Source organism: Oncorhynchus gorbuscha, linkage group LG01 (genome assembly GCF_021184085.1).
Source record: "Oncorhynchus gorbuscha isolate QuinsamMale2020 ecotype Even-year linkage group LG01, OgorEven_v1.0, whole genome shotgun sequence".
Taxonomy (NCBI): Eukaryota; Metazoa; Chordata; class Actinopteri; order Salmoniformes; family Salmonidae; genus Oncorhynchus; species Oncorhynchus gorbuscha.
The window spans coordinates 54,486,313-54,621,834 of record NC_060173.1 but is presented as its reverse complement, the minus strand read 5'-3'; the positions used below and the strand labels follow the sequence as shown (position 1 = coordinate 54,621,834).

The 135,522-nt window shown below is 41.3% G+C and overlaps 5 protein-coding genes across 17 annotated transcripts in view; 1 reads left to right on the top strand and 4 right to left on the bottom strand.

The window, feature by feature from the left end:
- Positions 1-2,400, bottom strand: part of adpgk (ADP-dependent glucokinase) — a 12,387-nt gene extending 9,987 nt beyond the window's left edge. Inside the window, exons 1-3 of one of the 4 annotated variants that reach the window (XM_046356812.1) lie at positions 2,000-2,400; positions 162-385; positions 1-7 (exon numbers count right to left, since the gene is read on the bottom strand). The exon at positions 1-7 is cut by the window's left edge and continues 219 nt beyond it. In XM_046356812.1, the coding sequence (XP_046212768.1) occupies positions 1-7; positions 162-373 (219 nt within the window). In that variant the 5' untranslated portion in view covers positions 374-385; positions 2,000-2,400. Of the gene's footprint in view, positions 8-161; positions 386-1,656; positions 1,741-1,999 lie in introns of those variants that run through there. The other 3 variants (XM_046356821.1, XM_046356838.1, XM_046356830.1) reach the window with 3 other exon arrangements.
- Positions 2,401-15,535: 13,135 nt separating this feature from the next.
- On the top strand, positions 15,536-25,779 carry kcnj11l (potassium inwardly rectifying channel subfamily J member 11, like). Of its 2 annotated transcripts, none has more exons than XM_046356781.1 (6): positions 15,536-15,675; positions 16,372-16,563; positions 16,903-17,142; positions 17,376-17,645; positions 19,957-20,164; positions 24,364-25,779. In XM_046356781.1, exons 2-6 carry the CDS (start codon positions 16,402-16,404, stop codon positions 24,813-24,815), a joined length of 1,332 nt encoding a protein of 443 aa, XP_046212737.1. In that variant the 5' UTR covers positions 15,536-15,675; positions 16,372-16,401; the 3' UTR covers positions 24,816-25,779. The 2 variants fall into 2 exon arrangements, with proteins under 2 accessions (XP_046212737.1, XP_046212727.1); XM_046356771.1 differs by lacking the exon at positions 15,536-15,675 and adding an exon at positions 16,012-16,106.
- Positions 25,701-27,568, bottom strand: LOC124040047 (CD59 glycoprotein-like). The gene is made up of 4 exons (XM_046356797.1): positions 27,487-27,568; positions 27,217-27,280; positions 26,775-26,876; positions 25,701-26,566 (listed from the first exon to the last, which is right to left on the bottom strand). The coding sequence occupies exons 2-4, from the start codon at positions 27,269-27,271 to the stop codon at positions 26,367-26,369; spliced, it is 357 nt and encodes a 118-aa protein (XP_046212753.1). The 5' UTR covers positions 27,272-27,280; positions 27,487-27,568; the 3' UTR covers positions 25,701-26,366.
- A 6,639-nt stretch (positions 27,569-34,207) lies between these two features.
- Positions 34,208-52,559, bottom strand: prdm11 (PR domain containing 11). 4 transcript variants are annotated; one of them, XM_046356733.1, is made up of 8 exons: positions 52,371-52,559; positions 50,683-50,798; positions 49,358-49,458; positions 46,237-46,496; positions 45,802-45,869; positions 45,340-45,527; positions 38,042-38,593; positions 34,208-37,343 (listed from the first exon to the last, which is right to left on the bottom strand). In XM_046356733.1, the coding sequence occupies exons 2-8, from the start codon at positions 50,796-50,798 to the stop codon at positions 35,182-35,184; spliced, it is 3,447 nt and encodes a 1,148-aa protein (XP_046212689.1). In that variant the 5' UTR covers positions 52,371-52,559; the 3' UTR covers positions 34,208-35,181. The 4 variants fall into 4 exon arrangements, with proteins under 4 accessions (XP_046212689.1, XP_046212696.1, XP_046212705.1 ...); XM_046356740.1 differs by having other exon boundaries at positions 34,208-37,340; XM_046356749.1 differs by lacking the exon at positions 38,042-38,593.
- Positions 52,560-53,098: 539 nt separating this feature from the next.
- On the bottom strand, positions 53,099-129,328 carry phf21ab (PHD finger protein 21Ab). Of its 6 annotated transcripts, none has more exons than XM_046356704.1 (19): positions 129,090-129,328; positions 126,536-126,574; positions 107,971-108,022; positions 105,405-105,503; positions 103,137-103,169; positions 102,608-102,673; positions 89,422-89,580; positions 87,314-87,571; positions 86,804-86,902; positions 79,058-79,375; positions 78,831-78,929; positions 73,188-73,239; positions 72,998-73,077; positions 70,899-70,959; positions 70,096-70,118; positions 60,666-60,821; positions 60,159-60,234; positions 59,884-59,987; positions 53,099-58,577 (listed from the first exon to the last, which is right to left on the bottom strand). In XM_046356704.1, exons 3-19 carry the CDS (start codon positions 108,010-108,012, stop codon positions 57,822-57,824), a joined length of 2,481 nt encoding a protein of 826 aa, XP_046212660.1. In that variant the 5' UTR covers positions 108,013-108,022; positions 126,536-126,574; positions 129,090-129,328; the 3' UTR covers positions 53,099-57,821. The 6 variants fall into 6 exon arrangements, with proteins under 6 accessions (XP_046212660.1, XP_046212633.1, XP_046212642.1 ...); XM_046356677.1 differs by lacking the exon at positions 70,096-70,118 and adding an exon at positions 69,830-70,002; XM_046356686.1 differs by lacking the exon at positions 70,096-70,118 and adding an exon at positions 69,830-70,002 and having other exon boundaries at positions 87,314-87,568.
- Between the last annotated feature and the right edge of the window lie 6,194 nt (positions 129,329-135,522).

The following is a 135,522-nucleotide window of genomic DNA, read 5'->3' as shown; positions in this document are numbered from 1 at the left end:
ATTCACCCTAAATAGAGGAAGCCAGAGAAAAAGTAAACACGCCGAATACACACTACCATTTCACTTGGGAAGTTCAGTGTTTTGTTGGATGAATGATGAAAACCAAAACAGCAAACTCTAAATCATGACATCATGAATGCTTAGTTGTCTCTGAAACTCACCCTACTGCCACTCTGCCCCACTGACTGGCGGGGGCCGTTATTAGGGTCTCCCAGGCAGTGGAGATAATCTGCTCCAAGGTTGGGTCGCTCTGAGTGGATGGATGAGGCAGGGACAAGTACTGGAGAACTTGTTCAGGCAGCTCAGGGTTGGTGTGGTAGAAGTATCCAACGGCCAAGGCCAACAGGGCAGCTCCCGCAGCCTTCCGCCACATGTTCTCAGACTTCTGAAATATGAGTGCAAACACACACATGCATAATACTACTGTAATGATACTTGCTAAATGTACACAAGTCTTCCCATCTGTCATTTTGCAACATATGATGCTAAGTTTTGCATTGTAAATCAAAACAAATTTTATTTGTCACATAAACATGGTCAGCAGATGTTAATGTGAGTGTAGCGAAATGCTTGTGCTTCTAGTTCCGACCCTGCAGTAATATCTAACAAGTAATCTAACAATTTCACAACAACTACCTTATACACACAAGTGTAAAGGAATGAATAAGATAATGTACATAAAAATATATGAATGAGCGATGGCCGAACGGCATAGGCAAGATGCAGTAGATGGTATAGAGTACAGTATATACATATGAGATGAGTAATGTAGGGTGTGTAAACATTATATAAAGTGGCATTGTATAAAGTGACATTTACTACATACATTTTTCATAATTAAAGTGGCTAGAGATGAGTCAGTATGTTGGCAGCAAAATGCATAATACCTGCAGTATTTCTGTATGTTGAAAGTTAAAAAAATCTTAAATTTGATTGCTGACATGAAAAACATTTTGGGTCTCTATATCAAGAATGGACTAACGAGACAAATTTCGCTGCCATTTCCTGGTTCCGAAGATTCTAATAGTTCGTCTAATTTAAGTTCTTGACAAAGCAAGTATATTGTAGAAAATCATTGTACCATATAAACAGCTGTGAAATATTTTAAATAACCAAAAAATATTGTATTTTCTGCGGTCTGAAGCTGGTGTACAAAAGTAAGATGCAAAAACTAAACTTACGAACTGGAAGCATACAATAGAGCACATAATACAGGTCTGACGCATCTTAGACGTACTTTCAATTAGAATTACAGCTCTATAACTCACATTTCTATTCGAATTTGGTCGGGTCGCCCAAAAAGTTACATATTGTAACTTTAACAACCTGCTATTTTTTTGTGTGCGCGAAAATAAAGCTGTCTGAAAATGTAATAAGCAGTGGAATTGCAATGGATACGCACAAGACTCACCTACTGACAAATTAACTAGCTAGCTGATGTGCGAAATGACTTTACAGCTATCAAGGTTAACAGGCGGAATCATGGTAGCTAGCTAGCTGGTAGCATCAAAGTTAAACAGGGTGATGTGTCATCGTTGCATTAACTTCCATATTATTAGTAGCTAGCTAACTTTAGTTATCCATTCGTAAATCACTTTCAGACATGGCTAGTATGGCAAAAGAGGTCATAATTAGGACGAACGGCTAGCTAGTTACCAATGAAGTTTTTGACGAGTATCAAATGTTCGCTAGCTTGATCAGATAGCTCTGGGTCGTTACCGTTGCTGAGCTGGTTAGCTCACGCACTCCAATGGAGCTAAAAAAGCTACAAAAATTGTTTCTAGTAAGCTAACGTAATGCCTCCACGGTTTGGTAACGTTATACCCAACATACTGACAACCACTGTCAAAGTTGCGTTATCTCCATTCAAACATTGCTAGTTTGCTAGCTAGCACTGTCAGCATCCTATCAAATATATTTGTTAGCTAGCTAGCTAATTTAGCCAGCTTGCTTGACAACTTTTAAGACATACCCAATCAAAAACATGGTTGGTAGCTACCTGGATAGTTGACTTATCTTGATAGCTGGAAACAACTATAGGCCTGGCTGGGGGGAAAAAATGTTACGAACCAGGATAAGTTGGGTTGAAATTATGGTCTGTCTGTAGTGTAGATGATGATATCCTGGAACTTGGTGTTCAGACCTCTGAGGTATAAAGACAGTTCAGACCCGGCGCCACGTCTGAACTCAAGGGCAGAGCAGTAGGGGAGAGTGGGGTAAGTTAAACCACCCGAGTTTCGGCTTCTTCTTGTGAATTTCCTGCCGACTAGCCACTTTTTGGAATATTGCTGCATTTCTCAGTTCTGAATGTGAATTCCACATTGTGACGAAACCAACAAATAAAGGGGAATGGGATAAACTTACATTGCACCACCATCTAACCCTGCACCTATACACCATCCACCAGGGGTGCAACTTTGGTTTTAGTAGTGGAGGGGACATAACATTATTATTATTTTCCACACAGCCTACCCCAACGCTTGGAGATATCCGCATGGTACTAAAGCAGTTTTGTATCACATTCCAATGATAAATCTGGTGGGGGGATGCAATTTCAGAATGTGGGGGGGACATGTCTTCTCCCGTCACCAGTGAAAGTTGCGCCCCTACTAGCCCCCCCAAACCAACCACCTTATCCCATTTCTTGACCCTAAACAATCCTACACCAGGCCAATGGCTTGGAAGGATGGAACTCCTTCACTCAAAACTTCCTGTAGATATGCTGCACAAAAAGTTCTCCCACCCAAATATTTTTCTGCTGTTGCAACTACCACATCTATCTTCTGTGATTTCGGCTCTATCAGTGCAGTGAAGTTTGTCATGTAAAAATCTTCCCAATCGTTCTGATTGTGACATCATGTAAAATTTCTCACAGCATGCACATATTTTTGTGTGGATGGCTGAGCTCCTGTGGATGTCTCTCTCTGGACCTTGAAAAACTGTTCTGTATGAGTGGTGATGAAGGCCAAATATAAACCGAGGCAACAGTACCACCATGTAGCTGTCGTCTACCAGTGAACATCTGACTGACGTGATACCAATGCTTTACTAACTTCTGCGTGACGCCTGCGTGAATCAAAGTCCCTAAGATTGAACGTGTTACTAACATGTCGTCATACCAATGCTTTAATAACATATGCAAGTTAATAAGTCATAAGGAGCATCGTTTATATTGATATTAATTAAATCACTACCATAAATGTTGGCAACGTACAGTTTTTCCAGTGCAAGTCAACATTCCAATGTAGCCACATTGAGCTATTGTGTAGCCTACGGCTTGTGTATTTCTGGTTATCACGGCCATTCTATAGGTAATCTGGCTTTCTCTCAACACCTCATGGGATGGTACGTTATCTGGCAAACTGTGTTGTTATCAATTCCCAGTACGACAGACAACCAATAAGAGTGGTGTCAATGACTTTCACTCAAATAGAGGAGTTCATAGAATTTCCCAGAGGGTTCCTGCTATCCGGGATCCTTGGGATGTCCCTACCTCAATCAAGTAGAGATATAATATGGTTAAGGTAAGGGTTAAGTTTAGTGTTAGGTAAGGGCTAGGGTTCAGGGTAGGGACATCCAAAGGAATCCGGATAGTGAGAGACGGGCATGGCATTTGAGAGCTCGGCGGCGACACAAGACATTTAATGTTTTTTATTTTTTATTAGAAATAACAATGGCAAAAAAATGTCATCTATGGTGGTTGTCGTGACTTGACTTCTAATATTTATTTGAAAACTGTTATTTATCTAATCAACCTAAAAATGTTTAATTGTTACCTGATTTAAATTAATCCTGTAGCAATTAACTCATTGGGATCAGGGGCAACACGAGAGTGATTTTCTAAAGTTTTACCATCTCCCGAACTAAACTCTAAATGTCTTTACCTATCACATCCATAAACAGTTAACTTATTAATCATAACCTCATATCATATCATCATTCTGAACAGTCGTAACCTCCTTGCATCTGCAAAAACCTGAGCTTTACTTAGGATTCAGTACTACACATATTGGTTTAATTGTTTATTTACTAGCTAACTAGCAAGGTAACACAGGATAAACATACACACTTAATACGTTAAGAACAGGTCCCTAGCGGACATAGAACAATATGGCTGCTTGTTACAAAAGATATTGAAAGGGCGAGAGAGAGAGGGACAGAGACACTTAGCGTTGGTACATTTTAGAAACTATTCTCACTTATAGCACTCCTATACGAACTGCGGCCCATTTGGAGTAAGAAATCATGAATGTATTTATGTGAAAATCCTTGGTTTCTCTCGGTGGACAGGGCTTTCATGGAAAGGGGGTTGGGCCTTTTCACGGCACGCTTGTAAAGCTCTGATTGTCCAAGAGGGGTTTCTCTGTTGTTCTCCTAACCAGTCGTTCGGTATCCGGTGACTTGTCGTGTAGTCCTGAACAGAACTATAAGTTTAATCTCCTTCCATCCTTCCAAGATGCTTCTTTGAAGATAGGCTAGCCAGCCGTGTTGATGGTTCCCAGTGGGGTGATGAGAGTAGCGTACTACGGCGGTTTGAGCAGAGTAGCATGATTCCACTTCAATTCGCTTTTCTAGATACTTTACTTAGGACAGCTAATCAGCCGTACCAGTGATTGTCCGGGAGGTGACTTTATCGCTCTCTACCTTGTGTTGAGATTCAGAGTTGAAACCACTTTAAACGTGAGCTGCAGCTCCACGTCACTCTGGTCTGATATGTTAATTGTTAACCCATCATTTTATACAGTTCAATCTAAAGGGGCGGTTTTGTCAGGCTGGCATGCTCTCTGACCTCACTAAAGGGGTCGGTGACAACTTACTGTGCACAGTTATAGAAAAATACTTTCATTTTTCATATTGCATGCACAATGCAGAGGATGGAAACTTCATACATGTAGTGTGTATACTTTTCAAGTTGCAGTATTTCCTTTATAACCTTTATGACTTCGCAAAATGACAAAAGTGTTATTTTTAGGTCGCCTCTGACCATTCTCTGCGCTCTATGTTAGAATATTGTTCCAGTAGTTACTTTTGAACTCGTTAGAGTTTTGGCGGGAAAAGTCTTCTTAAAAGTGTTTCACAAAGTTCTTGGTATATGGAGGACTATGAGTGGCACTGTCATGCCTCTGTTGTGTTTGACTTAACAAATCCAACTTGTTTTTCAGTGTGTTCATGTTTTAATCTCATTCACACATTTACAGCATATAATTCCAAAAAATAAACAGTCAGCTACTCTAGTAGTGTGCAGCCTTATTTCCCCCACCAAAACTAAGTGCGCAAGGTTGATTCAAATATTTGAGGTGACCAGGACATGAGTGTGCCCTAACAGGGTGAGGTCAGAAAGTAGCCAGTGGTGGTTCTAGTTCTTGCACAGCTAGCTTGCACAGCTAATTCATAATCATTATCAGCTCTACTAGTCCCCACTAAGGAGCCCCACCATCTACAGTGGGGCAAAAAAGTATTTAGTCAGCCACCAATTGTGCAAGTTCTCTCACTTAAAAAGATGAGAGAGGCCTGTAATTTTCATCATAGGTACACTTCAACTTTGACAGACAAAATGAGAAAAGAAAATCCAGAAAATCACATTGTAGGATTTTTAATGAATTTATTTGCAAATTATGGTGGAAAATTTGTATTTGGTCACCTACAAACAAGCAAGATTTCTGTCTCTCACAGACCTGTAACTTATTCTTTAAGAGGCTCCTCTGTCCTCCACTCGTTACCTGTATTAATGGCACCTGTTTGAACTTGTTATCAGTATAAAAGACACCTGTCCACAACCTCAAACCGTCACACTCCAAACTCCACTATGGCCAAGACCAAAGAGCTGTCAAAGGACACCAGAAACAAAATTGTAGATCTGCACCAGGCTGGGAAGACTGAATCTGAAATAGGTAAGCAGCTTGGTTTGAAGAAACCAACTGTGGGAGCAATTATTAGGAAATGGAAGACATACAAGAACACTGGTAATCTCCCTCGATCTGGGGCTCCACGCAAGATCTCACCCCGTGGGGTCAAAATGATCACAAGGACGGTGAGCAAAAAATCCCAGAACTACACGGGGGGACTTAGTGAATGACCTGCAGAGAGCTGGGACCAAAGTAACAAAGCCTACCATTAGTAACACACTACGCCGCCAGGGACTCAAATCCTGCAGTGCCAGACGTGTCCCCCAGCTTAAGCCAGTACATGTCCAGGCCCGTCTGAAGTTTGCCAGAGAGCATTTGGATGATCCAGAAGAAGATTGGGAGAATGTCATATGGTCAGATGAAACCAAAATATAACTTTTTGGTAAGAACTCAACTCGTCGTGTTTGGAGGACAAAGAATGCTGAGTTGCATCCAAAGAACACCATACCTATTGTGAAGCATGGGAGTGGAAACATCATGCTTTGGGGCTGTTTTTCTGCAAAGGGACCAGGACGACTGATCCGTGTAAAGGAAAGAATGAATGGGGCCATGTATCGTGAGATTTTGAGTGAAAACCTCCTTCCATCAGTAAGGGCATTGAAGATGAAACGTGGCTGGGTCTTTCAGCATGACAAAGATCCCAAACACACCGCCCAGGCAACGAAGGAGTGGCTTCGTAAGAAGTATTTCAAGGTCCTGGTCCAGTCTCCAGATCTCAACCCCATAGAAAATCTTTGGAGGGAGTTGAAAGTCCATGTTGCCCTGCAACAGCCCCAAAACATCACTGCTCTAGAGGAGATCTGAATGGAGGAATGGGCCAAAATACCAGCAACAGTGTGTGAAAACCTTGTGAAGACTTACAGAAAACGTTTGACCTCTGTCATTGCCAAGAAAGGGTATATAACGAAGTATTGAGATAAACGTTTGTTATTGACCAAATACTTATTTTCCACCATAATTTGCAAATAAATTCATTAAAAATCCTACAATGTAATTTCTGGATTTTGTTTCTCATTTTGTCTGTCATAGTTGAAGTGTACCTATGATGAAAACTACAGGCCTCTCATCTTTTTAAGTGGGAGAACTTGCACAATTGGTGGCTGACTAAATACTTTTTTCCCCCACTGTACAATGCCTTCAGAAAGTATTTATACCTCTTGACTTATTCAACTTTGTGTTGTGTTACAGCCTGAATTGTTCTCACACACAGTACCCCATAATGAGAAAGTGAAAGCACATTTTTGACATAAAAAAGAAAAAAAGAAATTTACTTAAGTATTCACACCTTTGAGTCAATATTTTGTAGAAATACATTTGGCAGCGATTACAGCTGTGAGTCTTTCTGGGTAAGTCTCTAAGAGCTTTCCACACCTGGATTGGGCAAAATTTGCTCAAATTTATTTTCAAAATGCTTCAAGCCCTGTCAAATTGGTTGTTGATCATTGCTAGACAACGATTTCCAGGTCTTGCCATAGATTTCAGTAAATTTAAGTCAAAATTGTAACTTGGGTACTCAGGAACATTCACTCCAGTGTAGATTTGGCCTTGTGTTTTAGGTTATTGTCCTGCTGAAAGGTGAATTAATCTCCCAGTGTCTGGTGGAAAGAAGACAACCAGATTTTCCTCTATGATTTTTCCTGTGCTCAGTTCCATTCCATTAATTTTTTTATCCTGAAAAACTCTCCAGTCCTTAACCATTACAAGCATATACATAACATGATGCAGCCACCACTATGCTTTAAAATATGGAGCGTGGTATTGGATTTGCCCCAAACATAATACTTTTATTCAGGACAAAAAGTTGCTATGCCACAATGCTACGCCTTGTTGCAAACAGGATACATGTTTTGGAATATTTGCATTCTGTACAGGTTTCCATATTTTCACTCTGTCAATTAGGTTAGTATTGTGGAGTAACTACATTGTTGTTGATCCATCCTCAGTTTTCTCCTAACACAGCCATTAAACTCTGTAACTGTTTTAAAGTTACCATTGGCCTCATGGTGAAATCCCTGAGCGGTTTCCTTCCTCTCCGGCAACTGAATTAGGAAATATGCCTGTATCTTGTAATGATTGGCTGTATTGAAACACCATCCAAAGTGTAATTAATAACTTCCCCATGCTCAAAGGGATATTTAATGTCTGTTTTTTCTATGTTTACCCATCTACCAATAGGTGCCCTTCTTTGTGGGGCATTGGATAACCTCCATGGTCTTTGTGGTTGAAGCTGTGTTGAAATTCACTGCTCGACTGAGAGACCTTACAGACAATTGTATGTGTGGGGCACAGCAATGAGGTAGTCATTCAACAATCATGTTAAACACTTATTGCACACAGAGCGAGTCCATGCAAATTATTATGTGACTTGTTAAGCAAATGTTTACTCCTGAACTTATTTAGGCTTGCCATAACAAAATGGTTCAATTCAATCCATTTTAAATTCAGGCTGTAACACAACAAAATGTGAAGAAAGTCAAGGAGTGTGAATACTTTCTGAAGGCACTATATGCTGCAGTGTTACCCAGAGTAGAGGGTTCAGGTATATGCCCATTTTCCGTGAATACATAATGGTCCATGTTAGAAAAGACACTACTTAGTAACTAAGTCATTATTACTTGACCCCCCACAACAACAGCTTCCCAAGCTCCGAGTGTTGCAGCCCCCGACAGCTCTCCATAACCTGTATATGTATGTGTGTACAGTGCCTTCGGAAAGTATTCAGACCCTTTGACCTTTTCACCATTTTGTTAAGTTACAGCCATATTCTAAAATGGGTAATTTCATTTTTTTCTTCATCAATCTACACACAATACTCCATAATAACAAAACAGATTTTTAGAAATTAAAACACAATAACAGAAATACCTTAGGTCGAAAGGAATTGTCTGTAGAGCCCAGAGACAGGATTGTGTTGAGGCACAGATCTGGGGAAGGGTAACCAAAACATTTCTGCACAATTGAAGATCCCCAAGAACACAGTGGGCTCCATCATTCTTAAATGGAATAAGTTTTTTTGGAAGAAGTCTTTTTAGGAGACAAATCAAGTTGTACACTTCCTCACAAGAACATAGAGGTGCGGACAAGCCCCTCGAAGGGTATAACCTTAGAATACACCTTGAGATATCACTGAGGTGTCACTGAGATTGCAACACCTGGAAGGGAATCTCCAGAACACTCTTCTGATGGTCAACACACATGCTGCTAATAAATAGAATCCTCCATTCAGGAGGAAAGTTATTAGAAGTCATGAACCATGATCAAACCGCGTACGACTGGTTCAGTGCTTATAGAGTACTTCCGTCGTGAGGTTAGCTCCTCCGTGGATAGCATAGCTATGAAATAGACTCCTTCATACCTATTGCCACTACAGTGGTGTAAGACACATTGACTAGTAGTAAAACCACTACAGGTCCCCTTGGCATAAGGCTTGAGGTCGGCATCGATTCTTACTGACACACAGTCATTGACATGGAAATTCTGCCCAGGTTGCAGCCTTCCAGGATACTTTGTTTTCTTGCCCTTGACATGTGCTCTTGTGCAAGCATAAACACACATGCTCAATGTAACATTTAATGAGGATTTATATTAGGATCACTTAAAGGTCTGAGCAAAATAACGGTTTTGGTAGTTGATAATAGACCCTGAAGGCTTTGACTACAGCTATATTAATCGCCAGTTTCTCCCCAGAGGTCCATAGGTCATCCTTGTAGACTGTACGAAGCTAGTGCATTACAGCTGTAGACTTATCATGTAGTTATCAACTTAGGATAGTGCCCTAAGCAACACACCGCTAATTAGGATCGCCCTAGATATACAAAATGCCATGATAGAGTCATTCAGCCAAGACTGTGGACGTATATAGAAGAGATGATTAAGGTGTAGTAACTATATTTTATATATATATATATATATATATATATATATATATTTTTTTACACTTAGGAAGTGATAAGACCACCAGTTAGTGCCACAATGCTGCTCATTTGGGGGAGGAATGTAATGATGTATTGCGTGAGTGTTGTGCATTATTAACGTCTGTCTAAGTTACTGCCTAGATCCACCAACCTGGACAACTGGATGACGGATCCAGAACGATGATCCACAACCAGGACATCCCATAGCCATTCTTGTGGGGGTCTACAGCTTGCAGAAATCCTACTAGGTTAAACCATCAGAGGGGGACTCTCATGATGATCCACAAACCAGGACACCCTGTGGTCATTCTTGTGGTGGGTTGCAACTTGCAGAATCCTTCCAAGATTGAATCCACCAGTGGGGGACTGTCGTGACTGTCCTGTGAGGCTCCCACAGAGGGGGGAGGAAGGAACTGGTGGGGGTTAACACCTCACACCCTGTTGTAAATCAAGGACAGAATACTCAGACATCCCTCTTCAAATTCGCCCAAGGAATGTGCTTAGTTTTAAAGACAGAATAACACAATACAAAATGTACAAGGGCTACTTATATGCAGGCAAAGGTGTTTGGGTGTAATCATGTTGGCCATATTGGATTCAGAATAAAATGTGTTTACACTAACAGTCTCTATAGTGTGTTTTACACACTACTGAAAATATTTCCCCTTTACACAATTCATATTTACAGGTGATTTAACCTTCACAAATGTTATTATGGAAGCCATATTGGATTTTGGATGCCAGCAAACTTGATTTGAAAAGTTTTGGAAAGTCTTTTGAACACTCATCATGAATATTCATAGTTGATATTTGCACCTATTGTATCTGATTACAGGTCTATATTTCAAATAGACATGATGATTTCCTAATGCTGTCTGTGTATCTAGGGCTGACAACTGACTACTTGCATTCCAAATTTGAGCAATATCAGATGTTGCATGTAGAGTGACCACGTCCCGGATTGTGCGGGACAGTCCCAGATTATGGCCCTTTATGCCTGCAACCAAATAATCATGTCCCGCATTTTATCAACAAATTCAAACACCACCAATTTAGAAAAAAAGGTTTATTTGTCCCTTGTTTCAGTCAGACATTCCAACCTGTCTCTTGCATTCATGTTGCACTTATGAAAACACATCATAAAGATGCGGTACTGGTGATGTTAAACACTTCTCAAATCGTTTTTGAGATCTGATATTAAGTGCAACTCAAGATGAGAAGTAAGCCAATGTCATAGGCCTGTTACCAACCAATTTTTCTCTTATCCTTTCAGGCTAAATTCCAAGCTGCACTTGGGGAGGACAGTTAGGCCTCCTGACAACGTACAAAAAGCATGGTTCTGATCAAGAGCGTCAAACTTGTGAGGCTCTCCATGCTCATTAGTTGTTCATTAAACATATTTGCTGCTACGAATTCACTCAATCCCATTTTAGAAGGCTCCCATCCTAACTGTTTGACATTCCCTGAGACCAAATAGAAATGTTGATCAAATATTCCCATATTTGGCCAAATATTCCCATATTTTCATAAAACAGGCACACATGTGGTCTCTCGTTTCTGCATCACCAAAAAATGTGCAAGGAAGGCATGAGAGCCAATTTATGCTTGATGCAAAAAATGTGGTCAGACGCCGTATGGATGTGTGACCAATTGCGGAGACTCTGGAGGCACGTGGAGGCCAAATTGAGATCCGTACCGCATCACTGTTACACCAAAAACACCACCTAATTTACAGTGGTATAAAGTACTTAAATAAAACTACTTTAAAGTACTACTTAAGTCGTTTTTTGGTGTATCTATACTTTACTATTTATATTTTTGACAACTTTTACTTTGACTCTACTACATTACTAAAGAAAATATTGTACTTTTTACTCCATACATTTTTCCTGACACCCAAAACTACTCCTTACATTTTGAGTGCTTAACAGGACAGGCAAATGGTTAAATTCACACACTTATCAAGAGAGCCTCCCGATCATCCATACTCCCTCTGATCTGGCACTCACTAAACACAAATGCGTAGTTTGTAAATCATGTGCTGGAGTGTGCCCCTGTCTATTGGTAAATCTAAAGAACTTGTGCCATCTGGTTTGCTTAATATAAGGATATGAAATGATTTATACTTTCTTTTGATACTTAAGTATATTTAAAACAAAATACTTTTAGACTTTTACTCAAGCAATACTTTACTGGGTGACTTTCACTTTTACTTGAGTCATTTTCTATTAAGGTATCTTTACTTTTACTTTTATGACAATTGGGTCATTTTTCCACCATTACTAATTTCTTATGACATTTTATGATGGTTAGCTGAATAGTCCCAAAACATGATCATGCTGCCAAAACTCAACAGCAAACAACAAAATACAGGAATTCTATATTGCTTTGTTAACACCATCTGCTCTAATTTGCTCACAAAACAGTAATGCAAAAAAAATCTAAATGCATATGCAAATGCTGCCAAATATTTGTATTAATGTAAACTACACTGTCCTGCGAATGTCCTGCAAAATCATCCTGTTGTCCCGCATTTGGATATTTTGAATGTGGTCACCCTAGTTACATGAGCTTATGTGGTCCACCCCCCCTCCCGCCAGGTCCACCCCCCCCCTCCAGCCAGATGCGTACAAAGCTCTCCCTCGCCCTCCATTTGGTAAATCCGACCACAACTCTATTCTCCTGATTCCTGCTTACAAGCAAAAATTAAAGCAGGAAGCACCCGTGACTCGGTGTATAAAAAAGTGGTCAGATGAAGCAGATGCTAAACTACAGGACTGTTTTGCTATCACAGACTGGAACATGTTCCGGGATTCTTCTGATGACATTGAGGAATACACCACATCAGTCACTGGCTTTATCAATAAGTGCATCGAGGACGTCGTCCCCACAGTGACTGTATGTACATACCCCAACCAGAAGCCATGGATTACAGGCAACATTCGCACTGAGCTAAAGGGTAGAGCTTCTTCTTTCAAGGTGCGGGACTCTAACCTGGAAGCTTACAAGAAATCCCGCTATGCCCTGTGACGAACCATCAAACAGGCAAAGCATCAATACAGGGCTAAGATTGAATCATACTTCACCGGCTCTGACGCTTGTTGGATGTGGCAGGGCTTGCAAACCATTACAGACTACAAAGGGAATCACAGCCGCGAGCTGCCCAGTGACACAAGCCTACCAGATGAGCTAAATCACTTTTATGTGACTGTGTGATCACGCTCTCCATAGCCGACGTGAGTAAGACCTTTAAACAGGGTAAACATACACAAGGCGGCAGGGCCAGATGGATTACCAGGACGTGTGCTCCGGGCATTAGCTGACCAACTGGCAGGTGTCTTCACTGGCATTTTCAACATGTCCCTGATTGAGTCTGTAATACCAACATGTTTCAAGCAGACCACCATAGTCTCTGTGCCCAAGAACACAAAGGCAACCTGCCTAAATGACTACGCACTCACGTCCGTAGCCATGAAGTGCCTTGAAAGGCTGGTAATGGCTCACATCAACACCATTATCCCAGAAACCCTAGACCCACTCCAATTTACATAGCGCCCAAACAGATCCACAGATGAGTCAATCTCTATTGCACTCCACACTGCCCTTTCCCACCTGGACAAAAGGAACACTTATGTGAGAATGCTATTCATTAACTACAGCTCAGCGTTCAACACCATAGTACCCTCAAAGCTCATCACTAAGCTAAGGAACCTGGGAATAAACACCTCCCTCTGCAAGGAGCACCGAGCACACCCCCATTCTCATTAACGGGGCTGTAGTGGAGCAGGTTGAGAGCTTCAAGTTCCTTGGTGTCCACATCACCAACAAACTAGAATAGTCCAAACACACCAAGATAGTCATGAAGAGGGCACGACAAAGCCTATTCCCCCCCAGGAAACTAAAAAGATTTGGCATGGGTCCTGAGATCCTCAAAATGTTCTACAGCTGCAACATTGAGATTCATCCTGACCAGTTGCATCACTGCCTGGTCCGGCAATTCTTTGGCATCCGACCGCAAGGCACTTGAGAGGGTAGTGCGTACGACCCAGTACACCACTGGGGCAAAGCTGCATGCCATCCAGGACCTCTACACCAGGTGGTGTCAGAGGAAGGCCCTAAAAATTGTCAAAGACCCCAGCCACTCCTGTCATAGACCGTTCTCTCTACTACCATGGCAAGCGGTACCAGAGTTTCAAGTCTAGGACAAAAAGGCTTCTCAACAGTTTTTACCCCCAAGCCATAAGACTCCTGAACAGGTAACCAAATGGTTACCCGGACTATTTGCATTGTGTGGATATTGCTGGATATTGCTCCCAAGGATGAACCAGACTTGTGGAGGTCTACAATTTATTTTCTGAAGTCTTGACCGATTTCTGTTGATTTTCCCATGATGTCAAGCAAAGAGGCACTGCATTTGAAGGTAGGCCTTGAAATACATCCACAGGTACACCTGTAATTGTCTCAAATTATGTTCATTAGCCTATCAGAAGCTTCTAAAGCCATGACATAATTTTCTGGAATTTGCCAAGCTGTTTAAAGCCACTGTCAACTTAGTGTATGCACACTTCTGACCCACTGGAAATGTGATAGAGTAAATTATAAGTTAAATAATCTGTCTGTAAACAATTATTGGAAAAATGACTTGTGTCATGCACAAAGTAGATGTCCTAAACGACTTGCAGAAACTATAGTTTGTTAAATAAGAAATTTGTCGAGTGGTTGAAAAACAAGTTTTAATGACTCCAACGTAAGTGTATGTAATCTTCTGACTTCAACTGTAAATAGAGAACAGATCAAACATTTAATGGTTGAGTGGCTAGCCATGTCCTTTTTTATCTGTTTTGCAGTGTAGTGACAGTCAATTTAGAAGTCTTTGTTAGGTGATATGTGGTAGTAGTTTCCTATTAGATCAGAGTGGTAAGCGGGTCTTAAACCTTTTCATGTCCATTTGATCTGTTTTGCCCTGTAATCACCAGAGGTGCAAGCGATATAAAACACCTAGTATTCCTTAATATGATATAATATGCAAATGTCTACAGACAGCCTGCTTGCTCTAATCCCTTGTAATTACAGTAAAATACTGTAGCAATAATTGTCTTACAGTTGAATAGTAATTTTTACTCTTTTGTACTGATTCATTGCTCTGGCATCAAGTTACAATGAATATCTCAGTATTGTATTGACACTATCCAGTGATAGTCAGAGATATATCATAAGATATATTGTTGTAATTACAATCATTTTGTAATACACTGGACATTTGATCACAGTAAAATATGTGGTACTGTAGAATTGATTATCGTAAAATGTATTACAGTAGCTGTACTGTAAAATAAATTACAGCAACTGCTGTCAGTAAATTACTGTACATTTTACAGGAAATGTTTTACAATGAAATGTACAGACTGTGTGATAAAGTTCTAGTTCCCCATAGACACAGATAGGTTCAGCAAATACTATGCCATTCCATTTAATCCCAATCTTAATCTAAAATACAAAACTGACTATTAGCAGTTAAGACACACTTTTCTATCAATGAAGTAAGTATGAAGAAAACATATTTTACAGAAAGGAAAAAGCTAAAGAAATCGCTAATTGTTTACAAAAATGTACTTGTAAATAATTGTTCATAAAATGTTGCTTTCAATTTCCTTGAATCACAATATCCAATCAATTAATTTAACCTCAACCTGCAAACTGCATTAAATGCATTGGGGTCAGTGGTCCACTCAGGTTACGTTTGACATTCTGCAACAGCGCCAGTACAATGGACTGGGGACATACGTAGCTCTAAAATCATCTGGGTTATTTTGTTCAATTTATTTTCCAAAAGACTCACTGCCACTGATATCGAGGTAAGATATGTGCTTATCATATTGTGAAACCATAGGTGTGAAACTCAGTGAATGTAATAATTACAAATGCTACATTCTCATCGTCACCACCCTGATTACAGATGTTTACGTCGGCCGCGCGAGCCAGTCACTTTCCTAAATCTTGTGCACCTGCTTCTTATACAGTGCACGCGACTAGATGACATGCGTTGTTAATATTATACACTCGCTTGGCGACTAAATTGTTCAAATTCTAGCTTTTTATATAAGCTTGCTAGTAAGCAAGTCTTTCAAAAATAGATGCTTCGTTGTTCGTTCCATTTACATTCATGGCTGAAGTGGCTAAACTAGCTAGCTGGCTAGACTAGCTAGCTGGCTAGACTAGCTAGCTAGCATAGCCTGATAAATAATATTATGGCGAATGTCGTTGAATTCTTCAGCTACCTTCAAAGGTACGCCCGCATTTGCATATCCAATGACTGCGATAAACCTATGCTAGTGTAGACTATTTTGAAACGTTATAAGCTTAAAAATGAATGACTCATGATATTATGTAATGACTACTGTATGTAATGATTTGGCATCAGGATGCTGTCTTTGCATTAATTGGCCCTAATAGATATCCATCTGGAAAAATGTTTCAGTTGATATATGATGTATTCAATTGACATATTTTGTTTTCACAGATTTTAATCAAATAAAATGTGCTCTTTTCAGTGAAATACATAATTTTCCCTCACCAGCAATATGCTGGCCAGGAAGGGCCCACTACTACCGGATGGGTTCTTTCTGACCCGACTGGCAGAGAATGCCAAGCAGCCCAACCAGTTCAAAACCAATTCCCAACGGGCCAGGTTTATAACCAAGAATGGATCCTGTAATGTGGCCCACAAGAACATTCGCGAGCAGGTCAGAAACATTTTGAAAATGTCTACTTTTCTTGGTCAAAAATCAAGTGTCTCAGAGTAGGAGTAGCTAATCTAGGATCAGGCCCCCCCGTCCATGTAATCTTATTCGTTGTGATCTAAAAGGCAAAACTGATCCTTAATGAGCACAACTATTCTGAGACGCTTGACACATATGGATCCCAGATCTTCATTCCACTACAATACGAACCATCTCTAGAATGCAGGCGGAGGAAGCTGGCAGTTGAGCATCATCTAACAAACCCTGTTTGATTTACATTTGATTAAAAGTGGTGTTGTACTTGTAATATGGATACTTATTTTCATCTCTTGGCCACCATAGGGCAGATTCCTTCAGGATGTCTTCACGACTATGGTGGACCTAAAATGGCATTACTCCCTCCTCATCTTCACCTCGGCCTTCCTCTGCTCATGGATGCTCTTTGCCATGATGTGGTGGCTCATGGCCTTTGCCCACGGTGACTTGGAACCCCGTGACCCAAACGGGGAGCCCGGGCCCGTGCCCTGTGTCACTGCCATTAACTCCTTTACCTCTGCCTTCCTCTTCTCCATCGAAGTGCAGGTAAGCATCCACTTACCAAACCTTTTGACATTGGTTTTGTAAAACATTGTTGCAGATAGTTTTGTACAAACATATCAAACTACACTTAATGGGACCGTTAGAAAAATGTGATAATTTGCCTACCCTTTTGTCTCACATGAATTAAATTGTCTTTGCTGGTGCACTGTACAATACAGTACAGTGTACACAGTATGTAGTCATTATCTGATTTTACATGTCCATCTGTCCTCCAGGTGACGATAGGTTTCGGGGGGCGAATGGTGACAGAGGAGTGTCCGCTGGCCATCATGGTGCTGATCGTCCAGAACATTCTTGGGCTGATTGTCAATGCTGTGATGCTTGGCTGTGTCTTCATGAAGACTGCTCAGGCTAACAGGCGAGCAGAGACCCTCATCTTCTCCCGGAACGCAGTGATCGCACCACGCCAAGGCCGGCCCACGTTCATGTTCCGCTTGGGTGACCTGCGGAAGAGCATGATCATCTCGGCCACTATTCAACTCCAGGTTATGCTCAGGGCCCTGTTTTTCAAAAGTTATCTGGATTTCGCCTATCGGATAGGATTAAATGGATAGAAACAGAATGAATAGAACAAAGTCCCCATTCAAGTCAATGAGTCATCCATTCTATTCATATGCATTTTATCCTATCTGATATTATGCCCAGGATATACAGTAATTGGTAGGGCTGGGAATTGCCAGGGACCTCAAGATACGATATTATCACGACACTTAGGTGCTGATATGATGTGTATTGTGATTCTCACAATTGTGCCTTCAGACTTTTTCCACATTTTGATGTGTTACAGCCTGAATTTAAAATGGATTACATTTAGATTTCTTGTCTCTGGCATACACACAATACCCCATAATGTCAAAGTGGAATTATCTTTTGAGAAATGTTTACAAATTAAGACAAAATGTAAAGCTGAAATGTCTTGAGTCAATAAGTATTCAACCTCTTTGTTATGGCAAGCCTAGATAAGTTCAGGAGTAAAAACAAGTCACATAATAAGTTGCATGATCTCTCTGTGTGCAATAATAATGTTTAACATGAGTTTTGAAAGACTACCTCATCTCTGTACCCCACACTTAAAATGATCTGTAAGGTCCCTCAGTTGAGCAGTGAATTTCAAACACAGATTCAACCACAAAGACCAGGGAGGTTTTCCAATGCCTCGCAAATAAGGGCTCCTATTTGTAGATGGGTAAAACATGAAATATCCCTTTGAGCATGGTGAAGCTATTAATTACACTTTGGACGGGATACAAAGCTTTATGTTTGGGGCACATCCAACACATCACTGAGTACCAATCTGAATATTTTCAAGCATGGTGCTGGCTGCATCATGTTATAGGTATGTATGCTTGTTATCGGCAAGGACTACAGAGTTTTTGGGATTGAAAGAAACGGAATAGAGCTAAGCACAGGCAAAATCCTAGAGGCAAACCTGGTTCAGTCTTCTTTCCAAAAGATGCTGGGAAACAAATTCACCTTTAAGCAGGACAATAACCTAAAACACAAGGCCAACTATACACTGGAGTTGCTTACCAAGATGACATTGAATGTTCCTAAATGGCCTCGTTATAGTTTTGACTTAAATTGGCATGAAAATCTATGGTAAGACTTGAAAATGGCTGTCTAGCAATGATCGACAACCAACTTGACAGAGCTTGAAGAATGTAATAAATAATAATGTGCAAATATTGTACAATCCAGGTGTGTAAAGCTCTTAAGAGACTTAACCAGATAGACTCACTGCTGTAATCACTGTCAAACAGGGGGTTGAATACTTATCTAATGAAGATATATTAGTGTTATATTTTTCATGCATTTTTGACATATGTTAGAACTTTTCTTACACTTTGACAATAGAGTATTTTGTGTAGATCATTGACAAAAAAATATAATTTTTAATCCCACTGTACCACAAATAAACGTTGCGTTTCAATACTGATATTATTGTGATTCGATGTTCCAAACATTGCTCAAAATATGTCTGAGAGAGAGCCATGAGAAAACAAGTTTTCATCAGTCATGGAAATAAGTACTGAAAACAAATTGGCTTCCTATTTAAAAAGAAGATGGAGAACAATCTTTGAAGGGAAAAAAATGTAGTTTTGGTGTAGGTATAGCCAACTAGCGCAAAAATAATACTGCGATATTGTCAAACCGATTACGATATATCGTTAAAAATAATATTTGACCCTGCTGGTAATCTATGAACGTTTAAACATCTTGAAGAACAATCTGGCCTTAAATGGCCATGTACTCTTATCTTCACCCGGCACAGCCAGAAGAGGACTGGCCACCCTTCAGAGCATGGGTCCTTTCTCGGTTTCATCCTATGTTCTGGCCTTTCTAGGGAGTTTTTCTAGTCACCATGCTTTTACATCTGCATTGCTTGCTATTTGGGGTTTTAGGCTGGGTTTCTGTATAACACTTTGTGACATATTCTGATGTAAGAAGGGCTTTATAAATACATTTGATTGATTGATTGATTCCGATATGTAACTATTATTTTTTCCCCCGATCGCTAGTAATTGGGACCATCAGCGCAAATGTGAGGTGCTAGTTTTGGGTTCAAATGCAGTATATTCACACTGTTATTACTGTGCAATAACCTCTTTAATCACAAAATGTACATTTATGGGTTATGTATGGTTATGAAAGTATTTTCAATAAGTCCTCAGTTAGATAGCTGATTATGGTTTTAACAGATGACCGATATCATGTGAAACCATTGACGGTTCTTGAGCTGTAGTGAGTGATGAGGAGCTCTCTAATATGTCCCCTCTCTCTGTATGCCGGTGGCAGGTGATCCGCCGGACGGTCACCACTGAGGGTGAGGTGATCCCTGTCTGCCAGCTGGATATCCAGGTGGAGAATCCCCTTAGGAGCAACGGCATCTTCCTGGTGTCCCCTCTCATCATTAGTCACACCATAGAACGTGGCAGCCCACTCTATGAGGTCTCCGCCCACTCCCTGGCCACAGAGGACATGGAGATCATTGTGATTCTTGAAGGTAGGATGGGAGATGATGATGTGTTGTTCATAGGGATGGAACAATTCTCCGATACGCATCGGTCCCCGGTTCAAATATTTAAGAGCTAGTGCATCGGGAGCCCAAACCGATTCAACTGCAGCATGAATCGGACAGAAAATCGTTTCAAACTTTACGAACTGCCGGTTCACTAATGTTTATTACTCAGAAAATAACCCTAATCTTTAGTGACTGAATTGATGCGTCCTCTCCTTCAGTAGCCTTTAAAAAAAACATGTTTTAACCTTTATTTTACTAGGCAAGTCAGTTAAGAACAAATTATTATTTTCAATGACGGCCTAGGAACAGTGGGTTAACTGCCTGTTCAGGGGCAGAACGACAGATTTGTTCCTTGTCAGCTCGGGGATTCGAACTTGCAACCTTAACCTTTCGGTTCCTAGTCCAACGCTCTAACCACTAGGCTACCCTGCCGCCCCAAACTATTCAGAACACAGATAGCGCAGCTGCTCGGGCCAAGGAAAGCCTATCCTTGATCTAAAATGTGTATATCTGTGCAGCACCTTTAGCATTCAATTGCATGTGAAATGGCTTTTGTAATGTCAAATCATTGTTGGGTGATGCTACCAAATGCGCTATAGAAAAATTTGTTTTACCGGCAGAGTTGTGTAGACTGGAGTGGACACAACTCCCATCTTGCTTATTGCACATCTTACCGCTGATTTGGGCTTTTCGATTGCCATGTTCACTATAACTAATTGTTTTGGTAGTTTTGTGTTAACCCATTACATTCGTGGGAATTGGCCTACAGTGCATTCAGAAGGAATTCAGACCCCTTCCATTTTTCCACATTTTGTTACGTTACAGCATAATTCTAAAATGGATTAAATTAATTATTTTCCTCATCAATATACACACAATACCCCATAATGACAAAGCAAAAACAGGTTTTGACAAAGGTTTGCTAATTTATTACAAATAAAAACAGAAATACCTTATTTACATAAGTATTCAGACCCTTTGTTATGAGACTTGAAATTGAGCTCAGGTGCATCCTGTTTCCATTGATCATCCTTGATGTTTCTACAACATGATTGTCCATAGATCTCCGAGACAGGAATGTGTCGAGGCACAGATCTGGGGAAGGGTACCCAAAAAAATGTCTGCAGCGTTGAAGGTCCCCAAAAACACAGTGGCCTCCATCATACTTAAAAGGAAGAAGTTTGGAATCACCAAGACTCTTCCCAGAGCTGGCCACCCAGCTAAACTGAGCAATCGGGGGAGAAGGGACATAGTCAGGGAGGTGACCAAGAACCCAATGGTCACTCTGACAGAGCTCCAGAGTTCCTCTGTGGAGATGGGAGAAACTTCCAGAAGGACAACCATCTCTACAGCACTCTATCAACCAGGCCTTTATGGTAGAGTGGCCAGACGGAAGCCACTCCTTGGTAAAAGGCACATGATAGCCCGCTTAGTTTGTCAAAAGGCACCTAAAGGATTCTCAGACCATGAGAACCAAGATTGAACTCATTGGCCTGAAAATGCCAAGTGTCACGTCTGGAGGAAACCAGGCACCGCTCATCACCTGGCCAATACCATCCCTACGGTGAAGCATGGTGGTAGCATCATCATTCTGTGGGTATCTTTTTCAGCGGCAGGGACTAGGATCGAGGGAAAGATGAGCATAGCAAAGTACAGAGAAATCCTTGATGAAAACCTGCTCCAGAGCGCTTAGGACCTCAGACTGGGACGAAGGTTCACCTTCCAACAGGACAACGACCCTAATCACACAGCCAAGACAACACAGAAGTGGCTTCGGGAGAAGTCTCTGAATGTTTTTGAGTGGCCCAGCTTGAACCTGATCGAACATCTATGGAGAGGCCTGAAAATAGCTATGCAGCGATGCCCCCAATCCAACCTAACAGCTTGAGAGGATCTGCAGAGAAGAATGCGAGAAACTCCCCAAGTACAGGTGTGCCAAGCTTGTAGTGTCATACCCAAAAAGACGCGAGGCTGTAATCGCTGCCAAAAGGTGCTTCAATAAAGTACTGAGTAAAGGGTCTGAATAATTATGTAAATTTAAAAAATAAAAACCGTTTTTTGTTTTGTCATGAAGAGTTATTGTGTGTAGATTTAATTTAATCAATTTTAGAATGAGACTGACGTCACAAAATGTGGAAAAAGTCAAGGGGTCTGAATACTTTCCGAATGCACTGTATATGGATAGGGCTTAATTTGAAATGTTTCTTACAGAATAAATATGAAAAGCGTATTGCAAAACCATGGTAGCAATTGAAAGGGAACAGTTTGGAGATGATGGGGAAATTATTAGATCAAAATTGAGGACACAACCTGACACAACTGAATCCAAACATTACACTGTTGATTTTATGTGGATTTTACATTTACTGTACTTTGCTGCATTCATTGATAACGAAATCAGAAAATACTCTGGAAACATTCAGTAACACGATAAGAATATTCCTGGGAAATGTGGGGTAGGTGCAACATAAGACAAACAAATGACAAGGGTTTGCGTGCGAGGACTCACTGGTGTGTCCAAGTGACCACACACTTCTCCAAAGTGTGCACGGCTCCTTAGTATTTTAATGCACTTTTATGACTGAAAGAAGATTCTTCAACTATAACCACGATTCCACAGTTGTTATGCGTGTAAAGTCATACCCTATAAAAACAAAAATATGAAAGCTGTGATGAAAACATGTAGTTTCGGTACAATTTTATAAATGCCGACAGATCATTTGTTCATTCGCCATGGTTGGGATCTTTTTGTGTCGGTAAAATTCATTATGCGAGAAATGATGGTGGAAATGCCTTTATGTGCAAATATTGATGTAATAACCATCATGACTTGGAGTCACTCGATGACATGGTGTGAGGTCCTCCCACTACGACTCTGGAAACCATGCAGTCTATTAGGCTACAGATTAAGTAAGTAGTGATGCACCAATATGACATTTTTGGTCAATACCGATATCCAATATTTTCCTTGCCAAACAAAAACCCGATACCGATAACCAATATAAAAAATTTTGGCTGCCTTTTAATCATTCTTGTACAGTTAAATAGTTAACATACATGGATGCAGCGGTCTAAGACACTGCATCTCAGTGCAAGAGGTGTCACTACAGTCCCTGGTTCTAATCCAAACTGTATCACATCCAGCCGTGATTGGGAGTCCCATAGGGCAGAGCACAATTGGCCCAGTGTCGTCCAGGCCATCATTGTAAATAAGAATGAGTTCTTAACTGACCCGCCTAGTTAAATAAAGGTTACACACACACACCACTGACCAAAAATGTATTTTGTTGGCATTTACATAAGAGCCCATTACCAGTAAAACATAATCAAATCCTATTTCTTTCACTTACTTGCTGTGCTGTTTCGTTGTTCATTTGTAAAGTCGTTTCATTCTCAACCAAGATTTCTATGGAACGTCGTTTGGGTCTTTGCGTGTCAAAAAAGATACATGTCAAATAGCACTATTTGACGTGTCAAATAATACAACATAATCTGTTTCAGTAGCTATAGTTAGCTAGCTAACTATATAGCTAGGTGTCATTATCTAAAATTATCCTAATTTATAAGACAGTTCTGATTTGATTAATGGTGGTCGCTAGCTACAGTAAGGATTAGCTACAATAGTGGACTTTGCTGTTAGCCTTCAAAATAAAAGTATGGCATAATTCTACTATTTGTATTAATTTGCACCACAGTCAATGACATACTTTTATTTTGAAGGCTAACCGCAAAGTCCACTATTGTGCCTAATCCTCATTGTGGACCTCAGAGTGAAGGAAAATCAGCCAACAAGTGCACAGCATATGTGGGAATTCCTTCAAGACTGTTGGGAAAGCATTCCAGGTGAAGCTGGTTGAGAGAATGCCAAGAGTGTGCAAATATGTCATCAAGGCAAAGGGTGGCTACTTTAAAGAATGTCAAATATAAAATATATTTGGATTTAACACTGTTTTTGGTTACTACATGATTCCATAAGTGTTATTACATAGTTTTGATGTCTTTAATTAGAATAATTAGAATTATAAACTGTATTTTTAGTCCTTTTTTGTATACTCTTTCATGTCTACAGTATCACAAACAAATAAGTTCATTTTGAATTTCATTCTAAGTAATCAACCATTTGTGGTATTCTGATTCGTCAAAAAACAAATGACTGATTTATTGTCTTTGTTGATTGACAGGTGTGGTGGAGACCACAGGTATCACCATGCAGGCGCGTACTTCCTACACCCCCGAGGAGATTCTGTGGGGCCGGCGTTTCGTTTCCATCATGACAGAGGAGGATGGCCGCTACTCAGTGGACTACTCGAAGTTCGGGAACACGGTCCCTGTGCGCATGCCCGCCCTCAGCGCCAAGGAGCTGGACCAGATACGAGGAGTGCAGGACGGGGATGTGCCTGAAGGCCAGCTACAGGGCTGGGGATTGGTCAGGGCTGGCAGGGGAGGGTTCCGAAGAGGGGGACGGACTTGTGATAGCAGCTCAGCCTCCCGGCCCTGGTATGCAGCACAGCCAGAGAAAGAGGAGCATGTGAAAGCAAAGGAGAAGAATGGGCAGAAGAAAACAGTTCAGCTGGAAGAGATTGGTCGAAAGATTGAGGTGGAATGTCTGGGAGACTTTAGTGACAGAGAATAGTAAAATTGATGTCAGAAAATAAGGTTAATGTATTGATATAATGCTCTAGTGAAATGATTACCTTTGTTTTCATTTTTATTTGTGTAAATAGTTGTGTTGACTTAGGACTTTATTCAGTCCACACCACGGAAGTTTAGTTTTACAGCTGATTGAAATCTAAAGGTAATGTTCCTGCTTTTAGCGGAGACTGCATTCATGTTAAACGTTGAATATGTTGGCTCAATCAGAAATTACCTTTACATTTATATTGCGGGATCTCAGCTTTACAGATTGAATAGAGTCCTTTGTCAACAGTATTGTCATTGTTGTTTTACCTTAACATACATGAAGTTAAATTGTAAGAAAGCACAAAGTGTAGACTCAAGTAGCTTATTATAATGGAGAGGGTTCCCAGAATCCTTTTTAGATCCCACTGCATCCCACATAATGCCACGGGATGTTTTTAATATATGTATTTATTTGTATTTATTGATAACCAATTTTTGATGTGAACATTAAATTATATTCCAAATGTTATGCAAACAACTAGTGTAATTTAATTTCGGGCACATTATTGGCTGGTCAACCATTCGCAGTGCTCCGGTGCATAGCAACTTTTGCCTACCCACATCCGTCCCGACAAACTCATAAAATAAAAAATTGAAACAATTCCAGGAAAATAAACTGTTTAAATAGTTAAAAGCTGCACTTGGCCGTACTTTCAAAAGTGTGTCTTAAATTGCAGTGTGTTGATGGAGAATCCAATACTATTGTTGTTTTTTGTTGCTAGCTGCTAGTTGAACATTGTATTAAGTAAACTTAACAGTCCATTTATGGCAGCTATAGGCTACTGTGGATAACCTCCTTGCTATTATAAACAGGGTTAGAAAGAAATGGGAAACAGTCTCTCAAGGTCATTTTATTGGTTTGGGTGAGTCTTCTACAAGTGAGAATAAAACTGATTGACAATTTTCACAACCTTTAACATGGTTTTAAATGTTATTGAAACATATTTCTTATCACATCTTAAAACAATGGGGAAATATATTTTCAGCTTAAATTTTTTCCCGTCTTGACTTGGGTGAGTATGTGCCTAGGTGGGTGAATAGACTACTAGCATATCCCATCCCATCTGTGCAGCCTATCTTCACGACTAGTCTGCGTTCCTAGTGAAATTTATTAATCATCATGGTAAAATGAGGCTGTAGTAAGTGTACATAAAGTGAGAGGAAACCCTCCTTCAGACTACAGTATGGATAGCATGTACAATGTTCCCGGTTATTAATTATTGGATGAACGAGGTTGTCTTAGCCTGATGCTTCTAAGGCGAATGGCCTAACCCAAATATGCACATAACTGTCAAGTATCAATTTACAACAACCAAAATCAATAAACATGTAGATTTCTATTTCGAGTGTTCCTCTAGGTTAGTTCACTGAAAAAAAAAGGACATTGTTCATCCACAATTTAAACAACACATTTAACGATCAACAACAGCATAAAATCATATTACTGACTGCAATCTCCAGCTCCATTGAGGGCTCTGCGTCAGCTGTGCATGGCAGTTGGAGCTCACAGTGAGGACCACCAGAAGACCAATAGTGACCCCATCAAAGCGAAAACTGACCCTCTCGTGGCAATAGTGGTACTACTATTACACAGGTTGCTGCTGCAACACCGGTACGTGAAACCGGAGACGGCAGGGAACATCTGGGAAAGTCGAGAATTGTCACAGTCTGTGTATCTGATACACTGTCGAATTGTCTTCCCACCTATAAAGAATCAAACTGTTACTCAATTACAATCAAATGCCTTAGACCTCAAATTGGAATATACAAAATGTTTCAGCCAACGTCCTACATATGGTGTAATCAGATTTAAATGTACATTTTACCCAGCTAAAAGCCTATAGCAAACTTATATTTACATGACATTTTAGTCATATAAGACACTCTTATCCAAAGTTACTTAAAAACACACCTCTTTCACTCAGAGATAAACAGGAATCTTCATAAGTGCAGTCTTGAACATTTTCGCAGCGCCCTGTGTAATCGGAGCACTTGAAGCAACGAAGTGCACAGCCTAAAAATATATATTTTTTAATGAGTAGGTTATTTGAAGTCAGAGATATTTTTCAAACATCAACTTATAAATGTAGATTGCATCACTGAGTACAATTGGCTCCGAGGCAAGAAAACATTTTCAGTGATCTTAAGAATTAACCTACAAACTGCAATTGTTTTCATGCAACATATTAAATATATCACAAACATATCATATATAACATGTCAGAAAATGAAGCTATTCTTACAATGAATGAGTTGTGTTTAGTATTCCTCATCTTTTACCAAAAGGCGTGATATAGCACTCGTCAAACCTCATACAGCAATTTAAAAGCGCACTACAGCCAAAGTGCACTTACCCAAATCGAGTATCCCAAAACAGACCACCAAGCAAAGTCCAAGGGAGCGCTTCATTTTTGCTGCCTAAATATAAGACCGTATTCTTTAGGAAAATGTCAAATCTGCATACAAACTAAATCAAACACATGAATCATCAAGCTGTATCCTTCTTGTAGCAGTCAGTATGTAAAGTCTTAACCATTCCCAGATACCCTCCAAGAATACAAAGGGAATTAAGACAAAGGTTAAATTAGGTTGCTAACTAGGATACAATCAATACTCACACCTACTCTATTGATTAGCGTTATGCCTCCTCCAAGTTCAGCATGAAATGACCGGCAGCAGTCAGGCTGATCTATCTAATATGAAGACTTCTTTGTCCAGTACAAAGGCTCTCTGTCAAACACAGCTCCTCCCCAGTCCCCAGAGGAACTGTTCAATTGTGTCTTTACTGGTTTTGGCATTCTTTCTATGGATAACATTTCAACAAAACGTGCACCCAGAATACAAATATAATTGTATGTGCATTTTATTAAATGTCATATTAAGATGTATTTTACTTTACTTACTCTAGTTTTCAGGCCAACCAATGAAAGGGTACCCTAGGTCACTGTGCTGTACCTCAACTGGAAAACAAACCGATCTGTCAAAATTAAAAAAATGTACTCCATTAGTTCAAGTACCTTGTGTTATCACAAATGTGTGTTGCTCCCTATGAACATTATCCCTCCAACAGCAATGTAGCAAAGTCTAGGGCAACAGAGTACACTGCACTATTAAGTAACTGGTCTGGAAGGTAGCCTACAAGTAACTGTCAACATTTCATATACATTTGCTGGAATATGGAGTGTTTCATATGATCAGCAACATTCTTATATACCTACAATCTTTTTAGAAATGGCAATGGTTTGTGTATTGGTGTTGCCTGCCTAAAGTTGGATAGGGAACTACCAGTCACCGGGGATGACACACTGATTATTCAGACATCTTTTCAGTACGCCCAGCTGGTGTTTACAAAAGGCATACTGTATGTCAGTGTCCATCTGTGTTCTGTATACAGATATCTATAAGTCCAATTCATGACCTCTCTATGGGTCTCGTGTGTAAGCATTTGAATGTGATTGATATCAGTTTGTGCTTTTGACAATATTGCATTGAGAACACTTTATTCCAAGGGAACTGAAGTAATTGTATTCGATTTATGCAATTAATGCAACAAATGGTTAGTCTTGCAGAACAGAATAACTCATGCAAGTAAGCCATGCCATCTGCACTCTTTCGAGACAAAGTGGACGTTATGACGACAAAATAATTGGCCCAGCCACTTATCGCTATTGATGGGCCTCAACAAAGACTACTTGATTGGCCTCTTGCTTGAAGGCATGTATACTATTCTACATGATGCTGGGTTTATGTAGGACAAGAGCATTAGTTTGTACAATGAAATCTCTATAAAAAATAAGTTATAAAATGACTTAAGAAATAAATAATTACTTCAGCTTAGTTACCGCTTGATTACAGCTTAGTTACCGCTTGATTACAGCTTAGTTACCGCTTGATTACAGCTTAGTTACCGCTTGACTATCCAGACAAAGCTTTGCTTTGAGTGTAAGTTTCTTCATGATGAACAAATAGTTAAAATACCATGGAAAATATTTTATTAAACAATTATTTGCGTCATATAGATATTCTTACAATGTCAATTACAGGGGGTCTATACATTTTCATATTTCATGTATACATGTCATATGAAAATATATGGATATATGTACACGTTATACTCATGTTCACAGACAGGTTTATGTTTCCAGTGTTAAATGCATCCAAACAGGTACCACTGAACCTTTTAGATTAATTTGTAACATTTTACATTTAAGTACCCTTTAATGGGAGTTGCACACTGTAATCAACTACTATGGTTATTAATAATGGTATAGCGGCATCATGCACCTCAAACATCTAAGAGGGCACAAAGTATGTGAGGATGGCTGGGGGAGTGGTCCATAGAGGGGCTAGGCCCCCCCCCCCGTCTGTAGATTGAAGAACTTTGACTTTTTCAAACACCGGAAACACTCTTTCTCCTGCAATCTAGAGCCATAATCATTATGTTTAAGTCTACGTAATAAATTTAAAAAAACATATCTTGGACAGTCTGTATGCATCTGACTGATGTCTTTAAAAAAAAGAAGAAATATGCTTCTCTGCAAAGATGGAAAGGAATGCAAGTCTTATTTAGTACATTTAGTAAATATTTGCTTTTCTAAAGTCTACCGACCTTGCCAGTAGGCATGCAAGCTAAGATAGTTAGACAAGCTAGCGACTCGAACTTCACTGATAGCCTGAAATGTCTTCTTGGTAGCTAGTTACGAGGTTGGGAATCTATCTGGGCTAACTAAAGCCAATTTCATGATATTGCTAGGTGGCTAGAAGTTTTACAGAGAAACAACAAAATGTATATTTTTGTATTTATTTTTCAAAAGGACAAATCTGAGAGGGCACGTGCCCCTGTGCTCACTATGGAAATGGAGGCATAATCACACTATTTAACAAAATGACTATTCCAATCTGGATGTCTTATACACTATGTTTCTGATTTAAAATGTTTATCAATGATTTATGAACTACATGTTAATTAATAATGAATTGTTTTTAAACTATACTGAACAAAAATATAAAACACAACATGCGACAATTAATGATTTTACTGAGTTCAGAAAAGGAAATCAGTGAATTAAAACCAATTCATTAGGCCCTAATCTATGGATTTCACATGACTGGGAAGGGGTGCAGCCATGGGTGGGCCTGGGAGGTCATAGGCCCACCCACTGGGGAGCCATAGGCCCACTCACTCGGGAGCCAGTCCCTGGGCTGGCGTGGTTACACGTGGTCTGCGTTTGTGAGGCAGATTGGACGTACTGCCAAATTCTTTAAAACAACGTTGGAGGTGGCTTATGATAGAGAAATTAACATTAAATTATCTGGCAGCAGCTCTGGTGGACATTCCTGCAGTCAGCATGCCAATTGCACGTTCCCTCAAAACTTGAGACATCTGTGGCATTGTGTTGTGTGACAAAACTGCACATTTCAGAGTGGCCTTTTAAGGTGTCCAGCACAAGGTACACCTGTGTAATGATCACACCGTTTCATCAGCTTCTTGATATGCCACACCTGTCAGGTGGATGGATTACCTTGGCAAAAGAGAAATGCTCACTAACAGCGATGGAAACAAATGTGTGCACAACATTTGAGAGAAATCAGCTTTTGGGCGTATGGAACATTACTGGGATATTTTATTTCAGCTCATAAAACATGGGAGCAACACTTCACATGTTGCGTTTATATTTTTGTTCATTATACGTATAAACCCTTTACAACTCCCTTAAAGGGTACCTAAATGTGAAGTGTTACCGATTAAAGGTAAATGTTTTGTATTGTTAAATTTATCCCTTTTCAAAAACAGAGTGATATAAGAGTGCAGGCATTTCAACCATTCAAAGGAATCGTTGCAATTTCCCCCCTCAAAAATATATAATACACTATTACCACAGTATAACTGATTGACTTTCATTTGGCTGCATACAACATTGTGCATACATACATTTGTTAAAGTTACATGGTGTATATTACAATATATCAAATGGTAGGATAAATGTAGATCTAGAATTTGAATTTTGGTACAAGCTCAGTTTGGAAAATCTGAAATAGATGACAGTATAAATCTAGAAGCACTAGGATCAAGAACTCATTTTTCTTGGTCTTGGCTCATGAATTAACATGCACATTTGCTGTGGACATACTCACAATCAATAACATAAAGTACACAGAAATATAAACATATAAGGTGCAAAACAATCATTTATAGAATAAGCAAAGAAAACTACATACCCCGACCTAAGCTAAGTAAAAAGATGATTGGCCAAGATAACACAAACAAAGCATTCCTCTGAATATTTGCATTGGGTTGGGAAATATTTTTGGTGCTGTGATTCCAGTTGTGAAGAAGTGATTGTTGACTAAATTTCTCTCTCAACGCCCTGTCTCGTGAATTACACAGCTGCCTATCGTTAAGAGTCCATACATGAAGTAAACAGTAATGAAAGCAAAATTGTTTTTGTGACAATTCATAGCATACCTCATTGAGGTAATAAGTCTATACATCCACCCAAAACACATACCACATATGAAGAATGCATGTTATTTAAATTGGCATGTAATAATTTGAAGATTACAATCATGGTGCATATACAGTACAACAACCATGCAAACAAGCAAGTGTGCGTACGTACCTCTTAAAATTACTACAGTAATTAATTTAAAGGTGAAATCACGACTTAAAGCAGTCTGGCTCTGACTGGTATGGTAGGCCGTCATTGTAAATAAGAATTTGTTCTTAATTATTTCGCCTGGATAAAGGTTAAATAGATTTTTGAATTTTTTTAAATATGACTTTCAGTAATTTAATTGTTGACAATTTAAAACAATATTTTGAAACCAACCAAAGGTTCAATATAATATCCAAAATGAAGTTCAAATAACTCACTTTCAATATACAAGCAAAAATAATCTTTGCCTATTAATGCATGACCACTTATTAATTTTATATAGTGAATATAAAAGTATTACATTTCGAACAGTAAATGTTAATGCATGGCCACTTATTAATTTTATATAGTGAATATAAAAGTATTACATTTCAAACAGTAAAGTCAAAAAGTCTTAGTCATGAACCAACATGAGAGAAATGATCCCATCAACCTTAGTTAACAGTTACTCATAGTTCATACAACACAGGTGCAAATTTAGTGGTTTCTAGGATTTTCAATGCATTTCACTCCACCTAAAAGATGTGAGTTTCAGATAACCGATGAAGTATACTATCTCAAAAGTGTTTTCAAAAAGCAAAGCAAAGAAAGTTGTCATGTCAACACATTCCAGTTTACAAACCCTTCTGAAATCTAAACTTTGGCATGTATGACAACTGTAGCAGCCACAAATAATAAGCAAAATGCATTTTAGCAAAACTTTCTGTCCACTACTTAATTTGGCAATGTCATTATAAATCAATTATACAATAAGATGGGGATAACTTTTCCCCCTCTAAATGGTTGTTGAATTTGGCCATAAGTCATAATACATATTGCACTCGTTGTCAATAAATTCAAGTGACATACATTGCATTCAGAAAGTATTCAGACCCGTACCCTTTTCCACATCTTGCTTTTTTGCAAATGTATTAAAAATTAAAACAGAAATACCTTATATACATAAGTATTCAGACCCTTTACTATGAGACTCGAAATTGAGCTCAGGTGCATCCTGTTTCCATTGATCATCCTTGAGATATTTCTACAACTTGATTGGCCCTGACCTGTGGTAAATTTGATTGGACATGATTTGGAAAGGCACACACACCTGTCTATATAAGGTCCCACAGTTGACAGTGCAGGTCAGAGCAAAACACAAGCCATGAGGTCGAAGGAATTGTCTGTAGAGCTACGAGACAGGATTGTGTCGAGGCACAAGGGTACCAAAACATTTCTGCAGCATTGAAGAACACAGTAGCCTCCATCATTCTTAACTGGAAGAAGTTTTGAATCACCAAGACTCTTCCTAGAGCTGGCTGCCCGGCCAAACTGAGCAATTGGAGGAGAAGGGCCTTGGTCAGGGAGGTGACCAAGAACCCGATGGTCACTCTGACAGAGCTCCAGAGTTCCGCTGTGGAGAACCTTCCAAAAGGACAACCATCTCTGCAGAACTCCACCAATCAAGCCTTTATGGTAGAGTGGCCAGAGGGAAGGCACTCCTCAGTAAAAGGAACATGACAGTCTGCTTGGAGATCGCCAAAAGGCACCTAGAGGACTCAGACCATATGAAACCAAGATTTAACTATTTGGCCTGAATGCCAAGCGTTAAGTCTGGAGGAAACGTGGCACCATCCCTACGGTGAAGCATGTGGTGGCAGCATCATGCTGTGGGGATGTTTTTCAACAGCAGGGACTGGGAGACTAGTCAGGATCGAGGGAAAGAATAACAGAGCGAAGTACAGAAAGATCCTTGACAAAAACCAGCTCCAGAGCGTTCAGGACCTCAGACTAGAGTGAAGGTTCACTTTCCAACAGGACAACGACCTTAAGCATACAGCCAAGACAACGCAGGAGTGGCTTCAGGACAAGTCTCTGAATGTCCTCGAGTGTCCCAGCCAGAGCCTGGACTTGAACCTGACCGAACATCTCTGGAGAGACCTGAAAATAGCTACGCAGCGACGCTCCCAAACCAACCGGATAAAGCTTGAAATGATCTGCAGAGAAGATCCCCAAATACAGGTGTGCCAATCTTATAGCGTCATACCCAGAAGAATCAAGGCTGTAATCGCTGGCAAAGGTGCAACAAAAGTACTAAGTAAAGGGTCTGAATACTTATGTAAATGTGATATTTCAGTTTCTTATATTTAATACATTTGCAAAAAAAAATTAAACAAAAAAACAACAGTTTTTGCTTTGTCATTATGGGTATTGTGTGTAGATTGATGAGAAAAAACAACACTGAATACTTTTCAAATACACTCTGTCTTGCATACATGATTTGGCAGAAGTATTACTAAACAAATACTTAAGAATAAATGCAAGAATAAATGCTGCAAGAAATGTGAAGTATAAACAATATAATGAAAACTTTTGGCTAATTTATGGCTATATAAGCTTCACCTTGCAAAACGAATATTATATTTTAATATTAAGCAATAAGGCCAGAGGTGTGGTGTATGGTCAATATACCACATACCCAAGGTGCCTTAATACTATTATAAACTTGTTACCAATATAATTAGAACAGTAAACAAGTAATTTTGCATCATACCCGTGGTATATTTAAACAATAAGGCCAGAAGGGGTGTGGTATATGGCCAATATACCACGGCTAAGGTCTGTTCTTATGCACAACGCAACGAGGAGTGCCTGGACACAGACCTTAGCCGTGGTATATTTTGGCAAGATACCACAAACCCCAGAGGTGCCTTATTGCCATTATAAACTGGCTACCAACGTAATTAGAGCAGTAAAAATAAATGATTTGTCATACCCGTGGTATACGGTCTAATATACCACGGCTGTCAGCCAATCAGCATTCAGGGCTCGAACCTCCCAGTTTAATGTCTGATATATCACGCCTTTCATCCAATCAGCATCCAAACTACCTGCTTCATAATGAATAATTGACCTACATTTGTTTAGGCAATAAAAAAAAAAATACATTCCCCCCGATGGAATCTTTTAAGACCTATAAAAGCCACAAAAGAAATATCAATCACCACAGCAGTATATACCTGTACAAAAAAACACTTAAACCATATAATCTCTTGTGACGATGTGTGGCATAGCACCTTGGTTATTTGTGAACTTTCACTTTATCAAGACTTTATCACCTTGCAATATGCTGTTATGGCACAATTTCATACAAATGTCATTTGAACCAAACATTTACTACTTTTAAAATAAACCGTAAATGTATAGAAATCAAAGACTTGTTTGAAAGAGAAATCATTTGCATTGTTACAAAAAATGTATACTTGAGCTATTAACCTATGGCATTTTCCAAATAATGGTGTTGACTGCAGATTTTAAAAGCCCCACTAAATGATAATGGCCATTTCTAACAGAGTTGATACCAGTGATCATCAGCACATGCTCTACATAAGTGCTATATGTTACACATACTTAAATTCAACACCCATACAAACTGATTGTTTTCACTAAGTCAGGTTTCCTGTCTTGCCTTTTAAGACCAACTTTGCCTCCTGAGCTTGACATAAATGTGTGCTCAACAGATTCTACTAGCTAAGGTTTCCATTTTCTAAAGTGATGCTGATCAGGCCATTTTAGCAGCAGGGCCATTGCACACTTGTATGGCCAATCACATTATAGCCCAGATCACCCCTCCCCCGGGATGGCTTTTGGAATAAAGTGAAGTAAAGCCATGGCTCTCATCAGTCAAATATCAGGGTAGAACTCTGTGTTCACATCCATGCTGTGCAGAACATACTTTTGTTCATTAGCCGACATTCTATTCAGCATTTCGGCTGAGAGTGAATAGCTGTTGCCAGACTTCTCCTCAAACCAGCTGTCCAATGGTCGCTTGCCATCGAAGTTTGCTATTGGCGGCCCGTTGACTGCAAGGGTCAGTAGGTCATTCATCTGGTCCAGCGTCAGCCTTGAGCGGTTGTTCTTGCGCACTTTCTGCAGGGACCCACGGCCCTTGTCACAGCAGGTGGTGGAAGTGGGCAAGACCCTGACAACTTGGAGTATGCGGTTAAGCAGAGGGAAGCGCTGCTTGTGCCTGGAGATTTGACTGACCACCTCCTTGAAGCCATTCATGCTGTAGTAGTCGGCTTTGAGGTCCCTCCACTCCACCAGCAGGCTGCCCCGAGCGTCAGTTCTGTCCCGCGACGTCTCCCGGACAGCCGAGGGGATCGCTTCAAGGTGGTCAAAAATGAGCAGGATCTCTTCCTCCCCAAAGGCTCGTAGGTCATCCCTGTTGCGTGGCCAGGTGGTGAGGTCAAGCACACGGCACGCCTTGACCACCGTGCGGCTGTGCATGTCAAGTCGCTGGGACAAGATTCCCTGGCTCTTCTGGCAGATCTTTTCACGGATGGATTGGAACTTGGACTCGGCGACGCGCAAGTTATTCAGGTCTACGCCATTGAAGCTTTCGCGAAAGTTCTCCTCAAACTCCTGCAGATACTCCCCAGGGCAGTCCACCAGCTGACCGATCTCATGGATGGCCTCTTCAATCTTAGCGTCTACCTGAGACACCAGCAGGTAGTCCCCCTGAAAGATGAAGGCCAGACGCGAAAGAACAGCGATGACATCCAGGAGAAAGTATATTAGCTTGACAGACTGGTAATCCATGAGGAATTGAAGCAGGGTCAAGGCGATGGCAGCTGCATCTGCCCTCTGCGTTTGGCCGCTGATGTCCTTGAGGTGTGCCACCACCTCCAGGTAATCTTTGATAAGGGCATTCAGGACGTTTGGCTCTCCTATAATCCAGCTGACGGCTCGTATATCTCCCAGGAACTCTGTCTCCTCAGACAGCGTGGGGGCGGTAGACCTGAGCTCGGCCATCATGCGAGGGGAGTACCGGTAGAAGCTCAGCAGCTGCTTCAGGTTGTTTTCAAGGTCCTCCAGGCAGGACAGCTCCTTCCCACTGATGGCATCCAGCACCTCCAGGTGAGGACGATGGATCATGACCGGCAAGCAGAGGATCCAGGGGAGCTTCTTCCGTACCGCAATGTACAGATTTGCTCTCAAACTAGAGGAGATGTTGGAGCCATCGACCCCCAGACCGGCCACCAGCATGTCCTGAAGCTTCAGACCAAGCACAGCAAAGGCCCGATCAATGGCCTGGAGGTAGCCATCCACACTGCCAACACTTAGCCTCTGTAGGGAGAGGAACTCTGTGGCAGGGGGTCCTTCGCTGGTGGTAAACTGCACATAGACGGCAACGGTGTCTGACAGCAAGTCATCGTTTTGCCCATCCATGATGACACTGAGGAAGGGCGACAGGCGTATCCTCTCCGCCAGGTCTTCCTTAAGTGCCCTGGCGATATGGTGGATGAGGATCTGGCAGTCACCTTCGTTCATGTACTGGTCGACCACCTTGAGCTCGCACTTCTTGAGCAACTCAGCCAGCGCTCGCAGGTCTGAGAAGGGTCGGCCCTCCAGTGCCAGGTGGTAAGCAGCATTGAACAGCAGCATCATGTTACGACACATCTCCTCGGTCTTCTCCGGGTGCATCCGAAGCTTGTATAGCTGCAGGCACTTTTTGTGCAGGTTGCTTTGGCTGTGCAGCTTGATAGTGTGGATCTTGAACTGCTTGGAGCCGATGATGAAGGCGGAGGTGCGTGAGGACTGGACGGTATACTGGCGGCAGACATGACACCACATCTCGTTGAGTGTTGGCGAGTAACGCAGGAACCAGAACTTCTTGAGCCATTCCTGCTTGAAGCGGCGTATACGTCGGCCAGGCCCAGCCAACAGCTTGGAGGAGTCTTCAGCAGCCACCATGAGGTCAGCAGTGATGGACTCATCTGCAGAGTCCACATCCTGATCATCCTCATCCAGCACCACGGGAATAGGGGTCATGGCCTCAGCTGCTGAAAATAATAGGATAACATTAATACCATAAAAGACAACCTCAGCAATGCTATCTATACTGTATCTGAGTAGACCAATGTCTTTTCATTCAACACCTAAGGAAAAGAATGAAGCTTTTCATACTATTAAGGGTATTTGATCAAATTAATATTACACCAAATCCACAGTATATCAAAACATTTCCAAAATGTGTCTAGAAATGAATAATTTCTTTTAAAACTATAAAATACCAATGACGCATGGTAATGCTAACCACGGAAATGAACACATCAGTTTTTAATTCATTTAATGTGATTTTAATTTGAGACAAAGTAAAAAGACAAAACGTGCAAACAGATTTTTATTTGAAATCCAATGGAATATACAAAAAATAAACATTCAACCACTGCAAAATCAAAAGCAGGAAATCACTGACATATTTCACACACTTAGTTTCTCACAAACCCTGTTGTGTGGTAATTCAATGTTAATTGAACTATTTGGGGGTTTTAAATCCAGTTTTAGTCTAACCAAAATAATAAAACATGCTTTTCTACTGATAATGATGAAGATTGTGATATGGGGAACTCAAATCTTAATTGAAGGTGAATATTAAATGTGAAGAAAATGTCACATCTGAAATTCTGTGCTACGAAGCAGAGGAATAATCTCACCAAATAACCCTCGCCACACTGCTCGGTTTCTCTCTGTGACCTACCTTGGAGCTCATCTATTGGTGCCAGCTCAGGGTGGGGTGGTACCTCCACCTGGTTTCCTCCCCTCAGACGAATCACCTCTGCCTCCAGCTCCCGAATCCTCCTCTTCAGCTTCACACAGTTGGGGCAGAACGAGGTAGAAGGCTCCTCATGAATCTGACCAGGGTCATCTTCGGAATCCTCCATCTTCAGACACCGAACATTAAAGCCCCCCTCTAGGTGCTCTGATGGGTAGAGACCCAGACTAGTCACTTTGCATTCCTCCTGGGCCAGATAGGACTCCCCTCTCTGGGAAGTGAGCGTGACGCGCTGAGCTCTGGTCCGCCTCATGGAGAAGGTGCTGTTCAGGGGGTTTTCCTGGCTCTTGGAGGCCTCCAGAGAGGCTTCCAGGACATCTTTAAAGATGAGGTCGATCTTTTTCTTCTTGGCCTGTGGTTGGCCGTCCCCCTCCTCGCTGGTGTGCTTGCTGAGGCTGCACCTGCCATGCAGAGCCGACCTGAGCACAGGTCCTTTGGTCTCCTCCCGGGCCTCGGATTTCCCAACAGTCAACAGGCCTGGAACACAACAGTGCAGAGTTAGCTGTGTAGAAGTACACCGGTGTATAATATTGCCAACTACTAGTACTATGACAATGGATGTGATAACATACAAAATACCAAGCAGAATGAAAAGAAAGTAACCTCAGATAAAGACAATGACTAATTCTCTATCCTATAAATAAACATAACAGCATAAGAAAACGAGAACCTACTTTGCTTACCTGCAGAACCTATGCAGGTAAATGATCCGGAACGTTTTTCCTCTTGGAGAGTATTGTTGCTGGTTAAAAATGGCAACGGTTTAAACAACAGAATTGAAGTTTCAGCCCTATTGAGATTGTTTTGAAATGCCGAAGGTCAAAGGAGATATGAATAAAATGTCAACTGAAATGATCCCGATGACGTCGCTTTTCATTTCATCAGACATACACGACATGATTTTGCCACGTTTTTGCCATCCCAGGCAAATTTTCATAATCAGATTCAAAATACTAAGACCATAGGCTTGGATCTGGATATAGGACGTAGCTACTCATATAGCATAAGTGGGTCAACGGTGCACCAACTGGCTAGAGTAGACCTAATCCCCAATGCCAGATTATCAGAGACCTGTTTTGTCAAATAGCAGACGCTTTCCCAATGGAGAAAGTGTTTACTCATTGGTGATTTTTTGTTGTTGCTCTCATCCATTCTTTTTTAAAAGACAGGTTGTTGGAGTACAGAAGGAAACAAGTGGTGATTGTTCACATATTGTCATGGATGTAGGGCACACCCCCTCAATTTGAGCTCTGGATGTAAAAGTCTAGCATGCTGTCGAAACCGGCCACAGAGCATGGGCGAGCGGTGCAAAATAAAAGAACACATACATGTTATTCAATCATTTCGTCCAAACTGCTCACGCGCGTCAACTGGTGTCTGCGTAGCCAGGCACTAAAACTAGAACTTGGTTCTATTTTAGACGCTTGATGTGTTGCAAGTCCTGTCTCTCCCATCTATTCTTTGGTTGTCTACAAGCATATAGGTCTTTCTATAAACTCGGGTACCAGTGCGCATTTCTTGTAGTCGACAACTGTTTGGAGCTGTTTCAAAGTCATGTTTAAACCCTTTCTCATGCTTAGAGTTTTCACAAATCATGTGACATAAAACACTACTAAGCATTTGACAATTGAATTACACGTTGAACTTGATTCTGTAAAAGGTCCTGGATATTGCTGTCGATCTCTTTTGCATGGCGATCTCGGAAGTGCACTGTAACATTTCGTAGTTCAATGTTACGGTGTGAAAACAGTTTTTGGGCACACATATCCAAAATAATGTCTGGATTGCAAAATCAAATGCTTCTAAACAGAAAGAGTAACTTTAACAAGATGAATCAAACCAAAATGTATACGGTCATTAATGGGGTTCTTCAATAATTAAGCATAATAGTTGTTGGGTGTGCATTTGATGTTGTGTGGTGAGTTGTTTAGTTATGTGGGGAAATTATCGCGCAACAGCCGATTCAGAAAAGGATTTTCTGAATGACAGTCAAGTGAAAGAACTGGTGTGACACTGCATGCAATTTAATACACTACATGACCAAAAGTATGTGGACACCAGCTCGGCACACATTCCAAAATCATGGCCATTAATATGGAGTTGGTCCCCCCTTTGCTACTATAACAGCCTCCACTCTTCTGTGAAGGCTTTCCACTAGATGTTGGAACATTGCTGTGGGGACTTGCTTTGACTCAGCCACAAGAGCATTAGTGATGTTGGGCGATTAGGCCTGGATCGCAGTCGGCGTTCCAATTCATCCCAAAGGTGTTTGATGGGGTTGAGGTCAGGGCTCTGTGCAGGCAAGTCAAGTTCATCCACACCGCTCTCGACAAACCATTTCTGTATGGGCCTCGCTTTGTGTACGGGGGGGGGGGCATTGTCATGCTGAAAAAGGAAAGAGTCTTCCCCAAACTGTTGCCACAAAGTTGGAAGCACAGAATAGTCTAGTGTCATTGTATGCTATAGCTAAAATATTTCCCTTCACTGGAACTAAGGGGCCTAGCCCAAACTATGAAAAACAGCCCCAAACAATTATTCCTCCTCCACCGAACTGTACAGTTGGCACTATGCATTCGGGCAGGTAGCATTCTCCTGGCATCCGCCAAACCCAAATTGTCCGTCGGCCAGATGGTGAAGCGTGATTCGTCACTCCAGAGAACACATTTCTACTGCTCCAGAGTCTAATGGCGGCGAGCTTTACAGCACTCCAGCTGACGCTTGGCATTCGCGCAGTGATCTAAGGCTTGTGTTCGGCTGCTTGGTCATGGAAACCCATTTTATGAAGCTCCCGACGAACAGTTCTTGTGCAGACATTGCTTCCAGAGGCAGTTTGGAACTCGGTAGTGTCCTGACGAACAGTTCTTGTGCAGACATAGCTTCCAGAGGCAGTTTGGAACTCGGTAGTGTCCTGACGAACAGTTCTTGTGCAGACATAGCTTCCAGAGGCAGTTTGGAACTCGGTAGTGAGTGTTGCAAAAGAGGACAGATGCTTTTTACGAGCTTCAGCACTCGGCGGTCCCGTTCTGTGAGCTTCTGTGGCCTACCACTTTGCAGCTGAGCCGTTGTGGCGCCTAGATGTTTCCACTTCACAGTAACAGCACTGAAGAAATTTGGCTTGGCACCAAAAACCCTCAAAATCTTTTACAGATGCATAATTAAGAAAATCCTGTCAGGCTGTATCATCGCCTGGTACGGAAACTGCACCACCTGCAACCGCAGGGCTCTCTAGAGGTGCGGTCTGCCCAATGCATCACTGGGGGCAAACTACCTGCCCTCCAGGACATCTACAGCACCCGATGTCACAGGAAGGCCAAAATAATAATCAAGGACAACAACCACCGAGCCGGCTATCTTCCAGAAGTCGAGGTCAGTACAGGTGCATCAAAGATGGGACCGAAAGACTGAAAAACAACTTCTATCTCAAGGCCATCAGACTGTTATATAGCCATCACTAGCACATTAGAGGCTGCTGCCTATATACATATACTTTAAAATCACTGGCCACTTTAATAAATGGAATACTAGTCACTTTAATAATGTTTACATATTTTGCATTACTCATCTCATATAGAGTTGAAGTTGGAAGTTAACATACACCTTAGCCAAATACATTTAAACTCAGTTTTTCACAATTCCTGACATTTAATCAGAGTAAAAATTCCCTGTTTTAGGTCAGTTAAGATCACCACTTTATTTTAAGAATGTGAAATGTCAAACTAATAGTAGAGAGAAGGATTTATTTCATCACATTTCCAGTGGGTCAGAAGTTTACATACACTCAATTAGTATTTGGTAGCATTGCCTTTAAATTATTTTAACTTGGGTCAAACGTAGCCTTCCACAAGCTTCCCACAATAAGTTGGGTGAATTTTGGCCCATTCCTCCTGACAGAGCTGGTGTAACTGAGTCAGGTTTATAGGCATCCTTGCTCGCACACGCCTTTTCAGTTCTGCCCACAAATCTTCTATAGGGTTGAGGTCAAGGCTTTGTGATGGCCACTCCAATACCTTGACTTTGTTGTCCTTAAGCCATTTTGCCACAACTTTGGAAGTATGCATTGTCCATTTAGAAGACCCATTTGTGACCAAGTTGTAACTTCCCGACTGATGTCTTGACATGTTGCTTCAATATATCCACATAATTGTCCCTCCTCATGATGCCATCTATTTTGTTTAGTACAACAGTCCCTCCTGTAGCAAATCACCCCCACAACATGATGTTGTGGTTCACAGTTGGGATGGTGTTCTTCGGGCTTGAAAGCCTCCCCCTTTTTCCTCCAAACATAACAATGGTCATTACGGCCAAACAGTTCTATTTTTGTTTCATCAGACCAGAGGACATTTCTCCAAAAAGTACGATCTTTGCCCCCATGTGCAGTTGCAAACCGTAGTCTGGCATTTTTTAAATGGCGGTTTTGGAGCAGTGGCTTCTTCCTTGTTGAGCGGCCGTTCAGATTATGTCAAAATCCATGTGTGTATATCAATGGAATTACACATCCAACCAATGCAGTAGATCCACTGGAGGGTTGTGGGGTCCTGCCAGAAGCAACCCCCTACCCCTAGACACTTGTGGAGATCTGAGGATTGGACAGGTGTAAGGTGGAGCTCTCACCATGTTACCACCCATCAATCCCTCTCAGATCTCCACAAGTGTCTAGACTATGGCCAGTAGGGGCCTACCACTTCTAGACAGGGTATGGGTATTATGGCAGCGCAGTCAGTCAGCCTGGCACGGTCTAAAATGTTGAAGGGACAGTGCAGTTAAATAACTTGATGTAGCTTTTTAAAAATTGTAATAATATTTCCACACACACGCTATGCGATAGGGCCAGGATGATATCAGTATCACAATATTATTTTTCCATGGCAAAAATGAAAACACGAAGCAGACTAAACACTTTGGTCCTTTAAAAACCTGCTGTATGTAAAATAGTGTGCTATAGCTTGGAAAATAAATGTGTGACTGAATGACAACATGTTCCCAATATTAAGGGTGTTTTCCTAAAGAAGTTAAATCCACTAAGTGTTTTGTTTTGTTGCCACGATGCTAACGAGTATCGCGAAACTGGTATTGTCCCGGCCCTATTATGAGGTCGAAATAACCCTCTGATTGTAAAAATTATGATAATGCACTTTTTGTGTAAGTTGAAAAAAATGCCAGAAATTTCACCCTGTTCAGGTGGGATGGAACTTTTGGCCCACATCATGACATCACAATGTGAACTGATTATAATAGACCAATGATTGTTTATCTGGGTAAGAGGGTGGGCTCTAGACAATCCTATCAGCCAATCATGGCCGTGTATGTAAATATATTCACATTTGTTTCCTAACGCCTATACGATCAGACTGGGCATTTCAAGAGCAGGAGCTGGCTCACGAAAATAAATGATTAAACAAATATATTCAAGTTATTTTCATTAAATAAACAGTGATTTATTAGACATACAGTGATGATTAAATAAATTGACAAAGACTTCATGGGGGCTTTAATAGCAGTCAAGTACTTGCTTCCTCTGTCCTTTGGCGGCAGGGTAGCCTAGTGGTTAGAGCATTGGACTAGTAACCGAAAGGTTGCAAGTTCAAATCCCCGAGCTGACAAGGTACAAAATCTGTTGTTCTGCCACTGAACAGGCAGTTAACCCACTGTTCCTAGGCCGTCATTGAAAATAAGAATTTGTTCTTAACTGACTTGCCTAGTAAAATAAAGGTTGTTTCCCCATTCTTCACCTTCCTCTCGAAGAACATTGTGGGAGAGGAGTGAAGGTTCCTCCACTCAGGCTACAATGCACTTTCAAGGAAAGGCAAGGAGTGGAAGAAACAAGGATAGAGGAAGCAAGAATTTTAAGGCTAGTTTTCGGACACAGACTCACACACGCAATGCCTGAAGAGTTTACTGATTATAATGATTATTTTTATTGTCAATAATGGGTTTTTCCAACAAAATAATTTGTATTATATTATTATAACATAGAAATGCTGCTGTTTATCTTCTTCATTCTTCGGGAATGTTTAGCATGGTTATAAAATGATAGAGACGTTGACTAAAGCACAAAAATAACTGGCAACAAGGCATGACAAAGAAACATGGTGTCCATGTTCCTTGTGACATTTTGAATGACATGTAGATGTTTTGTTGTTGCTACATAGAGTTATGGTCTCATTGTGGCTACCTAGAAATATATTCCTGTAACTACACGTGAAGCTGCAAGAAAATTATATTTAAAATGTATATCTAATCATTTTGAAATGTTTACCCTGATGTCACACATTGGCCCCTTCATTAATAGAAAGACCATACATAATACACACGTTGGTGATTGAAAGTTGGTGGCGGTAATGCACCTTGGTTGCCAACCGCAATAAAAAATCCACAGAAGAAGCAAGATGAATGAGAGATTAATCAAAGAAAAAAAGGGGAAACCTAGTTAGTTATCCGTGGATTAACTGTCAGAGTAGAGAACACACAATTTTGTGTGACTCAAAATGGATCAAAATTCAACAAAATATATATATATATATTTTTATAAGGACCATTTGAATTTCAGGTAAAATAACAGCCGATCTTCATCTCCCAGGACAAATGAGCAAGCAACAGCAAGCTAGCTACATTTCCATGAATGTTTCATGTGTGTTTTGACCTGTCCCCAAATGTACAGTTGGTTGAGGTATTTTAACCTGCATGTCATGAAAGAGTCTGGTGGGGATAGACAAAGTCAACATGCATACGATGGCAGCTGCACGTGTGGAGCCGGTTTGGTCGGCATGAAGGAGTCAATCGCACCATCACGTGGTGGAGTTATTTCATCCCGGGATGCTCAAGGAGTATGGATAATAACTGTCCTTCATTTGAGCTTTGAATTAAATTGAGAGTTTATTCAAGGAAATTTGTGACAAACATTTCATGTTTTGTAGTTTAAGAAAAACTTATTCAATGGCTCGATGAACTGAGCATCGGATAAAATCATTGTACTGACCGAGACAGGTTTTGCGTCCATCCAAGATTCAAAAAGACATGTTAAAAAGTCCAAAAATATTGTGCAGTGTTGTTTGAATTTGAAATCTACCTCGATCCACACTGGCTGTCATAATCGCTCCAAAAGTAGTCAATGGAACACGAATAACAACTAGTTTTTCTACTGATGGATATTTCTTTCACAAAGTCAGTCATTTTGAGCAGCAATATGAGAAGCAAATGTAAATACATTTCAGGGGACGTCTCACCTGTGTCCAGGTTGTGGCCAATACTGTCCTGCGAGACACTGTGTAGCCGCCTCATGTAGTCATCGCTGTACCACACGCGGAGCTTCTCTCCTGCTGACAACTGCCGACACACACGGAAATATATATGTTCTCCATGCTGGAAGGCAGTCATGTTCCTCTCATTCTCATCCGACGAATTACGTATATACCTGGTGGCAACAAAACCCCAGAAGTATTATTTAGTTGCATAAGGCATTGATTCAACATAGGTTGCAGCATACAACATGTTTTAAGCAATGTACATACAGTCAAGCAGTTTAATTATACCAGATTTTCACAATCCTCAAATACGCTGTCCTCTCACATTTCTTGAATACTCATCACTGATGTCAAAGTATCACAGCTGATTAAGTTCCTCTGTTTCCGTTCAACTCTAATCTCAAAAACTGAGAGGTTTATGTATGATCAACATGTAAATCATACCTCATCCAGTTGGCTTTAGTTTCATCACTGCCATCAATGGATTTGTATGTGTTGTTCTCATCAACGATCTAAGAGAATAAGGATGAAATGGTGTGGTTGATGCTTTAGAATAGATGAGAGCAAAATGATGAGATACATTCTCTGGAGAAAGATAAGATCCCTGACATGTTTAAGCCTTTATCACACTGAAATATATGGCTACAAAATGTCTAACATGCAAAGTTGGGTTAGGACCACTGGTAACATTTTTATAATAACTTTCATGAATAAACATTAATGAAATGAATAAGCTATTATAAATGCTTAAAAACATTGACAAATAATGAAATACATATTTATTAATAGTTAATTAAAATGCTTATTTTGTAAAAGTTACTGGATGACTTCCAGGAAAAGTCCGTGCACCACATGGAGTGGGGATGTTGCTCAACTCACCATCCAAGAGAAAAACCCTGAGGAATAGTCCTTAGACACCAACTCCCCTTGATACGGGCCAAAGAGCGCCCCCTTGGGGATGCCCGCATCTATGCAGCACACATCCACCTCCTCCTCGTCCCGGACGAGCTCTATTCCTGAGGGCACTGTGAGGGAAGCCCGGTTGGGCACCCCCAGTGCCACTGGTGTGTCTGGCACAAAGACCGGAGGACCATGGTTTGGGCATTCCTCCAAGAAATACTCTTTGCACTCCTCACAGACTGAAAAAAAAGTGGACATTGGGAAAATCCATTTGAATTCAATCACTTTTTGACAGCATTCCTTTTATTTGAAAGACCACATAGAATCAAAACTGGGAACGAAAAGGATCTACCCTGTTCCGGAACAGAACCGTTATTGTAAAAGCATGGGATGCGTTTAATAACGCTCTTTTACATTCCGGTTTCCCAGTCCCACAAAAAAAACACAAAGCGCCTATGCAAAACCCCCCTCTGTCAATCAGAAACTGCCAGCTGAAAATCTTTGTCAGTGTGTGTGTTCAGGCCACCTGCCCTTCCCCCACCAAAGCATACCTGTAGCCTACTGACGTTACAAGCGTAATTCAGAAGATAGGGAGATTTTTTTAATTAGAGAAGAATGGACTCACTTGTTCAATGCTAGTTAGGGATACTATAGTTATCACATTTCACATTGGATTTATTCACTACAAAAAAGGTAAGACGTGTATTTAAATCTGGTGCTGCTCTGTACAGACAAGCTTGTTAGCTAGTTTCTTTGGCCCAAAGTTAAGCCAACTCTGAAGTTCAAAGACATTCAAAGTTCCATAGAAGCTGCTCCTCCGTAGGTATAATTCTGTGGACCTAATTCAGATAATGCATGTCATCACAAGATGCCCAGCGTAAGAATATTGCCAGGTTTCCTCCAGACGTGATTCAGGCCAAAGAGGTCAATATTGGTTTCATCAGACTAGAGAATCTTGTTTCTCATGGTCTGAGTGTTTAGGTGTCTTTTGGCAAACTCCAAGCGGGCTGTCATGTGCCTTCCCTCTGGCCACTCTACCATAAAGGCCTGATTGGTGGAGTGCTGCAGAGATGGTTGTCCTTCTGGAAGGATCTCCCATCTCCACACAGGAACTCTGGAGCTCTGTCAGAGTGACCATCGGGTTCTTGGTCACCTCCCTGACTAAGGCCCTTCTCCCCAAATTGTTCAGTTTGGCCGGGCGGCCAGCTCTAGGGAGAGTCTTGGTGGTTCCAAACTTTTTCCATTTAACAATTATTGAGGCCACTGTGTGTGTGTGCCTTTCCAAATAATGTCCAATCAATTGAATTTACCACAGGTGGACTCTAATCAAGTTGTAGAAACATCTCAAGGATGATCAATGGAAACAGGATACACCTGAGCCCAATTTCGAGTCTCATACCAAAGGGTCTGAATACTTAAGTAAATAAGTATATATTTTTTTTATTATTAATACATTTGCAAAAATGTCTAAAAACCTATTTTCTCTTTGTCATTATGGGGTATTGTGTGTAGATTGACCGGGGGGGAACGATTTAATCCATTTTAGAATAAGGTTGTAAACTCAAAATGTGGAAAAAGTCAAGGGGTATGAACATTTTCCAAATGCAATGCATATATGTATATATGTATATATGTATATATATATATATATATACACTACCGTTCAAAACTTAGAAATATCCTTGTTTTTTAAAGAAAAGCAAAGGTTTTGTCCATTAAATTTGGGGTCACTTATACATTTTTTTTTGTCCATTAAAATAACATCAAATGGATCAGAAATACAGTGTAGACATTGTTAACGTTGTAAATGATTATTGTAGCTGGAAACTGTAGATATTCCATAAAAAAATCTGCCTAGGCGTACAGAGGCCCATTATCAGCAACCATCACTCCGGCATTCCATTGGCACGTTGTGTTAGCTAATCCAAGTTTCTAATTTTAAAAGGCTAATTGATCTTTAGAAAACCATTTTGCAATTATGTTATCACAGCTGAAATCTGTGTGCTGATTAAAGAAGCAATATAACTGGCCTTCTTTAGACTATTTGAGTATCTGGAGCATCAGCATTTGGGCGTTCAATTAGAAGCTTAAAATGGCCAGAAACAAAGAACTTTCTTCTGAAACTCGTCAGTCTAGTCTTGTTCTGAGAAATTAAGGCTATTCCATGCGAGAAATTGCAAAGAAACTGAAGATCTCATACAACGCTGTGTAGTACTCCCGTTACAGAACAGTGCAAACGGTCTCTAACCAGAATAGAAAGAGGAGTGGGAGGCCCCGGTGCACAACTGAGCAAGAGGACAAGTGCATTAGAGTGTCTAGTTCGAGAAACCGACTCCTCACAAGTCCTCAACTGGCAGCTTCATTAAATAGTACCCGCAAAACACCAGTCTCAACGTCAACAGTGAAGAGGCAACTCTGGGATGCTGGCCTTCTAGGCAGAGTTGCAAAGAAAAAGCCATATCTCAAACTGGCCAATAAAAATAAATTATTAAGATGGGCAAAAGAACAGACACTGGACAGGGGAACTCTGCCTAGAAGGCCAGTATCCCGAAGTCGCCTCTTCACTGTTGACGCTGAGACTGGTATTTTGCGGGTATTATTTCATGACGCTGCCAGAAAACAGCCTAAATAAATAGAAAATTGTGCATTGATCCTGAGTGTGAGGAAGATTCCTTTTAATTTCGGTGTTACTTTTTATCTCCTGCACTTTCGGGTGTGCGACAGATTCTCTCACAATGAGAAAGTTGACATTTCGATTGTACATTTTTAAATATATCAACCTCAAGCGTTCATCTTTTCCAGTGATGAAGACATTGATGTCTCATGATATGGTGGGGTATGCAAAATGGGTCAAATTTGAGCGTCTTTATCTCTTGAAGGTTTTGGCATTCAGGTCCAAAATGTCACTTTCTGTGAACTTCTGCAATAGGCAAAATATGGTTTGGAAGGTTTCATTCAAATCAAAAGGGGTGCTGTCAAAAAGTGATTGAATTCAAATGGCTTTATCTCAATACAATTATTACCCTATGGATCCGATTTTGATGGGAGTATACATCAATGTTCAACGTGAGAATTGTTGGAAAAATATGACAACACTTACACCAGAAGTCTACTTTTTGGTGGCTCTCACTGGCACCGTGCTCGTGATCAACCTTGAGTTTCTTGCTTGGTTCCTCGGACTCACACTCGTCTTTGATTAGGCTGTGGTAAGTCACATACAGAACATGATTAGTTATGATACACTACAAAGGTTTGAAAAGCTTCTCTTCAACATTGCATGCAAAGAACAATGCAACACTACATAACTGAATACTAGTCAACTTGGTTGCTGCCTAATCCCCAAAACCTTTATGAGCAACATGACAAGAAATGGCTGTCAATGTCTGCATGTCAATGGTGCATATTGGGTCATGATTGAAATGTGTCCCAATATCTTTTCCAACTGTCCCGTTATCTGGTTTTAATGACCATTCTAGAATGCCCTTCTAGCCAATCAGAAATTAGTACTCAACAATGCTGTGGTATAAGGGCAGTATAATGTAGTTACTCTGTTGATGCTGATGTGAATGTACACTGAAAAAAATAAACACAACATGTAAAGTGCTGGTCCCATGTTTCATGAGCTGAAATAAAAGATCCCAGAAATTGTCCAAACGCACAAAAAGCTTATTTCTCTCAAATTGTGCACAGGTTTGTTTACATCCCTGTTAGTGAGCGTTTCTCCTTTACAAAGATAATCCATCCACCTGACAGGTGTTGCATATCAAGAAGCTGATTAAACAGCATGATCATTACGCTTTGTGCTGGGGACAATAAAAGGTCCCTCTAAAATGTGCAGTTGTGTCACACAACACATTGCCCTCAAGTTGAGGGAGTGTGCAATTGGCGTGTTGACTGCAGTAACGTCCACCAGAGCGGTTGCCAGAGAATGTATTGTTAATTTCTCTACCATAAGCCATCTCCCAACATCATTTTAAAGACTTTGGCAGTACGTTCAACCTGCCTTACAAATGCAGACCACATGTATGGCGTCATGCGGGCGAGCAGATTGCTGATGTCCTACGTTGTGAACAGAGTGCCCCATTGTGGCAGTGGTGTTATGGTATGGGCAGGCATAAGCTACGGACAACGAACCCAATTGCATTTTATCGATGCACAATTTGAATGCACAAAAATACCAGGACAAGATCCTGAGGCCCATTAGTGAGGCCCATTTTTTTAAATGTGATCAACAGATGCATATCTGTATTCCCAGTCATGTAAAATGCATAGATTAAGGCATAATGCATTTATTTCAATTGACTGATTTCATCATACTGTATGAACTGTAACTCAGTTAAATAAATGAAATTGTTGCATTTATATTTTTGTGCAGTGTATATAAAATCAGGACAGCTTGTTTGTCTGTGGGGAGCATCACCCTACCTGGTGCTGCTGTAGGGCCTGGCTTCTGAGGATGGCTCGGTTTGATAGGCAGAAGATGCTGCCATTGTGGAGGGAAGTGGGCCCACTGAGTGCAAATTCAGTCCCACATAATTCATCTGCAAATAACACAAGGAAAAACAGTGACCTACATACAACCTCATACACTTATACTGTCAGAGCCTACCAGCTTAGTGCAAAAAAAAAAACAGAAATGATTTACCTCCACTTCCTTCAGCCATTCTCATGGGCAAAATTAATAGGGTTTTGGAATAAACTCAGAAAATAAGGTGTTAACAGAGGTTTATGAGACCCGTTTTGATCGGAGATAATATCAGTCAGTTCCCGAGTGGCGGTCACTCTGTCAATATCACTCGGGCTCCCGAGGTCTAAGGCACTGACTGCATCTCTGTGCAAGAGGCGTCAGTCCCTGGTTCAAATCCAGGCTGTATCACAACCGGTCGTGATTGGGAGTCCCATAGGGCGGCGCACAATTGCCCCAGCGTCGTCCGGGGTAAGCCGTTATTGTATAAATAAGAATTTGCTCTTAACTGACTTGCCTAGTTAAATAAAGTAGCATGACCTTTATGAAGCTGTGCTTTGTGGTTGTTTTACATAAATGCTTAAAAATCTACAAAAAGTGACGTTAGCTGACGAAGATGATCTCATAGAACAAGCCTCACATAGCAAATTAGCAATAACAAACAAAGAAATGTGTTGACCAAATTAGATACTCATTACCTCCATACAAAAATTACCCACTTGGTGGTGTCATTTTCGTGGACCGATTTTTTATTATTTAACTAGGTAAGTCAGTTAAGAACAAATTCTTATTTACAATGACGGCCTGGGAACAGTGGGTTAACTGCCTAAATCTCGGATTAAAGACTTCAGAGCGTTTAAGACACTATGAACTCGGGGAAAAAATGAGGTCCGACAAGGTAAAATAGTTTTGAATGGTCCTTCAACTCGGAATTCAACTCAGGCCTCTTTCCAGAATTCCGACTTTCCGACCATGGGAACTCGGAAAGTTAGTTGTTTTGAACGCGACATATACCCTCTCGCTTCACCTCTTCCGCTCCGACTCAATGCAATAGGGGAAACTGTAATTTAACATCCAGTCTTTGAAAATATATTGTTTAATTAGTAAACAGTTTTTCATAATGCATTCAAAGGCAAAACCCATTACAGACCAAGCAAATATGGTTACATTGTAAACATCTCATAATGCAAAGTTTGTATTCTGTCAACGCAACCGGGGAAATCTGGACATTGAAGTGTTCGCAAGAAATCCAAGTCCGACCCACACGGTTGTTGATTATGCACCTTCCGGCACAAATCCCCACAAAATATTTCAGCAGCAAAAATAAATTCGGATGCGAAATCTAATTGGTCGGAAAGACTGCCGCTCTCAAGTAGGCTAGAGTTTAGTGAGTAGAGACACGGAACATAAACGGGCAACAATGACAATAAAAATAAAAAAACTTACACCTATCGCCAAAGTTTGCTGTTCCTACACAAATACAAGGACAAGCACAGCAACATGTATGCTATGTGACAGACTCCAGCTGTGTCTTGCACTGCGCTATTCCCAGATATTTCCTTGGTTCCCGTCTGCAGGCAGTTGGCAATTTGCCTAACGCTTTCGGAAGCCATTTTTCATTGGCCACATTGGCTAGTAAGACACTCACCTTAACACGAAACTGCAGTGCTTCGGACGGTCTGCGATGAACACGTAATCCCCCGACCCCAACTCAAGCCTCTGTAATCCTCGCCGTTGATGGACCGCCACTCTTTGATTTCACTAGTCCAGGGCAATGCAGTGTTTATTAGAAATAATTGCTACGAGTCAACCGCTTCTCTCGGCTTTGACCACCATCTTTTTATTACAGGAAATGACATAGAAAACGGAAGAAACCCACTTGAATTCAGAGATGAAAGGCGCAGTACAAAAATATTTATCTCTGGTGAAAAATTACTCACCTTTTGTGTAACGCGCATTGCTGGAGCTGCTGTCTGGGCGTGAGAGAAACAACCTTCAGACTGAATGCTCAGCAACTAAACTGTAGAATTGTTCCACGCTAAAAGTTCAGTTTTTTTTACAGGGTACATGGAGAAACTGACCTCAATTATTATGTCCTCAAATAGACTGATTTCGGCACTATGGTTGAAATAATTGGAAAATGTACACAATCAAACCAGACCTGAACAGTTAATAGACAATCAATCACAAGACGAGATTGAAATGTAAATGTATGTAAAGGAAAGTTGAGTCAAACTAAACTTCTTAGTTAAACTAAATAGTCCAAGAGTAGAACAAAACATTTCATTTTACAGAAACTATATCGAATATTCCCTCTCCCACAAGCTGCTAGATCTAGCCCCCACAAATCCTAACACACAAAACACACACGGCAGGTTGCTTTTGACAATTTATTAACAAAATGATAAAATAAATAAATACAAATTGATCAAATGCTCCTAATATCAACTTCTTCCCATGTTCCCTACAGTATTTTCTAGACACTGCATACAAATTATTCATCACAGAATTGGCTCAATACAGGAGAGGTAAGAAACCCAACGGACCACTCAATGTCAGGCGAACAAACGAAAAATATCTGTAACAGAAGAGAAGTCAAATACACACTTAAAATTATGAAAAAATACAAACAATTTTTTACAAATATTCAGTTGTGTAATTAACAATTTACACATAATTCAGCACACCAGGTGAACCTTTGTTTATTTGTATCGCTACAATGCATCATCTTTCACCAAATGGAAGCTTCTTTTTTTGACACTTTTTTGCACTCTTAAAAAAGAAACTCCTCCAATTGAATTTACAGTGGATGAGGTAAGAAGCTCAAGGTGTTACAACAGGGAAGTCACAACATATGAATGATGAGTATTATGGATGATGAAATGTACCAACAATACTAGAAGGCCACGATCATGACTTGGTATATCATAAGAACAAAAAAATCCAGACTATATTAAAAAAGCCATTGACAGAATATAATGCACTTGTGAGAATGTACAAGTGAGCTACTCTACAGGATCGTTCTGTGAAGTTTCACTCTGGAATGAACGGGAAATGTAATTTTTATGCATAAAAGAAACCCTTTCACTTTTCAACCCTCTAGCCCAACAACGTACATTTAATTTTGTGTGTCTCCGCTGCTAACTACCTTTTCCTTCACATCCGTGAACTTGCACGCTATACTGAAGCAGAAATTAACATAGCCTCACTATGAACTGATATGTATCAAATGCATAATGGCTTCCAAATATAAATGCACATTTGCAATATTCTTTGGGTATATTGGTTTAAGAGCTCAAGTACTTTAAGTGAATGTATTTTTTTCGGCATTTTTTTTTTTACACGACAATGCACTCAACAATTTTAGACAAGACCATTTTAGACCACTTCCAACTATCCCCACCCCATGTCCCGAACAATAACATTCAGCATGGTGCATTAGCGAAGGCAAACATTTTATAGAAAATGGTCCTTGAGAAGAATGAGCCAAAAGACACTGCACTTTCATTACATCTTATATGATGTTTTTTCCTCAATTACAGACTTCACAGTTCATGGCATTAAAATCCTCTGCCATTGGAGCATTCCAAATATAACACACTATTGCCAGAGATGCCACATCAAATGGTGTTTTTAAAAAACTTCAATTTTCTTATTTTGAGATGCCATAACTATAGTATACACAGTAGGCATGTTGCCAGAATGTAAAATGAAAAGTGACTAATTTCAACCTTTAGAAAATAAAACAGACGGTTAATGCATATTAAAAAAGTTTGACAAACATTTGTATAAAAAAAAACTTGCATAAGAAGGACTGATTGGAAAGATGGTGCTAAGGGGGTTTAAGAAGTTTATCCAATCCGGGTGCTGTTTTGTTTGAACGCACACAGGCCAAGGCTCAATTCATAATGACCTAATTTGATGAAACTTACTTCACGGCAAATACAAAAGAATGGGTGAGAAAAGAAAAAGCTGCACAAGGAGGGAACAAAAAGAGGACAAGTAATGATCACTGGCACTGTACTTACGGAGTTTTAATGCTGACAAGACTAGAATGCCTCTAGAATCTCAACAATAGGAGGTAAATTCAGGCTAAGAAGATATCTGGATTATTTATATTTCATATTATATACAACATCACATCTTTTGGGGTGGACGGGACCGTATAAAAATAATACTGGGTGGGAATTCAACCAAAAAGTGCATCACAAAACATACCATTCTAACAGTCACACATATTCAATTTCTTATACAATAGTTTGTAAAGAATCCTCCATAAATATTGTACCAGTGCCTGTGACACAAACTACTGAGTGGTGTACATTATGAACAAACCACAGATTTGCCCATGTTTTACAGGAATTACCCATTACATATATTTCAAAATGAATTGAATTCACCTGAAGAGATAACAAAAAATAAAATACATTTAAGGCAGCTGCTATACAGACTACTTGTGAGAGAAAAAAAACTTAAAGTCCAAAGTTTTATTTAAAAAATAATTCATTATGCAGATTCAAATTGTGCTCTATAATTCAGATGCATATGTTTGCTGAAGATTCAGAGTTTTGTGGGCGGATATGAAATCACATGGGGATAACATAGGACAAGAGCTAGACCTGTGTGTTTGTGTGTAGTACGGTAATTATACAAGCCACAGTGCAAGTCAAGAGACAAAATATGCTGTTGGAAGAAAGGCACTCGAGGTACCGAAAAAGGGGAAAGGTCAAGTGTCTCTGTAAAATAAGTTCAGGCTTAACAAAGACAAAAACATATGAATGTGAAATGGATGTCTGAATACTTTGTTCTATTCAAGGGACACCGTATGAAAAATGTTTGACACCCAGCCAATTTATGCAGTGTTTCCGTGGTGAAGATATATCCTTACGAGTACTGTGAGACTCAGAAGGCAAAGAACCCTTTTTTATTCATCTATGAGAAAGTACAAGACAAGAAAGTATAGCAATTGCACTTGATTACAACTCTTGGTCAAACTCTTCCATTCTGATGTGTTTAAAAAACTGCAAAAAATAGACTTGTATTTTAATTGACTCAGCATTTATACATCTTTCTTTTTTTAAACATAGCTAAGAAAGAAAAATTGCAATGTTGAGAAAATTCGGTCCCTTCAAATGTAGAATTTCTGGAATTTAAAGTCCCTGTTTTCAACACAGAAAACATTCTCCAAAGACATGTCGATTGGTCATGGATTGACGTCAACATGATATGTATGTTGCCGACTGTGCACTCTGCAATGCGCAACAGTATAGCATAAAAAATAATAAAAAATTGAGACCTGACACATGCTCTGACAATAAATATCACCAGTCTCCTGAATGGTCCCAACTCCAAAAGTTGCTGAACAATTCAGGAACAACTTGGTCCAAAACAAGTGGGGGAAAAAAAAACAGGGTACTGGCCCCACAAATTATAAAACATTGGACAGATATGTTGATGGCGCATTAAAAGACAAATACCAGTGGAAGCACAAATCTATTGAGTATTTAGGGATAGGTTCGTTGGGCAGTTCTGTTATCCAAGCATGTTTCATGGGTAGGGAAGCAAGACAATTTCTGCCGCACAAGGCCTCAGTCTCACCCTCAAAGATAAGTTGGGTAATACAAAAATATTGGCAAATTGGGGATAAATTACATGACAACAAACAAAATGCATACTGTTATGTTCTATATGTAACATACAAAAACGTTTTTTCAGCACACATTTGTTATGCAGAAGCTTGTGCTTTAATCTCAGGATTTGTGTATTTTTTCCGTACCACCACCAAAATGGGCTGATGCAACACTCCATTTTCCAGGAAATAAATATATTTTGATGAGATTGTTGAATAAGCACTCATGCTTATTTACCAGGTATTGCCAATTGCTGAGATGGTATTGAATATTCCATTTTTTCCTTGATCTTTCCATACAGTTAGTGGACATGTCCCTGCTATATTTGGATACAATAGCATTTTGGCAGTTCAGAATTAAAACAAAAACATACATTTCATAATATGCAAAGGTCACCTCTTTTAAAAGATAATTACTTGCATAAACTATGCCAGTTAAACACATTTAATAACAAACAACTGTTTAATGAAACAGAAATGCACTTATTTTTTAAGACTAGGAAGACCTGAATATCTTTTCCTATAAAAAGAAGAAACACACCCCAGATAGATATTTTTGTGTGTGTTTTTGACATTGCAACATTATTGCAATTTAACATTTAGTGCTCACAGTTGACACTGACTCACGAAAGAAACTCAAATCACTGCACTGGACCTACACCATTTGAAAACTTTAAGCTACCATGTGTGATCTGACTCCACTGTCTCTTGAGATGACCGTCTTTGTTACCTGGGTCTTCCTCAGCAAGGCCCTGGTCAGCAAGCTCTAGAAGCAGTCTGCCTCATACTTCAAAAGCAGGTGGACGTTGCTTTTGTTTTGCCTGAGGTGTTGTGGAAATGGGTCAATAGTTATTGGTCATGTACGGTTGAGAATGGGGAAAAGGGAGGAAGGTATTGGGATAACTGAAGGCTCTCTTCTTTTACATGTTTGATTTTCAATGACACTCAACTGGCGCCTCAATGTTTCCCACTTAAATACTGATGCTTTAGAATTTTTCAAAGCCCTGCCCTCAGCTGTTTTGTCAATCTTTTGGTTTGATGTTTCTCTCAGTTAATGCCAGAGAAACACGTTCTCGGTGCAGCAGTCTTTGGACATCTCTAACCTGCCTCCCCAGGAACAAAAGACAACCTAAAAAAAACAACCCCCACAAGAGTTCTGAGGGCAGCTGTTGCAGGCACACAATGGTGTGATGTTATAAATTATCTTACTTTTAGCATTACTATTATTCTTTCTATCCTTAATTGGCATGACACTGGTACACAAACCACCCTTTCACCCATGCTTGGGGTATAATAGCCTACAGCATCCAAGAGCAATCTCAGACTCGGGCTGTAGATTTACTATTGACACAGTCTGACAATACATTGAAAACAAGTAACATTTATATAGATTGGCAACGTCGGGCACCTTTCAAAGCTGAAAGCAAAAGTCATTTTTTAATGTGGGGGTGTGGCCGATTTAAGAGAGCGTTACTCTTTATTGTCCAAACTGTCGAGAATAGCTGGCAAAGATTTCTGGGAAGGTTCTGAGGTTTTGCTGTTGTTGGTGCTGCTGCCATCATCGTTTGTGTTCTCTTCCTGTTCCTCTTCTACCACCTGCTCTGTGTTGTTAGTGGTGGTGACCTTGTTCTCATGGTTGGTGTTTGTGTTGCTAGTACAGCTCTCGTCCTTGTTAGTACAGCTCTCATCAGTACACACAAGGTCAGTGGTGCCATTGGTCGTGACCCCAGTAGAGTCCTCTGCACTGACCACTGCTGTGATTTTCGTCTCGGCCTCAGTCACTTCCTCAGCGGTGTTGACCTTAGCCACGGGTTCAACACGGCTGTCCACTGTAGTAACGGTGCTGACCCCGGCAACAGGCTCAGCGCTAACTCCTGCTACCGTCTTGATGGTAACATCAGCTACAACCTCCTCCTTTCTGGCTTCAACATCGCTGCTGTCCTGTGCTGTGACCTTGGCCTTTACCCCATACACAGACTGGATATTGACTTCTGCTACAGCCTCTGTTTTGACTGTGTCCACAGCATTTTCAATTGGGACAATTGCATCCTTGGCCCTCGTGATGTTCTTTGTAACATCTTCTGTGATGTCACCTGTACCCTCGCTCTCCATGGTTTGACTGAAACTGAAAGCCTGAATGAGGCGGACCAGGTGTTTGACCTTCTCCAACGAAACTTGCATTTCTTTCTGTCGAGACAGGATGATGTTTTTGGTCTCCATGCATTTCTATTTAGACGGGAGGAAACAGGGTTAAATAATAATAAATTAACACACTTAAATTAATCCAATAAAGTCACTTGTAAAAATAACAGTTTCAAAATAGTCTATACTGAGACCATTATTGTACGTCACTGCACCTTATCTGGTGTCAAATGGATTCTTCATTTGTTTACAGAAATATTTTGCTGTCATATTAAGATTCCCCAAAACTAGTCATAGCTGTATCTTTTATCATGTTTGTTCCTGACATGTTTGTTGCTAACAAGCGAAGAGCAAGCTAGCTTACTCTCCATTGTGGCCAATTACTGAACTGTAACTATATTACTACTAGTGCAGTTATTATAAATGCTACATTTTTAGAAATCAGCTACAGTATTAGTATAGCTAATTAACTGCAAACTGTAGGACTTTAGCCAATTAGCTAGCAAAAGGAATGTAGTAAGGAATATAAATTGTGGCACACCTGAAAATGTCCCTATTAATTTATATAGTGGTAATGACCTCTGATATATAGTGCAAATCATCTATTTTCTGTGACAAATTATTTTATAGATTAAAATCGGGTTTATTTGAACTATTTTCATTGTTCCTTAATCATGAGGATTCATTTGTGTATACCCCTTAAAGAGCATCCTGTGAATCCTCACTTATTCCGGTAAAATAGGTCTTTAGTTTAAAATGGTTTGGGCTAGAGACAACCGGTTTTCTGCATTGTAGTTGTGCAACCATAGAAACTAACGGAGCATGGTTTTGTGCCTATGGCAGAGGCTGTGGTACAGTTAAAAATAAAATCAGACTCGCCTGTACTAATGGTTCTTACAGGCCAAGTAACATTTTACAAATTACTTCACTCGTGACGCACGCCCCTAAAATGATACTTATAAAACAGTCTGAGCATTCAATGTATTATCCGAGCGCACTGGTGCTCCAAAGTCAAAATTCCATGTGCATTCCACGGGACACATTTATAGAAGTGTTCCAAAAAAAAAAGACTCCAAGATTAGGAAAAGTTTTGCGGCACAGTATCTGTTAGCGCCTCTCTTTTATAGCTCAACGGGTGATACACTGCATCTGCGCACTTTTCGCCAGCCCTCTACATGATTCACGTGGATTACCTATTTTGGAGATCAAAATGGCAAATTTTGCCCAAAAGTGACGAGTTTGCATCTCTGATCAGAGCAATAGGGGTAGTTACGTGAAATACCTAGCGGACACTATTATTCAAGATCTGAGCCACATCCATCTATTCCAGTATGGCCATCTGGAAACAACTAGCTTACAAAAGGCGATCTGCTGTTACTATGGAGCTTACCGTTATAGAGTTGCTGAGTTGTTTGACCCCTTGTTCCAACTGCTCCCGCTCCAGTTTCAGCTCAGCACTCCACTTAATTAGCTTTTGTTTCTCCTCTTCTTTAGCTGTTAGGAAACAGAAACAACACACAGACAACAGTGAGATTTAAAAGGCAATTTGGTTGTTTGAGATGCCAGTGACAGAACTGTTCAATCTACCACCGCTTCAGCTGAATGTAGCCCAAGCACACATTTCATGTTTGTCAAGGCACAAGGTCTTTGGTGTGCTATTCCTACCTTCTTTATAGGCGATATAGGAATGAACAATAGCCAATGTTCCCGGCCATTGAATTGCATCTTCTTTTTTCAGTATCTGGAGAGAAGAGCACAGCTTTGTTGTATTGTGATTGTGAAGTCACGACATTACCTAGACATGGAAGAGAACATTTCTCTGGCCACCCTCTGGTGATATCACGATGGACAAACAAACAAAATCAGATGGGAGTGTAAGATGCCATCATCCACTAACAAAATGAATGGGAAAGAATTACATAAAACAATATTGAATCATGTTGAAGCTTGCCGTTCCTTCTTGAACAGCCATATCTTAATGTTGTCGTTTAGGAAAAAGGCCTAGCTGATGACAGCCTAAGGGGAAGATTACATTTCTGGATAACCTGTGGACAATTCTGTGGCAATTGCCCACTTTGAAAAGGCAACCAATTTTTCAGATCTAGACCACTGAACCACTGGACTGCTGGGCAATGCCCCCCCCCTGATCAGTAGGTCGGGTGCTGCGTTTACCTGGTCTTGACATTTGGGACAGATCCACATGCCTTTAGGAATGGTTTTCAGGGGTGGGTCCAGGCAGTCCAGGTGATAGACACGTGAGCATGTGTCACACATGAGCAACTGGCCACTGCGTCTGCACACAGTGCAGAAATCCTCATGGATGTCTCCCTGTCAGGAAGAATTGCACCAATCAGTTTCACTGCCCGTCTAGGCCTGACCAATCAGGTGTGCAGAGGCAGGGCAGAGAGGAGGGGCCATGTTTGTTGATTTGAGGATTATCAAATTATATTAGGGTCTTTGTGGCGTTTAAAGAAAACACTTAAAAAGTGGCTGAAGACGGCTTATGTGGCATGGAGACATGTCAGATTTATTCTAGTATCAAAATGGACTACAAAGTGTTAGATCATTCGTGCCAGAAATTTAGTCTCAGAGATTTGCGAGATAATGAGGAAAAAAGGGTATGTCAAGGAATGAATGGTATGTAACAGTTTTCGTTGGATTGCGTTTATTTAAATCCTGCCAACATGCCCACAGCATCCAAGTACTCATACATTGGAGCACAACTGCAAGATACCCGATCGTAATGCCCAACACGCACTGACCATGCTAAATTTTGGTTTGGATATCCCTATGGTGCTAGTCAGTCAAATTGGACAATCCGAAACATTTCATTAGCTCCAAATTTAAATTAATAAAGAAACCAACTATGAATTGGAGAGCCCAACCGATATATCAGTTGACTGATATTTACCTTTCATGGATTTATTTGTGTCGGCATTTAATCTACAGAAAAGGTCCGATATAAGATGAAGAAAAAAAAGCGTCCTTCATAGGAGACTTTTTTGGTGCCTGAACAGGGTGCTCTTTACATGGCTATAAGCCAATCTTGCTTTGGCTGGACACTATCACCCAATGCAACTACACCAGTCGGAGAGGAGAGTGAACCACAGTGAACTAACTGTTACTGCTTCTACGGTGAGTGCAGAGTAGATAGAAGCTTGCCAGCTCAATAAAGTGTCAAATGCGCACTGGTCACAAACTGTTACGTGAAGTGTTGGGTGTTGTGACAAACAATGGATGCTATGCCCAAACATAAATAGAGTGTTGTGCTAGGAACATTCAACTGTGGTAACGTTAACATTACGGTCCTTTAGTGAAGCCTGCGAAATCTGGTGGGTTATATTTGCTTTTTGCGAAGGGTATTCCTCAAGCTCTGTCATTGATTTTTATTTTCAGAGACACAAAAACAAACATAGCAGGTTACAAAGTAATGCTTCGTAGCTACATTTTGATGCATGGGTTGTCATGTCAGGGACCGGTTAATATTCACGTTTCGCCACCCCCAGCTAAGTACCTGTGAGAACACTTGACATAATTCACTGAGGGTTAGTGCTATCAGGAAACCTTGGGATGTCCCCATGCCCAATCCCTACCCTAACCCTGAAAGCCAATATATGCTTGACACAATTGCGGAGCCTCCGGAGGCCAAACCGAGCTTGGTACGCCGATGCAACGCACCTCCCAAAATGTTTAACAATGTCCAGGACTCCGCATAGCTCCGGTTGGTTGACGTAAGTGGGTGTGGTACATCCTGTATAACACACAAACTCACTTCCTTGACAACAAACATGGAGAAGGTTGACGAAAGGCTATTAAAACAAGTTCACAACTAAAAAATATCTTCATGAAACTTTGTGTTGGGATTTCAACACATGAAAATGAGTTTGAACTCCTAGAGAGAGAGCGGTAAACTGGGATAGATGCGGTAAAGAGGTCAATGAAATACAGACAGTGGGGGGAATGGGAGGAAGCTGGATTGGCGCATATTGAACAAATCTGATCTAACAAAGTGGATATTTGTCAAATACGTATGGTAACAGGCTCACAATGTGGTTATTAAAATCCAATTTGGATATACAGGAAGTCGGAACTTTACATACACATTAGCCAAATAAATTTAAACTGAGTTTCACAATTCCTGACTTTTAATCCTAGTAAAAATCCCCTGTTTTATATCAGTTAGGATCACCACTTTATTTTAAGAATGTGAAATGTCTGAATAATAGTAGAGAGAATTATTAATTTCAGCTTTTATTTCTTTCAGCACATTCCCAGTGGGTCAGAAGTTTACATACACTCAACTAGTATTTGGTAGCATTGGCTTTAAATTGTTTAACTTGGGTCAAATGTGTTGGGTAGCCTTCCACAAGCTTCCCACAATAAGTTGGGTGAATTTTGGCTCATTGCTCCTGGCAGAGCTGGTGTAACTGAGTCAGGTTTGTAGGCCCTCCTTGCTCGCACACACTTTTTCAGTTCTGCCCACAAATTTTCCATGGGATTGAGGTCAGGGCTTTGAGATGGCCACTCCAATACATGGACTTTTTTGTCCTTAAGCCATTTTGCTACAACTTTGAAAGTATGCTTGTGGTCATTGTCCATTTGGAAGACCCATTTACGACCAAGCTTCAACTTCTTGACTGATGTCTGGAAATGCTTCTTCAATATATCCACATAATTTTACTTCCATGATGCCATCTATTTTGTGAAGTGCACCAGTCCCTCCTGCAGCAAAACACCCCCACAACATGATGCTGCCACCCCCGTGCTTGTGTTCTTCGGCTTGCAAGCCTCCCCCGTTTTCTTCCAAACATAACGATGGTCATTATGGCCAAACAGTTCTATTTTGGGTTCATTAGACCAGAGGACATTTCTCCAAAAAGTACAATCTTTATCCCCATGTGCAGTTGCAAACCGTAGTCTGGCTTTTTATTGGCAGTTTTGGAAGCAGTGGCTTCTTCCTTGCTGAGCGGCCTTTCAGGTTATGACGATATACGACTCGTTTTACTGTGGATATAGATACTTTTGTATCGGTTTCCTCCAGCATCTTCACAAGGTCCTTTGCTGTGATTCTGGGATTGATTTGCACTTTTCACACCAAAGTATGTTCATCTCTAGGAGACAGCACGCGTCTCCTTCCTGAGTGGTATGACGGCTGCGTGGTCCCATGGTGTTTATACTTGCTTACTATTGTTTGTACAGATATGACCGTGGTAACTTCAGGCGTTTGAAAATTGCTCCCAAGGATGAACCAGACTTGTGGAGATGTACAATTGTTTTTCTGAGGTCTTGGCCGATTTCTTTTGATTTTCTCATGACGTCAAGCAGAGGCACTGCGTTTGAAGGTAGGCCTTGAAATACATCCACAGGTACACCTCAAAATGATTCAAATTATGGCAATTAGCCTATCAGAAGCTTCTAAAGTCATGACATAATTTTCTGGAATTTGCCAAGCTGTTTAAAGCCACTCAACTTAGTGTATGTAAACTTCTGACCCACTGGAATTGTGATACAGTGAATTATAATTGAAATAATCTGTCTGTAAACAATTGTTGGAAAAATTACTTAGGGCATCTCCTTTGTGCATGACACAGACTTTCCACAAATTTATTGTTAACAAACTATAGTTTTGGCGTGATTGAAAAACAAGTTAATGACTCCAACCTAAGTGTATGTAAACTTCCGACTTCAACTGTATTTGGCTGTTTTTGCTGCATAACATTTAGAAGTCGTCCCTTTTCAGGTTTAGAAAAAGGAACCGCTAAATGTTAACTCCCATTCGTATAAGCTGGTAGCATAGCTAGCATACATAAATTGGTGGTAGTTTAACTGTAATGCAGATGACTGATGACATGAACATGTATTGGGGTTGACATCCATACAAGCATTATGCTCAGTTTTATTTTTTACCTCAACATAGTGTGAAATAGACATTAAACAATAGCCTAAATGTAAGCAAGTTTTGCTGGGGGGCAACGAGGCAGCTCAGTCTTCAGAGCCTAGGCAATATTTTTGCCGGAATCATTGTAGTTTATACTCCTTTCAATAGTCTTTCCATTTTAAAAAACTAATCTTTCAGGTGCACATACATTTCATGTGGTGCTTCCAATAATGTTCTTTAATCAAACTTAAGAAATAAGCTTTCTGAGTATTGTTGTAGGGCTGTTTTACATACACATACAGTACAAGTAAAACATTTGCACACACCTACTCATTCAAGGGTTTTCTATATTTGTACTATTTTCTACAATGCAGAATAATAGTGAAGACATCAAAATGATGAAATAACACATGGAACCATGCAGGAAACAAAAAAGTGTTAAATCAAAATATATATGTTATATTTTATATCCTTCAAAGTAGCCACCCTTTGCCTTGATGACAGCTTTGCACACTTCTCATTCTCTCAGCCAGCTTCATGAGGTATGCTTTTCCAACAGTCTTGAAGGAGTTCCCACATAGGCTGAGCACTTGTTGGCTGCTTTTTATTCACTCCGCAGTCCAAATCATCTCAATTTGGTTGAGGTCAAGTGTTTGTGGAGGCCAGGTCATCTGATGCGGCACTCCATCACTCTCCTTGGTCAGATATCCCTTACACAGCCTGGAGGTGTGTTTTGGGTCATTATCCTGTTGAAAAACAAATTATAGTCCCACTAAGCGCAAACCAGATGGTATGGCATATCGCTGCAGAACGCAGTGGTAGCCATGCTGGTTAAGTCTGCTATGAATTCTAATTAAAATCACTGACAGTGTCAAAGCACCCCCACACCACCTCCTCCATGCTCCATGGTGGGACCCACACATGCGGAGGTCATCCATTCACCTACTCTGCGTCTCAAAGCCACTGCAGTTGGAACCAAAGGACATTTCCACCGGTCTAATGTCAATCGCTCGTGTTTCTTGGCCCAAGCGACTCTTCTTCTTGGTGTTTTATTTTGCAGCAATTCAACCATGAATGCCTGATGATTCACACAGTCTACTCTAAACAGTTGACGTTGAGATGCGTCTGTTACACAAACTCTGAAGCATTTATTTGAGCTGCAATCTGAGGTGCAGTGAACTTATTCTCTGCAGCAGAGGTAACTCTGGGTCTTCCTTTCCTGTGGCGGTCCTCATGAGTCAGTTTCATCATAACGCTTGATGGTCTTTGTCGAATCTCAAATATAAAATATATTTTGATTTGTTTAACACTTTTTTGGTTACTAAATGATTCCATATGTGTTATTTAATAGTTGATGTCTACACTATTATTCTACAAATGTAGAAAATAGTAAATATTAAGAAAATCCCTTGAATGAGTAGGTGTGTCAACTTTTGACTGGTAGTGTGTGTGTGTGTGTGTGTGTGTGTGTGTGTGTGTGTGTGTGTGTGTGTGTGTGTGTGTGTGTGTATATATATATATACACACACTGCTCAAAAAATAAAGGGAACACCAAAATAACATATCCTAGATCTGAATTAATGAAATATTCTTATTAAATACTTTTTTCTTTACATAGTTGAATGTGCTGACAACAAAATTACACAAAAATTATCAATGGAAATCAAATTTATCAACCCATGGAGGTCTGGATTTGGAGTCACACTCAAAACTAAAGTGGAAAACCACACTACAGGCTGATCCAACTGATGTAATGTCCTTAAAACAAGTCAAAATGAGGCTCAGTACTGTGTGTGGTCTCCACGTGTCTGTATGACCTCCCTACAACGCCTGGGCATGCTCCTGATGAAGTGGCGAATGGTCTCCTGAGGGATCTCCTCCCAAACCTGGACCAAAGCATCTGCCAACTCCTGGACAGTCTGTGGTGCAACGTGGCGTTGGTGGATGGAGCGAGACATGATGTCCCAGATGTGCTCAATTGGATTCAGGTCTGGGGAACGGGCGGGCCAGTCCATAGCATCAATGCCTTCCTCTTGCAGGAACTGCTGACACACTCCAGCCACATGAGGTCTAGCATAGTCTTGCATTAGGAGGAACCCAGGGCCAACCGCACCAGCATATGGTCACAAGGGGTCTGAGGATCTTATCTCGGTACCTAATGGCAGTCAGGCTACCTCTGGGCGAGCACATGGAGGGCTGTGCGGCACCCCAAAGAAATGCCACCCCATACCATGACTGACCCACCGCCAAACCGGTCATGCTGGAGGATGTTGCAGGCAGCAGAACGTTCTCCATGGCGTCTCCAGACTGTCACGTCTGTCACATGTGCTCAGTGTGAACCTGCTTTCATCTGTGAAGAGCACAGGGCGCCAGTGGCGAGTTTGCCAATCTTGGTGTTCTCTGGCAAATGCCAAATGTCCTGCACGGTGTTGGGCTGTAAGCAGAACCCACACCTGTGGACGTCGGGCCCTCATAGCACCCTCATGGAGTCTGTTTCTGACCGCTTGAGCAGACACATGCACATTTGTGGCCTGCTGGAGGTCATTTTGCAGGGCTCTGGCAGTGCTCCTTCTTGCACAAAGGCGGAGGTAGCGGTCCTGCTGCTGGGTTGTTGCCCTCCTACGGCCTCCTCCACATCTCCTGATGTACTGGCCTGTCTCCTGGTAGTGCCTTCATGCTCTGGACACTACGCTGACAGACACAGCAAACCTTCTTGCCACAGCTCGCATTGATGTGCCATCCTGGATGACCTGCACTACCTGAGCCACTTGTGTGGGTTGTAGACTCCGTCTCATGCTACCACTAGAGTGAAAGCACAGCCAGCATTCAAAAGTGACATCAGTCATCAGGAAGCATAGGAACTGAGAAGTGGTCTGTGGTCACAAACTGCAGAACCACTCCTTTATTGGGGGGGTCTTGCTAATTGCCTATAATTTCCACCTGTTGTCTATTCCATTTGCACAACAGCATGTGAAATGTATTGTCAATCAGTGTTGCTTCCTAAGTGGACAGTTTGATTTCACAGACGTGTGATTGACTTGGAGTTACATTGTGTTGTTTAAGTGTTCCCTGTATTTTTTTGAGCAGTATATATATATATATATTTTTTTTTTCAATTGTATTTATTTAAATTTCAGTTTTTAATATCATTATTATAATAATCGGCAGATACACTCCATGGCCGAAAGTGTGTGGACACCTGCTTGTCAAACGTCTCATTCCCAAATTATGGGCATTATTAATATAGAGTTGGTCCTCCCTTTGCTGCTATAAACAGCCTTCATTCTTCTAGGAAGGCTTTCAACTAGATGTTGGAACATTGCTGCAGGGACTTCTCTTCAGCCATAAGATCATTAGTGAGGTCGGCAGTGATGTATTTGTTTTTTTTATTAGGATCCCCACTAGCTGTTGCAAAAGCAGCAGCTACTCTTCCTAGGGTGATTAGGCCTGGGTCGCAGTCAGCGTTCCAACTCATCCCACAGGTGTTGGATGGGGTTGAGGTCAAGGCTCTGTGCAGGCAAGTCAAGTTCCTCCACACCCATCTCGACAAACCATTTCTGTATGGACCTCGCTTTGTGCACGGGAGATTGTCGATGTCATGCTGAAACAGGAAAACCTTCTCCAAACTGTTGCCACAAAGTAGGAAGCACAGAAACGACTAATATGTAATTGTATGCTGTAGCGTTAAGATTTCCCGTCACTGGAACTAAGGGGCCTAGCCCGAACCATGAAGCACAGCCCGAGACCATTATTCCTCCACCAAAACTTTGATGGCACTACGCATTCGGGCGGGTAGCGTTCTCCTAGCATCCGCCAAACCCAGGTTTGTCCGTCGGACTACCAGATGGTGAAGTGTGCTTCATCACTCCAGAGAATGCCTTTCCACTGCTCCAGAATACAATGGCGACGAGCTTTACACACCCACAGCTGACGCTTGGCATGGCGCATGGTGATCTTAGGCCTGTGTGCGGCTGCTTGGCCACGGAAACCCATTTCATGAAGCAGTTTGGAACTCGGTAGTGAATGTAGCAACCCGGGGACAGACAAGTTTTACACGCTATGCGCTTCTGCACTCGACAGTCCCGTTCTGTGAGCTTCTGTGGCCTAACACTGTGGCTGAGCCATTGTTGCTCCCAGATATTTCCACTTCCCAACAACAGCACAGTGGACCGGGGCAGCTCTAGCAGGGCAGAAATTTTACGAACTGATTTGTTGAAAAGTTGCCATCCTATGGTGCCACGTTGAAAGTCATGGAGCTCTTCAGTAAGTCCATTCTACTGTCAATGTTTGTCTATGGAGATTGCATGGCTGCGTGCATGATTTTATACACCTTTCAGCAACGTGTGTGGCTGAAATAGCCAAAACCACTCATTTCAAGGGGTGTCCACGTACTTTTGTATAAATAGTGTATATCAGTTATCTGTGAATATTTCCACTCTAAAATTGGATCCAAAAATCCCTAACAAATTGTAGAACTTCATATACAAATATTCAAAGCATTTCATGAAAAAATGTACAACATGAATTACAATATAATGTAATATATACTGGCAGTCCCCAACTAACCCCACAGACCGGCTATCCAAAGTCTAACTCAATTCAATTTTGCCACAGTTGCACACAGGCTGGCTGAATCTAACTGGCTAAAGAATTTGGCTAGCTTGCTAGCCAGCCTAGGCTAGTTCCAGACAAGACCAGGTTAGATTGTTATAAATGATCTAGAACAGTGAGTGACTAACTGTGTACGGTTTTGGCAGAGTGAACGTACAAATGCTTCCCACACAAGAGACACCCACATCAAAGCACACCGCCAAGACCCAAATCTCATTCTCAGTCGCATTTCCTAATGAGAAAGATTGAAACTGAGGCTAAATAAGTTAATTAGACACTAAAAAAAAGAGAACACTTCAGTTATGTGTGTAATTCCAACACTGAAATGGGTGAAGGCCATTATAAAAGCAACTGTGCATACCATTCTGCATTTCTTATTTAAAATTATAGTTTAACCTATGTAATAAACTGCAGTATATTGTTAATGCCATTTAAAATAGGATCTAATCAAACTGATCCTACTTAAAACATAAAATGAGTAAATTATCAATTTGACAGGCTATCAATTATTCCTCAGAGTAGGGGGAAAGAGATACTGGGGCGGTACTAAATTTAAGGAGAGGGGTACTGTTCACTTTGTAATGCATAAAAACAATTAAATAATTAGATCAGGATCAGACAGTAGGGAGTAAATCAATAAACAAGTGTCTGTACTTGTCTAGGTCTTTAGACGTGAAGGAACTGGGAGATTTGAACTCCACTTAAGTATTTGCGTGTGATGGGGAGGTTACAGCCTGTGGATAATACCACCGGTATAAAAAAGGGAGGGGCGACAGTAGGTAAGTAAGTGGGGATAGAGCCCCAGAAAGTCCAGGCTGCTGTTCTGGTCTCTCCAGCTGCTACTTACATCCCCAGAGCTGGGGCTGGGCAGGGGGAGAGAGTGGTGGGGGTGGACATGGAAGGGGAAGCTCCCCCCCGTGTTGGGCCGCTCGGGGACCAGGGAAGCAGTGAGACAGCTGGAGGGGGAGGTCGGGGTGTGGCTGCCCAGTTCTGGAACACTGCTGTATTTGGGTGGGCGACCTGGGTGAAATGAGACAGACGGAAAAAAAAAGAAAAAAAAAGATGGAGGTGGGAGGGAAACAAACAAACAAACAAACCGTCTGTCCAACATACCTTCGACAGGCGGTCCTCGTTGGCTAGCGTGAAAAAGGGGATGGTGTTGAGTTGAGGGTGGAGGAGGAGAAGCACAGAGCGGAGTTAGTGCACTAAGAGACAGAAGCTACATGCAAGTGGGGTTCAAAAGAAAAAGCAGAGCAAATACGTTGGCAGGGTGGAGGGAAGCTGACAGCTGAAGGGCGTGAGACATCTCTCCCTATTCACTAGGACGTCTACAAATCAACCTCAAAAAGGGACCGTTCAAAGTGATTCACAGTTTGTCAGATGCTTTCATACAGCAAAACATGGTGTGTAAGTGTATTTGGATGGTGCCCATCTTTCCCATTCATTTGGGGTTGAGGCCTACCGATTTCCTAGTGCTCGGATCAACAAATTGACTCCGCTCTAGTTGATGCATGGAAACATCTGACACTGTTACACTTTGAGATGAACTATTATCCCTCTAACCAAAACCTTCCGTTTTTCACAAATGACAATTGGAAAAACTCAAGAAATTTCTACAGTTAGGGATAAAGAAAATGCAGTCAAAATGAAGTCTTCAAGGTAAGAATAGCAGTCTCTTAGTAAGTGTCCCTGCATGGGATTCGGGCCAGCAAGCAAAGAGGTGTCAGCAGAAAGGTTGTGTGTAAAACATTCAGAGCATTTCGTACCATTTACATTAAGTAGATTAAAACATACATGCATCAAATATAGGCCAGACCAGTAATGTATACATCTATACGTCCCCTGGGCATTGGAACAGGTGTATGTGCAGGTGTTTACAGACTCCAGTGTTGACAGCTTGTTGAGTGGATACTGACCTCGCTTTCTGGTTCCCTGGTGAAGCGGAGTGTTTAGGTAGGTCACTGCACTCTTCTTCCTCTGCACAGCGTCGAAAGGAATACATATGTGGGAGAACAAATCCAGCTTTGATTTGACTGCAAAGTCCACGTTGCTCACTCAAAAAGGACACCCGTTTTCTTTTCATATGCTACACAGGGCTAGATTCTAACTCTGAGTCCATGCATTCAGATATTCACATGAATTCAGATATTCACATGCAAGGAAAACAGTGCGTATTATGGTCGCATTTTAAAAAGTATGTGCACTGGCATTCAACCTAATAAGAAACACATTTTGTACAGAGTCGGGTAGTAATGGATTACATGTAATAGAGATTACGTTATCTGATTACAGACATGAAGTATGGAGTTTCTGTATCCCAATTTGCCTATGCTAAAAATACAGATATTTCTGCACATGTGCAGGATATTGTTTTTTTACGTAGTCAAGTGCCTACTCCGTTGCCTACGTAGCTGCTGTAGAGTGCTCCGCTGCCTCTCTCCCCTCCTTGGTTTCCTTTGTCATATATCCTTCTTGTTTGGCCCTGTCCGGGGGTGTCCTCGGATGGGGCCACAGTGTCTCCTGACCCCTCCCGTCTCAGCCTCCAGTATTTATGCTGCAGTAGTTTATGTGTCGGGGGGCTAGGGTCAGTTTGTTATATCTGGAGTACTTCTCCTGTCGTATTCGGTTTCCTGTGTGAATCTAAGTGTGCGTTCTCTAATTCTCCCCTTCTCTCTTTCTTTCTCTCTCTCTCTCGGAGGACCTGAGCCCTAGGACCATGCCCCATGACTACCTGACATGATGAATCCTATCCACCCATCAAGGTGAGTGAATAGGCCTTTTCATTCAATTTATTACTGATATCAAATTACATGGCTTAGCCTCCTATCAGTCACCTAAATATTGGGATATATCATTGAGAGTTAGCAATCTAGCTATTACTACCCTGGTGGTGAATTCGCCCGGGCTATTTGACATTAGTGCCCCATGTAGACAAATTAATCTATATTGAACAAAAAAATGGGAAATTCTGGAACCCCATCTTGACAGTCAAATAAACAACAAAAATCCCAACAATCGCCTCCCGGATGGCGCAGTGGTTAAGGGCGCTGTACTGCAGCGCCAGCTGTGCCATCAGAGACTCTGGGTTCGCGCCCAGGCTCTGTCGTAACCGGCCGCGACCGTGAGGTCCGTGGGGCGACGCACAATTGGCCTAGCGTCGTCCGGGTTAGGGAGGGCTTGGACGGTAGGGATGTCCTTGTCTCATCGCGCACCAGCGACTCCTGTGGCGGGACGGGTGCAGTGCGCGCTAGCCAAGGTTGCCAGGTACACGGTGTTTCCTCCAGCACATTGGTGCGGCTGGCTTCCGGGTTGGATGTGCGATGTGTTAAGAAGCAGTGCGGCTGGTTGGGTTGTGTATCAGAGGACGCATGACTTTCAACCTTCGTCTCTCCCGAGCCCGTACGGGAGTTGTAGCGATGAGACAAGATAGTAGCTACTACAACAATTGGATACCACGAAATTGGGGAGAAAAAGGGGTAAAAATTTAAAATAATCAATCCCAACAATCACACCAAAAAAATCTGGAATCATGCCTTTTTGCTTGGACATTTTAGATTAAACAATTAATTTCTTAAAATCATACCATATTAGTCTAGTACACTTCTTAATGAAGCATGTTGAATGACTTTAAAAGATGATTTGGCTAAAACATTTAGTCTATTGCATGACCCTGCCACAAATTTTTGGTGCAACCTAATCATGGGCTGAAAACTTTAGTATGGAGCCCTGTGACAATGCTCTCACACATAAAGAACATGTGAATGATAAGACCTTCATAATCTCACACATCGCAATTTGGAAATACTAATTTTAGGCTCCTAAATAAAATAATGCTATAGTAGGTGCCTGTTTTTAAAACATCTGGGTGTTAGTGAAAGTAATCAGATTACTTTATTCATTTTGAGTTATTTTTTAAGTAATCCGCCCAACATTGATTGTGTATCAGTTGTTGTAGTAATGTGTGGTTACACTATAATAAATTTTAAAAATGTGATAAGTAGAAGAACAGCCATACCTCGGGCTCAAACACAGCTCCACTGTACACCGGGTTCGCCGTTGTTCTTCGCTTACGCTCCTGCCTTCTGCTTTGAATTTCTATAAACAAAGAGCAGCATCTTAATACAAGCATTGCAGTATACACTTCTAGGGAATGAAGGTGAATGTAGCAACTGGAATTTAATTTAGGCCTAACCGGCAGCACTTACCTTCCATATGGTCATGGGTGACAAGTCCGAGGGCAACCATGAAGGCAAGTTTCTGGGGGAAACAATGGAAGGGTATTAGGACAACCACCCACAAAAATGGTGCCCTGTGTGAGGAGAATTCCCCAAAAAATATATTTAAAACACACATCCTTGACTTTTTCACGTTACATTCTTAGTCAAATTTATTATTATTTCCTCTCTCAATCTACACACAATACCCCAAAATGTCAAAGTGAAAATATATATATATATTTTTTTACATCTCTTGCCAATTTATAAACATAAACTGAAATACCCTATTGACATAAGTATTTAGACCAGGGGTGTCAAACTCATTTCGCATCGTGGGCCACATACGGCCTAGGGAGATGTCAAGTGGGCCGGACCATTAAAATTATACCATACTCTGCTATAAATAACCAAAATATCATGTCTTTCCTTTGTTTTGGTGTAAAGAAGCACAAGAACATTAGGAAAATATTGAAATTTAATGAACTATCCTTTTACAAAACATTTCATGAAACACCTCATATTTCCTTAGACAAATGTGCAATTGACTTTTATCATTCACAAATATGCATTGCAACTGATCCCACTGATTGTACGAAGGCACAAAACTTTAATTGGTACTGAAAAATATAGTAATGCACTTTAAGATTAAATGAGACTTTTAAAGAAAGGAATTTTAAACCACTTACACATACGCATATAAAATCTAAATGTAATCCCTGCGTACACCTTACAAACTAAGGAGAGTGATTTTAAATGTGTAATGAAGAAAGTGTTCGCCTGTCCTGTAAATCTGTAAACTTCATACATGAAACATACATACACATACAATACATACTGAAAATTTATGGAGTTGTATGAACAGTAGAATTCCATCACACAACTTTTGTTTTGAAGCTGCTGACTAACATTAAAGTGCACATTTTTTAAATCACCACAGTAAGGATTCATCTTCACAGAGCTGTATTCTTTCAATGCAAACAGTATCTAAGGCAGCATTTTAAAGGTGTTAGTCTAGTCTGGACTTGTATTTGTACCTGAAACTTGGCATCTTTTGGCCTGTACAAGTGCATCAACACCAGGTGTCATGTCCTGACTAGCTGTCACTTTCAGAATGTCATTTAAGTGCTTGTTTGTGAGCCTTGAACGCATTTTTGTTTTATTGATATTCATCACTGAGAAAATTTGTTCACAAAGGTAGGTTGTCCCAAACATGCACAAAATTTTAGCAGCCAGGGCTGTTAATTTGGGGTACCCTGGTAGTAGATACTGATAAAAATCTGTCCAGACCTACAGAGGCAAATTTGCCCTTCAAATCTGCATCACACTGCAAATCAATTATCTCTAGCTGAATTTCGACCGGCAGATCAGAAGCTTTAACTGTGAAAGGTGAGCGAAAAACTGAAAATTCTGTCTCAAGTTCACCAAATACCTGAAAACGTTTCTCAAACTCCCGCAGTAGTCCTGCAATTTTGTCTTTGTACCGTTTCATGTCCGCATCAGGTCTGGTCACACACACATCTCTCAGACAGGGAAATGAGCAGGGTTGCCATTTGCCAGTTGCATCTCCCACAAAGTCAGCTTCAACTTAAATGCATGTATGTTGTCAGAAAACTGTGTGACAACTTTTTTGCGGCCTTGCAACATTTTGTTCAGATTGTTCAAGTGTTCAGTAATATCAACCAAGAATGCAAGGTCCCGTAGCCATTCCTGAGATTGTAATTCCAACACCGGTTTTCCTTTTTTCTCCATGAACTGTCCGATTTCCTCTCGTAGATCAAAGAAATGCCTCAGCACAGCGCCTCGGCTTAACCATCTCACTTCAGTGTGGTATGGCAGGCTGTGGGTAATGTTGCTGTCGCTGAGAAGTTTGTCAAACTGACGATGGTTCAGACCTCTGGACCGGATGAAATTTACAGTGCGAACAACCACCTCCATGACGTGGTCCATTTTCAGCGACTTGCAACACAATGCCTCCTGGTGCAAAATACAGTGAAATGTCCAGAAACGATCTCCTCCATTAAGGGCTTGTACTTTGTCTTTGAACTTTGTCGCGACACCTGCTTTCTTTCCGACCATGGATGGCGCGCCGTCTGTAGCCAGGCTGACAGCGCGGGACCAGTCCACTCCAACTCTGTCCAATGCAGCAACGACAGAGCCGAAAATGTCCTCGGCTGTTGTGGTGTCCATCATTGGCACCAACTCAAGAAACTCTTCAGTAACAGTCAATGTCTCATCAACTCCTCGAATAAATATGGCCAGTTGGGCCACGTCTGTGATGTCAGTGCTCTCGTCAATTGCCACGGAAAATGCAATAAATGACTTGACTCTCCGTTTCAATTGACTGTCTAAATCTGCCGATAGTTCCGAAATCCTCTCTGCTATAGTATTCCTCGTCAGGCTAATATTGGCAAAAGCTTGTCGCTTCTCGGGACATACAAGTTCAGCCGCCTTCATCATGCATCGTTTAACAAAGTCACCGTCGGAATACGGCTTCGATGCTAATGCTATTTCGCTAGCAATTAGGTAGCTGGCTTTTACCGCTGCTTCACTGACTTCTCGGCTCTGGATGAAAGTTGACTGCTGTTTCCTCAGACCCGCCAGCAATTCGTTAATCTTATCTCTTCTCAGTTGTCCTTGCAAGCCGTCATATTTTTCGCTGTGATGAGTCTCGTAGTGGCGTCGAATATTATATTCCTTCAATACCGAAACTTGTTGCAAACACACCAAGCACAAAGGTTTTCCGTGCATCTCTGTAAATAAATAGGACGTGGTCCATTTTTCTTTGAAAATTCTACACTCCTTATCTACTTTTCTCCGTTTGGATAACGACATTTTGGCTAATGAGGGTATAGCGGAGAGGTAGAGACCAAGGTATTAACAACGTCGTAACAAGCAGCAGATGGCGCATTGATACCGTCTGCTGTTTTCAGTCTGTCTCAGTGATGCGGCTTGTCTTCTACTCTGATGGAAAGAGTGCGCCCCTTAGCGGATAATCCATGAATTGCAGCAAATTAAAAATATTAATTCCATGTCTTTTATGCATTTTTTCCACTTTCAAATTATCCTGCGGGCCTGATCGAACCTCCTTGGGGGCCGGTTCCGGCCCGCGGGCCGTATGTTTGACACCCCTGATTTAGACCCTTTGCTCTGAGATTCGAAATTGAGCTCAGGTGCATCCTGTTTCCATTGATCATCCTTGAGATGTTTATACAACTTGTTTATGTTTATACACCTTTGATACCAAAGGTGGCAAATTCACCTGTGGTAAGTCCACCTTTCTATATGAGGTCCCACAGCTGACAGTGCATGTCAGAGCAAAAACTAAGCCATGAGGTCGAAGGAATTGTCCGTAGAGCTCTGAGACAGGATTGTGCCGAGCACAGATCTGGAAAAGGGTACCAAAAAAATCTGCAGCATTGAAAGTCACCAAGAACACAGTGGCCTCCATCATTCTGAGATAGAAGAAGTTTGGAACCACCAAGAATCTTCCTAGAGCTGGCCAACCGGACAAACTGAGAAATCAGGGGAGAAGGGCATTGGTCAGGGAGGTGTTAAAAAAAAACAGATTCTCTGGTCTGATGAAACCAAGATTGAACGTCTGAAGGAAACCTTAAACCATCCCTACAGTGAAGCATGGTAGTGGCAGCATCAGTGGGGATGTTTTGCAGGGACAGAGAGATTCTTGATGAAAACCTGATCCAGGGCGCTCAGTACCTCAGTCCAACAGGACAATAACCCGAGGCACACAGCCATGAAAAGGCAGGAGTGGCTTCAGGACAAGTCTCTGAATGTCCTTGAGTGGCCCAGCCAGAGCCCGGACTTGAACATCTCTGGAGAAACCTGGAAATGCCTGTGCAGAAACACTCCCCATCCAACCTGACAGAGCTTGAGAGGATATGCAGAGAAGAAATGGGAGAAACTCCCCAAATACAGGTGTGCCAAGCTTGAAGCATCATACCCAAGAAGACGTGAGGTTGTAATTGCTTTTTTCTTCATATCCAAGACTCAAGGTTGTAATCGCTGCTTCAACAAAGTACTGAGTAAAGGGTCTGAATACTTATTTAAAATCTGATATTTCATTTTTTAAAATTATAATAATTAGCAAAAATGTCTAAAGAAAACTGTTTTTGCCTTGTCATTATGGGTTATTGTGTGTAGATTGACCGGGGGGGAACGATTTAATCAATTTTAGAATAAGGTTGTAAACTCAAAAAGTGGAAAAAGTCAAGTGGTCTGAATACTTTCCGAAGGCATTGTATAGCGTGCAATTATCTGTAAGGTCCCTCAGTTGAGTAGTGAACTTCAAACACAGATCCAACCACAAAGACCAATGCCTCGCAAAGGGCACCTATTGGTAGATTGTTAAAAATGGAATATGCCTATCCCTTTGAGCATGGTGAAGTAATTAATTACACGTGGATAGTGACTTGATGTATCAATACACCCAGTCACTATAAAGATACAGGCGTTCTTCCCAACTCCGTTGCCGGAGAGGAAGGAAACCACTCAGGGACTTCACAATGAGGCCAATGGTGATTTTAAAACCGTTAAAACAGTTAAAGTTGAATGGCTGTGATAGAACACTGAGGATGGATCAACAACATTGTAGTTACACCACAATACTAACTTAACTGACAGGGTGAAAAGGAGGAAGCATGTACAGAATACAAATATTCACCAAGCATGCATCCTGTTTGCAATAAGGTACTAAAAGTAAAACTGATAAAAATGTGGCAAAGAAATTAACTTCATGTCCTGTATACAAAGTATTATGTTTGGGGCAAATTGAACACAACATCACTGAATACTACTCTTCATATTTTCAAGCATGGAAGTGGCTGAATCATGTTATGGGTATGCTTGTCATCGGAAATTAATAGGGAGTTATTTTTATATTAAAAGGAAACAGAATCTAAGCAAAGGGAAAAAATCATAAAGCTAAGCAAAGGGAAAAAATCATAGAGGAAAACCTGGTTCAGTCTGCTTTCCAACAGACACAGAGAAATATTCACCTTTGACCAGGACAATAACCTAAAACACAAGGCCAAATATACACTGGAGTTGCTTACCAAGACAACATTGTATGTTCCTAAGTGGCCTAGTTTCAGTTGACTTGAAAATGGCTGTATAGCAATGATCATCAAACAAATTGACAGAGCTTGAAGAATTTGTAAATAATAATGTACAATCCAGGTGTGCAAAGCTCTAAGAATTACCCAAATACTTACAACTGTAATCCCTGCCAAAGATGATTCTAACATGTATTGACTCAAGGAATACTTTTCTAATCAAGATGAGTTTTATTTTTCATATATTTTTACCTTCTGTGTATTTTGGCTAGATCTTTGACAGAGAAAAAAAATGTACAAATCCATTTTAATCCCAGTTTGTAACAACAAAATGTGGAAAAAGTCTAGGGGTTTTCTGAAGGCACTATCTATAATTTACTTGATATGTTTATACTGTATCTTTGGCAGAGCCTGCCTCATTACAGAATGTTATCTGTGAAGGATTGTCTAAAACTGAGGTTCTATCAGTAGGCTGATACTCCCCAAAATGTAAAAGTATGCATTTGTTATGCTGGTTTGATCCCAAGTTTACAATGAAGCATTAGTGCCAACTCCAGTGTACCTGAGGATTGTCCTCTCTCTTCGGTCTGGGTGCTGGAGACAGAGGAGGGGTGCTGCTTGCCAACATTTTCTGCTCCAATCCTCTGTGAGCTTTAACAGCCTGGAAACATGAGAGGAAAACAAAGCTCTCAAATCATTAAAAACAGAGTAAGAGTTATAAGTGTAGAATGACTTCAATTCTGAAAAGGAGACAAGTCGCTTTCCCCATCCCCTAACCATGGTACTGACCTTGGTGTCTGAGGAGAGGCTGCTGATCTGCAGTGTCTGCTTGGGGGTGGCGAGGCGTGCCGATGCCGGGGCCGTGATAACGATGCCTGTCACAGTGCCTGTGTGCTGGCCACTTTTGGCGCCGGCGGAAGCACATGGCTGGCCGTTGACAATGCGCACCTGGTGGATGGGCCCGGCGCTGGAGGTCAGCGAGGAGGAGCTCAACTTGGTGGTCAGCATCACCGGGCCCCGCTGGAGCAACTGGGGCGCCGCCATCATGGCCGGAGGGGGTGCCGGGGCGATTGGCACGTTATTGGGCGTGACGGGCTTCGGACGGACCTGAGTCGGGAGGATAGGGGTCAAAGATTAGCCAATTAGCTGATAAGGCATTACGTGTCATTTTGGAGCTTAGGGGTCTTCATAAACGTGTGTAAAAGGGACTGACCAGGGACAGGTAATGCCAACGTGGTGCTGAGATATCACTGACTGTAGATGGAGGCATACTACAGTCGCCACTTGACTATGAACACTTAGGTAAGGCAGTTGTAAGTAAAAGTGACACCACAGATGTGAGTAGTCATTCATTTTTAAAAGGAACACAATCAAAACCAGCAAAAATACTGGTAACCTTTGTGGTTTTGCTAATGTTCCTTTTGCCTTTGCTGGTGTTCCTTATCCATATAAGCAGAAATATTTTGCAGGAGTCGACATGGCCTGTTAGAGTCGCGTTGTTATTTCCTAGGAGTTCAATACACCATAGCCCACCACGATTTAGTTTAACCCCCTGGTTGGATGGACTTACTGTGACTCGCGCTGTACCGGAATGCCTAAAGCTTGACTAAGAATGAGCCCACTGTTGAGGGATGCTGAGCTCCCAGTGGCATTACACACCTTAATAACAGGGCATTAAATCAAACGTTCACACCCAGGGTTAAAAACAGGTTATGGGCAATTCCACGGTAAATGAGTGATACAGAGACTCAGATTTTTCACTTCAAGATGTGAAACAAAAATCAATAAATTGCAAATGTAATCCTTTAGACCTCAATAATAATCAACAGCAACATTCTAGAATTAAGAGTTTAAGATAAAACAAATCACATATATTTCAAAACAGACATAGCACAAAAACAAAGAACAAATGACAATTATAAGACAACTTACACACGAACAAAAGTAAACGTAACAATTTCAAAGATTTCACTGAGTTACAGTTCATATAAGGAAATCAGTCAATTTAAATGAATTCATTAGGCCCTAATCTATGGATTTCCCATGACTGGGCTGTTGATTGTGGCCTGTGGAATGTTGTTCCTCTTCAATGGACATGCAAAGTTGCTGAATATTGGCAGGAACTAGAATACACTGTTGAACGCGTCGATCCAGAGCATCCCAAACATGCTCTATGGGTTACATGTCTGGTGTGTATGCAGACCATAGAAGTACTGGGAAATTTTCAGCAACCAGAAATTGTGTACAGATCCTTGAGACATGGGGCAGTGCATTATCATGCTGAAACATGAGGTGATGGCGACGGATGAATAGCACGACAATGGACCTCAGGATCTCGACACGAAAGCTGTGGCATTTGTGTTGTGTGACAAAACCGCACATTTTAGAGTGACCTTTTATTGTCCCCAGCACAAGCTGCACCTGTATAATGATTATGCTGTTCAATCAACTTCTTGATCTGCCACGTCAGGTGGATGGATTATCTTGGCAAAGGAGAAATGCTCACCAACAGGGATGTAAACAAATGTATGCACAACATTTGAGAGAAATACACTTTTTGTGCGTATAGAACATTTATGGGATCTTTTATTTCAGCTCACAAAACATGAGACCAACACTTAACATGTTGCATTTATATTTTTTGTTCAGTGTAGTTTTAAAGAGCTCAACCTCCTCTTTAATATGACACCACATTCATTCCTATAGGAATAACATTAATTTTGTCTTCCATTGTGTAAAGACTCTCACTATCAAAAAACGATAAACACACCATAAAACTTGAGTATTCAAAATTGTAGTAAATTTGACTAAGTTACTCACTCAAAATGTACCAAGTATAAAATATTATACGTAGAAATAGTATTTTCACATAAATATTTAATTATCAAAAAATGTGACGAGGACAATTCAGAATGCATTTCAAAATCCAAACAAAGTAGGCTATTTGACAGCCAATGACTTACTTCTGTAACAATGTAAATAACTACATCAAAATGTAGATAACCTCTCTCAATAAGATTTAGTACCGATCAGGCCTGACACCAAATGCAGAAATAGTAGCTTACTTTGACAACAATTCAGTTAATCTTCATCTAATACTTGTTGCATTAAGAGGAAAGAATCTAAACGCACCCACACAAAGTAGGCCATTGTATTGACAAAGATTATTACTACTGTAACAATGTAAAAATGCAAACAACTATTCAGAGTATTTCAAAAAGTAGATTTCCTCTCTCAGTAAGATTTAGTAGACTAGGTCTGACAAAAAGTTGAAATAGTAGCCTACTTTGACAACAACTCAGTAAATTATATGTGGCGACGGACAGGTTGATGTTTAAACACCAGATGTGGGAGAGAAAAAAAAAACGCAAAAAAAAATAAACCTGACTCATATCACTAAAAAAATCCAAAACCCCTTTTACAGTCACTTTAGGATCAAGCTCTGTAGCTCAAGGGTGAACAATGATGGGACTTGGGGCAGGCGCACTCCATGGAAACAGGCTCCCTTCTTGGGTATGCTCTCCCTCTGCTTGCTTCCTCCTCTTGCTCTTCCTCTGCATCCTTCTCTCCATGTTCCTCTCCCACCACTCATTAACTATTGTTTATATAGGACGTTGAAAGAAAAAGATTACAAAGATGACTCTGTGCAATTTAGCCAAACACGTTTAGAATATTACCTCATCTACTTCGATGGGCATAGTCAGATGTTTGTCTTTGTAGGGAGGGAGTGAGACGATCAAGTGACAGCATTATGAGCGAAGCACAATGTCGCGGCAGGGTAGCCTGGTGGTTAGAGCGTTGGACTAGTAACCGAAAGGTTGCAAGTTCGAATCCCCGAGCTGACAAATCTGTCGTTCTGCCCCCGAACAGGCAGTTAACCCACTGTTCCTAAGCAGTCATTGAAAATAAGAATTTGTTCTTAACCGACTTGCCTAGTAAAATAAAAAGGTAAAATTTAAAAAATATATATAAAAAAAACTTGTTTTCTTGCCTGACAGACTAAGTACAGAGTTTGCCAGTGTTGGCTGATTATAGTTACGAAGCTGGGACAGTTTCCAAATTAATTGAATAGGTAGAAACATGACAAAACAAGCAAGTTTTTCGCTGGCAATGTAAACAAATATCAATGCAACGCAATATCATGAGCGCAACTGCACGGGCATCTGCCCTAAAGCGACAGCTAGGCTGTCAAATAATAGGAAAACGAGGCAATGTATATACTATGAACATCTGTACCTAGCAAACTTGACAAACCCGGACCTAAGTCCAACAGATAAACACAAATGACTTTCATCTCCATTTTGGTGGCTAGTTAGTTGGTTGTCTATATAACTAGCTAGTGAAAGTGACAGCTGAGTTTGGCTCTTCGCAAACGCAGACCAAATTTACCACCACATACAACTTTTCTTGTCTGACAAACTAGCTAGCTGTAGGAAGAATCTTGGGCCGTTTCCATATGAATTAAATTGGTAGAAATAAGACAAAACAGCCAACTAATTACCTGACTATATTAGAGGTCAACCGATTATGATTTTTCAACACCGATACCGATTACTGGAGGACCAAAAAAAGCCGATAGAGTAATTGGCCGATTTATATATTTATATTTGTAATAATGACAATTACAACAATACTGAATGAATACTTATTTGAACTTAATACATAAATAAAATCATCGTATATATAATACATAAATAAAATCAATTTAGTCTCAAATAAATAATGAAACATGTTCAATTTGGTTTAAATAATGCAAACACAGTGTTCGAGAAGAAAGTAAAAGTGCAATATATGCCATGTAAAAAAGCTAACGTTTAAGTTTCTTGCTCAGAACATGACAACATATGAAAGCTGGTGGTTCCTTCTAACATGACTCTTCAATATTACCAGTTAAGAAGTTTTTGGTTGTAGTTATTATAAGACTATTTCTCTCTATAACATTTGCATTTCATATACTGACTATTGGATGTTCTTATAGGCACTATGGTATTGCCGGCCTAATCTCAGAAGTTGATAGGCTTGAAGTCAAACAGCGCTGTGCTTCAAGCATCGCGAAGAGCTGCTGGCAAATGCAGGAAAGTGCTGTTTGAATGAATGCTTACGAGCCTGCTGCTGCCTACCACCGCTCAATCAGACTGCTCTATTAAATATGAAATCATAGACTTAATTATAATATAATAAACACACCGAAATACGAGTCTTAGGTCATTAATATGGTCAAACCCGGAAACTATGATTTAGAAAACAAACTTATTCTTTCAGTGAAATACGGAACCATTCCCTATTTTATCAAACGGGTGGCAACGCCAAGTCTAAATATTGCTCTTAACATTGAAGGTTGTGCAATGTATGTCATAATTATGTCAAATTCTGGCACATTAATTACGGTCTTTGTTAGGACGAAATGGTCTTCACACAGTTTGCAACAAGCAAGGCGGCCCAAACTGCTGCATATACCCTGACGCTAATACGCTTTTCTTAAATCATCACCCGTTTGGGTGAAGTAGGCTGTGATTTGATGACAGATTAACAGGCACCACATTGATTCTATGCAACGCAGGATAAGCTAGTTAAACTAATAATATCATCAACCATGTGTAGTTAACTAGTGATTGTTTTTTTACAAGCTAAGTTTAATGCTAGCTAGCAACTTACCTTGGCTCCTTGCTGCACTCGCGTAACAGGTGGTCAAGCCTGCCACGCAGTCTTCTCGTGGATTGCAATGTAATCGGTGTCCAAACTTGAAATCCACCACAATTAATCTGCCTTGCCAATTAATCAGTCAACCTCTAGACTATATCCAGCAAAACACTGCAATTATTTCCATGAGAGACAGCAATCATTCAAGCTCCTGCTCCACTGTTGATGTGCTCATCATGACAGGATTTGCTAAGCTGAGAGCTGTTTCACAGCATCTAACATCAACACCAAACATATCTGCTGTTTACTTATTTCACTCACCTCGACATCATCACTTTCAAAGTGCAAGGACGTGTCCACAGTGAAAAAATCGTGGCCACTCGGCGCAACTTTTAAAAGTCCAAATGAAAACATACTCCAGTTTCCGGTTGATGACAACAGCCACGCGAATACGACAACAGGTTGTTAGCAACTACATTTGGCAATATTTGACACCAATATTATTGTTAGAAAACCAAGACTGTTCCCAGCGGCTAAAGTCATTTAAAGAAAGGCAGTTGACGGCCACTATGGGTTTTAAAGGGTTAAACAAAACATGCAACTAACTATGCACGACTACTTAAAAAAAAAAAAAATTTCGAAGAACATTGCAGACGCAAAGTCTGGTAACAGAATGATGGCACAAACAGAACTAATTGTCATTCTGTTAAACTTTGCATCTGCACCATGGTTTCTGTATACTGGCAATTGCCAAAAATAAATTGAAGCTGATATATTATAATTCAGAACGGATGTAAAAAAAAAAAAAAAAAAAACGCTCCTACATTTCCACACAGCAGGTCAGGTACTTCTATGCGTGCTCAGGCGCGCTCGCTACCTCAACATTATCATGACAGAGAAACCTGACACACTCATTGCTCACATGGAGCACTCCAAACTAAAGACAGATATGAAATAAACCAAAACTTGTTTCTATAGGTGTAGCAGGTTGTGAACTGTGCAAACATTTCCACTCCGTGAATGATAAGACTGTAAATAATACATGCATTAACAGAAATGTATGTAACCAACTGACAAGGATTAACGGTACATTTACTACTGGTGACCTATGTAATGGAGAATTGCCCCCCCCCGAAAAATTTGAAGGGCAAACAATTCACTCAATGAAACAATGACTGCGCAAGAATTTGCGGGAGACAGCGGAGCCATTCTGGAGAGACTCGCCTATATCTACAATGTTTTTTATTGTACTGAAGACATTATCTTCACACATATTTTAGATGCTTTTCACTGACAGCAGCAAGTCAATAATCAGCCAGGCCTATTGCCATGCACAATGCCCAAATTGCAGGCTTCCCCAATAGGCATAGGCAGACGAGCTCGTGATTTGAAACAATCCACAGCAACGTAAATAAATTAATGATCCTCGATTCCTCTGTGGCTAAGTCAGGCTTTCTGGTGAAATATTTGGAATAGTTTGATTTATTTCTGTACAGACAGGGATAATTACATATTTTCATCCATTTTCCGCCGCTATGACATTTGTCTCCAGTACTATTGGTTTTCATATCAACTTTCTTTCGTTGTCCAGAAGCACAATCCGTGTCATATTAGCAAACCATCATAGTTGTTGCATCTTTAGATTCCCCTCTTTCTAAGTTTCTAACAGATGTGACATATGGAACCGCTATCAGTTGCGCTGTTTAGAATGGTCTTTTCTCGTGAATTGCACTTTGGCAAACGTTTGAAAATGACATTTTATTTGCTTCTTTTCTGTTAGGACCCATTACCATAATCTAAATGTGATTTCCATCATTCTGAGTACCGTGGGTGGATGCCCTAATGGGTTATGAACCCAAAGTATATGTGTCCCGCAAATTTCTCAAAATGACCGGTATTTTTTTTATTTTTTTTAATCCCCAAAATGTTGTCCGACACCACATTTTCCAAACGGAAACCCTGATCTGCACTGGTCTTCGGGTAAATGTGTTTGTCAAATGTTCTGTGGAAATTGTTAAAAGTAGTCCTTGTACATCAAGCTATCGAGTTGTACGGTTTGTTTAACTTAGCAATCATTGGCTTTTGTTTAACATACATCTTAAAAGTGAAACATTTGAGTCTCAGCATCACTCTGTTACCGTGGAATTACCCTTATACCAACAGCCAAAACGCAAAACAGTCAGAAGCTGCTGGACAACAAGAGATTTCACCATAAAGACAAAGACACACAACAGCAGCAAAGGAATGTATTAACACAGACAAATGCAACACAAGCACACATTCTGAAAGCAATAGAAGACAAGAGGAAAGGTTATGAAAAAAGCAACAAACAATAACTTGGAGCCAAGACTGACTGCACTGTCCTTGTGTACACTGTCGCCCTCTAGTGACTGCTGAGTTAAAAGCTTCAATTTCATGTGGCCACTCTCACATTGGATTGTATTGATGGCAGAGTGGAAGCGGCAAAGTGAGAGGTTTTTATCTGCCCAAAATCTGTCCACGATAATGTACATGTAATATATTTAGCAGACGCTCTTATCCAGAGCGACTTACAGTAGTGAGTGCATATATTTTCATAGTAAAATAGCCCCACACATTTTTGTATAGAGGTCAATGAGTCTCAAATTTGGTCAACCAAAAAATGTAATAGCTAATTTACTAAAAAGCTTCTTTGATCTAATATAAGTTCCGTAATGGTTGTTACCAATGCACTGATATAGGTGGACACACATGGCATTCTCCCGCCTGCCACATGGCCTCCTCCCACCTGTCTTCCACATTTCAGGACATGCATTTCCATTGTTAGAGCGGTCACTTCACTATCATGTCAATATAATAGAAAATCTTTGTTGGTGGGGATTAAGGTTAGGGGGGGCGGGTCTTACTGGGACGCACCTGTGGTTGAAAGGTGGGTCGAGGCGTCAGTCTAGGAGGAGGGACAAACTGAGGAACTTTGATTGGCTGTGCTGAGGTGGGGGTGGTGGTGGCCTGCACCTGAGACAAAACCACAGCAAATACTGTATTCTCTCTACCTGAGCTGCAGACAATTATATATCTATACTCATCGACTTCTGCAAGTAGTTTTACAGAGAGAAAGATGACTTTGTACCAAGCGCCACCACACACCACTGCCCCAAAGCACCTCCTCATTAAGAGACATGGTTTTCAATAAAAGAAATCTCAATTTTGACCATGCATATTTCCATACACATCTACACAGGATACACGTTCTAGCCACTTTGCTCTAATAAACTTTGTAAGAGACCAAAAAAAAAAACAGATTGAATCTTTACTGCTTAATTTGAAAACACTTTGGGGTCCCCAAACTGCTACCAGTTATAATATAAGTGTTTGAATGAGTTGAACTAGAAAAGATGACAATGATAGGAAATGAATGACCCTTACCAGAAGTGCATTCTTCGACACCAGTCGGACGGGCTCAAAACACTGATTGGTCAATTTGCTAGCCACCTGAAGGTTCACTGGTGTGTTCTGGGAATTGGAGTTGACGATACTAGGCTTGGAGGCATGGCTGATGGCAGCGACCATGGCGACGGTGGCAGGGCGCTGCGCCACAACAGAGGAAGGCATGGTGGGAGTGGCAGCTTTCAGCACTACAGGTAGAGTCTTAGTGGAGATGACTGGGGTGACTGTCAGCGTCTTCTGACAGAGAGAGGAGAGAAAGGAAAGAAAGGAAATAGTTGATTCATCAGAGCACAGAGAAAAATAGAAGAGAGTAATGAGATTGTGTTGAAAAAGGGAGTGGAAAAGTTAGATTGCTTAAGCTAGATACAACAAATGTTGTAATGTGAAGCCTGGGGACTCAATACTAGGGCTAACTTCAAACCATTCCCTGTAGGGAGTCCCCTCCCTTTCCTCAATCCCCTACCTCCCCCCTCAACAGGACCCAGAGGAACAGGGCCTAGTCAGCAAGTCTATCGGCCAAGTCGTTTCCCATTGCCATGAAGGCAGGCTTGAGCCAGAGGAGCGCCGCAGACATACGCAGCTCTGATTACATCAAACGCCACAGGAAACCTGCCAGCTGAGCACTTCCCATTGCGCTAAGAGCTAGAGATAAATCTACAGAGCCATGAATGACGTAGGTTTGAGGTTTTACAGCTGTGTCAGTCTAGTGGGGATCGAGGTTTGCAAGGTCTGAGAACGAAGAAGTACTGCCGAAAAGAACTGGCATCGCTGAAGGACATCTCATAACGTAACTAATGTCAGTACAAGGAACAACCCAGAAAGTCAGACACTTTTGACCAGGGGCCTCTGATGGTGTTTCTTAGGGTTATTTAATTGTTTTAAGAAGCTCATACCAAGGACCATTTTTCTATTCGATTTAAAAAAATGTAAAAGACCCCTTGTAGTATCAAAAACAATTCCAAAAAATAAATGAAAATATATATATATTAGCCAATATTAGTATTGAATAACAGATTAAATACATAGATTTTTTGAGGGGGACTATCTGTTCTAAAGGAGGTGTGTTCTGAAGAGTCTGTCAGGATAAGATATATATAGCCTGAGACCCTCTAAACTGGGCCGGGGGGGGGTGTTTACTAAGCTATATGGGATTGTTTTAAAAATAAATAAAAAAGCCATACCAAGGATAATTTTGCCATTTGATTGAGAATTGAGACCCTTTGACATACCAAAACAAATGTAAAATGTACTTAAACCCCTATTTTTTTTACACTAAACACTCCCATACATTTGTTCAACTGGTACTCGGGGGGACTTTCAGATGAGTCTTGAGGGTGCCCTAGAGCAACATGTACGTGCTCGTTAGTGTCTCATCTTTCCATAGAGGGGTCATACTTAGGCCAAACCATTCGGACGCTACAAACGATTATGTGTGAATTACGTGTGATTATGTGTGAAGACCGATTTTCGGGATGTCTCATGGTCTGACAAACACCGCTCAAAATCGGTCACCTTTCACCACAAACGGGGAAGTGTTACATAGGTGGATGCGGTGGATTGAGATACATTCAATGTAAAATAACACATCTTTATTGATTTATAAGATGACAGACTTTTACCATTCTTTCTTTTACCTTTCTAGAAAACAGGCTGTTAGAGTTTACACTTCCTCTTCCAATTATATTGTGGGAGGTCAAAATCTATTAATTTACAAATGTTAATTACTTTTCCTTGCCATTATCATTGACCTGATAAGACCATTTTTTGCTAACGTATGATGGGGCTCCCTGGGTCGCCATTTTTCCTGGGAGGGGGTCCCTACTATAGAGCAGAGTCCCCTGCTCTATAGTAGTACAAGTTTGTGAACACTGACAAGTTTGAGGCTAGGGTAGGCTAGGTTTGCAAAATTCCACAAACATGACCAAAAATTCTACATCTCTCCATTGCAACGTTCCACCAACGGGGATTTCTGAAAAACTAGGGAATTTTGCAAACCTTGTGTAGGCTACTGCAAAGTTACAAGCCTCTGTGCAACATAACAAGCAATTGAGTAGAGGTCGACAGTGTCTGTGGACTTGTGTGGCTACCTGCTGCAGGACCTGGGTGTGTGTGGTCTGCTGTAGGGCCTGCAGAGTAGTGGAGGAGGGGATCTGGAGGACGTGTTTGTCTGTAGCCAGCACCTGAACCTTCACCTCCGGCTCCTGTTTCACCAGAAGGTCCTTCCTCAGCTGCTCCACCACCTTTTTCTGGAGAACAGAAGGGAGAGGGGGAGAGAAAGAGGGGTGTATAGGATGGGGAAAGCAGAGGGGAGGGGTGTAGCAGATAGGGAGAGAAGTGTGTCAAGAAGTCGCAGCACAAGGTGCTCGGGTAATCTCCTTTTTAGCCATGACCCCACCACTCACTCAAAATGTATGAGTAACTAAAAAAGACTCATTAACATTTGCATGTCAAATCAAAATCACTGCACATTTAGAACTTTCTTTAGTTTCACATTGACCAAGTTGGTTATTTCACGTTGAGAATACCAAAATGTGATGATGGTTCCTCAGCTTCAAGATCAAACAGATCCATGACTTAAATTCGAGGAGACTCTGACCTTCCACCTTGGCATCAACTGCAGCTCTCACAAGAGTAAAAAAAGCAAATTAGCATCCACGACACTGCCAAGTCACTTCAACGGCTAATTCCGCTATTACGAAGACACAAAATGCTCTTCCGGACAGGGAATTAGATCTGCTCTGAGGAAGGGTGGAGACTGGGGAGCAAGCAAATATGAAATAAGTACTGTTGCAGTGCACATTTATAACTTTTGGTAAATATTTACCCATGGAACCTGACTTAGGCCATTGGATATGCATTTACAGGAGGAAAACCACGACGTGCGCTGGTCTGAAGCAAGCAAATGCACAGTCTCCTGTTCTTGGGGGGAAAATCGTACTTCCAACTGCTTCTCTTTGCTCATTATATTATCTGCAGTCTGCATAGAGCTTTTGCTCTTTTTCTTCTGCATTGGAGGGTTTCGCTTGAAGAAAGAAAGTGGGATGTGCCTAAAGTGGTTTTGCAGAGCCAATCTAACAAAACGTGCTACAAACAAGAGATTCAGCAAATCGCTTTGCTGCCTTTCATGCTTCAGGCTGTTGGCAGTTTTTTCCCGGAGAGACATGGCTTGGTGTTCTTGCCAAGAAGCCAATTTCCATGTTAATCAAGAGTCCTTTAAACAGCAGCCAGGGGGGGGGGACGATTTACTGTGTGTTTGTCCTTTTTATGGGACCTGGCAGGGGGTAGCCTTAAATACTGTTAATCAAATAGGGTTATAAATCAAGTCTGACATCCATAGTTGGCCCTATTACCTCAACAGCAAACAAGACAGCAGTTGTAGGAGAATCTGGGGGAAAAGCATCTTTATGGTCGGTATAAATAGCCTACTAGCCCATCAAAGGGCAACCCTCAAAGATGCGATTGAAACGGTCTCGTCCTGTGGACACTTGAGAGCTACACTTGAGCTCTTAGTAACCTTTGTTAGAGCCCTCCACATTGGAGGGAGACAGCCAGGAGGGCTCAGCTGGAGGCAGAGGGAGGGAAGTTCTTATATGCCCCTGAGAAGCAGGAAGGGGGAGAAAAAAAACACACCACATGGTCCATACAGCACATAGACCTACTAAAGTGTGGCTTCTTCAGACATTGCCAATTCAGAGGCTGCCTTTCTGTTTGCCGGCGATTTTAAAGTTGGCATCACTAAGACAAGTTCCAACAACACGTCTCCAACACCACTAGGGGCGATAATGTCCTAAACCACTGCGATTCTACCCACAACCAAACATACAAGGCCCTCCCTCGTTCGCCATTCGGCAAATCATATCATGGCTCTGTACTCTTGCTTCCTGTTTACAAGCAGATGCTGAAACAGGAAGTATCCACGATTCACTCCGTTGAGAAATGGTCACCAGAATCCAAGGTTATGCTACAGGACTGCTTTGCTAGTGCTAATGGAAATATGTTTAGAGACTACGCCGATAACATTGACAAGCTAACAACACAGAGATATCGTAGACAACCCTGAGGCTACGGCCGACGACAGGAATAAGTACAAGAAGTCCTGGTATGACCTCTGCAGAGTCATCAAAAGAGCAAAAGGACAATATAGGAATGAGGTGGAATCATATTACAAACCCCTCGTGTGGCAGGGGTTACAGTCCATTACAGATTACAAAAGGAAGACCCAAAAGTGATCTGCCCAACGATGCCTTTCGACCAGACGAACTCAATGCATTCTGTGCACGCTTTGACTGCAACATCGAGCCAGGTGGGAGGCCCGTCACCGGCCCATAGGATTGGGTGAGCTCGCTCTGAGGACGACGTGAGAAGGGTCTTTAAAATCAGGTCAACACCTGCAAGGCCGAGTGGCCCAACGGGATTCCAGGGAGCATTCTCAGAGCATGTGCAGAACAGCTGGCAGGGATAATCACAGTAATGTTCAACCTCCTAGTCTGTCATCCCCACATGTTTTAAGATGACCACAATCACTTCAGTCTCTAAGAACTCTAAGGCTTCATGCCACAACGACAAATGTCGCACTCCCTTTTTAAATCATGAAGTGATTTGAGAGCCTGGTTACGGCACACATTAACGCCATCCCAGCCACACTAGACCCACTCCAATTTGCATACCGCACCAACAGATCCATAGACAGACTCAACTGCTCTCCACACTGCCCTCACCCAACTAGATAAAAGGAATACCTATGTGAGAAATGCTTTTCATTAACTACAGCTCAGCATTCAACACCATTATCCCCTCCAAATTTAGGAATCTGGGTCTAAACACATACCTCTGCACCTGGATCCTTGACGGGCCGACCCCAGGTGGTGAGGTTAAGGGGGGCTCACATGGGGTGTGGGCTTAATCCTCCCCTGTACTCCCTGTTCACCCATGGCTGCATGGCTAAGCACGACTCCAACACCATCATCAAGTTTGCTGACAACAAAAGTGGTAGGTAGGCCTGATCACCAGCAACGGTGAGTCTGCTTACAGGGAGGTGGTCAGTGACCTGGCAGTCTGGTACCGGAACAACATTCTCTCCCTCAACATCAGCAAGACAAAGGAGCTGATCATGGACTACAAGAACTGGGGGGGGGGGGGGCATACTATATACAGGAAATGTTTGTAAAAAAGTGAATTCCAATTCCATATTTCCAATGTGCAGGGACACTGGAGTGTTGGAAGATACACGACATGAAAGTATGTGGACACCTGCTCGTCAAACATCTCATTCAAAATCCTGCTCAGTAATATGGAGTTGGTCCCCCCCTTTGCTGCTATAACAGCCTCCACTCGGCTGGGAAGGCTTTCCACTAGATGTTGGAACATTGATGCGGGGACTTTCTTCCATTCAGCCACAAGAGCATTTGTGAGGTCGGCACTGATGTTGGACGATCAGGCCTGGCTCGCAGTCGGCGTTCCGATTCATCTCAAAGGTGTTCGATGGGGTTGAGGTCGGGGCTCTGTGCAGGCTAGTCAAGTTCTTCCACACCGATTTCAACAAACCATTTCTGTATGGACCTCACACTGGACCTTTCATGCTGAAACAGGAAAGGGACTTCAAACTGTTGCCACAAAGTTGGAAGCACAGAATTATCTAGAATACCATTGTATGCTGTCGCGTTAAGATTTCCTTTCACTGGCACTAAGGGGCCTAGTCCAAACCATGAAAAACAGCCCCAGACCATTATTTATCCTCCACCAAACTTTACAGTGGGCACTATGCATTCTGGCAGGTAGCGTTCTCCTGGCATCCGCCAAACCCAGATTTGTCCGTTGGATTGCCAGATGGAAAGGCGTGATTCATTACTCCAGAGAACACGTTTCCACTGCACCAGAGTCCAATGGCGGTGAGCTTTACACCACTCCAGCTGACGCTTGGCATTGCGCATGTTGATCTTGAGCTTGTGTGTGGGTGCTCGGTGATGGAAACCCATTTCATGAAGCTCCCAATGTTGCTTCCAGAGGCAGTTTGGAACTCGGCAGAGAGTGTTGCATCTGAGGACAGACAATATTTTACATGCTTTAGCATTTGGCGGTCCTGTTTTGTGAGCTTGTGTGGCCTACCACTTCTAGGAGCAGCCGTTGCTGCAAGTAAGTGCAATAACAGCACTTACTTGCAGTTGACCGGGGCAGCTCTAGCAGGGCAGAAATTTGATGAACTGACTTGATGGAAAGGTGGCATCCTATGACGGTGCCATACTAAAGAGCTCAGTGAATTTCAACAAGGCCATTCTATTGGCAATGTTTGTCTATGGAGATTGCACGGTGGTATGCTCGATTTTATACACCTGTCAGCAACAGGTGTAGCTGATATAGCCAAATCCACTCATTTGAAGAGGTGTCCAGTTACATTTGTAAAAATCGTGTATGTGTGCACCAGGTCAAGGCTTCTTGCATGCAGGGCCATTGTAAGTTACTTTTGTCCCTGTTCCCAAGAAAGCTAAGGTAACTGAGCGAAACAACTATCGCCCTGTAGCACTCACTTCCGTCATCATGAAGTGCTTTGACCATATCACCTCCATCCTACCTGACACCCTAGACCCACTCCAATTTGCTTACTGCCCAAATAGGTCCACAGACGACGCAATCACAACCACACTGCCCTAACCCATCTGGACAAGAGGAATACCTATGTGAGAATGCTGTTCATCGACTACAACTCAAACTCGTCATCAAGCTCAAGACCCTGGGTCTCGACCCCGCCCTGTGCAACTGGGTACTGGACTTCCTGATGGGCAGCCCCCAGGTGGTGAGGGTAGGTAACATCTCCACACCGCTGATCCTCAACACTGGGGCCCCACAAGGGTGCATTCTGAGCCCTCTCCTGTACTCCCTGTTCACCCACGACTGCGTGGCCATGCACGACTCCAACTCAATCATCAAGGTTTGCGGACGACACTACAGTGGTAGGCTTGATAACCAACAACGACGAGATGGCCTACAGGGAGGAGGTGAGGGCCCTCGGAGTGTGGTGTCAGGAAAATAACCTTACACTCAACGTCAACAAAACAAAGGAGATGATTGTGGACTTCAGGAAACAGCAGAGGGAGTACCCCCCCTACCCACATCGATGGGACAGTAGTGGAGAGGGTAGTAAGTCTTAAGTTCCTCGGCGTACACGTCACAGACAAACTGAATTGGTCCACTCACACAGACAGCGTCATGAAGAAGGCGCAGCAGCGCCTCTTCAACCTCAGGAGGCTGAAGAAATTTGGCTTGTCACCAAAAGCACTCACAAACTTCTACAGATGCACAATCGAGAGCATCCTGTCGGGCTGTATCACCGCCTCGTACGGCAACTGCTCCAACCACAACCGTAAGGCTCTCCAGAGGGTAGTGAGGTCTGCACAAAGCATCACCAGGGGCAAACTACCTGCCCTCCAGGACACCTAGACCACCCGATGTCACAGGAAGGCCATAAAGATCATCAAGGACAACAACCACCCGAGCCACTGCCTGTTCACCCCGCTATCATCCAGAAGGCGAGGTCAGTACAGGTGCATCAAAGCAGGGACCAAGAGACTGAAAAACAGCTTCTATCTCAAGGCCATCAGACTGTTAAACTGCCACCACTAACATTGTTGGCTGCTGCCAACATACTGACTCAACTCCAGCCACTTTAATAATGGAAATGGAAGGAAATTGATGTAAAAATATATCACTAGCCACTTTAAACAATGCCACTTAACCTCTTGCTCCTACCTGACACGCAGGCTTCCCATCTAGACATTTGGAAATGCAAATGCGCTACGCTAAATGCTAATAGTACTAGTTAAAACTCAAACGTTCATTAAAATACACATGTAGGGTATTGAATTAAAGCTACACTCGTTGTGAATCCAGGCAACAAGTCAGATTTTTAAAATGCTTTTCGGCGAAAGCATGAGAAGCTATTATCTGATAGCATGTAACACCCCAAAAGACCCGCAGGGGAAGTAAACAAAATAATTAGCATAGTCGTTGCTACACAAACCGCACAAATAAAATATAAAAAACATTCATTACCTTTGACCATCTTCTTTGTTGGCACTCCTAGATGTCCCATAATCACTATTGGGTCTTTTTTTCGATTAAATCGGTCCATATATAGCCTAGATATCGATCTATGAAGACTGTGATAAACGGAAAGAAAATAGCGTCTTATAACGTAACGTCATTTTTTTTTTATTAAAAAAGTTGACGATAAACTTTCACAAAACACTTCGAAATACTTTTGTAATGCAACTTTAGGTATTAGTACACGTTAATAAGCGACCAAATTGATCACGAGGCGATGTATATTCTTTAGCTGTCCGTCTGGAAATAATGTCCGGGTAAATCTCAACCAAAATATCCAGTCGGAGACCTGAAGAAATGGCTCGTCTCTTCTTCGTTTGACCAAGAAACAAAGCCTAGGCAAATGACAAGACTGTTGACATCGTGTGGAAGCTGTCGGTATTGCAACCTCAGCCCCATTTATTGTGGTTGGCCTTTATCAATGGGTTGAAGTGGCGGATGGATATACATTTCCATTTTCAGTGATCAGATTTTCCTGCGCTTTTCGATGAAACGCACGTTCTGTTATAGTCACAGCCGTGATTTAACCAGTTTTATAAACGTCTGAGTTTTCTATCCACACATACTAATCATATGCATATACTATATTCCTGGCATGAGCAGCAGGGCGCTGAAATGTTGCGCGATTTTTAACAGAATGTTCGAAAAAGTACTTCTTGGATATAGGGGGCGCTCTTAATTTATGGATAAAAAACGTTCCCGTTTTAAACAAGATATTTTGTCACGAAAAGATGCTCAACTATGCATATAATTGACAGCTTTGGAAAGAAAACACTGACGTTTCCAAAACTGCAAAGATATTATCTGTGAGAGCCACAGAACTGATGCTACAGGCAAAACCAAGATGGAATTTCAAACAGAAAATGGCCCAGATTTTGAAGGCACTGTGTTCCAATGTCTCCTTATATGGCTGTGAATGCGCCAGGAATGAGCCTACACTTTCTGTCGTTTCCCCAAGGTGTCTGCAGCATTGTGACGTATTTGTAGGCATATCACTGGAAGATTGACCATATGAGACTACATTTACCAGGTGCCCACTTGGTGTCCTCCGTCGAAATGATTGCGTAATCTCCAGCTGCGTGCATTTTTCCATTTGCTTCAGAGGAGAAACCCAACTGCCACGAATGATTCATCATCGAATAGATATGTGAAAAACACCTTGAGGATTGATTCTAAACTACGTTTGCCATGTTTCTGTCGATGTTATGGCGTTACTTTGGAAAAAAGTTTGGTGTTGTAATGACTGAATTTTCTGTTTTTTTTCTTAGCCAAACATGATGAACAGAACAGAGCGATTTCTCCTACATAAATAATATTTTGGGGAAAACTGAACATTTGCTATCTAACTGAGAGTCTCCTCATTGAAAACATCCATAGTTCTTCAAAAGGTAAATTATTTTATTTGAATGCTTTTCTTGTTTTTGTGAAAATGTTGCCTGCTGAATGCTAGGCTTAATGCTATGCTAGCTATCAATACTCTTACACAAATGCTTGTGTAGCTATGGTTGAAAAGCATATTTTGAAAATCTGAGATGACAGTGTTGTTAACAAAAGGCTAAGCTTGTGAGCCAATATATTTATTTCATTTCATTTGCGATTTTCATGAATAGTTAACGTTGTGTTATGGTAATGAGCTTGTGGCTATGATTACGCTCCCGGATACGGGATTGCTCGAAGCTAGAGGTTAATATAATGTTTACATACCCTACACTACTCATCTCATATGTATATACTGTACTCTATCATCTACTGCATCTTGCCATCTTTATGTAATACATGTATCACCAGCCACTTTAAACTATGCCACTTTATGTTAATAGAAGAATCATAAAACATGGGACGAGATGTTAAAAACTGTCCATTGTGCCAATGGATGGTATGCACTCACATGAGATTTGCCGTGATGTTGACAGAGTGGCATGGGAGGTTTATTTCTTAGACTGGGTTAAGATGTCAATTTTGGGACACATCCTCAGTAGTGTGCCTTCGATTCAGTGGGTGTTTCGGCCTTTAATCACTAAACACCCTCAAAGGTGGTCAGCTAAAGGGTGATCAAGCCTTAGCTTGTGTCCCATGCCCAATTAAGATGTCCCACGGGACTATGCAAGGCAGGGGTGTCCTCTTCCCTGAGCCAGCCCTACAGCTGACCGCATATACCCTACATTACTCATCTCATATGTATATACTGTACTCTATACCATCTACTGCATCTTGCCTATTCCGTTCTGTACCATCACTCATTCATATATCTTTATGTACATATTCTTTATCCCTTTACACTTGTGTATACGGTAGTAGTTTTGGAATCGGAACTAAAAGCACAAGCATTTTGCGACACTCGCATTAACATCTGCTAACCATGTGTATGTGACAAATAAATTTGATTTTTGATTTGATTACTAACAATTAAACTTTGGGAAAATTATATAAAATCGCCATATTAGCCATAACTATTATGTTGCTTTTCTTCCACCCAAACCCGGTAGAAGAGACCAGTAGTAACAACTGTCTTTTAGTCCCAGTTTATGCTAGCTACATTGTTTATAAAGCATTTATACAAGGCAGAAACATTGTTTCCTTGCTGAAAAATAAATAGAATGCTGGTTTCAGTGAGAAGCATAGCAACATCAAGGCAACTTCGTAACAAGATGACCCCGTTTTTCCAAAGCCCATTCGCTGCAGAATCTACCCTTTTAAAATGGTCAAATAGAAAATGTTTATTTGAACGGTTATTATGGAGACCGTGGTCATTTGGCTGGAAATTACAGTCTTCCAAATTTCCATAACCGTCACAGCCCTAGTAGCTAGTTAGCTGTAAGGAGTCTACAATCTCACCATGTTCACCCTGCAGATTAGCAGCGGCACTACGCAATGCACCCTGGCCTGAAGAGGCATAAAAATAGGAGAAATGTGGTGGAACCTCTTAAATTACATATTTATAGAGGTAGGAATATTGCAAAAATATGATCAATGGCTCATCTGCGAGAAGACAACCTCCCGCATTATAACATTGTCAGTATTGAAATACATGTATGAGAGGTTTCCGTGATCTAAAAGTCATATTCCTATTGACTTCAAATCAAATGTTTTTATAAAGCCCTTTTTACATCAGCAGATGCCACAAAGTGCTTATACAGAAACCCAGCCTAAAACCCCAAAGAGCAAGCAATGCAGATGGAAAAGCTAGAGGTCGACCGATTATGATTTTTCAACGCCAATACAGATTATTGGAGGACCAAAAAAAGCCGATACTGATTAATTGGTGGATTTATATATAAATAAATATAATGACAATTCCAACAATACTGAATGAACAATGAACACTTATTTTAACTTAATATAATAGATTAAAATCAATTTAGTCTCAAATAAATAATGAAACATGCTCAATTTGGTTTAAATAATGCAAGAAACACAGAGGACAAGAAAGTAAAAGTGCAATTTGTGCCATGTAATAAAGCTCACGTTTAAGTTTCTTGCTCAGAACATATCCCTAAAGATTGGAAAGCTGCCACGGTCATCCCCCTTCACACTCTAGACCCAAACTGCTATAGACCTATTTCCATCCTGCCCTGCCTTAAGTTAATAAACAGACCACTGACCATTTCGAATCCCACCGTACCTTCTCCGCTGTGCAATCCGGTTTCAGAGCTGGTCACGGGTGCATCTCAGCCACGCTCAAGGTACTAAATGATATCATAATCGCCACAGATAAAAGACAGTACTGTGCAGCCGTCTTCATCGACCTGGCAAAGGATTTCAACTCGGTCAATCGCCGCATTCTTATCGGCAGACTCAATAGCCTTGGTTTCTCGCCTGGTTCACCAACTACTTCTCAGACAGAGTTCAGTGTGTCAAATCGGAGGGCCTGTTGTCCGGACCTCTGGCAGTCTCTGGGGGTACCACAGGGTTCAATTCTCGTGCCAACTATTTTCTCTGTATATATTAACGATGTCGCTCTTGCTGTGGGTGATTCCCTGATCCACCTCTACGCAGATGACACCATTCTGTATACATCTGGCCCTTCTTTGGACCATGTGTTAATCACCCTGTCATCTCAGATTTTGAAATTATGCTTTACAGCCATAGCAAGACAAGCATTTGTGTAAATGTATCGATAGCCTAGCATAGCATTATGTCCAGCTAGCAGCAGGAAGCTTGGTCACGAAAATCAGAAAAGCAATCAAATTAAATAGTTTACCTTTGATGAGCTTCGGATGTTTTCACTCACGAGACTCTTAGTTAGACAGCGATTGTTCTTTTTGTTCAATAAAGATTATTTTTTATAGCCGAAATACCTCAGTTTCTTGTCCACGTTTTGTTGAGAAATCCACCGGAAATTGCGGTCACGACAATGCAGAAAAAAAATCCAAATAAGATCCATTATATCGACAGAAACATGGCAAACGTTTTTTTTATAATCCATCCTCAAGGTGTTTTTCAAATATCTATTCAATAATATATCAACCGGGACAATTTGCTTTTCAGTAGGAGCGAGAGGAACAATGGCCGCCTTTGTCTATTACGCACAAATCACTGAGAGCCAACACCTGACCACTGACGCAATGTTGTCGTTCACGCTCATTTTTCAAAATAAAAGCCTGAAACTATGTCTAGTGGCTGTAGACACATTAGGGAAGCCATAGAAAAAGTAATCTGGTTGATATCCCACTCAAATGGGCAATAGGGATGCATAGGAACACAGGGGTTTCAAAATAACAGCTGCTCAAGCCTGCCACGCAGTTTCCTCATAGAATGCAACGTAATGGGCCATAATTGGGTTTCCGAAAATGCAGATTGCCGATTGTTATGAAAACTTGAAAAATCGGCCCGAATTAAATCGCCCACGCCGATTAATCGGTCGACCTCTAGTAGAAGCACAGAAGCTAGGAAAAACTCCCTAGAAAGGCAGAGTAATACCAGCTACATTTCTGTCCGCGTGAACGGCAAGAGCTCAGATAAACATGAAATGACCCTGGTAATCGATAGAACATTGCTCAGAGATGCCTACAAATTATATAAAATTCAAAATGGGTGCATATTTCCTTTAAGACAAACTGTTAAAATTTAAACATGTATAATTAATTTGTGGGTATCTTTGAATATGATGTTAAAGGTCTAATACAGCCGTTTTTATCTCAATATCAAATCATTTCTGGGTAGCAATTACATACCTTACTGTGATTATTTTCAATTAAAATGTTTAAAAATAGCTTCTTAGTTAGCAATGAGCAACTTCTCAAGCAAGAATTTTGTTGTGGATTGTTCTGAGTGGAGAGGAAAACTGAAAACTAGCTGTGTTATTGGTCTATTAACTAATTTACTGCCTGGAGATGTCACCAAGCAGGCCAAAACACCATCCCAACAAAACAGGTCTTCTAAAACAGCTCTAACACTAAAAAGAGCATTATCATAATTTTCACATTACTATTCCAAGTTCAGTGTGGAAAAACAGTATCAGTGAAAAGTTTGGACACACCTACTCATTCCAGGGTTTTTCTTTATTTTGACTTTTTTCTACATTGTAGAATAATAGTGAATACATATAAAATGTGAAATAACACATATGGAATCATGTAGTAACAAAAAAAAAATGATTGAACAAAGCAAAATATATTTTATATTTGAGATTCTTCAAAGTAGCCACCCTTTGCCACGATGACAGCTTTGCACAATCTTGGCATTCTCTCAACCAGCTTCATGAGGCAGTCACATGGAATTGATTTCAATTCCATGTGGTGTGCCAGGTGTGCCTTGTTAAAAGTTACATTTGTATAATTAATTTCCTTCTTGGTGAGAATTTGAGCCAGTCAGTTGTGTTGTGACAAGGTAGGGGTGAAGACAGAAGACAGCCCTATTTGGCCAAAGACCAAGTCCATATTATGGCAAGAACAGCTCAAATAAGCAAAGAGAAACGACAGTTCATCATTACTTGAAGACATGAAGGTTAGTCAATCCGGAACATTTCAAGAACTTTGAAAGTTTCTTCAAGTGCAGTCGTAAAAACCATCAAGCACTATGATGAAACTGGTTCTCATGAGGACCGCCACAGGAAATGAAGACGCAGAGTTCTCTGCTGCAGCGGATAAGTTCATTAGAGTTACCAGCCTCAGAAATTGCAGCCCAAACAAATGCTTCACAGAGTTCAAGTAACAGACACATCTCAACATCAACTGTTTAGAGGAGAAAGCATGAATCTGGCCTTCATTGTCAAATTGCTGCAAAGAAACCACTACTAAAGGATGCCAATAAGAAGAAGAGACTTTCTTGGGCCAAGAAACACCAGCAATGGACATGAGACCAGCGGAAATATTGTGTGAGACACAGAGTAGATGAATCTCTGCATGTGTAGTTCCCACATGAAGCATGGAGGTGGTGGTGTGATGGTGCTTTGCTGGTGACACTGTCAGTGATTTATTTAGAATTCAAGGCACACTTAACCAGCATGGCTACCACAGCATTCTGCAGCAATACACCATCACATCTGGTTTACGCTTAGTGGGACTATCGTTTGATTTTTAACAAGACATTGACCCAACACACGTCTAGGCTCTGTAAGGGCTATTTGGCCAAGGAAAGTGATGGAGTGCTGCATCAGACAACCTGGCCTCCACCATCACCCGACCTCAACCCAATTGAGATGGTTTGGGATGTGTTGGACCGCAGAGTGACGGAAAAGCAGCCAACAAGCACTCAGAATATGTGGGAACTCCTTAAAGACTGTTGGAAAAGCATTCCAGGTTAAGCTGGTCGAGAGAATGCCAAGAGTGAGCAAGCTGTCATTAAGGCAAAGGGTGTCTACTTTAAAGAATCTCAAATATAAAATACATTTTGATTTGTTTAATACTTTTTTTGGTTACTACATGATTCCATATGTGTTATTTCATAGTTTTGATGTGTTCACTATTATTTTACAATGTAGAAAATAGTAAAAAATGAAGAAAAACCCTGGCATGAGTAACTTTCGACTGGTACTGTATATATAAAACACAGGAAATCTCATTTTTGACAGCATTGGGCCTTTAAAATAAACAAATGAGTACAATAACCAACTGGTTATGCATTTGAATCTTCATTTTTAAATCTCCTGTATATCAAACGCATGGTGGGAGTCTGCGCTCATGTAGGGCAACCTGGGATATCCTTGTGTTGTGTCAGCAGGGTGTCCTGAAATACCTGCTTCTCGCTAAGCGCTGTGATCTTAGCCTGAAGTTCGTGGAGCTGCTTCTTCAGATCAGCATTCTGCAAAGGAAGGCAAAGCTCTTTTTAGGGCACTTTCATTCCAAACTCAAGCAATTCACATCCAGGTTAACATGAAAAGGCAGTTTGATTCATTTAAACCTGACCAACAATTTCAAACTGAATTTGAACACTTTTGTCACATTCGCCACACTAATGCTTCACATGAACTTACATCTCCAAATAAATTGTATCTTATCAGTAAGAAATGTATGGGGCATCAGGTAGCCTAGCGGTTAAGAGTGTTGGGCCAGTAACCGAAAGGTCGCCAGATCAAATCCCGACCCGGTTAAAAATCTGTCCATGTCCCCTTGAGCAAGGCACAGCCTTAATTGCCCCTGTATGTTGCTCTGAATAAGAGTAAATGTATTGTATCAAACTATCCAGGAGTCAATATGCATTTTGTTGGCAACATTTCCATGTCTACTAATAGCAAAAAACAATTATTAATGATAAATGTCTTTACCTGTGGGTCCTGTTTCATTTGGGCGACCAGTTTCTGTAGAAGAAAGGATACAAAATGTCAGTAGAATAACAAATGCATTCAGGGACATTCCACAAGACTATACTACACGCTGAGGACAGTGACACCTACAGGCACTGCATTGAACCCAGTGCACCTTCATCATGAAGTGCTTCGAGAGACTAGTCAAAGACCACCTCACATCCTCCCTTCCCGACACACTCAACCCTCTCCAATTCACCTACAGCCCTGACAGATCCACAATCGCCATTGCACTGCACACTGCCCTCACCCACCTGGACAAAAGGAATGCATATGTGAGGATGCTGTTCATTGACTACAGCTCAGCCTTCAACACGATAGTGCCCTCTAAGCTCAACACAAAGCTCAAAGGCCCTGGGAATGACTCCTCCATATGGACTTCCTGACCGGCTGTCCCCAGGTGATGAAGGTAGGCAACATTAACTCCTCCACACTGATCTTCAACCTGGGGTCCCCACAAGGGTGCGTCCTCAGTCCTCTCCTATACCCCCTGTATACTCAGACTGTGTGGCCTCACAGTTCCAACTCCATCATCAAGTTCGCTAATGACACGACAGTAGTAGGTCTGATTACCAAAAACTTTGAGAGGGCCTACAGAGAGGAAGTATGTACTCTGACTCCGTGGTGCCAGGTAAACAATCTATCCCTCAACATCACTAAAACAAAAGGAGTGGCTCGTGGACTTCAGGAGGAACCAGGCTGGGCACACCCCCATCTTCATCAACAGGGCCGCTCTGGAGACGGTCAAAAATGTCCAAGTTTCTCTTCTAGGAGCTGAAATGGTCAAACCACACAGACACCATGGTGAAGGCACAACAGTGACTCTTCAACCTCAGGAAGCTGAAGAAATTCAGCCTGTCCCGAGGGCACTCAGAGTTCTACAGGAGCACCATCGAGAGAACACTGTTACAGCAACTGCACCCATCCCCCTATGGACCTTCTTACACACCAACACCCCCCTCCAACAGACATCTACCCTGTCCCCATCCCCCTATGGACATGTATCATTGTTACAGTCGTAAATGTGTATATTAATATTATTACTTTTATTATTGTTTCATTCATTTCTCTTTTTGACCTGAACTGTTGGTTGGAGCTCAGAGTTTAAGAACTTCACTGTACCCTGCAATTACATCTGCGACCGTGAGCATCTAATCCTGTCCCATACCCAATTGTGAGTGGCCATCATTCAGTTTGAACAGGCATAACACTGAATAGCATATAGTATAAATATGATTATTTGAATATCAGATTAGGATATTACTTTATAAATAGTGAAATGTGTTACTTCTTACATAGGAATTACTCACCCATACACTTTACATCCAATTTTATAAAGAAACTGCAGAGATATTAAATTTGCCTACTCATCCTGCAGAGAACAGTTAACACAAACAAAAAATAAATACAAAAAAAGTGTGGATAAGGGTTGTAATTTAAAATTACCTTTAAAACTAACCCCACATGCCAAGGTCACCCCAGACCTTCATAAACTGGGTGCTAAACTCTGGTTCCTATCGCTATGAGGTGATTGGGGACATTACTAAGCAGAGGACCTTAGCTGGCCTATCAATGCGCTGATGCCAGGTCTACTCTACGTGGCTGACCACTCCTCTGGGAGATGCCTGTTCAATGTGCCGAGTGTGGTTATGGGACTTTAGGGACTGAGCTCACTATAAGATGCTGGCCTGACCTGCTAGTTGCTCAACAGCAAGGAGGCTGAAGACCTGGCCTTCATCCCAAATGGCACACTATGCCCTATCTATGGGCCCTGGTTAAAAGCAGTGAATAGGGTGTCATTTAGGACGCATCCCTTATCATAGCACATACAGAGGAGAGAACCTCCATTACACTCATGCTTACTCACTAACGAACATGGAATACAAATGGATGCCTGAAGTTGAAACATAGGGGCAAATCCTAACTTCCACTTGAGTCAAATTTGAACCTAGTCATGCATTGATATCAAATGGGAGACAAAGTGAAAATGCAGTTTAAGTGGACGTTTGGAATTGCCCCGTAATGCAATGGTCTTCAGTGGATCTTATCAATAGCACTCTTCATAATAGCGGTGACCACATAAGTGGTAACCCTCAATATTTGAGTTAGCCCAGATTATTAAAAGTATTTCAATAATTTGCAGGCCTAACAAAGAGCCTGAACACAGAGCAGATGAACAACAAATAAATTGTAAAAACTATGGAACCCCTAGGGATGTTTTCCTCCTACCTGATGGACTTGAATTTCCACTTTCAGGGCCTCCTGTAATGTTTGTAGTTCCATCATTGAGCCAGTCAGTGTGCCAATCAGTCCGGGGAAACGTTCAGCCTGTGTACAGAGTTAGAGGGGGAATGGGGAACACATGAAAATAAATCCCCTTTAATTCTCACATATATTAAATTTTGTTATATGGTGAATATCTGTAAGAGTCGAATCAGTGGTTTCAAGCTTGCAGTAATAGCAACCAGAAATTATTAAACATTTCCAAACAGGGTCCATCGGTAACTTATTTTCTCTCACTGGCCCGGTCACGGCCAGTTGTCCAAAAATCTACTGGTCCGGACATGGTGTAGTTTTTAAAAGACATTGGGCCTAGTAATTTTTATTTTATTTTTACCTCCCGCTTTGGGCTGGATGTGTCAATGTGTACTTTATACATGTATAATCTATGAGAAGAATTGCTGTCCTACCTCAATTAGCCATGAAATCCCTAGTTTGCTTCCAGTAAACAGTCGCTTTCCATTTCCGCCACGTGGGCCAGGCCCCTGGCGATTAGAGTTCCTGCCATTTGAATGACAGCTAGCAAGATGCACACACAGCGGAGCGAGAGAGAGCAATGACGTAATGCACATATCTGCACCTACAGTATGTGACGTAGTACACAATTTTCGCTACTTTCACCACTACTGGCTAAGAAATATACAAAAAAAAGGTACCAGAGAATCTCTAATAGGCTACAATTGGTTACTATGACGTGTATAAAAAAAAACGAATATAATTTCAACATTTAAGTCATTACTCTATTCTTTAGAATAGTAAGCCATTTTTAGATTTTCTTTTACATATTAAAAAAGGACACAACCCCTTTAAGACAAATGTGTTGAAAAGAGATATCGACCTGGCTAGAATAAGCTAGCCAAGACAAATGATGTCTTTTTGTAGTTCTCCCTTTGCAGACTATCAACAGTAGCCAACATATTGCAAGCATGTTCACTATTGAAGTTTTACTTTTGGAAATACCTTTCCATAGCTAAAATAAATCAGCTCAAAGAGTAGATTGATGGAAACTTATTTTTGTTCTGGACAGCTCACGTGTGCTGTGTAAGGGCATATACTGCTCGAGAAGTGTTTTTACTGGCCACGGCCCAGCATTAATGTCAGACCCTGTTTCCAATGGGATCACACAATCCATGATGGCAACCATTTTGTTGGCAATATGTGGAGAGTTCAAACAATTACACTGTCCCCATCGGACTCTGAACATAATACTCAATAAGTGGTAATAACGACTTGGTTTTATACTAAACGCCACTAGGGTAGGGGGCACTCTCACTGGATGAAAAGCGTGCCCAAAGTTAACTGCCTGTTACTCAGGCCCAGAAGGCAGGATATGCATATAATTGGTAGATTTGGATAGAAAACACTCTAAACCGGTTAAAATAATGTCTGAGTATAACAGAACTGGTATGGCAGGCGAAAACCTGAGTAAAATCCATCCAGGAAGTGTGATATTTTTGATGTGGGTGCTTTTCTCTTGCCTGCCTATACAGTATGTCAATGGTTAGGACCTAGATTGCAGAGCCTATGGCTTCGACTAGATGTCAACAGTCTTTAGTAATTGTTTCAGGCTTGTATTCTGAAAAATGAGGGAGTAAGACCACTCTGAGTCAGTGGATAGTGGGAAGTCCCCAGAGCTGTTTGCTGCGCACGACCGAGCGTGCGCCTTTCTGGTTTTTCTTTTATATCGACGAAGCTATTGTCCGGTTGAAATATTATCGATTATTATGACTAAAAACAACCTGAGGATTGATTAAACATCGTTTGATATGTTTCTACGAACTTTGGATAGTATTTGGATTTTTGGTATGCTTGTTGTGACTGCCTTTGAGCCATTGGATTACTGAACAAAACACGCCAACAAAACGGAGGTTTTTGGATATAAAGAGGGACTTTATCGAACAAAACAAACATTTATTGTGTAACTGGGAGTCTTGAGTGCAACCATACAAAGATCAAAGGTAAGTGATTCACTTTATTGCTATTTCTGACATTTGTGACTAATCTGCTTGGTTGGTAACTGTATGTAACGTGCGTGCTGGGCGCTGTCCTCAGCTAATCGCATGGTATACTTTCGCCGTAAAGCCTTTTTGAAATCTGACACAACGGTTGGATTAACAATAAGTTAATCTTTAAACTTTAAGTGTACAACACTTGTATGTTTTATTATTTTTTATGATGAGTATTTCTGTTTTTGAAATTGGCGCTCTGCAATTTCACCGGATGTTGGCCAGGTGGAACGGTAGCGTCCCACACCCCCTAGAGAGGTTAACCATCTACATCATAGAGAATCATGTCCATTGAGTACAGTGCATTACATAAGTCTAGAAGGGAATACATCCTGGTAACAAAACAAGGTTATGAGTCAAACGACCTCAAACAACAGGTATTCACTTTATGTTTGAGTCTTTTAGGATATTCATCACCATAGCCTAGGACGTACAAAAAAAACAGAATGATGTAACCTTGTGAATGTTAAGAATGGTGAGGGAATGAGCTAATTAACCTCATCTCTTACCTTCACACCGTCTCCAGGTTGAATACCATCCAATTGAAGCATTAAAGAGCCGCTGTACGCAAAACAGAAAACGACAAAGTTACTGACTTTTTACAATTCACATTTCAGTAACAAAACAAATGGGTTGTCTATTAGGGTGAACGGTTTCCAACAGAAAACAAGCCCGTGTTTTTGGATAAGTACAAGAAATCCTTCGTGTTATCCATTTTTAAAAGAGGGTGGTCTATGATGTAACGTTATTATTATAACCAGGGGTTGCATTGGCTTTCAAAAACCTGTTTTAAACCATTTAACCTGCATTTATATTGAAAGTCAAGTGTTGTTGTTTTTTTCTTCAATGGAGTGATAAGGGTTGTAAGTGCATTTGCTTACAATGAATAAAGTATTTTTTTTGCAAAAACGAAAAATAGAAAGAATGTAGCCAGCTACATATCCTAATGTTTTGCTTGAAGTTAAATCTATAATTTTAACCTGCAACCTGAGAAAAACTACAGTCATGGCCAAAAGCTTTGAGAATTACATAAATATTAATTTTCACAAAGTTGCTGCTTCAGTGTCTTTAGATATTTTTGTCAGATGTTACTATGGAATACTGAAGTATAATTACAAGCATTTCATAAGTGTCAAAGGCTTTTATTGACAATTACATGAAGTTGATGCAAAGAGTCAATATTTGCAGTGTTGACCCTTCTTCAAGACTTCTTCTTGCAATCCGCCCTGGCATACTGTCAATTAACTTCTGGGCCACATCCTGACTGATGGCAGCCCATTCTTGCATAATCAATTCTTGGAGTTTGTCAGAAATTGTGGGGTTTTGTTTGTCCACCTGCCTCGAGGATTGACCACAAGTTCTCAATGGGATTAAGGTCTGGAGATTTACCTGGCCATGGACCCAAAATAAAGATGTTTTTTTCCCTGAGCCACTTAGTTATCACTTTTGCTTCATGGCAAGGTGCTCCATCATGCTGGAAAAGGCATTGTTCGTCACCAAACTGTTCCTGGATGGTTGGGGGAAGTTGCTCTCGGAGGATGTGTTGGTACCATTCTTTATTCATGGTTGTGTTCTTAGGCATAATTGTGATGTAGCCCACTCCCTTGGCTGAGAAGCAACCCCACACATGAATGGTCTCAGGATGCTTTACTGTTGGCATGACACAGGACTGATGGTAGCGCTCACCTTGTCTTCTCCATACAAGCTTTTTTTCCCTGATGCCCAAGCAATCGGAAAGGGGATTCAGAGAAAATTACATTACCCCAGTCCTCAGCAGTCCAATCCCTGTACCTTTTGCAGAATATCAGTCTGTCCCTGATGTTTTTCCTGGAGAGAAGTGGCTTCTTTGCTGCCCTTCTTGACACCAGGCCATCCTCAAAGTCTTCGCCTCACTGTGCGTGCAGATGCACCCACACCTGCCTGCTGCCATTCCTGAGCAAGCTCTGTACTGGTGGTACCCCGATCCCACAGCTGAGTCAACTTTACGAGATGGTCCTGGCACTCGTTGGAATTACTTGGGCGCCCTGAAGCCTTCTTCACAACAATTGAACCGCTCTCCTTGAAGTTATTGATGATCTGATAAATGGTTGATTTATCCTTGCCTGTGAAGCCCTTTTTGTGCAAAGCAATGATGACGGCACATGTTTCCTTGCAGGTAACCATGGTTGACAGAGGAAGAACAATGATTCCAAGCACCACCCTCCTTTTGAAGCTTCCAGTCTGTTACTCAAACTCAATCAGGGTGACAGTGTGATCTCCAGCCTTGTCCTTGTCAACACTCACACCTGCGTTAACGAGAGAATGAGTGACATGTCAGCTGAAATGCAGTGGAAATGTTTTTTGGGGCGATTCAGTTAATTTGCATGGCAAAGAGGGACTTTGCAATTAATTGCAATTCACCTGATCACTCTTCATAACATTCTGGAGTATATGCAATTTGCCATCATACAAACTGAGGCAGCAGCGTTTGTGAAAATCTATATGCGTGTCATTCTTAAAACTTTTGGCCACGACTGTACACCAGAGGAAAGTACCGGAGAAAGTAGCCTACACATCAGTCAGAGTGCTGTCTGACATTTCTTCTGAGAGGAGAAGTGCAACTGAAGCGCAAAAATAGTCCTTTTTACATTAATGATTTGGAGCGAACCCTGACTTAAGCGAAGCAGAATTTACAATAAGAAACATTATAGATATGCGTTTACAAAAACACAGCAAGATAATATTTCTGCGTTTATCTTTCCTTTTCTGCATGATAAACATAGAATCCTGAGTTAACGTGACTCCTGCTATAACTACTGTTCACTGAAAGAGGGAAGCGGGGTACAACACAACTATGGGGAGTCACACTCTCGAGACTTCAATAGAAGAATTAGAATCATGCCTGACAAGGCCAAGGAAATCCACACACGTCGCTGGAAGCCCCGCCTTTCACGGGTGATAACCCTGAGGCTCAGATTCATTCTTTCAGTACCGCTCTTCACCGAGCCCAAAACTGGGCGGCGCGGGGCGGGGCCAAACAGGTGTTGTATCTCGTTTCCCTTCAGGGAACAGTAGTTAGGCATAACGTTACGTTCCCTTTCAGTCAGTACTCTTTGTACCACACAACTATGGGGAAATGGAATCCCGCCTCGAGCCGGCCACAACAAATAACAAATGAAATGGCCCATGGCAGAATATGACAAGATCTGGGTATTTCGCACACTGCGTGATGCCTAATGACCCTCTCCTGTCCCAGCTGTAAGCACACTGTAGGCTACACCGGGAGCAGTGACATCCAAGCTATAAAACCAAAAAAGTGTGATAATTTCCACACACCGCAGCCCAAATATCCCCTACAGTCAACCCTTTAAATAGCACCCAAGACACCGTCAGACCCCTGGTGCAGAGGGCACATTTCTATAGCCATAGGTGGTGCGTGAGTTTCAAGTTTGGAGAGGCACATTTTTACCCTAAAAATGCACCTTTATAACAAAGGCATTCCATGCATCATCGCATTCGCAAACTTATGTAAGACAGCCTACCATTCCTAACGTGATGAACAGATTGGATAGACATAATTTAGGCTAAGAATACAACTCAATCACAAAAAAAAGAAACTGCGTAGTGGCATAATGTGGGCCTAGGCTATATCAGATACATTTCTTGGCATTTTATAAACACATTTCATGCAATTCTACTACACTTTATAGGACTGACAGAAATCCCATTTAGATCACAGTAATTCATATTAACCAAACATGCAAATTGAGGGTGCAATGCGCACAAGGCGGTAGGCTACAACGCAAATGTTTGTTCCATAATGCAATTAGCGGGAAAACAAGACAAAAGCACCTTGTACATGCGAGCGGTTTCATGAGACAAGAGATAAAATAGATTTTAGGAACAGGGGTGATCTGATATGCAACAACTAACATGGATTGCTAATATGACTAGGATTGTGCCTTTGGCTACCGGACAATGAAAGAAAGTTGAAATAAAATAATTGCCTCAACGGATATGGTCTGGTTTTGGCTAGGATACTTTGAAGAAAGGCAAGATAATTAAGTATACAGTATGTTTTCAAAATGCATACTGCCTCCAGCTCATTGCAAAGTGGTGTGTGACGCGCTGATGAAGCCTGCCTTCCGTTCCCTATGCATTTGCTGTTTGAGAAGGTGTTTTCCACTCAAAAGCTCTGTATCTGTATGCGTGTGAAAAATAAGGTACATAAACGAAAAACGCGCCAATTTAATTCCACTAAACCTATCGACAGATAAGCATCTCGTGGTGCTTTCAACACAACCTGGAACTCTGAAAAATATAAGGTCAAATAATGACGTCACTGATCTTCAGGTCAGAAAGTCAGAGCTCTAGAAAGAGGCTCAAGTTCCAGAGTTGGATGACCGTTCAAAAAGATTTTCCCCCAGTTGGAACTTGTTTTTCCCCCACTTGGAACTTGTTTTTCCCCCACTGGTCTTGAACACACTGAAGTCGGAGATTTGGGTTTCCAGTTGTTTTTAATGAGACATCAAACAGCAACAGAAGGCAGGCTTCATCAGCTCATCACACAACACTTTGCAATTAACTGGAGGCAGTATGCATTTGGAAAATATATACTTAAATTGTTCGAAACCTGAACATTGTAATACATATGAGGCATGTCTGACCTTGAGTCAAAGTAGCCTATTAGATCTCCTCTCGTTCTAACGGACATTTGTCAATGTCACATGAAACTGCAATTCCCTTTTGACAAGTGTTTTCACGCTAATTGCATTATGGAACAAACATTTACAAGTTGTAAAACTTGAGCAATGACCAATATATATTGTCCTGCTAAAAACAGAGTTAATAATATATATATGTGAGAATATCCAACAGGCTTTTATATAATTCTAAATTAATAATAATCTTCATGACCAATATACAGTGGGGCAAAAAAGTATTTAGTCAGCCACCAATTGTGCAAGTCCTCCCACTTAAAAAGGAGAGACCTGTAATTCTCAACATAGGTACACTTCAACTATGACAGGCAAAATAAGAAAAAAAAATCCAGAAAATCACATTGTAGGATTTTTAATTAATTTGCAAATTATGGTGGAAAATAAGTATTTGCTCAATAACAAAAGTTTCTCAATACCTTGCTATTTACCCTTTGTGGGCAATGACAGAGGTCAAATGTTTTCTAGCCACCCAGCCACATTTAATCTTCAATGCCCTTGCTGATGGAAGGAGGTTTTCACTCAAAATCTCACGATACATGGCCCCATTCATTCTTTCCTTTACACGGATCATTCGTCCTGGTCCCTTTGCAGAAAAACAGCCCAAAAGCATGATGTTTCCACCCCCATGCTTCACAGTAGGTATGGTGTTCTGTGGATGCAACTCAGTATTCTTTGTCCTCAAAACATGAAGAGTTTTTACCAAAAAAGTACAATTTTGGTTTCATCTGACCATATGACATTCTCCCAATCTTCTTCTGGATCCTCCAAATGCTCTCTAGCGAACTTCAGACGGGCCTGGACATGTACTGGCTTAAGCAGGGGGACTAGTCTGGCACTGCAGGATTTGAGTCCCTGGCTGTGTAGTGTGTTACTTACTGATGGTAGGCTTATTTGGTCCCAGCTCTCTGCAGGTCATTCACTAGGTCCCCCCGTGTGGTTCTGGGATTTTTGCTCACCGTTCTTGTGATCATTTTGACCCCACGGGGTGAGATCTTGCGTGGAGCCCCAGATCGAGGGAGATTATCAGTGGTCTTGTATGTCTTTCATTTCTTAATTGTTCCCACAGTTGATTTCTTTAAACCAAGCTGCTTACCTATTGCAGATTCAGTCTTTCCAGCTTGGCGCAGGTCTACAATTTTGTTTCTGGTGTCCTTTGACAGCTCTTTGGTCTTGGCCATAGTGGAGGTTGTGGACAGGTGTCTTTTATACTGATAACAAGTTCAAACAGGTGCCATTAATACGAGTGGAGGACAGAGGAGCCTCTTAAAGAAGAAGTTACAGGTCTGTGAGAGCCAGAAATCTTGCTTGTTTGTAGGTGAACAAATACTTATTTTCCACAATAATTTGCAAATAAATGAATTGTAGGATTTTTAATGTGATTTGCTGGATTTTTTTCCTCATTTTGTCTGTCATAGTTGAAGTGTACCTATGATGAAAAATACAGGCATCTCTCATCTTTTTAAGTGGGAGAACTTGCACAATTGGTGGTTGACTAAATACTTTTTTGCCCCACTGTATATTGTCCTACTAAAAACAGGGTTAATAATATATGTGAGAATATCCAACAGGCTTTTATTTAATTCTAAATTAATGATAATCGCTTTGTTAAAATTATAATATTTTGGGAGATGATTTTGTTTTCAAATAACGTAAAATGAGCGAGAAAAAGGCCATTATTGAACATGGGGTGAGACATTGTAACTAATTTGTAAATAACGCCAGTTCGGTATTTAGAAATATTTATTTCTGTTTTTTGAGAGAGAAAAAACAAAAACCTACATTAATCTCATGGGTCTGTCTCCCAGTCAAGGCCGGCACAGGTATTGAACCAGCATCTGTAGCAACACAGCTTGTACGGTCTTAACCGTTGAGCCACTCAGGCGCTGTACAACGTGACCGGTCGGGAGTGGCCTACAGTACGAGCAAAATAATCCTAACAAAATAAAATAAAAACCTTAGTGTAACAGTTTTAATAAGTAATACTGATGTCATGCACAATTATCAGTTTCCATTTAGGTTTATGTCGCCCATTCATTGCAAGTTAGAGACACAGTAACTCCCCCTTGCACTGGTCTGGAGCAATAAAGTGGTGACGCAGGGTAGTGTACTAAACCACAAATTACCTCTAAATCCCATGGCATAAACTCGCAACTTTTAAAGGAGGAACCACAGTAGGCTAGTGATTTTGCTTTTCATTACTCATCTTGTTGGCTGAGGAAAAAAGTAAAATGTGGACACTTAATCTAACAAGTTCAAAGTGCACATCAGAATTCGGGAAGAAGGACCGCACAGCGTTGCATCCTCAACTTAGATGTTTTGTTAATTAACATCACCATATTTTAAAATGTGATCTGTCAATCTGAGCACCGTGGGTGGATGCCATAACGAGATTATGCACATGGATGGGGTAAAGTTCTCAAATGTCCGGTAAAACTAAATTGTTGCCTGTCAAATTTAATTCAATTTACTTTAGGGAAGCTTAGCTTATGTCTATAATGCATTTGTAATTCAGTTTTCAACAACATTATGGCCACTGGATTAATGTAAATAATACAAATTCTGCCAGGTAGGCATACGCTACTTTGTAGTTACCTTTCAATCTACTCGAAGACAGTTAGGCCAACGGCTACACAAATTGATAGACATACAAGGCCACACACACGGTTTTAATAAATTATGATAATTAAAAATATTAAAGTCAAACTTGTGAACTAAAAACTAATGTGACCAGGTACATTATTTTCACTGGCACCTTTGCGACCAATTCAAAATGTGTGTCGCACTGCAAAGTCAAACAGTCGCAAATGTGACTGTTTTGGTCGCTGTATCGAACCCTGGCTGCAAAACAGACAAAACCTTGGTCACATAGCCAGATATATCTCGGGTCCGCTCAATGTACGTGCGTAAAGCTTGTTCTGGACACAGAGGCAAAAGGAGGCGGTGAAAAAGGAAACTAAAAAGCTAAAGACCTGTAGGACATAATGACTCAACGTCACCTTCAAGTCGACCGGTGCGAACTGAGCACAGGAAGGGTGTATGGCCCACAACACATTTAGCCAAGGCCAAAGCCACGAGCAAGGAGGTTTTATAGGAGAGGATATTCATATCAATAGACTCCATTGGTTCAAATGGGGGCCTCACAAAGAGCACCCAAAACCAAAGATAAATCCCAAAAAGGCACAACAGGTTTAGAAACTGGTCTGAGATGGCGCACACCTTTTATAGGCCTGGCGTGACGCCATCAATTCCGACATGACACACAGAAATAGCCACCATGTACACTTATCATTAAAATGTCCCCCAGAACACTCTTAAAAAGGAATCATTCCTTTATTTTGGCACCAAAGTGCCAACGCCTGCCACTTATACAGGCCTCCCGTACGGACGAATAGTGAACACGTAGAGGTAAACCATCCACGAGATTGAAACGCTCAGTGGACAAGCCCATAGACCCCAAATCTCTAGCCAACAGTGGTAAACCTGCCCGTGTGTCTGGGATAACAGATCTCCGCGCAGCGGGAGTTGCCACAGGACCTTGCCCAATAGGCAGAAGGTCTCCACGAACCAAGGTTGCTTGGGACAACAGCGGGCCACAAAAATCCACGACAAGCCCACCAGTCACTCTCCCCAACGTGGGGTTAATAAGATTCATGGGGGGGAAATGGGCTCCCGAGTTGCGCAGCTGTCTAAGGCACTGCATCTAAGTGCTGTAGGCGTCACTACAGACACCCTGGTTCGATTCCAGGCTGTATCACAACTGGCCATGATTGGGAGACCCATAGGGCGGCGCACAATTGGCCCAGCGTCATCCGGGTTTAGCCGATGTATGCAGTCATTGTAAATAACAACTTGTTCTTACCTGCCTTGTTAAATAAAGGTTACATTTACTTTTTTATTAAAGCATAAAGGAGGGTTCAACGGGCACAGGCGAAAACGCACTGCGTGACCAGCCGAGATTTGGCTAAGCAGAGCCCGGAACACCCTCTGTGGAGATAGAAAAGCGTGACAGGTGAGTGAGTCTAGCTCGAGACCCAGAAGGGGAAAGCACTGAGATGGAGTGAGACAACTCTTTATCTGGTTTCGTATTCAGCTTCGAGACAATACAGTAGAAGCATGGATGTATGCAACACTGCTTGTTCCCTATACTCTGCTGCCACTGTAATAGCCGGTGGCTATTTTGAATTTGTAGACTGAGGTGCCTGTTGGGGGTACGTAAAGTACCAGACAAAAGGCGACACCTACTCATTCAAGAGTTTTTATTTTTACAATTTTCTACATTGTAGAATAATAGTGAAGACATCAAAAATATGGAATCATGTAGTAACCCCCAAAAAAGTGTTAAACAAAATATATTTTATACTTGAGATCCTTCAAAAGTAGCCATCCTTTGCCTTTATGACAGCTTTGCACACGCTTGGCATTCTCTCAACCAGCTTCATGTCACCTGGAAAGCATTTAACGTCTCTTGGGTAGGGGGCAGAATTTTGACATACGGTTGAAAAGCATGCCCAAAGTAAACTGCCTGTTATCAGGCCCAGAAGCTAGGATTTGCATATAATAGGTAGATGTGGATAGAAAACACTAAAGTTTCTAAAATTAAATGTTAAAATAATGTCTGAGTTTTAACAGAACTGATTTGAAACCCAGAGGACAAACCATCCAGGGGGGGAATTGAGGTCATAAGATTTTCCAATAGTTTTCTATGGGATACTCTTATTATTAGGAACCTGGTTGCAGTTCCCATGGCTTACTCAAGATGTCAACAGTCTTTAGAAATGGTTCTGTTTTTTTCTTTTGAGAAATAAAGAAGTAGTAAGTGTAAGTGTCACTCCAGGTGGACTCTACTGTATGTTGTTTTTAATCGGTATTAGAAACGGTTTATTCGGTCTTAAATTTGATCGATTATTTACATTTTAGGGTACCCGAGGTTGAATTAGGAGCATTGTTTGAAATGTTTGGACCAAGTTTACAGGTAACTTATTAGATACTTTGCAGGCATGTTGGGCGAGTTGAACCCGGTGTATTTCTAAATCAAAAGCGGCAAATAAAAATCGACATTTTTGGGACATAAAGGACATTATCGAACAAAAGGACCATTTGTGATGTTTCTGGGACATTTTGGAGTTCCAACAGAAGAAGATATTCAAAGGTAAGGCATTATTTATATCGCTAATTCTGACTTATGTCACCTGCCTGGTTGAAACATGAAAATAATTTGTTTGTATGCGGGGCGCGGTCCTCAGATAATCGCATGGTGGTGTGCTTTCGCCGAAAAGCCTTTTTGAAATCTGACACAGCAGCTGGATTAACAAGAAGTTTGGCTTTTTTGATGTATAACATATATTTTCAAGAATGTTAAATATTTGAATTTAGTATTTTTGAATTTCGGGGCTGCAATGTCACCGGATGTTGGCCAGGTGGGAGGCTACCGTCCCACCTGCCCATAAGAAGTTAAATTAACAGGTGAGCCTTGTTAAAGACAAATTCCACAAATGACTTTCCTTCTTAATGCGTTTGAGCCAATCAGTTGTGTTGTGACAAGATAGGGGTGGTATACAGAAGATAGCCCTATTTGGTCAAAGACCAAGTCCATATTATGGCAAGAACAGCTCAAATAAGCAAAGAGAAAAGACAGTCTATTATTAATACATAGTCAGTCAATGTGGAAAATTTCAAGAACTTTGAATGATTCTTCAAGTACAGTCGTAAAAAAAACAGCACGCGCTATGGTGAAAATGGCTCTCATGAGGACCGCCACAGGAAAGGAAGACCCAGAGTTACCTCTGCTACAGAGGATAAGTTGATTAGTTACCAGCCTCAGAAATTGCAGGCCAAATAAATGCTTCACAGAATTCAAGTGACAGACCCATCTCAACATCAACTGTTCAGAGGAAACTGCTTGAATCAGGCCTTCATTGTCAAATTGCTGCAAAGAAACCTCTACTTAAGGACACCAATAAGAAGAGACTTGCTTGGGCCAAGAAACATGAGCAATGGACATTTGACCAGTGGAAATCTGTCCTTTGGTCTGATGAGTCCAAATTTGAGAGTTTTGGTTCCAACCGCCATGTCTTTGAGACACAGAGTAGGTGAACGGATGATCGCTGCATATGTGGTTCCTACCGTGTAGCATGGAAGAGGTGGTGCGATGGTGCTTTGATGGTGACGCTGTCTATGATTTATTTAGAATACTTAACCAGCAAGGCTACCAAAGAATTCTGTAACAATACACCATCCAATCTGGTTTGGGCTTAGTGGGACTATCATTTGTTTTTCAACGGGACAATGACCCAACACAGCTCCAGGCTCTGTAAGGGCTATTTGACCAAGAAGGAGAGTGATGGAGTGCTGCACCAGATGACCTGGCCTCCACAATCAACTGACCTCAAGCCAATTCAGATGGTTTGGGATGAATTGGACCAAACAGTGAAGGAAAAGCATATGTGGGAACTCCTTCAAGACCGTTTGGAAAAGCATTACAGGTGAAGCTTGATGAGAGAATGCCAAGAGTGTGCAAAGCTGTCAAGGCAAATATATTTAGATTTGTTTAACACTTTTTTGGTTACTACATGATTCCATTTGTGTTATTTCATAGTTTTGATGTCTTCACTATTAGTTTTACAATGTAGAAAATACAAAAAATAAAATAAAAACCCTTGAATGAGTAGGTGTGTCCATACTTTTGACTGGTACTCTAGGTCTAGAATGGGACGCAAAGTCCCGTCCCTTTTCGGAACCAGGAAATACCAGCCGTCCTGGATCTCCGACATAGGAACCACTTGGATTGCCTGCTCCTGGAGAAGGGAGGATATTTCCTCCCTCAAAACAGGCGCTTAGGCCTCGGGAACAGTTGACGTGATAACGCAGCAGAAGGGCGTGTGTCTGGATGTGGAGAAGGGAAACTAAATTGAACAACTAACACAGGAGACAACACTTGACACCCATGAACATTGTGGAACTTGGAGCTGAAACTGTTCATGAACCAAGGTTTTCCTAAAGCCCGGCCTACTCTGGGTACTCAGGGCTCTGGCGATCAGTGACGTAGCCCGATTGACAGTGCCACTTGTGGGTACTGTTGTCACAACAAACCTCACTCAATTTAGGTGATAAGATGTGTTCTGGTAACTATCTGGAACCCAGGGCTGGACTGCACAAAAATAGACTTCATCATCGAGGTTACCCTACCGACCAGTCATAGGTTCAGGCAACAAAGCGCCTTGTAACCTAGCTAGGAAAGGGGCAGACAGCTCTTAAAAACAGACCCATTCTGTGGTAACAGACAGGGGGTGATTTGTTATTGAATGTAATTACCAGGAATGAAAAGCATTTTGGGGTGAGCTGTGGGTTAATAGCATGGTCAGGTCAAGATTCTAGTAAGGACGACAAACACGCAAATGAACTTCCCCGAGATGGTTTCTGACAGTTTGTGCAGAAGTTCTTTGTTTGTGCAAACCCACAGTTTCATCAGCCGTCCGGGTGGCTGGTCTCATACAAACCCATGGGTGAAGAAGCCGGATGTGGAGGTCCTGGGCTGGAGTGGTTACACGTGGTCTGCGCTTGTGAGGGCAGTTGGAAGTACTGCCAAATTATATAAAAGGAGGCAGCCTATGGTAAAGAAATTAACATTACATTTTTTGGCAACAGCTCTGGTGGACATTCTTGCAGTCAGCATGCCAATTGCACGCTCCCTCAACTTGATACATATGTGGCATTGTGTTGTGTGACAAAACTGCACATTTTAGAGTGGCCTTTATTGCCCCCAGCACAAGGTGCACCTGTGTAATTATTGTGCCATTTAATCCGCTTCTTGATATGCCACACCTGTCAGGTGGATGGATTATCTTGGCAAAGGAGAAATGCTCACTAACAAGGATGTAAACAAATTTGTGCAAAACATTTGAGAGAAATCATCTTTGTGTGCCTATGAAAAATTTTGGGGATGTTGTATATCAGCTCATAAAAATGGCACCGGAAGAAATGGCAGCAGTATTACGGGCACCCAACCAATTGTGCTATTATGTGTTTTTTCCCGCGTTATTTGTAACTTATTGTAACATAATGTTTCTGCAACCGTATCTTACGTCAAAAAAGAGCTTCTGGATATCAGGACAGGGATCACTCACCTCGGATTAGACAAAGATTTTTTATACAACAAGGAGGACGCACAAGACATTCTCCGAACACCCCACAGGGTTGACATCCCCGTTATTTGCAAGAGGAAGCGACAAAGATGACAAAGAGTCGGTGCCTGGTCAGGACCCGGAGAAGGCGAGTGGGAAAGCTGCCGTTAGAAGAGGAGTATATTGTGATAAATTGCAGGCCACACTACTTGCCTAGAGAGTTTTCAGCTATACTTCTCGTGGCTGTTTATTTATGTCTATCAACATGTTAAATGTGCAACCAGAGGGGAAAACATTTCTACATCACCTTTGCTCCACAGACAGAGACGGGTACAAAGCTCTCGCTCGCCCTCCATTTGGTAAATCCGACCACAACTCTATCCTCCTGATTCCTGCTTACAAGCAAAATTAAAGCAGGAAGCACCAGTGACTCGGTCTATACAAAAAGTGGTCAGATGAAGCAGATGCTAAACTACAGGACTGTTTTGCTATCACAGACTGGAACATGTTCCGGGATTCTTCCGATGGCATTAAGGAGTACACCACATCAGTCACTGGCTTTATCAATAAGTGCATCGAGGACATTCCTCCCAGTGACTGTACGCACATACCCCAACCAGAAGCCATGGGTTACAGGCAACATCAACACTGAGCTAAAGGGTAGAGCTGCCGCTTTCAAGCTTACAAGAAATCCTGCTATGCCCTGCGACGAACCATCAAACAGGCAAAGAGTCAATGCAGGGCTAAAATTCAATCATACTACACCGGCTCCGACACTCGTCTTATGCGGCAGGGCTTGCAAACTATTACAGACGACAAAGGGAAGCACAGCCGCGAGCTGCCCAGTGACACGAGCCTACCAGATGAGCTAAATCACTTCTATGCTCGCTTCGAGGAAAGTAACACTGAGGCATGCATGAGAGCATCAGCTGTTCCGGACGACTGTGATCATGCTCTCCGTGGCCGATGTGAGTAAGACCTTTAACTTCTCGGTGACAGGGGGCAGTATTTTCACGTACGGATGAAATGCAAGCCCAAATTCAACTGCCTGCTACTCATCCCCAGAAGATAAGACATGGATAGTATTAGTAGATGTGGATAGAAACCACTCTGAAGTTTGTAAAACTGTTTGAATCATGTCTATGAGTATAACAGGACTTATGTAGCAGGCGAAACCCAGAGGAAAAACCATTCAGAATTATTATTAGTCACTCTTTTCAATGGGTTTTCATTGGGAATCCAGATTTCTAAGGGATCTTCTTGCAGTTCCAATCGCTTCCAATGGATGTCAGAAATTGATTGAGGTTTTTCCTTTGTGCAATGAAGAAGTAGCATCAGTTTGTTTTCTTCCTGTATTGAACACTTTAAAAATACCGAAAGTTGTATAAAAAAAGTAGTTTGAAATGTTTTGGCAAAGTTACAGGTAACTTTTGAGATATTTTGTAGTCATGTTGCGCAAGTTGGAACCAGTGTTTTTCTGGATCAAACACACCAAATAAATTGACATTTTGGATATATATGGATGGAATTAATTGAACAAAAGGACCATTTGTCATGTTCATGGGACATGTTGGAGTGCCAACAGAAGAAGCTCGTCAAAGGTAAGGCATGATTTATATTTTTATTTCTGCATTTTGTGTTTTGCCTGCAGGGTTGAAATATGTTCCCTCGCTTTGTTTACCATCCTCAGATAATAGCATCGTTTGCTTTCGCCAAAAAGCCTTTTTTGGAATCTGACATGTTGGCTGGATTCACAACATGTGTCGCTTTAAGTTGGTATCTTACATGTGTGATTTCATGAAAGTTTGATTTTATAGTAATTTATTTTTATTTGTCGCTCTGCATTTTCTCTGGCTTTCGGCCAAGAGGGACGCTAGCGTCCCACATATCCCAGATAGGTTAAACACGTCAACATACACAAGGCTGCGGGGCCAGACGGATTACCAGGACGTGTGCTCCAGGCATGTGCTGACCAACTGGCAGGTGTCTTCACTGACATTTTCAACATGTCCCTGATTGAGTCTGTAATACCAACAGGTTTCAAGCAGACCACCACAGTCCCTGTACCCAAGAACACAAAGGCAACCTGCCTAAAAGACTACAGACCGGTAGCACTCACGTCCATAACCATGAAGTGCCTTGAAAGGTTGGTAATTAGAGGTCGACCGATTATGATTTTTCAACGCCGATACAGATTATTGGAGGACCAAAAAAGCCGATACCGATTAATTGGCCGATTTTTTAATTTTATTTTTTTGTTTGTAATAATGACAATTACAACAATACTGAAATAACACTTATTTTAACTTAATATAAAACATCGATAAAATCTATTTAGCCTCAAATAAATAATGAAACATGTTCAAATTAGGATGCTCTCAATGTTGTAAGAAAGCTAACGTTTAAGTTCCTTGCTCAGAACATGAGAACATATGAAAGCTGGTGGTTCCTTTTAACATGAGTCTTCAATATTCCCAGGTATGAAGTTTTAGGTTGTAGTTATTATAGGAATTATAGGACTATTTCTGTCTATGCCATTTGTATTTCATTAACCTTTGACTATTGGATGTTCTTATAGGCCCTTTAGTATTGCCAGTATAGCTTCCGTCCCTCTCCTCGATCCTACCTGGGCTCGAACCAGGAAAATATCAACAACAGCCACCCTCGAAGCAGCGTTACCCATGCAGAGCAAGGGGAACAACCACTCCAAGTCTCCGAGCGAGTGACTATTGAAACGCTATTAGCGTGCACCCCGCTAACTAGCTAGCCATTTCACATCGGTTACACCAGCCTAATCTCGGGAGTTGATAGGCTTTAAGTCATAAATAGCACAATGCTTGAAGCACAGAGACGAGCTGCTGGCAAAATTTGAATGAATGCTTACGAGCCTGCTGGTGCTTAATTATAACGTAATACCAGACTTAATTATAACATAATACCAGACATAAATACGGGCCTTTGGTCATTAAGATGGTCGAATCCGGAAACGATCATATCGAAAACAAAACGTTTATTCTTTCAGTGAAATACGGAACCGTTATGTATTTTATCTAATGGGTGGCATCATTAAGTCTAAATATTCCTGTTACATTGCACAACCTTCAATGTTATGCCATAATTACGTAAAAGTCTGGCAAATTGGGCGGCCCAAACTGTTGCATATACACAGACTCTGCGTGCAATGAACGCAAGAGAAGTGACAATTTCCCATGGTTAAGATTGCCTGCTAACCTGGATTTATTTTAGCTAAATATGCAGGTTAAAAAATATATACTTCTGTGTATTGATTTTAAGAAAGGCATGGATGTTTATGGTTAGGTACACATTGGAGCAACGACAGTCCTTTTTCACGAATACGCGCCGCATCGATTATATGCAACGCAGGACACGCTAGATAAACTAGTAATATCATCAACCATGTGTAGTTAACTAGTGAATATGACTGATTGATTGCTTTTTGTAAGATAAGTTTAATGCTAGCTAGCAAATTACCTTGGCTTACTGCATTCGCGTAACAGGCAGGCTCCTGGTGGAATGCAATGTAATCAGGTGGTTAGAGCGTTGGACTAGTTAACTGTAAGGTTGCAAGATTGAATCCCCGAGCTGACAAGGTAAAAATCTGTCTTTCTGCCCCTGAACAAGGCAGTTAACCTGTTGAGTGTAGGGGGCAGTATTTTGATGTTTGGATGAAAAACGTATCCAAATTAAACTGCCTATTTCTCAGGCTCAGAAGCTAGAATATGCATATGAGATTAGGATAGAAAACACTAAAGTTTCCAAAACTGTCAAAATTATTGTCTGTGAACATAACTGATATTGCAGGCGAAAACATGAGGAAAATCCAAAAAGGAAGTGCCTTCTATTTTGAAAGCTCCCTATTCCATTGCATGCCTTCCCTCCATTTAAAGGGATATCAACCAGATTCCTTTTCCTATTGCTTCCACGTGGTCTGAACAGTTTTAGACATAGTTTCAGGCTTTTATTCTGAAAAATGAGTGAGAAAGATCACATCGCATCAGTGGATGGCTGGGTGCCCAGCAGCGTTTTACATGCGCCAACAGAGTGGAGCAGACATTTTCTCTCTCACTCCTATTGAAAAAGCAAAGGTCCGGTTGAAATATTATCGATTATATATTGAAAAACAACCTGAGGATTGTTTATAAAAAACATTTGATATGTTTCTACGAACTTTACGGATACTACTTGCTCTGCGATGTCGTGACCGCTCGAGCCTGTGGATTTCTGAACAGAACACGCCAACCAAATGGAGGTATTGTGTAACTGGGAGTCTCGTGAGTGCAAACATCCGAAGATCATAAAAGGTAAGCGATTCATTTTATTGCTTTTCTGACTTTTGTGACCAATCTACTTTGCTGCTAGCTGTTTGTAATGTTTTGTCAGCTGAGAGAGATGTCCTTACATAAACGCTTGGTACTCTTTCACCGAAAAGCTTTTTTGAAATCTGATACGCCAGGTGGATTAACAACAAGCTACGCTGTGTTTTGCTATATTGCACTTGTGATTTCATGAAAATTAAATATTTTTAGTAATTTAATTTGAATTTGGCGCTCTGCAACTCAGAGGATGTTGACAAAAATGATCCCGCTAACGGAATGGGTGCATCAAGAAGTTAACCCACCGTTCCTAGGCAGTCATTGAAAATAAGAATGTGTTCTTAACTGATTTGCCTAGTTAAATAAAGGTGTAAAAAACTATATATATTTTTTTACATTTTTAAATATATGCCAGATCGATGTCCAAAAATAACTATTTCCGATTGTTATGAAAACTTGAAATCGTCCCTAATTAAATCAGCCAAACCGATCAATCGGTCGACCTCTTGTACATATACTACCTCAATCAGCCTGACTAACCGGTGTCTGCATGCAGCCTCGCTACTGTATATAGCCTGTCTTTTTACTCTTGTTTTATTTCTTTACTTACCTATAGTTCACCTAATACCTCTTTTGCACTATTGGTTAGAGCCTGTAAGTAAGCATTTCACGTTCGGGTCTACTAAACCTGTTGTATTCAGCGCACGTGACAAATAAACTTTGCTTTGATTTGATGAAACATGGTACCAACACTTTACATGTTTTGTAAATGTTTTGGTTCAATGTACAATAAACATAACATTTATTAACATCATCCAGTATAACTTAAGAGTGAGATAAAATTAGATCTTTGGAAACAAGTGCTTTCATAAATGCAAGGCGCGGGCCTCGTTTCACAGGAGCATTGTAAAATATGCTTACTCAATGAAGAATACTTAACGAATTTGAATTACTTACATATTGAATTTTATTGTCCTACATCAATTTAATAATTTCTTAATTTTGTGGGTGCCTAGAGTGGCCTTTTTCCACTGCTGTGGTACTGAATCACAGCAGAAATGGGGTGTGGGGCGGGCAGGCCCTGGAGTTCCTAGACAGACATGTTTTATTATTTATTAGACCAAATTAAAATGTTCATGCCTAAGTTCAATTAAATGAGAGGCATAGATTGTATTTGAAAACAGCTGTTTTGTTATGTATTAATTAAAATGTCCTATAGGACAGGTCATTCGCAAATTATATTATAGAAATATATTTTGAAGTTTTCTGTTTATGCGACTTGTTCTTCTGGGCTACATTAAAAAATATATATATATTAATTTGTTATATACAGCAGAGATGAAAATCCAACAGGAAATGTTTTGCTTTTCATGAACCCTTTTGCGTTGGTATAAGAACATCATTATAGTTTATTACAACTTTACAGGCTAATTTCTATTCTGTTATGGTGAATTACAATAATAGAAATGTGATTTTGAGCACAGTCGGTGGCCAAACGTATGCGTTACACACCCAATGCATTTGGATGTCCCGTCAATTTCTCAAATGTCCTGTAAATCAAAATCTTGCCAGTCACGTTGTCCGGAACCACATGTTCCTAACCGAAAACCTGACAGAGAGTACCGACTGAAAGGGAACTTGTGTTTACGCCAACGACAAATCCGTTGTCTTCTGAATTGGGATTTTTGTTCTCCGCATGCACGAGAGTAAATAAAACAACTCGGAAATGACATTCGCAGAGCAATGACTAAAATCCAAGTTCACAAAAGCATCCATTTTCCTGGTTCCGTGGCTCAACAATTAATAGACAGTGAGAACCAGGAAACCAGCGAGTCTGTCCGAGGCCTTGTTACAGCCGTCCAGTCCGATTGATTTCCGGGCCAAGAGAACAATTACAGCGGGAGCTGTTGCAGTACTCACCACCTGGCAGTGTGACTGGTCTCCAATCTCTCCGACTCCCTGCAAGACAGGACAAGCAGAGCCCATTAGGCGTACATGAGATTCCCCACCACCACAAATGGGACTTTCAGCATGTTTAAGTTATCCCAATGTTGGAAATCCACCAAAGCAACTGAGCCAAAGTCACTTGTAAGGTGACAGTAATACAGCGATGCCATACTGAAGTCTGTCATGTTAAACATGAGTGGACAACCTGCAGGACAATTCACAACCAAATGTGGGTTAACCAAAAATAAATTCTCATGTATGGTTGTGGTCATAACAGACAATAATATCACGTATAACAGTCCATCGGTAGCAGTGGGTCACAATACTAGCCCTTGGCTCCTTTCGGTTTCCCTACTTCTGATCTATACCACCTGTACAATCCAGTACCCATGCTTCCTAATGACAAAGATTGGTTTGAAACCTACTAGTGTGAAACGTAATCAGGAAATCTCACATAGTTCATTAGGTGGGCTACAGTTACTTTCCATGAAGGTATTTTCTTTATAGAGGTTGATTTTATGAAGCTAGAAAAGCTGAGTAAGTAAGTGTAATTTAAAGCTTGAGTCACTTCATAACAATTCCAGTGGCCATTCTACAGTATTGAGACTGTCCTACAGACCAGCAGCAGAACAAACAAAAAAAACCATTACTTAGCTTACAATTGGGGGTATAATTTCTATCAAATTTCGCTTTCACAGGATCTAAGTAATCTCTACGTAATCTAATGTTCAGAAAATAATAGATTACAAGACCATTTAAGCAGGTAGCCTTTATCAGAGTAACGGCGTGCGGTTCAGTCTAGTAATTAACCTGCCGAGCTGAGACGCACAGAACGACAGCCACCTCATCTCCTACCCTGTCAGTGCCAACAGAGCAACCTCGCTCTCTTCCATTCAACACGATTTCACATCATTTATGCTAGAGATAGAAGATTACAACCTCACAGTATTGTTTTATGGTTTGGGGTTATTTTTAAAGCCAGCATTGGGGATTGATCTAAATACACATGCACACAAAAAGGCCTAGGCCTACATACACCCACACAAAAGGGACAATCCACTTTTGTTCAGTTCTGTGAAGCGTAAGGATTTGGAACCTTTATGATGCCTTGATGAGGACCTCATCGTACTTTTCCTAGTTAAATAAGGTTACCTTGTAAATAAACTGTACTGCATAGACACATGACCTTACACAAACATCCTAAATGGCCCTCACTTTGGCCATTTTAAAGCATTTTGGGGGGCAAACAGTAAGCTACATTTTTCATAATGATTAATATGGCGTGCAGTCTATAAAATTACTCCGTGAGCTAGTTGATTCGTTTTCATAACATAAGGGCCCAAACTCCTCTATAGCACTATTTGGCCCGGCTTTGCACAATGCCATGCTACCAGTTGCATTGTCTTTTTCTGTCTGAAATAGATAACAGCGACTTCTCTTATTGGCTTGTTTTAATACCACTATCTAGTTACACTGCTTTCAAGGCGCAGTCTCTTTGGATCTGAATAAGTTAGGTAGGTAGCTAGCTAGCCGGTTAGGTAAACTTCAGGCACCATCATCACATACCATTGAGCGCTAGGCCTAGGTAAGATGTGTATCAAAATATAAATTTACCTAAGACATTTTAAATTATGGGTTTCGAATTGTAATGTTTCCATACTGAGCTAACATGTTATTATATAATATTTTATACTAACAGTATTTCAGCGTCAACAAAACAAGTGTTTTATAACTTTCATTTATAAGAGTACAAATAGCTAGCCATCTTGCGCACGTTTAATTCGACTTCGTTAGCCAGGTAACGTTAGCTAGAAATGGCTTGTTACATAGCTAGTTGGTGCAAACTAGAGAGAACAACATCACGTTGTTAGCCAATGGGATGGAGTCAGACTTTAATAGTTAAATTTCACGATTTTAAAACTCGTTTCAGAAATAAGCTATCACCAACTACAAAAAAATGTATACATAGACATCCACGTCAACTAGCTAACGTTAGCTAGCCTCTTCGCAAGCTAAAATAACCGGCTAGTACAGGTCGAGCTTTCACAGCAGCCAATCACTACAAGAGCAAGCTAGCTAGCTCGCTACATAAAACTGTCAACCCTAAATGTACGTTAGAAAACAAGCTAGCTGTCAATCTAGGTAGCTAAGTAATTATAAAATAAAATAAAAACACCGGTAGCATAAAATTAAGAAAAATATTTTTGGGATAGCTTCAAATATAAAATTGGACTAAATTATCACAAATAGGCACGCGCTGGTGGTTACAAGTTAGAATCAACCCCTTTCTAGCTAGCCATGTCCGCTGCCCTCCAATAGCAGGGCACTTCGCTAGCTAGAGTATCATCCAACTCCTATCATAAGAAATAGCTATGAACAAAAAATAGTATCCTTCAAGCCATCTTGCCTATAATAACACACGACGATTTACGGATATAGGGATCAAATGCATTTGAAAACAATGAAAGTTTCTAAACAATGAAAATGAAACTTCAAATGATAATAAAAGATCCCAACGTGCACTTACCCTCCACTCTACTCAGCAGCAGTCCTTCTCTCCTCAGAAATTTATTAAATAAATATTTACAAAACAGCCCAATACCTCTCTACCGAATATCCGATACAATTATGATGTAAATATTAAAATACCCTCCATTGATTAGAGTCTGAGATCTCCGTAGTATATTTTTATTTGTTTAAATAAAATTTGTCCAAAAAGAGAGAAACTGAGATACAAAACAAGAACTCTTCTTCAATCTCATTCACCACAGCCTGAGCACAACCGTTATCAATGCGCTCAAGAGAAGGGAGAAGAAGGGGTAGGAAAACTATTTTTAAATGTAACAATTGTAGCCGTTGTACGCCAAATCGATTGATTCATTAATGGTATATCGTTGAAGTTATTAATTTTGAGTCGATATTCGTCACAAGGTGAAACGAAAATGTGTTTGAAAAGCGAACTATTTTTTTGTCACGGTGCTGCGAATTTATTTCACTTTGCCTAAGGAACATGGGTACTACGCCTTCCATTGCCTAGGGAAAAAACCCGGATGTAAACTCAGTGAAACTCATCTGGAGAGAAGTAGCACTCGGTTCATAGAAATACGCGGAGCAATTTGTTGCTGTTTTGACTTGCCACGGTCCCAATCCTGCGCATTTACCCTATTTTGTCCTTATTGTCGATTGATGAAAAAGTACCAATTACTTTCGTCTCTTTTTCATAGCTAGTCAATCTGCATTCATTTTCAGTGTTGAATGGGCGTTCGACATAATAAAACGGTTATGCCAAGTATCAAAAATGCATGAAGAACCGCTGCATATGATTTCTGGTGACGGCTGCTGTGAATATGAGGCGTGGGCAAGCGCCCTTTACAAGTGCGCCATGTTTTTATTATAATTTGAGAATAGTTGTTTATGATACAGTGCCTTCCGAAAGTATTCACACCCCTTTCACTTTTTCTACATATTGTTGTGTTACAGCCTGGATTTAAAATAGATTACATTTAGGGTTTTTTCAAGCTGGCCTATGCACAATACCCCACAATACAAATTAATACAAAATGAAAAGCTGAAATGTCTTGAGTCAATAAGAATTCAAGCCCTTTGTTATGCAAGCCTAAATACGTTCAAGAGTAAACATCTGTTTAATAAGTTGCATGGACTCACTCTGTGTGCAATAATAGTGTTAAACATGATTTTTGAATGACTACCCCATCTCTGTACCCCATACATACAGACAATTGTAAGGGCCCTCATTTGAGAAGTAAATTTCAATCACAGATTTAATCACAAAGACCAGGGAGGTTTTCCAATGCCTCAAAAAGAAGGGCACCTATTGGTAGATGGGTAAAAAAAGCACACATTGAATACCCCTTTGATCATGGTCAAGTTATTAATTACGCTTTTGGTGGTGTATCAATACACCCTGTCACTACAAAGATAAAGGCATCCTTATGAACTCAGTTGCCGGAGAGGAAGGAAACCACTCAGGGTTTTCACCATTTGTGACCAGGAGACCCATGAAGCTGAGCACAATTGGCCCAGTGTTGTCCTGGTTATGGGAGGGTTTGGCCTCCCGGGATGTCCTTGTTCCATTGTGCTCTAGCGACTCCTTGTGGCAGGCCGGGCGCATACACGCTGAGTTCGGTCACAAGTTTTAAGGTGTTTCCTCCAACACCATTTATTTTTCAACCTTTACCTAGGCAAGTCAGTTAAGAACAAATTCATATTTACAATGACAGCCAACCCCGGCCAAACCATAACCCGGACGACATTGGACCAATTGTACACCGCCCTATGGGACTCCCAATCACGGCTGGTTGTGATACAGCCTGGAATTGAACCAGGGTCTGTAGTGACGCCTCTAGCACTGAGATGCAGTGCCTTAGACCGCTGGTTCAGTGCTTTCCACCAGACACCAGGAGATTAATTCACCTTTCAGCAGGATAATAACCAAAAATACAAGGCCAAATCTACACTGCAAGTGCTTGCCAAGAAGACAATGAATGTTCCTGTGGCCCGAGTTACAGTTTTGACTTAAATCTACTTGAAAATCTATGGCAAGACCTGAAAATTGGTTGTGTAAAAATGACCAATAGGCAAGAATTATAGGCAAATGTGGCACAATCCAGGTGTGGAAAGCTCTTAGAAACCTATCCTGAAAGACTCAGCTGTAATCGCTGCCAAAGGTGCTTCAACAAAGTATTGACTCAGGGGTGTGAATAATTATGTAAATTAGATATCTGTATTTAATTTTCAATAAATATGGCCAAATTTCTAAAAACATGTTTTCACTTTGTCATTATGAGATATTGTGCATAGATGGGTGAGGGAAAACAATATTTAATTCAGCCTGTAACACAACAACATGTGGATTAAGTCAAGGGGTATGAATACTTTCTGAAGGCACTGTATGTCAAGCTATATATATATATATATATATATATGTGTGAAGCATAATGAAATATTCTTATAGATCACTACAATGGTATAACTAAAGTGGATTGTAACAGAATGTATCAAAAACTGATAGATTCCATACTAGGCTTATACAATATACACGTTTAGGATACAGGATGAGTTACAGTAGAAACAAACTCATAATGTAGATCTCCACACTGATATTACACTGTTATATCCTCTCATGCATGTAATAAGATTGGTTTGTTCCTTCATGAGTTGAAAATATCTATGCAATGGTAATATTACAAAAGGTTTGAGCTTGTTGGCAATGAAGGAAGTGTTGAGGTTGAGAGGCGATTCAGCAATACTTGGAGGACAAATGGAATTAAATTAAAAGCTTCTTTATTGCAAAGAGAAGAACGATAGTTACTAGGAATTGTAACTCCAGTCATATGAGTAGATAGGGAGGCTTCGCTCCTATTGGTTTACCCTGCTGCAGCAGCAGCAGCAGCATTGCCTGAGATAATTAATTATGCACACACCTTGAGGGTATGAGAGTACAGGTGCCCCAATATATTGAGGCTATTTCCCCTCAATCTCCCTCCCCAAAAAATATTTTCAACGAGAGTCCTGAGATCGGGCAGGGGTCGAAGCCCTATGGGCCTCCACTTTTCTCATATAACTGGAGTTACAATTCCGAGTAAGTATCGTTATGCAGTACCAGTCAAAAGTTTGGACACACCTACTCATTCAAGTGTTTTTTATTTGTATTATTTTCTACATTGTAGAGTAATAGTGAAGACATCAAAAATATGAACTAACATATATGGAATCATGTCGTAACCAAAAAAAGTGTTAAACAAATCCAAATATATTTTATATTTGAGGATCTTCAAAGTAGACACCTTTTGCCTTAATGACAGCTTTGCACACTCCTGGCGTTCTCTGCACACTCCTGGCGTTCTCAACTTCACCTGGAATGCTTTTCCAACAGTATTGAAGGAGTTCCCACATATGCTGAGCATCTACGGTCCAACTCATCTCGCATCATCTCAATTGGGTTGATGTTGGGTGATTGTAGAGGCCAGGTCATCTGATGCAGCACTCCATCACTCTCCTTATTGGTCAAATAGCCCTTACACAGACAGGAGGTGTGGTGGGTCATTGTCCTGTTGAAAATCAAATGATAGTGGGACTAAGTGCATACCAGATGGGATGGCGTATTGCTGCAGAATGCTATGGTACCATGCTGGTTAAGTGTGCCTTGAATTCTAAATAAATCAGACAGTGTCACCAGCAAAGCACCCCCACACATCCTCCTCCATGCTTCGCAGTGGGAACTACACATACAGAGATCATCCATTCACCTATTCTGCGTCTCACAAAGACACAACAGTTGGAACTAAAAATCGCAAATTTGGACTCATCAGACCAAAGGATTGGTCTAATGTCCATTGCTTGTGTTTCTTGGCCCAAGCAAGTCTCTTCTTATTGGTGTCCTTTAGTAATGTTTTCTTTGCAGCAATTTGACCACGAAGGCCTGATTCGTGCAGTCTCCTCTGAACAGTTGATGTTGAGATTGTTATGCAGGTGAATGAGGACCCAAAAGCGACTTGGCGAAAACAGAGTCTTTATTCCAGTAAAGGATAAAAGCAATACTCCTGGACAATCTGAGCAGAAAACAAAACATGAAAAAACTTAAATCCACTCGTAGTGACGAGGACAGACTGGAGACTCGACCATTAACTGCAGGTTGCCTCGGGAAGGCACCGACCGTAGCAGACTCAGACACCTGCTCACACGCAGCATCTGAAGGAGACAAGACACGACAGGGCGAGACAAAGACACAGCACAGCGAACATCATACAAGGATCCGACAGGACAGAAACGGAAAACAAGGGGAGAAATAGGGACTCTAATCAGAGGACAAGATAGGGAACAGGTGTGAAAAGACTAAATGAGTGAGTAGGAGAATGAGGAACAGCTGGGAGCAGGAACGGAACGATAGAGAGAGGAGAGAGAGGGAGGGGGGAGAGAGAGGGAAAGAAAAAGGGAACGAACCTAATAAGACCAGCAGGGGGAAACGAACAGAAGGGAAAGCATAATGACAAGACAATATAAGACAAAACATGACAGTACCCCCCCACTCACCGAGCGCCTCCTGGCGCACTCGAGGAGGAATCCTGGCGGCAACGGAGGAAATCATCAATCAGCGAACGGTCCAGCACGTCCCGAGATGGAACCCAACTCCTCTCCTCAGGACCGTAACCCTCCCAATCCACTAAGTATTGGTGACCACGTCCCCGAGAACGCATGTCCATGATCCTACGTACCTTGTAAATAGGTGCGCCCTCGACAAGGACGGGGGGGGGGACGAACGGGGTGCGAAGAAAGGGCTTGACACAGGAGACATGGAAGACAGGATGGACGCGACGAAGATGTCGCGGAAGAAGCAGTCGCACAGCGACAGGATTGACGACCTGGGAGACACGGAACGGACCAATGAACCGCGGAGTCAACTTACGAGAAGCTGTCGTAAGGGGAAGGTTACGAGTGGAAAGCCACACTCTCTGGCCGCAACAATACCTAGGACTCTTAATCCTACGTTTATTGGCGGCTCTCACAGTCTGCGCCCTGTAACGGCAAAGTGCAGACCTCACCCTCCTCCAGGTGCGCTCACAACGTTGGACAAACGCCTGAGCGGAGGGAACGCTGGAATCGGCGAGCTGGGACGAGAACAGAGGAGGCTGGTAACCCAGACTACTCTGAAACGGAGATAGCCCGGTAGCAGACGAAGGAAGCGAGTTGTGAGCGTATTCTGCCCAGGGGAGCTGTTCTGCCCAAGACGCAGGGTTTCTAAAAGAAAGGCTGCGTAGTATGCGACCAATCGTCTGATTGGCCCTTTCTGCTTGACCGTTAGACTGGGGATGAAAACCGGAAGAGAGACTGACGGAAGCACCAATCAAACGACAGAACTCCCTCCAAAACTGTGACGTGAATTGCGGACCTCTGTCTGAAACGGCGTCTAACGGGAGGCCATGAATTCTGAACACATTCTCGATGATGATTTGTGCCGTCTCCTTAGCGGAAGGAAGCTTAGCGAGGGGAATGAAATGTGCCGCCTTAGAGAACCTATCGACAACCGTAAGAATCACAGTCTTCCCCGCAGACAAAGGCAGACCGGTAATGAAGTCTAAGGCGATGTGAGACCATGGTCGAGAAGGAATGGGAAGCGGTCTGAGACGACCGGCAGGAGGAGAGTTACCTGACTTCGTCTGCGCGCAGTCCGAACAAGCAGCCACGAAACGGCGCGTGTCACGCTCCTGAGTAGGCCACCAAAAGTGCTGACGAATAGAAGCAAGAGTACCTCGAACGCCGGGATGACCAGCTAACTTGGCAGAGTGAGCCCACTGAAGAACAGCCAGACGAGTAGAAACAGGAACGAAAAGAAGGTTACTAGGACAAGCGCGCGGCGACGCAGTGTGAGTGAGTGCTTGCTTAACCTGTCTCTCAATTCCCCAGACTGTCAACCCGACAACACGCCCATAAGGAAGAATCCCCTCGGGATCAGTAGAAGCCACAGAAGAACTAAAGAGACGGGATAAGGCATCAGGCTTGGTGTTCTTATTACCCGGACGATAAGAAATCACAAACTCGAAACGAGCGAAAAACAACGCCCAACGAGCTTGACGAGCATTAAGTCGTTTGGCAGAACGGATGTACTCAAGGTTCTTATGGTCAGTCCAAACGACAAAAGGAACGGTCGCCCCCTCCAACCACTGTCGCCATTCGCCTAGGGCTAAGCGGATGGCGAGCAGTTCGCGGTTACCCACATCATAGTTGCGTTCCGATGGCGACAGGCGATGAGAAAAATAAGCGCAAGGATGAACCTTATCGTCAGACTGGAAGCGCTGGGATAGAATGGCTCCCACGCCCACCTCTGAAGCGTCAACCTCGACAATGAATTGTTTAGTGACGTCAGGAGTAACGAGGATAGGAGCGGACGTAAAACGTTTCTTGAGGAGATCAAAAGCTCCCTGGGCGGAACCGGACCACTT

Bases quoted from the DNA above. Each gene is read 5' to 3' on its own strand.
- kcnj11l (XM_046356781.1), top strand. From the start codon at position 16,402: ATGCTGGCCAGGAAGGGCCCACTACTACCGGATGGGTTCTTTCTGACC. The intron at 16,564-16,902 runs GTCAGAAACATT...TGGCCACCATAG, and splicing joins ACAAGAACATTCGCGAGCAG to GGCAGATTCCTTCAGGATGT. The intron at 20,165-24,363 runs GTAGGATGGGAG...GTTGATTGACAG, and splicing joins GATCATTGTGATTCTTGAAG to GTGTGGTGGAGACCACAGGT.
- LOC124040047 (XM_046356797.1), bottom strand. From the start codon at position 27,271: ATGAAGCGCTCCCTTGGACTTTGCTTGGTGGTCTGTTTTGGGATACTC. The intron at 26,877-27,216 runs GTAAGTGCACTT...ATATATTTTTAG, and splicing joins TTTTGGGATACTCGATTTGG to GCTGTGCACTTCGTTGCTTC. The intron at 26,567-26,774 runs GTGTGTTTTTAA...GATTCTTTATAG, and splicing joins TTTATCTCTGAGTGAAAGAG to GTGGGAAGACAATTCGACAG.
- prdm11 (XM_046356733.1), bottom strand. From the start codon at position 50,798: ATGAATTATGTGGGACTGAATTTGCACTCAGTGGGCCCACTTCCCTCC. The intron at 49,459-50,682 runs GTAGGGTGATGC...GACTTACCACAG, and splicing joins AGGCCCTACAGCAGCACCAG to CCTAATCAAAGACGAGTGTG. The intron at 45,528-45,801 runs GTATGATTTACA...TGTTGCCACCAG, and splicing joins ACTAAAGCCAACTGGATGAG to GTATATACGTAATTCGTCGG.
- phf21ab (XM_046356677.1), bottom strand. From the start codon at position 108,012: ATGCTTCAATTGGATGGTATTCAACCTGGAGACGGTGTGAAG. The intron at 102,674-103,136 runs GTAAAGACATTT...CTTCCTTTGCAG, and splicing joins AAATGAAACAGGACCCACAG to AATGCTGATCTGAAGAAGCA. The intron at 86,903-87,313 runs GTAAGGGTCATT...GTTTTGTCTCAG, and splicing joins TGTCGAAGAATGCACTTCTG to GTGCAGGCCACCACCACCCC.